The sequence below is a fragment of the Bos mutus genome, chromosome X, assembly GCF_027580195.1.
Source record: "Bos mutus isolate GX-2022 chromosome X, NWIPB_WYAK_1.1, whole genome shotgun sequence".
Lineage (NCBI taxonomy): Eukaryota > Metazoa > Chordata > Mammalia > Artiodactyla > Bovidae > Bos > Bos mutus.
Genome location: NC_091646.1, coordinates 100,843,435 through 100,987,613, shown reverse-complemented (window position 1 = coordinate 100,987,613; position 144,179 = coordinate 100,843,435). Strand labels below are relative to the sequence as shown.

Genomic DNA, 144,179 nt, shown 5'->3' with positions numbered 1-144,179 from the left:
ACATAGGGGATCTAGTTCCCTGATGAGGGATGAACCCGCACCCCCTACATTGGGAGCCTGGAGTCTTTCCTAACCACTGGACCACCAGGGAAGTCCCAGAACCGGAGTATCTTTAAAAAGAAAATTTGAAGTTTCACCAAAACAAGTACCGTTGTCTATCAGCTTACTCCCAGTTTCTGAGTGATGGGTGTATAATATGATAATATTTTAGAAGTCTTCCTTCTACACTATTCATTATTCATTTAGTTCAACACTCTTTCATCAGATATTTGTTGAAGGCCTGCCATATGCCCAGTACCATCTGAAACTCTTGGGATTCCTTGGTATAGAGGGGGCATCCTGATTATAAAGGGTTCTCTCCATCTCCACTCACATATCACAGCAACTGCGGTCTCTCTAGCTTTTATTGATCCCACTTGCCTCTGCAGATCTATGTTGGACTGAAATATTAAATAGACACTCTCCTCCAATGGGACTGTACTTAGGAGTAAATCCTTCTTGTCATATAAACAGTGTTTACCTTTGCTTCTATGACAGGGGTTTTTAGGGCTCAGTCTGGCTTTTTTGATAGGAGAACACTCTTTTTGAGTTAGACTTGGAAAGGGACTCCTTATATTCTACATTTGTTTTTGCTTCTCAATCATACCATTAAATGTCATCTGGGCTGTAACAACCTTAGTTAAAAACTGTCCTCTCCACAAAAAACAGCAAACACACACCCCACAAAGTATGATGCCTCCATATAAAGGTTAAAATAGGCAAAAGTAGTCTATGATGATACATTAAAATAATGGTTATCCTTTGGGGACAATCAACGTGGAGAGGACAAAAAAAAAAAAAAACAAACCTTCTAGGTGCTGAAAATATTCCATACTGTGATGTGGTTGGTGGTTACATGAGACTCTACATGTATAAAGTTGTTCAGACTGTGCTCTTAAAATTTACATACTTTCACATACTATTAATAACTTAAGGAAACAGTCCCTTATCCTCTCTCATTAAAATACTTCTTTTCTTGACATCTGTGACATTATGATTTATAATGAGAAATGTATATTTAGTCTTTGTCCCTTTGCTGGCGAAGAGCTAACATGCTTGGAATTTCCTTAGTAATGAGAGTGATAAAGATGCCTTTGTTATGTTAAGGATAGTTCTTGGAAAACCTCTGTCTCCAAAAATGGGGGCTGGTTGCCAGGGGAATCCACAGTGTGATGAGGTGATGAGAGGGTTGAACCTTTTAGTCCCATCCCCAGGTTTCCTGGAGAGGAGAGGGGCTGGGAATTTAGTTAAGTTACCAGTGGCCAACGATTTAATCAATCATGCCTCCATAAACACTCAAAAGGACAGAGTTTGTAGAGCTTCCAGGTTGGTGAACATTGGAAGATTTGGGGGAAGTGGCTCACCTAGATAGAGCATGAAAGCTCCGCCCCCTTTCCCTACGCCTTGCCCTACTCATCTCTTCCATCTGGCTGTCCCTGAGTTTTGTCTATCATATTGTTGTTCAGTCAGTCATGTTCAAGTCTTTGTGACCCCATGGACTGCAGCATGCCAGGCTCCCTTGTCCTTCACTATCTCCCAGAGTATGTTCAAACATGTCCATTGAATAGGTGATGCCATCCAACCATTTCATCCATGATCTATTAGTAGACGTTTCTCAGAGTTCTGTGAGCTGCTCTAGGAAATTAATAGAGCCTGAGGAGGGAGTTGTGGGAACCTCTGACCTATGACAGGTGGGTCAGAGCAAATGACAACCTGGATTTGAGACTGGCATCTAAAGTATGTGTGTATATGTTGGGGAGGAGCAGTCTTGCAGGACTGAGCCCTTAACCGATGTAATCTCATGCTATCTTCAGGTTGATAGTATCAAAACTGAGTTGAATTGTAGGCCATTGCTCATTGTCCACTGAAAATTGGGGTGGTGGTATGAAAAAACAGACACCGGCCTCTCTCTTTTCCACTTGATCTCATGTTCCACTTGGTCTCTTGAGTCCATGTTTATTCACACGTGTATTTTTCCCCCAAATTTCTCTTGTACATTCCCCTCTAGCTTTGCATTATAGAATATTAGTAAAATCCCTGGTTTGGGATTTTGGTTGGGATTCTGGAGTAAACTGGAATAATGTGGAGAATTAAATTTTTTCATTAAATAACAGAAACTGTTGCCGGCCAAAATCTTGGCCTTCTCTGTCCACTGAAGCTGAATGAAATACACGGAGAGAGAGTTTGGGGGAAATAGAAAGGGGGCTTTCTATTCTCAGCCAGTGGAGAGAGGAACAGAGTTAGGCTCGTGCCTCAAGCACTGCGCCCCCTCTCCATGGGGAGTCTAGGGGCTTATGTAAGGCAAGGGCTCGGAGTCAAGAGTTGGTAACGAGGAACAAAGGTAATGAGGTAATAGGATCTTGATTTCTTCCTCTTGCATCGTTTCAAAGACACCCAGAAACTGGAGTCAGTAACCCAGTAATTGAGTCTGGCAGTTCAGTGGCCCTGCGGCCTACTTTCTGATATGTAACTACAAGGGGAAGCGTTGTTGTAAGGGTAAAACACCAGATAGGGGATGCACTTAACATAGAACCAATAGCAGAAAATGTGAATTATAGCTCCTGCAGAGTTAGGGGGCGAGAAAGCAGACTTAGTTACAGACATGCAGACTTAGGTGCAATTAAAGTGAAAAACTAAGAATGTTCAGGCCTGCTCACTGTTCTCTTTATCTTCTTTGTTCTCAGAAAAGGGAAAAAGAAAAACTCATTCCTCTTTTTTCATTTTCATAACAACAAAACCCACATATATACCACAAACAGAAGCCATATACTTATATGCTATAAACTGGAACTTGGGGGGTTCTAGAACTAAGAGGAAGATGTGGAAAATGAATCCTGTGGCACAGTTAGGAGGCTGTATAGACCAAGTGTTTCTGGGGATCCCAAGCCCCTTTATATGTGTCCACACTTCTGGTGAAGAAGGCCGTCTTGGCTAGAGGAGCTGGTGTTTCAACAATGAACCATGTCTCTGGAGCTACAGTTCTCAGCTGTGCCGTCTTGTTCATTCCTGATGATGTAAAAATTTCTCCACCAGTTATGTTCCTAAAAAGAAAGGGCACAGGACCCTCTGGTGTTTTTCTCAGAAAGAGGAGGGTCCCAGAGAAGGGTCCTGGGGCCTGGGAATGTTTATAGTTAGTTCGGCTTATGCCTGCAGGCTTTGTTCTCAAGGCAAGGCACCCCTCCTTGGAAGTTTAGGCCCGTGTGGCTCTGGCACCACCACATAAGTGTTATTGTCACCGTAGGGTCAAAATCATCACTTCCTTTCAACCCTCAGCTGAGACTGGCTTGCTGTACCAAGCTTCTCTTTACCCTATGACAAAATCTCTCTCAGTGGTCCCATTGTTTGCTGCTATTGGTGTATTTAATTTATTTTTGGCTGTGCTGGGTCTTCGTTGCTGCATGTTGGCTTTCTCTAGTTGCGGTGAGTGGGGGCTACTCTCTAGTTGCTGTGTGCAGGCTTCTCATTACGGTGGCTTCTCTTGTTGTGAAGCACAGGCTCTAAGGCTTCAGTAGTTTGGGGCACAGGATTTGTTGTCCTGCAGCATGTGGGATCTTCCTGGACCAGGGACTGAACCTATGTCCCCTGCATTGGCAGGTGGATTTTTAACCACTAGACCACCAGGGAAGTCGGCCATTGTTCATTCATAAAATATGACTATATTCAGTTGCCCATCCTGTCTCCCAGCAGCCTCCTCTGCTCATTGACTCAAGTATACCATACATTCATTCAACCAAGTCTTTATTAAGCATTTATTATTAGTGTTTACCAGGGAATTTGTACACTTCATATGTATATACAAAACATCAGTAGGGATGTAGGTTGACTTGCTTTTGCCCTGAGTTGTCCTTTAGCAGCACATCTATCAGAGGATGGACTTAGGTGGTAAGAAGGTGTTGCTCAAGTCTACCTATTGGAAGAAGAATCAAGTCCCAGCCCAAAGTCAGCCAAAATGCTCAGTTACATTTTCTTATAACTGAGACAGAGAATTTAGACTATTCCACATGGAAAGCCTGGCCATTACTCAAAGTAAATGTGTTAAAAATAAAAAAGTAACTCAGTGTGAGAGTTGCAAGTTAAGTTTTATTTGAGGCAAAACAAGGACTGCAGCCCCAGAGGCAGCACTTCAGATAGCTCTGAGAAACTGTTCCCAGGAGGTAAGGGGAGGAGCCAGGTCATATAGAAGTTTTGCAACAAAGGGCAGGTACTCAGGAACATCAAAAGATTGTTGTTGTTGTTAGTTGCTCAGTCATGTCCTACTCTTTACAACCCCATAGACTGCAGCGTGCCAGGCTTCTCTGTCCTTCACCATCTCCCAGAGCCTGCTCAAACTTACATCCATTGAGTCGGTGAAGCCATCCAACCATCTCATCCTCTGTCACCCCCTTCTCCTCCTGCCTTCAGTCTTTCCCAGCATCAGAGTCTTTTCCAATGACTTGGTTCCTCACATCAGGTGGCCAAAGTATTGGAACTTCAGCTTCAGCATCACTCCTTCTAATGAATATTCAGGATTGATTTCCTTTAGGATTGACTGGTTTGATCTCATTGCAGTCCAAGGGATTCTCAAGAGTATTCTCCAACACCACAGCTCAAAAGCATCGATTCTTCAGCATTCAGCCTTCTTTATGGTCCAACTCTCACATCCATACTTGACTACTGGAAAAACCATAGCTTTGACTAGATGGAACCTTTGTTGGCAAAGTAATGTCTCTGCTTTTTAGTACACTGTCTAGGTTGGTCATAGATTTTCTTCCAAGGAGCAAGCCTCTTAATTTCATGGCAGTGACTTTGGAGTCCAAGAAAATAAAGTTTGTCAGTGTTTCCATTGTTTCCCCATCTATTTTCCATGAAGTAATAGGACCAGATGCCATGATCTTATTTTTTTGAATGTTGAGTTTTAAGCCAACTTTTTCACTCTCCTCTTTCACTTTCATCAGGAGGCTCTTTAGTTCCTCTTCACTTTCTGCCATAAGGGTGGTGTCATCTACATATCTGAGGTTATTGATATTTCTCCTGGCAATCTTGATTCCAGCTTATGCTTCATCCAGCCCAGCATTTTGCATGATGTACTCTGCATATAAGTTAAATAAGAAGGGTGACAATATACAGCCTTGATGTACTCCTTTCCCAATTTAGAACCGGTCTGTTGTTCCATGTCTGGTTTTAGCTGTTGCTTCTTGACCTGCATACAGATTTCTCAGGAGGCAAGTAAAGTGGTCTGGTATTCCCATCTCTTTAAGGATTTTCCACAGTTTATTGTGATCCACATAGTGAAAGGCTTTAGCATAGTGAATGCAGAAGAAGTAGACGTTTTTCTGGAATTCTCTTGCTTTTTCTATGATCCAAGGAATGTTGGCAATTTGATCTCTGGTTCCTCCACAATCCAGCTTGCATAGCAGCAAAAGATTATTGTTAGTTAAAATCAGATATCTCAAGGAATATAGCACTTTTCTATGTGTGGGAAGATTCAAGAGTCTGGGCTCACAGAAGCGTTCCTTTGATATGCACCTCAACTATCTGGGGTCAGGATCCTGTATTATCACATCCTGAGTTCCCTCAGGGCTCATCATGGGGAGTGGCTGCAGTCTGATAGCTGGTAGATGGCAGGGGTTCTTTTCCTTCCTAAGTGTCCTCAGGGCTTGCCTGCTCACATTGGAGGACTGCAGTCTTTAATGACTGCAACATCCTTTGTTTACTGATATGGCCAGAAATATTCCATTTCTCATGTTTATAGTATTCTGATAACTAGTTATCAGAAAACAACTGAGAAAAGTAAGCCTGTGTGTGTGTGGGGGGGGTGGGGGTTGTGTATGCGTGTATGTAAATGTTTGAATGAGAGAGAGTTCTTTCAATTTGACTTTTGCCAAAAACAGCAGCACAAAATTTGTCAGTTTAAAAAGAGAGTTAATGATGTAAGGGTGTGTGTGTGTGTGCACATGCGTGTGTGAGCTTAGTTGTGTCTGACTCTTTGCAAACCCGTGGACTGTAGCCCTCCAGGCTCCTCTGTCCATGGGATTTCCCAAGCAAGAATACTGAAGCAGCTTGCCATTTCCTTCTCCAGGGGATCTTCCCGACCCAGGTTTTAAACCCATGTATCTTGCGTCTCCTGCATTGGCAGGCAATTCTTTACCACTGTGCCCCAATGTCAGGGTACTTCAAGCAAATATACTTTGATGAGCATGTGATTGAACCAAATCTGTGACTCACTTCCAATGAGGATACGCTCAGAAGTCTCACAGGGAAAGAGCCCCACTCCCACAAAATTGGCAAAGTTAAATTGTTGAGACACTTGCTTTATGCACACAGGATCTCAGGTATTTCACTAAAGTATGTGGTATGTCAGGAGGACAAAATCCTAGTGCTCAGACATTTTAAAGAGGCTGGTCTAGTCCAATGGTTCTAATCCTTGGCTAGAGACTACCATTGCCTAGGGAACTTTGTTAAAATACTGATTCCGTTCTGATTCAGGTGGACTAGAGTGAGGTCTACTGAAATCTAATCCTGTAGAGCAGCACTGTGCCTTAGAAGGTTGGGAAATTTTTTGTAATCCACATTGGTCTAAAAAGATAATAAAGGGACTAAAACGACAAGCCATCCATCAACTGAAATTCCATAACTCCAGCAATCTTAGGGGAACCAATCATCAGGTATCATCCTCCAAGCAAATGTCCTTAAAGACCGAACCAAGGACAAAGGTCATCTGCTCAAAGCTGGGGGTATAAAACTTAATCTCATTGAGTTTCTAAGATAGAGATAGGCTAGTCCATCTTGTTGGAGATGAGACATAGGGTTCGCTCAGAGGAGACCTAGAGATCAGAAATGAGATCAGCAGGTGCGTTTGTTTTTTTTTTTAAAAAAAAAAAAAAAAAGCGAAACTCATTTGTGAGGTACATCACACTAAGGAACATAAAAAAGCAGTCCTTTGAAGAGTCTTAACTTCTTCACATCTTGTGAAGTCATCTGCTGCCAGAGTTTGCCTAATCCTCCTCCTGTGAAAAATTATAATGATTTTTAGCTTGGTTTTTAAACTGTGAGCTTCAGTTACAATTTTGTAAACTTTTTCTTCTTTTCTTTTCTTTTTTTTTTTGGTGTGTGAAACAATTCAAAAGCATTAAAAAGTAGACACATTTTAAGTGATAGCATTTTGAGATACACACATTTTTACACCTACAATACACGTGGCTTCATTTATTTCATTTCAGCTCCCTGGGGGAGAGAGTATGTGGAATTACTTTCCAGTAGGGAAGTAAGGCATGATGTGTAAGAAGTTGTCTTTAGGACATACATAGTAATTGTGGGGGAAAGTTGAAATGTAAGCAGATAGGGTACATCTTTTTGGTGTCCTGTGTTTCTCTATGAATGGAACAAAGTTGCACATTCTCAAGAGCACGTGCATGTACGCTAAGCTGTTTCAGTCATGTCTGACTCTCTGAAAGCCTATGGACTATAGCCCGCCAGGCTCCTTTGTCCATGGGATTCTCCATGCAAGAATAATTTAATGGGTTGCCACGCCCTCCTTCAGGGGATCTTCCTGACCCAGGGATCGAACTCGTGTCTCTTATATCTCCTGCCTTGGCAGGAGAGTTCTTTACCACTAGTGCCACCTGGAAAGCCCTGAGAGCACAAGGTCATGTAATTTTTAAAACTGAAGCAAAACTTCCAAAACTATGTTGAATAGTAATGGTGAAAGTGGGCACCCTTGTCTTGTTCCTGACTTTAGAGGAAATGCTTTCAATTTTTCACCATTGAGGATAATGTTTGCTGTGGATTTGTCATATATAGCTTTTATTATGTTGAGGTATGTTCCTTCTATTCCTGCTTTCTGGAGAGTTTTTATCATAAATGGATGTTGAATTTTGTCAAAGGCTTTCTCTGCATCTATTGAGATAATCATATGGTTTTTATTTTTCAATTTGTTAATGTGGTGTATTACATTGATTGATTTGCGGATATTGAAGAATCCTTGCATCCCTGGGATAAAGCCCACTTGATCATGGTGTATAATCTTTTTAATGTGTTGTTGGATTCTGATTGCTAGAATTTTGTTAAGGATTTTTGCATCTATGTTCATCAGTGATATTGGCCTGTAGTTTTCTTTTTTTGTGGGATCTTTGTCAGGTTTTGGTATTAGGGTGATGGTGGCCTCATAGAATGAGTTTGGAAGTTTACCTTCCTCTGCAATTTTCTGGAAGAGTTTGAGCAGGATAGGTGTTAGCTCTTCTCTAAATTTTTGGTAGAATTCAGCTGTGAAGCCGTCTGGACACATCACAGCAGGATCCTCTATGACCCACCTCCCAGAATATTGGAAATAAAAGCAAAAATAAACAAATGGGACCTAATTAACCTTAAAAGCTTCTGCACATCAAAGGAAACTATTAGCAAGGTGAAAAGACAGCCTTCAGAATGGGAGAAAATAATAGCAAATGAAGCAACCGACAAACAACTAATCTCAAAAATATACAAGCAACTCCTACAGCTCAACTCCAGAAAAATAAACGACCCAATCAAAAAATGGGCCAAAGAACTAAATAGACATTTCTCCAAAGAAGACATACAGATGGCTAACAAACACATGAAAAGATGCTCAACATCACTCATTATCAGAGAAATGCAAATCAAAACCACTATGAGGTACCATTTCACACCAGTCAGAATGGCTGCGATCCAAAAGTCTACAAGCAATAAATGCTGGAGAGGGTGTGGAGAAAAGGGAACCCTCTTACACTGTTGGTGGGAATGCAAACTAGTACAGCCACTATGGAGAACAGTGTGGAGATTCCTTAAAAAACTGGAAATAGAATTGCCTTATGATCCAGCAACCCCACTGCTGGGCATACACACTGAGGAAACCAGAAGGGAAAGAGACACGTGTACCCCAATGTTCATCGCAGCACTGTTTATAATAGCCAAGACATGGAAGCAACCTAGATGTCCATCAGCAGATGAATGGATAAGAAAGCTGTGGTACATATACACAATGGAGTATTACTCAGCCATTAAAAAGAATACATTTGAATCAGTTCTAATGAGGTGGATGAAACTGGAGCCTATTATACAGAGTGAAGTAAGCCAGAAGGAAAAACATAAATACAGTATACTAACATATATATGGAATTTAGAAAGATGGTAACAATAACCCGGTGTACGAGACAGCAAAAGAGACACTGATGTATAGAACAGTCTTATGGACTCTGTGGGAGAGGGAGAGGGTGGGAAGATTTGGGAGAATGGCAATGAAACATGTAAAATATCATGTAGGAGGCGAGTTGCCAGTCCAGGTTCGATGCATGATGCTGGATGCTTGGGGCTGGTGCACTGGGACGGCCCAGAGGGATGGTGTGGGAGGGAGGAGGAGGAGGGTTCGGGATGGGGAGCACATGTATGCCTGTATGGATTCATTTTGATGTTTGGCAAAACTAATACAATTATGTAAAGTTTAAAAATAAAATAAAATTAGAAAAAAAAATAAAATAAAACTGAAGCAAAATTGGCATACAATATTACATTAATTTCTGGTGTACAACACAGCAATTTGATGTTTGTGTGTGTTGCAGAAGGATCTCTATGATAAGTTTAGGTAAAATTCATCACCATACATAGTTACAGGAATTTTTTCCTTGTGATTAGCACTTTTAAGATTGACCTGCTTAGCAACATCCAAATACACAATACAGTACTATTAACTATAGTCACCATATATTACATCCCTATGACTTGTAATGTTGTAATGGGAAGTTTGTACCTTTTGACTTGCTTCATCCATTTGGCCCACCCCTATTGCCTCTACCCCTGTTGCTGGCAACCACCAATATGTTCTCTGTAACTATGAACTTGGTTTGCTTTTGTTTTAATTCTGCAGATATGTAAGATCATACAATATCATCTTTCTCTGACTTTCTCTGATGTAAGTCATTTAGCATAATACCCTCGAGGTCCATCCCTGTTGTTGTAAGTGGCAGAATTTCCTTGTTTATGGTTTAGTATTGTTTATGCCACATCTTTACTCATTCACCCATCAAAGGACACATAGGTGTTTTCATATCTTGCTGTTGTAAATATTACTACAATGAACATAGGGGTGCATTTATTTTTTCAAAGTAGCATTTTATATTCTTCAGATAAATACCCAGAATTGGAATATCTGGGTCAGAAGGTAGTTTTGTTTTTAATTTTTTAATTCTATACTGTTTTCCATAGCGGCTATACCAATTTATATTCCCACTACCATTGCACAAGGGTTCCCTTTTCTCCACATTTTCACCACACTTGTTATCTAAAGTCTTTTTGATAATAGCCATTCTAATGGGTATGAGGTGGTGTCTCATTGTGGTTTTAATTTGCACTTCCCTGATGATTAATGATATTGAGCATCTTTTCATGGACCAGTTGGCCATCTGTAGGTTGTCACTGGAAAAATGTCTAGTGAGATCTTCTGCCAATTTTTAAATTGGATTGTTCCTCAGGGAGGGGGTTGGGGGGTTGCTAGTTATATTTATGAGTTCTTTATATATTTTGGAAATTACCCCCTTATCAGGTATGATTTTCAAATATTTTCTCCCATTCAGTAGGTTGCCTGTTCATTTTTTAAAATAATTTTATTTATTTTTGGTTGTGCTGGGTCTTTGTCGCTGCGTGGCCTTTTGTGTAGTTGTGCTGAGCAGGGCCTGCAGTTCAGTTGTGGTGTTCTGGCTTCTCACTGTGGTGGCTTCTCTTGTCGTGGAGCACGGGCTCTAGGGCACACGGGCTCAGTGGTTGCAGCACGTGGGCTCTAGAGCACAGGCTGGATAATGGTGGCACACGGATTTAGATGGTCTGCAGCATGTGGGATCTTCTCGGATCAGGGTTCGAACCTGTGTCTCCTACATTGCATGGTGAATTCTTAACCACTGGACACCAGGGAAGCCCCTGCCTTATAATGTTATTGATGGTTCCTTTGCTGTGCAGAAGCTTTTTGTTTGTTTGATGTAGTCTGATTTATTTTTGCCTTTGCTTTTGGTGTCAAATCCCCCAAAATTATCACCAAGATCAATGTCCAGAAGCTTGCCAATTTTGCCTTCTTTTAGGAATCGAATGGTTTCAGGTCTTAATATTCAAGTGTTTAATCCATTTTGAGAAAATCCTATGTACAGAGTAGGACAGTGTTCCCATTTCATTCTTTTGCATATGGCTGTCCAGTTTTCTCAATACCATTTATTGAGTATTGAGATTGTCAATCTCAATAAGTATAAGAGATTGTTCTTTTCCCATTGTATATTCTTGACTCCTTTGTCATAAGTTAATTGATTATGTATGCATGGGTTACTTTCTGCGCTTTGTCTTCTGTTGCAGTGATCTATGTTTTATTTTTCTGTCGGTACCATACTGTTTTGATTAACATAGATTTTTCCTTTTATTTATTTATTTTTCAAGTACCACTGGCTTGAATGCAAGGATTACTTAGAAACAAGAGTGACCTTTTTTGTTAATTTTATTTATTTGGCCATGTCAGATCTTAGTTGCAGCATGCAGGCCCTTAGTTGCAGCATGTGGGATCTAGTTCCCTGACCAGGGATCCATCCCAGGCCCCCTGCATTGGGAGTGCAGAGTCTTAGCCACTGGATCACCAGGAAAATCTATACTATAGATTTTTAAAATAGTTTGAAATCAGGATGTGACAAAGACATATCCCCAACAGAAAAACTGCATGCAAATTTTAATGCCATAGATTTAAAAAATGAATTAAGCAGTGTTTCTCTTATTTTTTGAAAAAAAATTTTTTACTTATTTTTTATTAAAATATATTTTATATGTGATGTGTCCATTTAAGGGATACAGTGTGTAAATTTGATAAATTTATGGATATATATAGTAATATGATTGCCATTTGAGCACTAACTAGCACCCCTATCTTGTTATATAATTATCCCTTCCTTTTGTGGTTGGAATAATGCCACTGTTTTTGTTTTGTTTTTGCATTTGTTAAGTTATCAGGTAAGCTTTAGAAATTTTTTTCAGGTGAGTTTTTAATATTCAAGTGTAGTTGTTTTCGAATGTTGGGTTAGTTTCAGGTGTACAGCACAGTGATTCAGTTATGCAACACACATTGTTTTTCAGATTCTTTTCCCTTATAGGTTATTACAAAATACTAAGTATATTCCCTGTGCTATGCAGTAGGTCCTTGTTGGTTATCTATTTTACATATATAGTAATGTGTATATGTTAACCACAAACTCCTAATTTATCCCTTTTCCCACTCTCCTTTCCCTTTGGTAACCATAAATTTGTTTTCTACATCTGTGACTGTCTATTTCATAAATAAGTTCATTTGTATCATTTTTTAGCTTCCACAAATAAGTGATATCATATAACATTTGTCTTACTCTGCTTTGCTTACTTTGCTTAGTATAATCATCTCTGGGTCCATTCATGTTGCTGCACATGGTATTATTTCATTCTTTTTTATTAAGTAATATTCCACTGGATATATACCATATGTTCTTTATCCATTCATCTCTTGATGGATGTTTAGGCTGTTTCCTTGTCTTGGCTATTAAAATGAATGATAGGGTGTGTGTATTTTGTCAAATTATGGTTATCTCTGGATATATGCCCAGGAATGGGATTGCTGGGTCATATATTAGCTCTACTTTTAGTTTACAGACCCTCCATACTGTGCTCCATAGTGACTGTAAGAATTACATTCCCACCAATAGTGTAAGAGAGTTCCTTTTCCTCCACACCCTCTCCAGCATTTATTATTTGTAGAGTTTTTGATGATGGCTGTTCTGGTTGGTCTGAGGTGATACCTTATTGTAGTTGTGATTTGCATTTCTTTATATTTAGTGATGTTCAACATCTTTTCATAGGACTTTTGGCCATCTGTATGTCTTATTTTTGTTCTGAGATTTTTCTCTTTTGTTACAGATGTTTTTTCTTTTTTTAAAAAAGCTTATATTGGAGTTCAGTTGATTTACCTTGTTGTGTTAATTTCAGGAGTGCAGCAAAGTGGTTCAGTTATATGTATACATGTATCTATTCTTTTTCAGAGTATTTTCCCATTTAGGTTATTATAGAATATTAAGTAGTGTTCTCTGTGTGATAAAGTAGGTCCTTGTTGATTACCAATTTTACATATAGTAGTGTGTATATATTAATCCCAAATGCCTAGTTTATCCCTCCTCTTATGTTTTCCTCTTGGTATCATAAGTTTGTTTTCTATATCTGTGAGTCTATTTCTGCTTTGTAAATTAGGTCACTTGTATCATTTTTTACATTCCACATAAAAGTGATATCATATGATACTTGTCTTTCTCTGTCTCACTTACTTCACATAGGTTGATAATCTCTAGGTCCATCCATGGTGCTGCAAATGGTATTATTTCATTCTTTTTATGGCTGTGTAATATTCCATATATATATGTGTGTGTGTATATATATGTATATATATATGTACACACACACATATACACACAGATACATATATACATCCTTTTTATGTATTGTTCCACTTGTGAACATTTAGGTTGCTTCCATGTCTTGGCTATTGTAAATAAAGCTATAATGAACATAGGGATGAATGCATTTTTTTGAAATAGTTTTTGTCTTTTCTGGATATATACCCAAGAGTGGACTTGTGGATCATATGGTAACTCCATTTTTAATTTTTTAAAGGACCTCTATATTGTTTTCCATAGCAGCTGCACAAATTGTCATTTGTGTTAACAAATGGAGGAGGATTCCCTTTTCTGCTACACCTTCTCCAGCTCTTCCTAATTGTAGAGTTTTTGATGGTGACCATTCTGACTTATGTGAAGCTTCTCTGGTGGCTCAGATGGTAAAGAATCCACCTGCAATGCGGGAGACCTGGGTTCGATCCCTGGGTTGGGAAGATCCCCTGGAGAAGAGCATGGCAACTCACTCCAGTATTCTTACCTGGAGAATCCCCGCGGACAGAGGAGCCTGGTGGGCTACAGTCCGTGGGGTCACCAAGAGTCGGATACGACTGAGTGACTAAGCACAGCACAGATTGTGTTAGTTTCTAGTGTACAGCAAAGTGTTTCACTATACATATATATGTATCTTTTCTTTTCAAATTATTTTCCCATTTAGGTTATTATGGAATATTGAGTAGTGTTCTCTGTGCTATTGTTGTTCAGTCGCTCAGTCATGTCCAACTCTTTGAGACCCCATGGACTGCAGCACTCCAGGCTTCCCTGTCCTTCACTATCTCCTGGAGTTTGCTCAAACTCATGTCCATTGAGTCAGTGATGCCATCCAACCATCTCATCCTTTGTCACCCCCTTCTTCTCTTGCCCTCAATCTTTCCCAGCATCAGGGTCTTTTCCAGTGAATCGGCTCTTCACATCAGCTGGCCACAGTATTGGAGCTTCAGCTTCAGCACCAGTCCTTCCAATGAATATTCAGGGTTGATTTCCTTTAGGATTGACTGCTTTGATCTCCTTGCTGTCCAAGGGACTTTCAAGAGTCTTCTCCAGCACCACAGTTCAAAAGCATCAATTCTTTGGTGATCAGCCTTCTTTATGGGCCAACTCTCATATCTGTACATGACTACTGGAAAAACCATAAATTTGACTATATGGCCCTTTGTCAGCAAAGTGATGTCTCTGCTCTTTAATACACTGTCTAGGTTTGTCTTTCTGCTATATGATAGGTCTTTGTTGATTCTTTGTTTTACATATACTAATGTCTATATGTTAACTCCAAATGCCTAAGTAATCCATCCCTTAACCTTTCCCCTTTGGAATCATAAGTGTGTATTCTAAGTCTGTTTCTGTTTTGAAATCAGTTCATTTATATCATTTTTTAGATTGTACATATAAGTGATATCATATACTTCTTTGACTTTCTTCACATAGTATATAATCTCTTGGTCCATCTGTGTTGCAGCAAATGGCATTATTTTTTTCTTTTTATGGCTGTGTAATATTCCTATGTGTGTGTGTACATATATATATATATATGTGTGTGTGTGTGTGTGTATATATATATATATACCATATCTTCTTTATCCACTAATTCATTGACACTTAGGTGGCTTCCGTGTCTTGGCTTTTGTTGATTGAGCTACTATGAACATTGGGCTGCATGTATCTTTTTGAAGTTTTGTTTACTCTGGATCACATGGTAACTAGTTTTTAAGGGACCTCCATATTGTTTTCAATAGCCCCTGAACCAATTTACATTCCTATCAACAGTGTAGGAGAGTTCCTTTCCTCCACAGCCTCACCAACAGTGTTGAAATGTTCCCCTTTCTCCACACCCTTTCCAGCATTTCTTATTTGTAGGATTTTTTTTTTGATGATGGCCATTCTGACCGGTGTAAGGTGATACCTCATTGTAGTTTTGATTTGCATTTCTGTAATAGTAATGTTGGACATATTTGTATGTGTGTTATGGCCATCCATATGTCTTTTTTTAAAAGTATTTTTTCTCTTTTGGTTTCTTTTTTCTTGTGTTAAATTCTTTTTTTCAAAATTTTATTGGAGTATAGTTGATTGACTATGTGTTTCCCTTGCACAGCAAAGTGATTCAGTTATACATATACACATATGCACTCATTTTTATTTTCATTTCCCACATAGGTCATTATAGCTACCCCACATCCGAGGTCAGGGGTGGCAGCCGAGAAGGAAGGATGCTAAAGCTGAAACTCCAGGACTTTGGCCACCTCATGCAAAGAGTTGACTCATTGGAAAAGACTCTGATGCTGGGAGGGATTGGGGGCAGGAGGAGAAGGGGACAACAGAGGATGAGATGGCTGGATGGCATCACTGACTCGATGGACGTGAGTCTGAGTGAACTCCGGGAGGATGATGGACAGGGAGGCCTGGCATGCTGCGATTCATGGGGTCGCAAAGAGTCGGACACGACTGAGCGACTGAACTGAACTGAACTGATAGGTCATAAAAGTATTGAGTAAAGAGTATTGAGTAGACTTTCCTGCACTATTCAGTAGGTCCTTATTAGTTATCTATTTTATTTATAGTAGTGCATATATGTCAATCCCAATCTCCCAATGTATCCTTCTAGTAGTCATAAGTTTGTTTTCTACATCTGTAACTGTAGTTGTTTTGAAGAGCAGTTCATTTGTACAAATTTTTAAGACTTCTCATATAAGTGATACCATATGATAGTTGTTTTTGTCTGATGCACTTCACTCAGTATGACAATCTCTAGGACCATCCATGTTGCTACAAATGGCATTATTTCATTTTTTATGGCTGAGTAATATATCACACCTTCTTTATTCATCTGTTGATGGACATTTAGATTGTGTCCATTTCTTGCTATTGTAAATAGGGCTGCAAAAAATATTGGGGTGCATGTATGTTGTCAAATTATGGTTTTCTCTGGACATATGCCCAGGAGTGGCATTGCTGGATCATATGGTAGTTCTGTTTAGTTTTTCAAGGAAAGTTCATAGTGACTGTACCCAAATTTACATTTCCAGCAAGTGTGTTCCCTTTTCTCCACATCCTCTCCAGCTTGTATTGTTGGTTCACTTTTTGATGATGGCTGTTCTCACTACTGTGAGGTGATACCTCATTGTAGTTCTGATGTGCATTTTTATAGTAAATAGCAAAGTTGAGCATGTTTTCATGTGCCTTTTGGCCATCTATGTGTCTCTTTTTTCTGAGGTTTTTTCCTCTTTCTCAGTATTTTTTCCCTTTGTTTAAGATTTAAGAAACTTTTTCAGATTCTTTTCCCATATGGGTTATTACAGAACATTGAGCAGAGTTCCCTGTGTTATATAGTAGGTCCTTGCTGATTTGCATACAGTATACCCACTCCTCTCCCCTTTGGTATCATAAATTTCTTTTCTAAATCCATGAGTGTTTCTGTTTTGTAAATCAGTTCATTTATATATATCATTTTTCAGACTCCACATATAATGATGTCGTGATGTTTGTCTTTGACTTACTTAGGATAATCTCTCAGTCCATCCATATTACTGTAAATGACATTGTTTCATGCTTTTTTATAGCTGAGTAATATTCTACTGTGTGCATATGTGCTACCACATACCACACCTTTATATATTCCTCTGTTGATGAACATTTAGGTTGCTTCCATGTCTTGTCTATTGTAATTAGGCTGCGGTGAACATTGGGGTTCATGTATGTTTTTGAATTATGGTTATCTCAGGATATATGCCCTGTAGTGGGTTGGAGGATCATATGATATGTCTACATTTAGGTTTTTAAGGAACCTCCATAGTGGCTTTATGAATTTACCTTCCCATTAATAGTGTAGGAGGGTTCTACATATCCGCTCTAGTATTTACTATTTCTAGACTTTTTGATGATGGCCATTCTGACTGGTATGAGGTGATAGTTTATTGTAGTGTGGATGGACTGGCATTTCTCTACTAATTAGTTATGTTGAGCATATTTTATGTGCATTTTGGACATCTGTATGTCCTCATTGTATTTTTTGAGTTTTTTCCTTTGTCATAGTTGTTTCTTTTTTTAAGAAATTTTTTATTCTATATTGGAGTACATTGACTCAGCATGTGTTAGTTTCAGGTATATAGCAAAGTGATTCACTTTTATATATACATGTATCTATTCTTTTTCAGGTTATTTTCCCATTTAGATTATTGCAGAATATTGAGTAGAGTTCCCTGTGCTATACACTAGGTCCTTGTTTATTATCTATTTTACATATAGTAGTCTGTATGTGTTCATCCCAGATGCCTAGTTTATCCTTCCCCTCACCTTTCCCCTTTGGTATCATGTTTGTTTTCTAAATCTGTGAATCTGTTTTGTAAATCCATTCATGTGTATCATTTTTTAGACTCCACATATAAGTAATATCATGTGATATTTTTCTTTCTCTTTCTGACTTTACTTCCCTTAGGATGGTCATCTCTAGGTCCATCTATGTTGCTGCAAAAGGCATTTTGTCATTCTTTATATGGCTGAGTCATATTCCATTTTGTGTGTGTGTCTTTATCCATTCATCTGTTGATAATTAGTTTGCTTACATGTCTTGGCTATTGTAAATACATTTGCTGTGAACATTGGAGTACATGTGTCTCTTTGAATTACTACTTTTGTGTTTTCTGGATATATGCCCAGGAGTGGGATTGTGGATCACATGATAAGTCTAGTTTTAGTTTTTAAAGTGGCCTCCATATTGTTTTCCATGGCAGCTACATCAATTTACACTCCCACCAACAGTGTAGGAGGGTTCTTTTTTCTCCATATCCCTTCCCACATGTAATGTTTGCCGGCTTTTTGATGATGGGTATTCTGACTGATGTGAGATAGTTTTGATTTGCACTTTTTGTGATCACTGACCTAGAGCCAGACATCCTGGAATGTGAAGTCAAGTGGGCCTTAGAAAGCATCACTATGAACAAAGCTAGTGGAGGTGATAGAATTCCAGTTGAGCTATTCCAAATCCTGAAAGATGATGCTGTGAAAGTGCTGCACTCAATATGCCAGCAAATTTGGAAAACTCAGCAGTGGCCACAAGACTGGAAAAGGTCAGTTTTCATTCCAATCCCAAAGAAAGGCAATGCCAAAGAATGCTCAAACTACCACACAATTGCACTCATCTCACACACTAGTAGAGTAATGCTCAAATTCTCCAAGCCAGGCTTCAGCAATAGGTGAACCGTGAACTTCCAGATGTTCAAGCTGGTTTTAGAAAAGGCAGAGGAACCAGAGATCAAATTGCCAACATCTGCTGGATCATCAAAAAAGCAAGAGAGTTCCAGAAAAACATCTATTTCTGCTTTATTGACTATGCCAAAGCCTTTGACTGTGTGGATCACAATAAACTGTGGAAAATTCTGAAGGAGTTGGGAATACCAGACCACATGATCTGCCTCTTGAGAAATTTGTATGCAGGTCAGGAAGCAACAGTTAGAACTGGACATGGAACAACAGACTGGTTCCAAATAGGAAAAGGAGTACGTCAAGGCTGTATATTGTCACCCTGTTTATTTAACTTATATGCAGAGTACATCATGAGAAATGCTGGACTGGAAGAAACACAAACTTGAATCAAGGTTGCTGGGAGAAATATCAATAACCTCAGATATGCAGATGACACCACCCTTATGGCAGAAAGTGAAGAGGAACTAAAAAGCCTCTTGATGAAGGTGAAAGTGGAGAGTGAAAAAGTTGGCTTAAAGCTCAACATTCAGAAAACGAAGATCATGGCATCTGGTCCCATCACTTCATGGGAAATAGATGGGGAAACAGTGGAAACAGTGTCAGACTTTATTTTTCTGGGATCCAAAATCACTGCAGATGGTGACTGCAGCCATGAAATTAAAAGACGCTTACTCCTTGGAAGGAAAGTTATGACCAACCCAGATAGCATATTCAAAAGCAGAGACATTACTTTGCCAACAAAGGTCCGTCTAGTCAAGGCTATGGTTTTTCCAGTGGTCATGTATGGATGTGAGAGTTGGACTGTGAAGAAGGCTGAGCGCCGAAGAATTGATGCTTTTGAACTGTGGTGTTGGAGAAGACTCTTGAGAGTCCCTTGGACTGCAAGGAGATCCAACCAGTGCATTCTGAAGGAGATCAGCCCTGGGATTTCTTTGGAAGGAATGATGCTAAAGCTGAAACTCCAGTACTTTAGCCACCTCATGGGAAGAGTTGACTCACTGGAAAAGACTCTGATGCTGGGAGGGATTGGGGGCAAGAGGAGAAGGGGACGACAGAGGATGAGATGGCTGGATGGTATCACTGACTCGATGGACATGAGTCTGAGTGAACTCCGGGAGTTGGTGATGGACAGGGAGGCCTGGCGTGGTGCGGTTCATGGGGTCGCAAAGAGTTGGACATGACTGAGCGAATGATCTGATCTGCTAATAATTAGCAATGCTCAGCATATTTTCATGTGCATTTTAACCATCTGTATCTCTTCTTTGAAAAAGTGTCCATTTAGATATCCTGCCCAATTTGTGGTTGCTTTGTTTGTGTTTTTTTATATTGAGCTATATGTGCTATTTGTGTGTTTTGGGGGGATTTATCCCTTGTCGATTGTATTGTATTGCACATATTTTCGCCCATTCTCTAGGTTTTCCTTTCATTTTATTTATGGTTATCTCTGCTATGCAAACACTTAAGTTTAATTGGGTCCCCTTTGTTTATTTTTGTTCTTCGATTACTCTAGGAGGTGAGTCCAAAAAGATATTGCAGTGATGCAGGTCAAAGAGTATTTTTCCTATGTTCCTCAAGGAATTATATAGTATCTAGTTTTACATTTATGTCCTTAATCTACTTTTAGTTGACTTTTGTACATAGTGCTAGAGAATGTTCAAATTTTATTGTTTTACATGTGACTGTACAGTTTTCTCAACACCACTTACTGAAGAGACTGTCTTTTCTCCATTGTATATTGTTGCTTCCTTAGTCATAGATTAGTTAACCATAGATGTGTGGGTCCATTTCTGAACTTTGAATCCCGTTCCATTGATCTATATTTCTGGTTTGCACCAATATATACTGTTTTGACTACTGTAGCTTAGTAGTGTAGTCTGAAGTCAGGTAGTCTGATTGTTCTGGTTATCTTTCTCAACTTTTTTTTGGCTATTTGGGGTCTTTTGTGTCTCCGTACAAATTTAAAATTTTTTTGTTCTAGTTCTGTGAAAAATGTCATTGGTATTTTGATAGGGCTTGCTTTGAATGCCTTTAGTATAGAATTTAGACAATATTGAGTCTTCCAATCCAAGAACATGTGCTATCTTTCCATCTGTTTCATCTTCAGTTTCTTTCATTAGTGTTTTACAAGTTTCAGAGTACAGGTCTTTTGCTTCTTTAGGTAGATTAATTTCTAGGTATTTTCTTCTTTTTAATGCAGTGGTAAATGGGACTGTTTCCTTAATTTTCTCCTTTTGATCCTTTGTTGTTAGTGTGTACAAATGCAATAGGTTTCTGTGTATTAATTCTGTATCTTGCAACTTCAGCAAATTGATAGATGAGCTGTAGTAGTTATCTGGTAATGTCTTTAGGATTCTCTATGTAGAGTATTGATGCTTTTGAACTGTGGTGTTGAAGAAGGCTCTTGAGAGTCCCTTGGACAGCAAGGAGATCCAACCAGTCCATCCTAAAGGAAATCAGTCCTGAATATTCATTGGAAGGAGTGATGCTGAAGCTGAAACTCCAATACTTTGGCCACCTGATGCAAAGAACTGACTGTTTTGAAGAGACCCTGATGCTGGGAAAGATTGAAGGCAGAAGGAGAAGGGGATGACAGAGGCTGAGATGGTTGGATGGCATCACCGACTCAATGGACATGAGTTTGAGTAAGCTCTGGGAGTTGGTGATGGACAGGGAAGCCTGGCGTGTTGCAGTCCATGGGGTTGCAAAGAGCCGGACACAACTGTGCAACTGAAATGACTGACTGATGTATAGTATCATGTCATCTGCAGTGACGTTTTTACATTATTTCCAGTTTGGGTTCCTTTTATTATGTTTTTTCTCCTTTGATTGCTATGACTAGGACTTCCAAAACTGTGTTGAATAAAAATACTGAGAGTGGACCTTCTTGTCTTATTCTTGCTTTCAGCTTTGCACTGTTGAGTATGATGTTAGCTATGGGTTTGTCATATTTGGCTTTTATTATGTTGAGGTGGGTTCCTCCTATGCCCACTTTCTGGAGAGTTTTTATCATAAATGGATGCTGAATTTTATCAAAACTTTTCTGCATCTATTTTGTTGAACATATGCTTTTTATTCTTAAAGTTGTTATTGTGGTATATCACACTGACTTGAGAATATGGAAAAATCCTTGCATCCATGGGATAAATCCCAGTTGTTCATGGCATGTGATCTTTTTTATGATTTGTTGGATTTTGTTTGCTGGTATTTTCTTAAGGATTTTTGCATATACATGTGTATCAGTGATAGTGGCATGTAATTTTCCTCTTCTTTTTTTTGTAACTTTGTCTAGTTTTAGTATCAGGGTGATTGTGGTCTCATGGAATGTGTTTGGAAGTGTTCCTTCCTCTGCAGTTTTTTTGGAATAGTTTCAGAAGAATAGGTATTAACCCTTTGATAAATGTTTGATAGAATTCACCCATGATGCCATGTGACCCTGGACTTTTGTTTGTTGAAAGTTTTTAAATTACAGATTCAGTTCTTGTAATTGATCTGTTCATATTTTCTATTTCTTTCTGGTTCATTCTTGGAAGATTTTTTTCTAAGAATTTGTTTCTTCTAGGTTGTCCATCTTATTGGCATATAGTTGTTGGTAGTAGTGTCTATGATCCTTTGTTTTTCTATAGTGTATGTTGTACCTAATCCTTTCTGATTTCTAATTTTATTGATATGAGTCCTTGCCCCTTGTTTCTGGATGAATCTGGCTAAAGATTTATCAATTTTGATTATCTCCCAGCTTTTAGATTCATTGATCTTTTTATTCTTGTTTTTAAGTCTCTTTCATGTATTAATACTCTGATCTTTATGATTTCTTTCCTTCTACTAACTTTGGGTTTTGTTTGTTTTTCTTTCTCAAGTTGCTTTAGGTGTAAGTCTAGGTTGTTTATTTGACATTGTTCTTGTTTCCTGAGGTAAGCTTGTATTGCTACAAATTTGTGTCTTAAACCTGTGTTTGCCTTGTGCAATAGGTTTTAGATCATTATGTTTTGTTTTCATTTGTCTCCAGGTTTTTTTATTTTTATTTTGTCTTTGAATTCTTCAGCGATCCATTGGTTGGTTAGTAGTATATTGTTTAACCTTCACATATTTGTGTTTTTGCAGTTGTTTTTCTTGTGCTGTACTTAGTCACTCAGTCGTGTCCAATTCTTTGTGACCCCATGGACTGTAGCTTGCCAGGCTCCTCTGTCCATGGAAATTCTCCAGGCAAGAATACTGGAGTAGGTTGCCATTCCCTCCTCCAGGGGATTTTCCCAACCCAGGGATTGAACCCAGATCTCCCATCTTGCAGGCAGATTCTGTACCATCTGAGCCACCAGGGAAGCCCTGTTTTTCTTGTAGTTGATTTCTAATCTCCTACCCACTCCAGTGTTTTTGCCTGGAGAATCCCAGGGACGAGGGAGCCTGGTGGGCTTCCATCTATGGGGTCTCACAGAGTCGGACATGACTGAAGTGACTTAGCAGCAGCAGCGTTGGATATACCAAAGAAAGGCAATGCCAAAGAATGCTCAAACTACCACACAATTGCACTCATCTCACACACTAGTAAAGTAATACTCAAAATTCTCCAAGCCAGGCTTCAACAATATGTGAACCGTGAACTTCCAGATGTTCAATCTGGTTTTACAAAAGGCAGAGGAACCAGAGATCAAATTGCCAACATCTGCTGAATCACTGAAAAAGCAAAAGAGTTCCAGAAAAACATTTCTGCTTTATTGACTATGCCAAACCCTTTGACTGTGTGGATCACAAGAAACTGGAAAATTCTGAAAGAGATGGGAATACCAGACCATCTGACCTGCCTCCTGAGAAATTTGTATGCATAGAACAACAGACTGGTTCCAAATAGGAAAAGGAGTACATCAAGGCTGTATATTTTCACCCTGCTTATTTAACTTATATGCAGAGTACATCATGAGAAACACTGGGCTGGAAGAAGCACAAGCTGGAATCAAGATTGCTGGGAGAAATATCAATAACCTCAGATATACAGATGACATCACTCTTACAGCAGAAAGTGAAGAGGAACTAAAAAGCCTCTTGATGAAAGTGAAAGAGGAGAGTGAAAAAGTTGGCTTAAAGCTCAACATTCAGAAAATGAAGATCATGGCATCCAGTACTATCACATCATGGAAATAGATGGGGAAACAGTGACAGACTGTTTTCTTGGGCTTCAAAATCACTGCAGATCGTGACTGCAGCCATGAAATTAAAAGACACTTGGTCCTTGGAAGAAAAGCTATGACCAATCTAGACAGCATATTAAAAGGCAGAGACATTACTTTGCCAACAAAGGTCCATCTAGTCAAGGCTATGGTTTTTCCAGTGGTCATGTATGGATGTGAGAGTTGGACTATAAAGAAAGCTGAGCACCAAAGAATTAATGCTTTTAAACTGTGGTGTTGGAGAACACTCTTAGGAGTCCCCTGGACTGAAAGGAGACCCAACCATTCCATCCTAAGGAGATCAGTCCTGAATATTCATTGGAAGGACTGATGTTGAAGCTGAAACTCCAATACTTTGGCCACCTGATGCAAAGAGCTGACTCATTGGGAATGACCCTGATACTGGGAAAGATTGAAGGTGGGAGGAGAAGGGGATGACAGAGGATGGATGGCATCACTGACTCATGAGTTTGAGTAAACTCCAGGAGTTGGTGATGGACAGGGAGGCCTGGCATGGTGCAGTTCATAGGGTCGCAAAGAGTTGGACACAACTGACTGAACTGAGCATTGGATAGGACTATGTCTAGGGGCATCTGTAGGCTCAAGGGGTCTCCAGGAGCCTGTCTGCTTGTGGGTAGGGCTTTGTGGTCACCTGGCTAGTTGACTGTACTGAGGTTTCTCAATACTGGTGCCTACAGGCTAATAGGCGAGGGTAGGGCAGAGTCCTGAGGCTCATAAGGTATATGGGGGGGGGGGGGGGGGCAGGCAGGGATTCCAAAATAGCACTTGCCAGCACCAGTGTCCACATGATAGAACAAGCTCCCCCAAATGGCTGCCACCAGTGTTTATGACCCTGGGTTGAGTGCCACTGACCTCCTGCCTCTCTGGGAGACTCACCAAAATCAGCAGGTAAGTCTGACCCAGGCTTCTTTAAAATTACTGTTTCTGTCTTGGGTCTCAGAGTGTATGCATTTTTTGGTTTTTTAAGAGTGGAGCCCTTTGGGACTCTCATAGGTAAGCTTTTCTGGCATTCAAAGCCAAGTGTTCCAGAGTTTAATATTACTGGTGCAGCACCCTCAGGCCGAGGAGCCTGATGTGGGGCTTTGACCCCTCAGTCCTTGGGGAAAACGTCTGCAATTGTAATTATCCTCTGATTTGTGGGTCAGCCACCTGGGGTTAGGGTCTTGACTATACTATGGTTCCACTCCTCCTACCATCTTGTGGTTTCTTCTTTCCATCTTTAGTTGTAGAAGGTCTTTGCTGGTAGGTTCTACTCTTTTTTGTTGTTAGGTGTTCTTAGATATAATTTTGGTGTACCTGTGCCAAGAAATGAATTCAAGGTCTTCCTACTCTGCCATCTTGGCCAGTGTCCTTTCCTTAGACCTTTTGATACTTGTGATTACAAAATTATTACATGCAGGTTTCCCTGGTGGCTCAGCTGGTAAAGAATCCACCTGCAATGTGGGAGACCTGGGTTCGATCCCTGGGTTGGAAAGATCCCCTGGAGAAGGGAACATCTACCCACTCCAGTATTCTGACCTGGAGAATTCCATGGATTGCATAGTCCATGGGGTTGCAAAGAGTTGGACACAACTGAAGGACTTTCACTTTCACTTTGCATCATAAAATAAGAACAGTCCAATGATTTTTTTTTTTTTTTTTAACTTGCCAGAACTGGACCCACATTCAGTTTTTAATTACTTGTTTTGGGTTGCAGTGGGTCTTTGTTGCTGCATGTGAGCTTTCTCTAGTTGGGTTCAGCAGGGGCTACTCTTTGTTGTGGTGTGTGGGCTTCTCATTCTGGGGAGCGCAGTTCCTAGGCTCACAGGGTTAGTAGTTGTGGCTTGAGGGCTCTAGACTGCAGGCTCAGTAGTTGTGGTACATGGGCTTAGCTGATCCTTGGCATGTGGGATCTTTCCGGATCAGGAATCAAACCTGTGTCTCCTGCCCTGGCAGGCGGATTGTTTACACTGAGCCACCAGGGAAGTCGATGGACCCACATTTAGACTTAGTTTAAATGTTGCCAAATTGATGTCTAGCAGTGTGGGAAGGCCCCCAAGTTCTGGGTATTACATTTTTCATGTATCTACTGTAGTATTTGTTCAAATAGATTACTGTTGAATTCAAGCTATATTTGATTCTTTTGACCTGGACTTCTAAACATAGAAAATTACAATTAAAGAAATCGCCACCAATAGAAAATACGCTTACTTTATTACACATGTAGTTTAAAACTAGGAAATAAACAAACCACAGGTAATGCTGGGCAGAAATAAGAAATACTGTCACTGGTGGTTTGGTCACCAGTATAGGAATGGAATTTGTGGAACTGATTACTTAATGAAGAAAGATCAGGCAGTGAAATAAATCAGTGCAGGATCAAAGAATAAAGGGGAAGGGTAATAATTAAAACTGGATAATCCTATATTTTAAAAATATCTATTAAGCAAGAAAAGGGCCCTGTGAAACTATAATAACCAAATGCTGTTTTAATACATGAAAAATTTTAAATGTACAGCTTATAGACACTCAAATGTAAAGTAAATTTGCCTTCTAGTAGCTCAAAATATAATTATTTCTCACTCTTTATAGAAGATAATGCATCTGATTCAGAAAACAAGGGATTTCCAATTATTCATTGTTTAGATTTTAATATGCATTTTTTAAAATGTTTAACAGGTACACCAAGGGATTCTCAAAAAATTTCAAAACTCAGTCTATTCTCCTTATCTTCATCAAATTGATCTATTAAAAATGAAACAAGTTGAATTTTGAAATTGTCTTTGGCAACATAAAGACACCAGATAGTTATTTAAAATTTTGAAAATGTCTCAAACCAAAACCATTGTCTTTGAATTTTCTCTATAATACTGAGTTCTGCACAAGCATATCCATTATACTTCAACAAAACAACGTTAAAACTTATATACTGTCTTGCTTTTTATGAGAAACTTTTATAGTCTAGTTGAATATGTTAAGAAAAATAGCCCAAATATCTTAGAAATGTGAAATTTCATTTTTTTTGTCCATTGGTTACATATTGGTCTATTGGGCTTACAAACAGCAACACTCTTGGGCTGATATTGTTAAGAATTTTGCTTACATTTTGAGGAGAGAAAAAAATTTCCTAGGTCAAAAATGAATCATGAATAGATTATATGTTGATACCCATAAGATAGATTTTACTCAAATGAAAGGCAATAGTGAATGCAAAATAAAAATGGAATGAAGGCAGCTTGAAAATTAACAAATTAAAAAGCAAAATAGCACTCTATTCAGATGTATTGCCATAGTCATTCATTCCTTAAAAAGCTGTGTGTATAACTAGACTTCAAAAGCAAAACATCGAAACAAGCATTGCACACTGAAGATGCAGAAAGTTTTACCAGAGACACTTTTGTTTCCTAACACCTAACAGAGACATACAAGCAATTTTATTTTGCTCACAGTCAGTTAGCTGTGGCCACCACCCCCTCCAAGTTAACTCTTATTCCAGCTAACCAAATAAGTATCTGATGAAAGAGACTGATTATCATCATCTGGTTAAGTCATTTCAGAAAGCCTCCCAGCTATAGTTTCTTTCTTTTTTTTTTTCAAAAAGCCTCCTAGCTATAGTTTCCAGTTCTGGGTGTTTCCCTAGGGAATCTAGCACTGGAATATAGAGTTCTGCCTTGACTAGACTTGGATTTTATGATTCTTTCCATTTTTAATAGCTTTGTGTTTCTACATAACAAATGGCCTTACTAATGAGATCGAAAGTTTTTTTCTGCTGAAGTGTTCCCACAGACAACTGCCTATTAGGGTTTTCCCCTGCGCACTTGGAGAGTGTAGGATAGCAGAGCTAGAGAGCACAGGTCTCCTCGAGGCCTGGAAGGCTTTCCCTCAGTAAGCCTGTGACTGTGAGAGGTCAGTGTTCTGGGCTGGGCCAATCTTTGTCCACTCCTGTCTTAGACTTAAAGCTTCTCTCCACTATCTGTCCACGTGTAAATCTTGAAATTGCAGAAGCTATAACTTGTCAATCACATAAATCACACTTAAAGGGTTTTGTTTTGTTTTGTTTTCACCACAATGAATGATGAGTAACCTGGCATTTTTGAGCAAAGCCTCTATCACATAATTCTTTCATATGGTTTCTCACCAGTATGAGTTTTCAGCTGGTTACACTGGGTGAATCTCTTCCCACACATGTAGCAGAGGTAGAGTTTGAGTCCTTTGTGTATACTCACGTGCCTTCTCAAGCTGCTGGCTTCTAAAACCACTTCTCCATACATGTTGCACATCAGCTTGCCCTTGGAAAACCTCCAATCCAGTTCTTTCCTGGAGCTTTCCAGCTCCTAAGGATTCTTAACACTGGCTGTATTAGGTACAGTGTGTATTTTCTCCTGGAGTATAGTTGAACTGACTTTGCACATTTTGGTTTTACTATTAGTTAGCACGAAGACATCTAATCCTGGAAATGTATTTCATCAACTCAAGTTCTGAATTCTTTCTTTGTGCAGCTTGTTCTGTTACAAGTGTGGACGATGTATTTGCATCTAGAAATATTTCAGTAGATGCATTTTCTAAAACATCACTGAGATACCACATTTTTTAATCTGTCATTTTCTGGGAGTTCAAAGCTTGCTTTCAACATAATACCTTTGCCAAAACCTCTTGTTGAGGATTTGCCTGCACTAAATCTGACTTTGTTTTCAATTCTAGTTTTTGGATGAAAAGCTTTAGCTTTTTTTTTCCTTTTATGCTGTTGTTGTCTAGTCACTCAGTCATGTCCGACTCTTTGAGACCCCATGGACTGTAGCCCACCAGGTTCCTCTGTACATGGGATTTCCCAGGCAAGCATACTGGAGTAGGCTGCCATGCCCTCTCTTCCAGGGGATCTTTCTGACCCAGGGGTTGAACCTGGGTCTCCCACATTGCAGGCAGATTTTTTACCATCTGAGCCACAGAGTTGACTCAAATTCATGTCCATTGAGTGGCTTGATTTGATTAAGTAAATTTTAAAGCTTTAATGTCTTGCAATCAGAAAAATGTGGCCTGTATAATTATTGTAAAATTTGAGGTTTTCTTGATAAATCTTTTTGTAAATGGTGAACATTAAAAAAACATTTAGTTCACATGAGATAGAAAATTTGATTATATGGAGATTTAATTATACTGATTATAATATATACTAGTCTGTTCTGCATGTCAAAATTAGATATATTCAAGTTTTACAAATTTAGAATTCTGATGTCACCTTTGTTTATCGTTTATCTTGATAGGTAATATTTTAAAACCCTCTCATGCCCATGTTTCTTCTGTATTTCTTGCCTCTCCTCTATCTGCTGTGTTTGTTCCTTCTGGCATGGCTTATTGTATTTCCTGCATCTATAAATCACATTTTTTGTGTGTGTTAGTTCTGAATTCTAGAATAGTTTCTTTCTTGACTCAGATCTGTGAAGTCTTACTACCTACATTTTTGGTTTAGAACTTCAGAAAAAATTTTATTCAAAAACAACCATTCCTTTTCTCCACACCCTCTCCAGCATTTATTGCTTGTAGACTTTGGGATCGCAGCCATTCTGACTGGTGTGAAATGGTACCTCATAGTGGTTTTGATTTGCATTTCTCTGATAATGAGTGATGTTGAGCATCTTTTCATGTGTTTGTTAGCCATCTGTATGTATTCTTTGGAGAAATGTCTATTTAGTTCTTTGGAATACAAACTAGTAGCCACTATGGAGAACAGTGTGGAGATTCCTTAAAAAACTGGAAATAGAACTGCTTTATGATCCAGCAATCCCACTGCTGGGCATACACACTGAGGAAACCAGAAGGGAAAGAGACACGTGTACCCCAATGTTCATCGCAGCACTGTTTATAATAGCCAGGACATGGAAGCAACCTAGATGTCCATCAGCAGATGAATGGATAAGAAAGCTGTGGTACATATACACAATGGAGTATTACTCAGCCATTAAAAAGAATGCATTTGAATCAGTTCTAATGAGGTGGATGAAACTGGAGCCTATTATACAGAGTGAAGTAAGCCAGAAAGAAAAACAGCAATACAGTATACTAACGCATATATATGGAATTTAGAAAGATGCTAACAATAACCCTGTGTACGAGACAGCAAAAGAGACACTGATGTATAGAACAGTCTTATGGACTCTGTTGGAGAGGGAGAGGGTGGGAAGATTTGGGAGAATGGCATTGAAACATGTATAATATCATGTATGAAACGAGTTGCCAGTCCAGGTTCGATGCTCGATACTGGATGCTTGGGGCTAGTGCACTGGGACGACCCAGAGGGATGGTATGGGGAGGGAGGAGGGAGGAGGGTTCAGGATGGGGAACACATGTATACCTGTGGAGGATTCATTTTGATATTTGGCAAAACTAATACAATATTGTAAAGTTTAAAAATAAAAAAACAAAAACAAAAAAACAACCATTCCTGAACTGATTAATACTTTTTGAGAGATATGTTCAGTTCAGTTCAGTCGCTTAGTCGTGTCCACCTCTCTGCAACCCCATGAATCGCAGCATGCCAGGCCTCCCTGTCCATCACCAACTCCCGGAGTTAACTCAAACTCACATCCATCGAGTCAGTGATCCCATCCAGCCATCTCATCCTCTGTCGTCCCCTTCTCCTCCTGCCCCCAATCCCTCCCAGCATCAGAGTCTTTTCCAATGAGTCAACTCTTCACATGAGGTGGCCAAAGTACTGGAGTTTCAGCTTTAGCATCATTCCTTCCAAAGAAATCCCAGGGCTGATCTCCTTCAGAATGCACTGGTTGGATCTCCTTGCAGTCCAAGGGACTCTCAAGAGTCTTCTCCAACACCACAGTTCAAAAGCATCAATTCTTCGGCGCTCAGCCTTCTTCACAGTCCAACTCTCACATCCATACATGACCACTGGAAAAACCATAGCCTTGACTAGATGGACCTTCATTGGCAAAGTAATGTCTCTGCTTTTCAATATGCTATCTAGGTTGGTCATAACTTTTCTTCCATGGAGTAAGCGTCTTTTACTTTCATGGCTGCAGTCACCATCTGCAGTGATTTTGGAGCCCACCAAAATAATGTCTGATGCTGTTTCCACTGTTTATCCATCTATTTCCCATGAAGTGATGGGACCAGATGCCATGATCTTCGTTTTCTGAATGTTGAGCTTTAAGCCAACTTTTTCACTCTCCTCTTTCACTTTCATCAAGAGGCTCTTTAGTTCTTCTTCACTTTCTGCCATAAGGGTGGTATCATCTGCATATCTGAGGTTATTGATATTTCTCCCAGCAATCTCGATTCCAGCTTGTGCTTCTTCCAGCCCAGCGTTTCGCATGATGTACTCTGCATATAAGTTAAATAAGCACGGTGACAATATACAGCCTTGACGTATTCCTTTTCTTATTTGGAACCAGTCTGTTGTTCCATGTCCATTTCTAACTGTTGCTTCCTGACCTGCATACAGGTTTCTCAAGAGGCAGGTCAGGTGGCCTGGTATTCCCATCTCTTTCAGAATTTTCCAGTTTATTGTGATCCACACAGTCAAAGGCTTTGACATAGTCAATAAAGCAGAAATAGATGTTTTTCTGGAACTCTCTTGCTTTTTCCATGATCCAGCAGATGTTGGCAATTTGATCTCTGGTTCTTCTGCCTTTTCTAAAACCAGCTTGAACATCTGGAAGTTCACGGTTCACATATTGCTGAAGCCTGGCTTGGAGAATTTCGAGCATTACTTTACTAGCGTGTGAGATGAGTGCAATTGTGCAGTAGTTTGAGCATTCTTTGGCATTGCCTTTCTTTGGGATTAGAATGGAAACTGACCTTTTCCAGTCCTGTGGCCACTGCTGTTTTCCACATTTGCTGGCATATTGAGTACAGCACTTTCACAGCATCATCTTTCAGGATTTGAAATAGGTCATTTGAAATAGGAATTCTATCACCTCCACTAGCTTTGTTTGTAGTGATGCTTCCTAAGGCCCACTTGACTTCACATTCCAGGATGTCTGGCTCTAGATGAGTGATCATACCATCGTGATTATCTGACATAGCAGTACATTTGGTTTTGAATTGAAATCAGAAATCAAAGTTTGCTCTTCTGCTCTGATTCTGGTTAGAATGAAGTCCCTTTTCCAGGAGACGAAATGTTTTCATCTGTTGACTGATTTTTAAGGAATGTTTAAAAAGATAATGTGGTCATACTGCTTAAATCTTGTAATCCTAAATGACAAAGAAAACATTAAGTTTTCTACTTTTTTCTGTAGCTTCTTCTCAGAAATTACTTGGTTACAGAGTATAGGAAAGACGTGTACATGCTAAGTCACCTCACTCGTGTCCTACTCTTGGTAACCCCATTGACTGTAGCCCACCAAGCTCCTCTGTCCATGGGATTTCCCAGGCAAGAATACAGGAGTGGGTTGCCACTCCTCCTCCAGGGATCTGGCCGACCCAGGAATTGAACTTGAGTCTCTAATGTCTTCTGCATTGTCAGGGGGGTTCTTTACCACTAGGACCACCTGACGTACAATGTTTTGCTAAGCATTTGCTTCTAGCTAGTCAATAAGCAAATGCCAGTGGGTGCTACTTTTAGGTGTTTACTGTAGGGTTGAAGCTTGCTCCTTGCAATGTTGAGCTAGGCTAAGATTTTCCTCCATATTCATATGGCAGCTTGAAGTGACTGAGTGCCTCAGGCTCCTTAAGAACATGACCGAACAAGTTGCACTAAGTAAACCTTTCTTAGACAGCTGTGGTGCAAGTGAGACAGAAGGCAGTTGCCACAATCTCCCCACTTTCTGCTCAGCACATATCCATGTGCTACTCAGAATCTAGGGCTCTTTATAGCCTCCATTTGGGAGCCCCAAAGACTTGATTTATAGGTTAACCTTCAGTGGCAGCTGGCACTGTGCACTGCTTGACACTGGTTGCTAGCACCCTCAGTACACCCCCCATCTGCATCCTTTGGCCATCTGATGCAAAGAGCCGACTCACTGGAAAAGACCCTGATGCTGGGAAAGATTGAGGGCAGGAGGAAGGGAGCGACAGAGGATGCGATGGTTGGATGGCATCATTGACTCAATGGACATGAGTTTGCGCCAACTCCAGGAGATGGTGAAGGACAGGGAGGCCTAGCGTGCTGCAGGTCATCGGGTCGCAAAGAGTTGGACATGACTCAACAACTGAACAACATCTGTATCTTGTCATTTCCTACCCTGAGTGCAGCCTGCCCTGTTCTCCAACCCTTAAAAATGTTATCATTAGTTATTTCAGTAGAATTTGGGAAGAGAAACTCAAATGATACTCTCAAAATAGGAGTACCCCTGCCAGCTGTGACCATTTGATTCATTGTGAAAGTGTACAGAGAATGTAAGGTATTTCATTATGCTAATCCAATTTTCTCCTCCCCAAACCTCAAGTGCCTTTCAAATAAAGACCTTTTTTTGTCATGTACACCCAGAGCAGGCTATTTTTAGTGACTTAAAAGAAATCATAACTGGGGGATGGGATTTAGAAATGGCTGTTAGTGGTTCTTGGTCAAGGGAACAGGAGGTTCCCTCAAATCAGGTTCAGTCTCCAAGTGAAAAGTTAGTATTATATTGCTCCCAAATCACCATATGAAACCAAGTAAGCTAGGCTGCATCACTTGATGTTCCCACATTCTCTTTCTTACCACTAGAATGTCAGGAGAGGCTGGCTTAAAGTATACCCATTGCTTTTCTGAAGGCAGGACAAGTGAGATGGTTTGAACACTCTGAGTCTGAAACTGGCGAACCCAAATCCCACCCAAACATTATATATCATATTAAAACCTTTGAAAGCTCCACCTTTACATACCACCTGGACAATGTCTTAGGAAAAGGCCTCTTGGTCCAAGTGAAGTCAGGAAGTCTTTGGAAGAATCGGAGTGGGAGACACATCCCACACTCAGCAGTCTCCCCACATTTCTGGGTGGAAACAGAACTGGTGAGTACCTGAAGGGAAATCACTGTATGGGTAGTGGGATTACAGATAGATGGTGGAGGTCTCACAGATGCCTAAGTAGCAGAGTGAGCAACATAAGGAAATCACTATTAGGGTATTGAGATTTGAAGTAAATTTCTATTTCAAAACAGATTGTTTAAAAGGGACAACACAGGATGTGGGAAATGATGAGAAGAGGGGAAAAAAAAAAAAAAAACAAAAACCTCACATACTCTGTTTAAAGTTATCTTTGATGTTCTATGTTACTTTACACTAAAATGTGGTGGAGGGTCACCAAATACTTGATGAGGTAGTTTCTTATAACTTCTGAGAGGGAGCAAAGGTATACATGCAGGTTAAAGATGTATGATACAGAAGAATCAATTTCAAGTATTCTCAATATTGAGACCCCAGTTTAGACATGCTTATAAAAAACGGTGAAACCATTAGGGAAATTTCACACTGGATATTATCTTGTAAGATCTGATAACATGCTTATGTTCAAGTTTATTTACAGAGAAGTTGCTACAATGTCTAGGGTTTATTTTAAAATAATGGTGGATGGTGGTGGATGAGAAAGTAGATGAAATAAGATTGCCTATATATGGATAATTTTGGAAGTGGGGAAATGAGTAAATGGGGATTATAGGATCCTTCTGTACTTGTGTTTTCTTTTTGCCTTTTCATACTGTTAATGGGGTTCTCAAGGCAAGAATACTGAAGTGATTTGCCATTCCCTTCTCCAGTGGACCATGTTTTGTCAGCATGCTCCACCATGACCCATCTGTCTGGGGTGGCCCTACACTGCACGGCTCATAGTTTCATTGAGTTAGACAAGGCTGTGGTCCATGTCATCAGATTGGTTAGTTTTGTGACTGTGGTTTCTACTTCTGCTTTATTGACTATGCCAAAGCCTTTGTGTGGATCACAAGAAACTGTATTCCCATCTTCAAGAGATGGGAATACCAGACCACATGATCTGTCTCCTGAGAAATCTGTATGCAGGTCAGGAAGCAAGTTAGAACTGGACATGGAACAACAGACTGGTTCCAAATAGGAAAAGGAGTACATCAAGGCTGTATATTGTCACCTGGCTTATTTACCCTACATGCAGAGTACATCATGAGAAACGCTGGGCTGGAGGAAGCAGAAGCTGGAATCAAGATTGCTGGGAGAAATATCAGATGCAGATGACAGATGACACCACCCTTATGGCAGAAAGTGAAGAACTAAAGAGCCTCTTCATGAAAGTGAAAGAGAAGAGTGAAAAAGTTGGCTCAAAACTCAACATTCAGAAAATGAAGATAATGGCATCCAGTCCCATCACTTCATGGCAAATAGATGGGGAAACAATGTAAACAGTGACAGACTGTTTTTTTGGACTCCCAAATCACTGCAGATGGTGACTGCAGCCATAAAATTAAAAGAGGCTTGCTCCTTGGAAGAAAAGCTATGACCAGCCTAGATAGCATATTAAAAAGCAGAGACATTACTTCGCCAACAAAGGTCCATCTAGTCAAGGCTATGGTTCTTCCAGTAGTCATGTATGGATGTGAGAGTTGGACTATAAAGAAAGCTGAGCGCCGAAGAACTGATGCTTTTGAACTGTGGTGTTGGAAAAGACTCTTGAGAGTCCCTTGGACTGCAAGGAGATCCAACCAGTCCATCCTAAAGGAAATCAGTTCTGAATATTCATTGGAAGGACTGATGCTGAAGCTCAAACTCCTATACTTTGGCCATCTGATGTGAAGAACTGACTCACTGGAAATGACCCTTATGCTGGGAAAGATTGAAGGCGGGAGAAGGGAACAACAGAGGATGAGATGGTGGGATGGACATGAGTTAAACAACAGGAGTTGGTGATGGACAGGGAGGTGTGGCGTGCTGCAGTCCATGGGGTTGCAGAGTCAGACACGACTGAGCGACTGAACTGAACTTGTGTATGTATGTCTGCCAATTTCATATATGTAAAAAATGTAGTGGAAGTGATTCCAACTTTAAAATAAGCCTAATCATTGAAAAAGCTATCTTCAAAAATTCATCTGCAATATTCTCTGTGCACAAGTTGGGAAGGGTGACTATAGAGATTAGGAGGGTGATTATTTCCCTTTGAAAAACTAACTACAAATGATATAAAGAAAAAGAACCAGTCATTCTTTTGTAACATGTATTAATGTGGAGTGCATGAAAAATGTAAATTCTTAACATATGCCACCTTTTATATAAAATTTGCTTATTTATACTTTTAACTAATTTCTAAGTTACAGTAATGTACAAATACTTAATACCCCAAAAATAACATGAGTACATTTTCTAACAGAAGAACAGAGATGTGATGAAAGATGAGGTTTCTGAGACAGCATATTTCAGTCCAGAAATATGAATGTAGGAACTAGACTGGTTTGATATTATAAATCATTTCTAGCTACACAGAAAGGATACAGAATGTAGTGTTTGCTTTTACTTTATTAATTTATTTCGCAGGGATCGTTGACTTTCCGAATATGTACTGTTTGGAGGTTTGATGCATGCATAGCCTTTTCAAATGCCTTTGTCTTAATACAATTTCACCTCAAAATAATCTGATTCACAGCATACACAGAAATCTAAAAGAGACACGGTATTTACAAGATTTAATAAGTTCTTGCTGTTGTAGGCAAGAAACTGATCAGTTCTTTTACAGTAGGGAAACATGGATATTGGGTGTCATTATAAATAAGAATTCAGAATTGTTCAGTCTCAAAGCAACATTTCATGGCTTTAGAAATTAAAATTGAGTCGTCATTCTGTGAATCTCTGAATGCTCAAGCCGTGCAAAACCTACTTGTATTAAATATTTGGGGATGCAAATAGTACAGGAAAAAAAAAATACATGTCTGGTGAATGTGGAATCATCAGAATTACCTTTTACAATAAGAAAATACTGTTAATTCTTTCAAAAAGATACAGTAGTGGTGCAACAGACAGTGCCAAATTTATTGATTTTAAAGTTACATTTCAGTTGTCATTTTTCTCTACAGATATACAGATACACACTGTAACGACTCATTCAAAGTCTGAAGAGTGATTACAATATTCAAATAAATCAATTTAAACTATAAGGGGACATCTTCACATTCCAGGGTACATCACTGATATTTTCGAAGGACAATTTTTCTAGGCCTTATATTCTTGCTTTTTGTTTATACTGTCAAAAGCATTAGTTACCTTTTAAAATACTATATAAAGTTCAGTTGCCACAGAAAGTTGGAATATGAACCTTAGATAACCGGGACAAAGCAATGTCAAAATTTAAGGAAACATTGATTTCTTATAATAATTATAAGTACTAAAGTTGAGACCAGCTCCTTAAAAATTATTAAACTGCTCATCACACTCCCATTTTTTCAGGGAAATAAACAAATTAGCAACACTTTCCCCACCATCATTAATCTGCTCTAAAACTACCTTTATTACAATGAATTTCTTTTGTTTAAAACACCACGCCTCTAACTCTCTCAAACAAGGTCATTATTTGAAACATTTTACAAGTCTTAGAAAGTTTCTGGCTCCTCTTTTGCCACTTTAAACTTTTAAGACCTACCTCAAAATGTAAGGGGCAATGTACTTGGACAAAATGACAAATGTGCTTTCAAAAAACTCAGTTTACAGAACAGTGAAATAATATAAAATGTATAGTCAGGTCTATGTTACCAGATACATCAAACTGGTTGTAATTTAAGAAAACACCTTTTTACTAGGAACAAGAAGTGCACCAACTGATCCAAAAAGCATAGGCACCTCAGCAGCCAGATCCTTCCTAAAAGGCATCTTTAAAGGTGACAGAATTCTTGTTCAAACTGGTCACAAGCCAGAAGTAGTCTATACATGGGACATAGTTAAATATATCAAATGTATCGGTGTCAAGTAATTTTGCTGATTTTAAAAACTGACTACAGCCTATGTTGGTGTATGAAACATGTGCAGAACCAGAAATGAACGTATACAAAACTCCCTTAAACATCAATCTCTGATGTCTCAAACCCCACCCTCTACACCTATCAAATAAGACTGGTATCTCATTTTTCCTGGCAGGTAAAAACAATAATTTACTAGATAGATCACCAAGGGACTGGAACCATGCATCTACTGTGTGATAACAGTTCAATAACCTGGATGTATGTTCATGCAATAGTTTTAAAGTCATCTACATGGTTTTAATAAAGCATCAAACTGTTTTCATACATGCTACCTTCACCCTCAACTGACAACTGCCAAGTTAACTGCTGCCACTTCAGCATATCACTAAGAATACTGGGTAAACCTTTAGCTAGAACATCAAGCAATATATGTATTTTTACCCTATATTGTTACTTAATACCAAGTGGGGTTTACCATCTCTACAGAGAGATGAAACCATACAAAGGCAAAGGCATTGGCATTATTACAGAACAGTAGGACTGATAGACTTACTGGAGACTGACAGACACCAGTGCTACAAAAGCTTTTAGAGAATGAGTGCTATTTGCAGGTCAACGCTTTTAAGCCCGTCTGCTTTCTCACCTTTATTTTCACAGTTTTGCCACAGTTGTTATATGAGAGATGTTTTATCAGTGTAATTACATAGCCACGCTGACTCTGTGAGACAAGTAGATACTTTCAGGACATTTTCCACGTATGAAAAAAATGTTTTCAGAGCTGCAGGTACAGTGTGAAATTGTGATTTTGATGGAAAGCTATGATAAGTTGTTATGCCTTTGGTTTCATTATGCTATTAAGTGCAGCTTGTTTTTCCAGATCTGCCAGAGATTACTGCTAAATTAGCATATAATGACAGCTTGAAGCGAGCGTGCGTGCCTGTGTGTGAGTGAAAGAGAAGGGGGACAGCTGGTATGGGAGAGCAGATACTCCTCAGGTGATAACCTGAGGTAAAATCCTTTAGGATTAGGAAACTTACCAATTTTATTGCTGTTTACATGTACCCAAATAAGGGGAGATTCCAAAATCCAATTCTGAGCTTGGAAGAAACGTCAACCGCCCTAATTCAGTGTCCTATTAATAATTTTCTGGTGGTGCACTTTAGTGAATCAAATGATTTTGTATCTCTTCAGTTATTTATACCCTAAGTTTCTAATTTCATAAATAAAGAGTGCTTTAGTATCATCTGAACTATCTGAACAAACTTAGTATCATCTCTGAATACAGTATGGTAAAAATTAAGTTCTAAATTTCAAAGTCCTTTGTATTCACCTTTCTCCTAATCTTATTTCTTGACTAGCCTTTTCTTCCTCCCCAAATAGCGCAGTGTGCAACTTTATGATATTGGCTAGCTATAATTTTCCTCACACTGATTTGTTAACATATGTGCAAATACATCTTTATTGAACAAGTAATAGTAATTTTTTTCAGCTAGATTAGGATTATGGCACAAGTATTCTCTGTGCTGTAAACATCATGAACTCATCACAAAATTGGAAGGCGGGACGGCTCTATGGACTGCAAACGTTTCTTATAGAACCACAGCTGAGCTCAAGATTCCAAGTGGATTTTGGAATGGATTTACATTCGGCATACATTCACTATGCTATTGGCAAAGCGCAGTTTTACGAGAAGGTCATTCATAAAATCAGAATTTATAAGGACTTGTTGGTTATTTTAAAAACCAGTGGCCTAATAAAAGCATGCAGTAACTTAAAAAATCTATCTATTCTGCGGCATAATTAGGTCTTAGTTACCAGTGTTGATATAGCTTGACGAATCATTGTACAAGCAAAAGGAATATTATCACCTCTGATTGTACTTTCGAACAAAGGGCACGATATGCCGAATTCCTGACTGCTACAAGTCACATTTTAAAACATCTTGTTTCTGTGTTTGAAATTACCCCTGAAAAAAGCAGCAATTACAAATACCCTTATTGTTTTGCCCCCCACCAAAAACATCCTCTGAGTGCTTTTCCCGTCCTTTTCCTCAGTAGGAAGCAACAGGAAGAAGCCTGGGGAGCCTGGGTTTTCCAGAGATCTGTGACCAGGTAAGTCTGCTCTGGCAATTCACAGTTTGGCTGCATAAACTGTAACATGTTACACCAAGATTCAAAGTTCTAGTTTATAAAATAAGGGTCACTCAGCAGTAACTTGAATGATTGGGGTTTCACAGAAGAGCTCTTGACTTCTCTGTGTACATTCTTTCAGGAGTGAATCCTTTCCCCATTTCAAGTATCCCTTTCTATCTCTAACTGCACTGAGTTAAGACGTGGGGGGATAAACCTTCCCCATTTTTCCTTTATTGAGCACAAGTGGCTACAGTGTCCTTCTCCCCACCCCCTACCCCATGTCGTCTGAAATGAAAAGGCCGGGTAGATGAACAGATTCCCCAGGTTTCCTTTTCTTCTAACGGGTGCTCAAAGTTACACTCTCAACCTAGTGCAGACTCTTGGGAATTCAAGTGTACCGTGGCATCTCACACTGCTCACAGCGATTTAGTGCGGGGTGGTTCAGAAAGGTGCAGCTATCACAATTCCACGGAGCCCCTTCATAGTCTTCATCTCGCGGTTGTGTCCGAGGACTCTGTTTGGAGCTACCTGGGTGCTCTAAGAGAAGTCAGGGATGAGAGAGAGAAAACAGAAAATAGACTGAATTTTTTTTCGAAGTATAATCCAAATGGAAATTGAAAATTACCCCCCACCAAAAGCAAGGGAAAAGGTTTTGTGAAACGAGAAAGCCAAGTTGTTGGCACAGCTGCTAGAAATGCAGAACCAAACAGTAAGTTTAGGATACACAATCTAATTTGTTCTCAACAATTTATTTTATTCCTCTAAGTAGCTAGAAGTCCAGCACAGACTACCTTCCAAGTTTATTGTCTCTAGTGGACAGTTACGCTCTATTCCAGTCAAATGGAAAAATGTTACACAGCATGTTAAATTCTACCTTCTAAGTTCTCCCTCACCACCTCAGCCTGCCAGTGACTCCCACCACCCACAGTACTAGCCATACTATATCAAACATCTCATAAAATCTGTGCCTTCTTCCTTGAGACTTTCAGCTCCAAAATATTCATGTTTTTAATAATGGTTTGTCAATGGTGTGACAGTTCATAAAAGTTTCTCCCAGAAAGGTTAAAACAGAAATATAAAAGACTGTCGTTTTTCATGAAGCTAAATTCATTCAATATGACTTTTATCCTCAGTTCTTCCCTGCCTTTTGTCAATAAACTGAAAGATCTTTCAGATGTGAGTTATTAAACATGTCTATACTTGGCAATATAAAATGCTGGCAGCCTTATGGTGGTCCTCAGGATTTACAAAAAACTTAAAATTTATATTCCTCCTAGGTCCTCATTCTCTCTGGCCTTGTACTCAAAAAGGTTCTTTGCTTTTAGAGTTGCCTTCCATGAACAGTACCTACTGAAAGTGGGTTTAGGGACTGGCAGGCTCCCAAGTTCCAGCTGGAAAACCACCCTGGAATCTGAACAAGGTCAGCAGGCTGGGGAAATCTACCCATACACCTAGAAATCCTCACTAAAAACTGCAAATGGAATTAAGATCTAAGGTAAGCAGCCTTCCTAAGCAGGTGACAAAAGAAACTGAGATCTGGGGAAGCTTTAATCAGTTACCATCTGGGGTTAAGCACACTGTCCATTGGAAATGTGCTTTATCAGTTGGTCTTTAATGACAAATCACTGTGTGACTATTCCCCAAGAGGTAACGAGAACTGAGTTTTAGACCCTGAACCTTTTTGCAGGTATAGTAAGGCTGAGGCTCAATCAGGAAGGTGTTCTCAACCTTCCAGTAGAACAGAAAAACACTGGCTTTTCCAGCCTATTCGTGACTATAAAAAGGAGATGGGTTTGTTGACTCTGGCTTCAACTGTTGCTTTTAACTGCCCATTAGCATCCACCTTGTATCTTACAGCTTGATGAAGTAATAGTTGTATTTTATGGCATGCCCCCTAAATAGAAAATTATTTTCTGCCTGTTTGGGCTTCCTCCTTCCCCTTTAGCATGTACTGTCCATTTGTATCAACCCAATCTCCTTAGGAGATACCATTCCTTCTTAATCTTGTAAAGGGTCAGGATGACCCACTCCTCACTTTGTACATGCAGTTCTGGATTGTATAAACTGTTGACACATTATCTGACACATTATAATCCTTTGTCTAAAACTTGCAGAACTGTACTTGGATTTCTAAGTCCTCACAGCTTTCTGTCTCCCAGGTTATAATCCTCAGGTGGGTTCAAATAAAATTTTCCATTTCTTTCTGAGATCAACTACTGATTTTTTCATTGATATATGCATAGTGAAGCTGGCAGGATATCAGATACACCCATGAGGACAGCTGGAGTCTACCCCAAATCAGCACCCGATACCAGCATGGACCCATTAAGCCCCACCAGCTTCTTGGTACTTCTTAGGTGTTTCAGTGAGTTCTTCTGATATCTGGATCTTATTGCCTTGATAATCCTAAAAATTTTATTTGAGCTGTTTTTAAGACCTGGACTCTTTTAAGAGTCCCACATGCATTTCCTACACAAGGATGGAGGGGATCTTGGGCAGGAGACATAGGGAAACACAGGTGGTTGTGTTTTTGGTAAACTGGCCTAAATTAAAAAGAAAAAAGTTGCTATATGGCTGGAAAAAAACTTCTGGGAGTAAAACAGAGACTGCATTATTTAGCTCCTAAGAACACAGGACATTTGCTCCTTTCAGCCACGTGGTGTTCTCGGGTGACTGACAACCTAGCGTTAGTGTCTGAAGATCAATCCTTGTGACTGGCAGTGGTGGTGCAGCAGCAGAACTCCACTATAACCGTAAATTAAATACTGCTCTTCTAAGGATGCACATAGTAAGGATAAATCATCCAGTGCTCTGATGACCCACAGGCATAGTAGACTGTCAAGAGGAAGAAACTGAGCCAAGGGCAACTCTTTGGGGAACTACAGTGAGAAGCAGCATCTATCTGATCCACCACAGTGTCCTCAGAAAGTTCAGATTATATGCATATTGAAATTCGACCACTAAATCAATACTGGGAAACTGTGCCTCAGGCCCAACAGCTTCCAGGTGGACAGCAACCTATTGGGATACCAGCTGGGTTTCTGTATGCTTACAAGTACTTAAATAATTAGGAATTAAAGGAAATCCCACCCTGGAACGGCCAAGGTGGGATTCTTGGGCACTCCAAAACTGCACTGAGAGAAAGCCTAGCAGAATAGGCTTGTCATGTCACTCTCTCCTGGATCCCTTTACTGGAAATAAAAGTGATGAGAGTCGTTCTCTTTTCCAAACTGAGGTTAGCAGGAGAAAATATAGGGCTAGCTCCTTGGATCCTTTAAGTTGGTAAGTCTTCTAAATTGTTAACATTTTAGAGAGCTCTCATCCTGAAATACTGTATTAATAGGTATTTAATTGGTATGCAGAAGCCCCCAAAGGCTTCAAAACTCCCCACATAACATCAATGAAAGGTACCTAAACAAAAACTTTATAAGCTGACATAATTATGCTCTCCTCTGTCCTTTGAGTCTTTGTATTCTAGTAATTCTCTGAGTTACCCTTCCACTCTGAAGAGAGTATTAAATGGTTATTAGAAATGAGACCACCTAAGACTGTATGTAAGCATCTTCATATCAAAGACTGAACTGAGTGCTCTAGGTAAAGAATTTCTTAAACCCAGGGTGGACCCTCAAAAGTTTTTGTAAACAGATAATCAAGATGGGAGGCCACTTCTGACTAAACTGATATGTATCTGATATTCAGAGCCTGACTGGATTTTTTTTTTGGCTTCTCCCCAAACTAAATGGGGCTTTCTCCGGTGGCTGAGTAGCAAAGAATCTGTCTGCCAATGCAGGAGACACAAGAGATATGGGTTTGATCCCTGGGTCGGGAAGATCTCCTGGAGAAGGAAATGGCAACCAGCTCCAGTATTCTTGTCTGAGAAATCCCATGGACAGAGTAGCTGGGTGGGCTACAGTCCATGGAGCTGCAGAAGAGTCAGACATGATTGAATGAATGGGCATGCACGCACACACTAAGTTAAATGAGGAAATGAGAAACATTCTACCAAAGGTGGATGGGCGTATCAGTCCTTTGATGTCATTAAGCTGGCCATGCACTCCTTTGAGAAATTAAAAAGAGCTGTGCTTGTTTTACAAAACAAGTTTTTACAGAACCAGAGGTGTGGCTCCAGAACAGTCCAAAGCCCACAATCCTTTAACATGCCCCAAATCTCTTCTATTTATCTTAAGAGGCTTGTGTTAATAAACAATAACAAAAAAAAGAAACTGGGTTATCGTATATGTCCAGTTTGTCATGCCAGCATTTCCTGATTGGCAAACCAGTTCATAATTACTTGTTTCTTAAGTTTTTGCTAGAAACAGTGGAAACAGTGTCAGACTTTATTTTTGGGGGCTCCAAAATCACTGCAGATGGTGACTGCAGCCATGAAATTAAAAGACGCTTACTGCTTGGAAGGAAAGTTATGACCAACCTAGATAGCATATTCAAAAGCAGAGACATTACTTTGCCAACAAAGGTTCGTCTAGTCAAGGCTATGGCTTTTCCAGTGGTCATGTATGGACGTGAGAGTTGGACTGTGAAGAAAGCTGAGCGCCGAAGAATTCATGCTTTTGAACTGTGGTGTTAGAGAAGACTCTTGAGAGTCCCTTGAACTGCAAGGAGATCAGCCCTGGGATTTCTTTGGAAGGAATGATGCTAAAGCTGAAACTCCAGTACTTTGGCCACCTCATGCAAAGAGTTGACTCATTGGAAAAGACTCTGATGCTGGGAGGGATTGGGGGCAGGAGGAGAAGGGGACGAAGAGGATGAGATGGCTGGATGGCATCACTGACTCGATGGACGTGAGTCTGAGTGAACTCCGGGAGTTGGTGATGGACAGGGAGGGCTGGTGTGCTGCGATTCATGGGGTCGCAAAGAGTCGGACACGACTGAGCGAATGAACTGAACTGAAGGTTTCTAATAAGGAAAACATCTTTGTATGCAAGGAAGAAAAAGGTATAAGAAATGAAAATGTGTTTTGTTAATGGAATGGGAAGTAATTTTGTCATAAAGCTGGTTATTTCTAAATGGGAAAGAAAATAAGGAACAAATTAATATGAATATAGAAAGTTGAAGAAAGTTTATGAGAAAAGAATCTTAAGAATGGAATTCTATGGGTGGTCAGGACTAAGTAAATTTGAGTATATGAATTTTAATATTAAAGGGAAAAATGGTACAAAACCTGAATTTGGTTTTCAAAATTTTCTTCTAATATTAATCTGCTTCTGATAACATATTGTAAAGTTCCTTTACATTTTAAGCAATCTGTTATACCTTTCTGTATTTGGTTTTGAAACCTTTTATTGTCATTTTGACTAAGGGAAAATAAGTATTGCTTCACAATAATTGTGAAGCATGATCACGAACTACTCGTGATCCTGTTTGTGACTAAGTGCTTTGAGACCTTAATATTTTTGACAAAATTCCTTAAGATCACATTCTAAGTGAAATTCTTTTGACTTCTTAGATAACTCTGAGGTTTTTCCAAAGGGCTCCTGGAACACCTCAAGAGAAATGTTTCCTCTACTTATCAAAGAAGAGATAATAAATTAATTAGGCTTATCTGATATGTTAAATTACATGGGGAGCGTGGTCAAATGGTGACAAATCTTCTTAGGTTATATTATATGGGCAGATGTAGAAATTATATTGAGTTCCTAAAAACCTGGTACATGGTACACACTAACAAAATGTTATCAGTCATAATTATCATAAATCATGGTAATGCCACAGAAATAGGAAAATTTTTGTTCATTTGCATTGTAGTCAGATCTTTTAAAGATGCCTTTTTAAGTCCTGTAGAGACCTTTACTGCTTTATTCTGATGATTTCTGCAAAAAAAAGCTTCATCTTCAAGAAGATATATAGAGAGGACTTTCTGATTGGTATAAGATAGGTTTCTAATAACTTTCAGATCATACCACTGAACTGGGTAAGAAATTAGAAGAATGACAAGCTTGATGGCTTCTTAAATCTGATTAACAGAATAACAAGATCAAAGATTAGTCACATAGGACTCAGTGAATTGATGAATATAATATTTTTCCCTCTGAAATATTTTGGGTTTGAACTTGTATTTTCCATATATAAAGAAACCCTTCCCTTCAAGCTAATTATGACTTTCAAGCAAGTTTACTGAAGCCAGACTTATTTTGCAAATCTTAATTTGGCGATATTCTATACAAATGAGGGTAATTTTAGAGGGAAAAATTCTACTAAGGACATTATGTTCTCATGTTGTCTTTGAGGTTTTTGTATTTATTGCCCAAGACTAATTACTGTAAAGGTTGTTTCAGTAATCTATCTTTGGATGAAGATCAAATGCCCCATGACCTGCAACAAGGAGAGTATGCATACTGGAAAATACATTAGATAAAGGATTCTTTATAGCCACACTGGAAGGGGCTGTATCAGGCTCTGCAACTCCTACTTCTGACATCCCAAATGGATGAAGACCAGTGCTACCAGATCACCAGGATGAGGAGAAGACACGCAGGAAGTAGACAGTTGATCCAAGATGCTGGGCCAGGCCAGTATGCCAATTAATTTAATAACTGTTCACATGTTTGCTTATGAACCCAATGGTGTTCCTCCTTATAACTGTGCTTTGACCTCAAATGGATGGAACGGTCCTCAGTACTTTCTCAAAGACTCTCTCCCAGATTATAATTCTCAGGTTAGCTCAAATAAAATTTTTCATTTATTCTGCAGATCAACTATTTTTTTTTTTTTTGCATCAACAGGCTCATGACTCCTAAAGATGTAAGTATAATAGTTGTATCTGTTGTCTTATATGGAGGAATAAAAGACACTTCTGTTGAAGCTTCTGTTTGAGGAAAAATGTGCTGTATGCCATTTCCATTAAAGGTCCTCTCTTGAATAGTAGTCTTTATGCTTTTCTAGGGCAGGGAACTTGTTATTTTGTGAAGAATTTATCATAGTCAGAAAAGTTCAGATGTTAAACCCATAAACTGTTATATTCCATCTTTCTGTGCTAACTCCAAACACAGCTTTCAGTTTTAGATTGTGGCAATGCAAATGTTTAATATATAAAGGTTTTTCAAACTCCTTTTTTCTAACCTACAGAAATAACTGGAAAATCTTTTAAACTAACTAATCTAGGGTACCTGGGGCTCTCTTCACTGTTTTGACTGTAGGGGAGAAAAATTCTTTTTCCTCTACCTTTCTCAGTTCTTGGCTGAGACACCCCTGCAATAAAAGATTAAAGTTTATTAACATGTATACTCCTGTATACATGAGTGATACCCAGGAAAACTGAGTAACTTGCTGAGATGGCTGAAATTTTAGCATCTTCAGCTAAGACAGAAGAGATTGGAGTGTGTATGGAGTTTACCAGGAAAAGCAGAGTAAATAAGCACAAGGTTTGTTATGCAGATTTAAGTCAGTGCCTTCTCCATTGATGCTCTTGTCATTTAGAGTCACAAGAGAGACACAGAAGGAGACTGCCTTTATAAATGTAAATGTCCCTTACAAAAGGGTATAACTAATATTCTGTTTTCTGAGCTTTCTAGTATCTGCAGTTGCTCAGAATAATCCTAATGCCAAAGAGGCATATTTTGGGATGGCATGTTCTGTTACTCTTCAATACTGTAACAATGTAATTTGGAACAGCAAGTCATGCAGAAGTAACTAATCAAAAAATATGTAAAAGGCATCTAAGAATTATTGTTGGTCCTAAAAAAAAGACACTGCTCATTTCATCATAGGGTGCGTGCTTGTGTGCTAAGTCACTTAAGTTGTGTCCGACTCTCTGTGACCCTAGGGACTGTAACTCGCTAGGCTCCTCTGTCCATGGAATTCTCCAGGCAAGAATCCTGGAGTGGGTTCCTGGAGTGCCATGCCTTAAATCTCTTTCAAGCAATCTTCCTGACCCAGGGATCAAACCAGTGTCTCTTGGGTCTCCTGCATTGCAGGTGGGTTCTTTACCACTAGCACCACATTCCCTGGTGGCTCAGATGGTAAAGAATCCATTTGCAATGCAGGAGACCCAGGTTTGATCCCTGGGTCGGAAAGACACCCTGGGGAAGGGAATAGGTTCCCGGTCCAGTACTCTTGCCTGGAGGGCTACAGTCAGTCCACGGGGTCACAAAGAGTCGGACACTGCTGAGCAACTAACAGTCATTGTCGGGAAACTGCTTAAATAAAAGCATGTAAAATCCCAAAGATGTTTGCTTTCATTTGATTTAAGGTGTGAAATGTTTTATGGAATATTAAAAAGCAAAGATGTCTCATGCCTCATGGAAAACAAAACATCTAAAGAATATGCATATTTATATACAAATAAGAACTGAACGTTTCCTTTAAGACTATTTTTAAATGGATTAAACTTAATTGGCCAATTTTTCATAAAAATGACTGTCTTACAAATGTCAAAAGTTAGCAACTTACAGGTTAATCCATATTGTTTATATTATATAATAATGGGAACATAGGAGAAACTGATCAAAAGGATACAACTCAAACTGTAAAAAATTCTCAACATTTTCTATAGTTTTACAGATAACCTCATAGAAAAGTTATTTTTCAAATAACTAGAACTATGCCAAGTAGGCAAAGAAAGGATTTGTTCTGTAATTATATGAAGTACAATGTAGTTTCATGCTTGGTTTGTTCCTATGGTGGAGACCTTTTTACCTAGTTGTATACTATTTCTGCATTTAGGGGAATTTAAGAAGTATCAAGTGTGGCCTTATTTTCTGTGTTGAGTGTGTTAGTCACTCAGTCATATCCAACTCTTTGCAACCCCATGGATTGGGACCTGCCAGGCTTCTCCGTCTATGGAGTTCTCCAGGCCAGCATACTGGAGTGGATTGCCATTTCCTTCTCCAGGGGATCTTGCAGACCCAGGGATCAAACCTGTGTCTCCTGCATTGCAGGCAGACTCTATTGTCTGAGCCACCTGGGAAGACTAGACACTATTATTTTATAAGAATCTGTCCATATATGGTGGGCCACTAGCCACTTGATATGCAGTCACTCTGAATTGAGATGTGCTGTAAATAGAAAATATATACCAAATTTTGAAAAGTATGAAATAAGGTACAAAAAACCCAGTTCACTCTTATAAAACTTTGGCTAAGAGAAAATTTTAAATCATGTATGTGGCTCTAATTCTGTTGCTATTGGACTGCACAGCTTTAGAAACTCAGTAAAGAGTAATGTCTTAAAGGAAAAAAAGGTTGACCTTTACTTATGATAACTCTACATGGGTTAACACGTGTTTGGACACTGCACAAAGTCTAGACATACAAGTACAAACCATCTGCAGCTGCTGCCTGGGTGTCATGGACGTCCTCCTGTACTCTGGAGGTCACGCTAATTCTTCGGGCTTTCCTCTCAATTGTGCAGGGGTCTGATGAGTCTGCATGAGAAGAAGCAAAGCCAGGAAGAAGGGATCAAGCCGTTCATTAGAAGAGAGTGGACAGGCTCTCAAGAATCTTTCACAGGACACATGCAGTATTTATTCTTTGTTACTTGATGTTACCACTAGTTCTCCCAGGAAGGCAAGGGCCGTATTTAATACTGCCTTTACAACCTATCCAGAATGGCTCTTAAAAGTTTTTTCATCCTCTCTCATTACTTGGAATGCATGCCTGATTTCACCAAATTCCCAGGTTCGAGTGAGTTAGGGTGCAAACTTAGTGCTAATAATTAAATGTCGGTATGAACACAAAATTTGGGACATTATACTTTACCAATTCCCTGATTAACCAATAGTTACTAGAAAATTATGGGTTTAAAGTCCACTATCCACATTAAAGGTAACAGTAGACTACAGCATTTCATAAATAAAGAACCAAAATAGTACTTGAAAAATCAAAACCAACTGAAAGTAATATTATGTACTGGTAACACATACTCCCCAGTTGTTCATAAATTCCAGTTACCTATGTGTGCAGAAGTCCAGCAGCCCTCACAACATGGACTGCAGCCATATCCATTTCTGGCTAGAATACTGTTTCTATTAATTTTTAGGTAATCAGTAAGCAGTGTTTTGTATTAAGTGAAAACAGTAGTCTGGCTGCAATGTGGGAGACCTGGATTTGATCCCTGGGTTGGAAAGATGTCCTGGAGAAGGAAATGGCAACCCACTCCAGTATTCTTGCCTGGGAAATCCTGTGGTCAGAGGAGCCTGGTGGGCTACAGTTCATGGGATCACAAACAGGTGGACACGACTGAGTGACTAACACATACACAAAAGTCAAAAAAGGCAGACTTCATAGTATTTAACCTTAAGAAACAAACATTTAAAATTTTGTAATCCGCTCTGAGCCTATAAGCAGTCCTCTAGTTCAACCAACCTTTGGAGACCAGTGTTTCACAATGTAAGTGTTGTGAAGCAGAGTAAACATCTCCTTTAGGTGCTAAAGAATAAGTTCTATTTCTTAGATTTGTAACCCCTTTTATAGCATCACATACCTCCTTCTCACTGAGTCTTACAACAACCCCGTAAAGAAGCTAAATATTTGGACTGATGACCTCTATTGGTGTACAAACTGGATATAAACAAGGTCAGGTGGCCAAGACAATCAGAACCAGTGCTAAAGTTGTATGACAGCAAGGTCAGTGCCCTCTCCACTGTTAAGTCAAGGTGGGGGGGATACTTTCTCAATCAGCTGAAGAGCTTACACACACACATATGTTGCTTAACTGCAAAGTCTAGTCTAAAAAGGTTTCTGTGTCTTTCCTTCTCTCAAATTATCAAACTTATTCGGATAAACATCTATATTCCACTTGGATATTCTAAGTCTTGTGTATTTCCATATGAATTTCAGAATCAGATTAATGCATACCAAAAAAAGAAAAGTTACAGTTAAAATTGGTATTTCATCAGTATGAAAAGAATAGGTATCTGAACAATATTGATTTTTAAAAAAGACATGGTTTATGACTATTTAGGTATTGTTTGATTTCTTTTGGTAGTGTTTTATCATAGTCAATGTACATATCTCTGGTTAATTTATTAATAAGTGTCACTTATTGATTCTAATTGTCATTTCTGGGTAGCTCTAGATTTTCTTCACAAATAATTATGTCATCTGGAATGGCTACTGAATTCTATCAGATGTTTTCTCCTGTATAATGAAATGATTGTATGCTTTTTTCCTTTATTTTCTGAACACTGCATTCTTGAGCTTAAACCCAAGTTGGTCATGATGTATTATCTTTTTTTATATTGTTAATATTTTATTCATTTTTTTGGCTTTTATGTTCATGAGGATTTGATCTGTAAGTTTGTTTTCTTTTTGGGAGTTAGGTAATGTGCATCAGGTTTTGGAATCAGAGTCCTACTGGTTTCATAAGAAAATTAGATGCTTTCCTTCCTTCTGTTTCCTCAGAGTTTGTATGATTGGTATTATCTCTTCATTAAATACTTGATTTCTATGGGGATCATTAGTGTAACCATCCAGTTCTGAAGTTTTCATTGTGGGGAAACTTTTGATAATGGATTCAATTTCTTTAATTACATACACAACTATTAACAGTTATTTCATCCTATCTTTTCATTTCTGATTTTGGTAATCTGGTTTTTTCCTGTTTTTTTATTCTTCAAAGATCAAATGTTTGGTTTTGATAACTTTCTCTGTTATTTTTATGTCATCAATGGTTCTTATATTTTCTTTCTTCCACTTTGGTTCTTTTCTTGATTCTTAGGTAGAATTGTATGTCACTGATATTAGATCTCCTTGTCTTACATGAGCATTTAAAGCTATAAATTTCCTTCTATGTACTACTGTAAAGAATCAGGCCTTGCTCAAAGAGAGGTCTAGCTTTGTCCCTAGCTCCTGGAAGATTAGCTCTAAAATCTTGAAATTTCCCAAGAGATAGAAGTATTTTTATTAAATATGGTGGGCCCTTCAAACCATAGAATTTATGCTAATAAGGTGGTTCACACTGGATATATCCCTTAAATAGGGTGATTCTTCCATGACAGCCCTTGAATCAATTCATTGGATTACCACTATAGACACAAATCTGGTACGTGGTAGTCATCCATTAAGATTCTTTTCACACTGTTTTTAGACAGCAGGAGGCTATTTTAAATTCAGGTCAGTTGAAATATCCATAGTACTATTAAACAATGGAAATAACATGTACTCCATTGCAACCTATAAATGAAATACTTAAAACACTTTGTTGCACACAAAGCTGTTCAACCAAAATTTAAGTACTGTAGCGCAAGTAACATCATTTGTGTAGAATTTTCAATTCTGCTTTAAGTTTTGAGATTATAAAATGTTACATCCTTAGGTAATGCATTTTCCAGTATCAATATTATGTCTTCATGATCAGTCTATCTTGAGTTGCTTAAAGCAAAAAGAGATTAAGCAAAAAAACATTAAGATATGAAATGCATAGTTCACGACATTCTTGAGAATTACTAGAATGGAGAAGAAAATGATTAATTGGAAGTTCAGTATATCACACAGAAATGATTTAAGAGTATGCAAAAGTGACTCCTCCAAATCTTGGTTGTGTAGCATTTATTTTGCCTTTGATGAAGAGACACCTAGTGTCAATCTAATTGCTATGCCCACCTGTTAAATACACAAGGATTCTTTTGTGGCCTCTCAATCCTAGAAATTGAAGAAAGTAGAGAAAACCACTAGACCATCCAGGTATGACCTAAATCAAATCACTTATGACTATACTATAGTGAAAGTGAGAAACAGATTTAAGGGACTAATTCTGATAGAGTGCCTAATAAACTATGGACAGAGGTTCGTGACATTGTACAGGAGACAGGGATCAAGACCATCCCCATGGAAAAGAAATGCAAAAAAGCAAAATGGCTATCTGAGGAGGCTTTACAAATAGCTGTGAAAAGAAAAGAAGCAAAAAGCAAACGAGAAAAGGAAAGATATACCCATTTGAATGCAGGGTTCCAAAGAATAGCAAGGAGAGATAAGAAAGCCTTTCTCAGCGATCAATGCAAAGAAATAGAGGAAAACAACAGAATGGGAAAGACTAGAGATCTCTTCAAGAAAATTAGAGAGACCAAGGGAACATTTCATGTAAAGATGGGCTCGATAAAGGACAGAAATGGTAGGGACCTAACAAAAACAGAAGATATTAAGAAGAGGTGGCAAGAATACACAGAAGAACTGTACAAAAAAGATCTTCACGACCCAGATAATCACGATGGTGTAATCACTCACCTAGAGCAGGACATCCTGGAATGTGAAGTCAAGTGGGCCTTAGGAAACATCACTATGAACAAAGCTAGTGGAGGTGATGGAATTCCTATTTCAAATGACCTATTTCAAATCCTGAAAGATGATGCTGTGAAAGTGCTGCACTCAGTATGCCAGCAAATTTGGAAAACTCAGCAGTGGCCACAGGACTGGAAAAGGTCAGTTTCCATTCCAATCCCAAAGAAAGGCAATGCCAAAGAATGCTCAAACTACCAGACAGTTGCACTCATCTCACACGCTAGTAAAGTGATGCTTAAAATTCTCCAAGCCAGGCTTCAGCAATATGTGAACTGTGAACTTCCTGATGTTCAAGCTGGTTTTAGAAAAGGCAGAGGAACCAGAGATCAAATTGCCAACATCCTCTGGATCATAGAACAAGCAAGAGAGTTTCAGAAAAACATCTATTTCTGCTTTATTGACTATGCCAAAGCCTTTGACTGTGTGGATCACAATAAACTGTGGAAAGTTCTGAAAGAGATGGGCATACCAGACCACCTGACCTGCCTCTTGAGAAACCTGTATGCAGGTTTCATGAAGCAACAGTTAGAAATGGACATGGAACAACAGAAGGGTTCCAAATAGGAAAGGGAGTACATCAAGGCTGTATACTGTCACCTTGCTTATTTAACTTATATGCAGAGTACATCATGAGAAACGCAGGGCTGGAGGAAGCACAAGCTGGAACCAAGATTGCGGGGAGAAATTATCAATAACCTCAGATATGCAGATAGTGCTGCTAAGTCGCTTCAGTCGTGTCAGAATCTGTGTGACCCCATAGACATCAGCCCACCAGGTTCTGCCATCCCTGGGACTCTCCAGGCAAGAACACTGGAGTGGGTTGCCATTTCCTTCTCCAATGCATGAAAGTGAAAAGTGAAAGTGAAGTCGCTCAGTCGTGTCGAACTCTTTGTGACCCCATGGACTGCAGCCTACCAGGCTCCTCCGTCCATGGGATTTTCCAGGCAAGAGTACTAGAGTGGGTTGCCATTGCCTTCTCCGAGATATGCAGATGACACCACCGTTACGGCAGAAAGTGAAGAAGAACTAAAGAGCCTCGTGATGAAAGTGAAAGAGGAGAGTGAAAAAGCTGGCTTAAAGCTCAACATTCGGAAAACTAAGATCATGGCATCCAGTCCAATCACTTCATGGCAAACAGATGGGGAAACAATGGCTGACTTTATTTTTCTGGGCTCCAAAATCACTGCAGATGGTGACTGCAGCCATGAAATTAAAAGACATTTGCTCCTTGGAAGAAAAGCTGTGACCAACCTATACAGCATATTAAAAAGCAGAGACGTTACTTTGCCGACAAAGGTCCATCTAGTCAAAGCTATGGTTTTTCCAGTGGTCATGTATGGATGTGAGAGTTGGACCATAAAGAAAGCTGAGCACTGAAGAATTGATGATTTTGAACTCTGGTGTTGGAGAAGACTCTTGAGAGTCCCTTGGATGGCAAGGAGATCCAATCAGTCCATCCTAAAGGAAATCAGTCCTGAATATTCATTGGAAGGACTGATGCTGAAGCTGAAACTCCAATACTCTAGCCACTTGATGTGAACAGCTGACTCATTGGAAAAGACCCTGATGCTGGGAAAGATCGAGGGCAGGAGAAGTAGGGGACGAAAGAGGATGAGACGGTTGGACGGCATCACCAACTCAATGGATGTGGGTTTGGGTGGATTCCAGGAGTTGGTGATGGACAGGGAGGCCTGTTGTGCTGTGGTTCATGGGGTTGCAAAAAGTCGGACACGACTGAGCGACTGAACTGAACTGAAAGCTATTTAAAAAAAATAAATTATATATTCCATTTTAGTTACCCTTGACAATAACTCTCAGAGTTAGTTTTGTAGTTTTTTAGAAAGTAAAGTTTATCAATAGCATAACATTTAAAATGCTATCTCTAATGAAATTTCTTTAGCTTTTTAGATGAACTCCAAAATGGTTTTCAAATACATTTCTGTGACGTCTGTGACATTTTGCTACTCACCTTTTTTAGGTGGCTTGGGTGGTACAACTGGACCAGGTTCTATGTTGTCATAAAAGTTATTCATAGCTTTTGGATCAAAGTTTCCTATAAAGAAAATAAAATCAGCAGGCATTTAGGGGTCTTTCTCCTGTTATATGCATTTTTTTGTTAGGGAAAATATAGGAGGAAAAAAAATACGTAAAAAGGGGAGCTGGTTTTCCAGGAGTTTATAATTCATTATACTATCCTACTGTTCTCTCACTGAAAGCATTTAAGCATTGTGAGAAAGGACCCAAGTGTCCTTCTACAATCTATCACGCAAAGGAACATTTTTTAACTATAAAGCTTATCTCTTTTCACAGGATTAAATATGTGGCACAGCTAGGTAAATGAAGAAGAGAAATGAAAGGATGACTGAACTGATTTCCCTGTTTGTTTTGATGTTAATAAACAAAACCATGACACTGCTTACATTTGTGTCTGTTGTATTTACCTTAAATTTTTATTCATTATAAATTCAGGTAAATAATCATCTATACATATACATTGACAAAGATTATTGAAGTTGTTATGATATTAGCAGTTTAGGTATTCCAATCTTTAAGAAAAGGAGAATCTTCAATGTTGCCTATGCTGCTGCTACTGCTAAGTCACTTCAGTCATGTCTGACTCTGCGCGACCCCATAGATGGCTGCCCACCAGGCTTCTCTGTCCCGGGATTCTCCAGGCAAGAACACTGGAGTGGGTTGCCATTTCCTTCTCCGAACGTTGCCCATAGACTTATCAATAAAAAAAAAAAAAATGATATGCTGTCAATTTCAGAATAATAGAACAATCTCATCTCTCTCATTTAAACTGTTTACTCCTTGATACAGTTTCTGTTTTAGCTCCTTTTCCTGACATGATTTCTCTAAGGTCGGTTTTGATCCAATGCCAGCTTTGGGTCCTATGTTCACATCTGTGAACTTGTCATTGCAACCTGCCAGTAGTTCTGCACAGTTCCAGTTAAGCTTTTAAACTGTATCCATGCTTATTCACAGAGGATGTTGTGTGGTACTGATAGCTTAAATACATTGAATCTCCTGAATTTTAAACCCAGTTATTTTCCCCAAGAAAGTTTTGCTCACCAAAAGTAAAAATAAAGCTGCCTTTTATCAAGTCATGTACTGATAACTATCAAATCCAAATGCTGCATGTCAGAAAATGTCTAGAATCTCTAGATGAAAAGTTAAGGTTGGAAACTCAGTACAAAATTTTCCAGAGAATGTAAGAATGGAACTTAGTATAAAGTAGATATATTTGGACCCCTTATGAAGGGAGATTAGAATCTGCCTACAATGCAACAGACCCAGATTCGACCCTTGGGTCGGGAAGACACCCTGGAGAAGGAAATGGCAAGTCACTCCAGTATTCTTGCCTGGAGCATTCCATGGACAGAGGAGCCTGGCAGGCTACAGTCCATGAGATCACACAGTCGGACACCACTGAGCGACTAACACAGTACCAAAAAGAGCTCTTTGTGGCCCACTGGAGACCAAAAACACAGGTAGGTCTTTGTTTATAAAACCTTAAGAACAGTTTTCCTTGCAGGTCCTATTATAGAAGTACTTTTATTCCATTTAGTTATGCTGCGTTTAATAATTTTCTGAAAACAAATCCCATGATGGCTCATGAAAGCCATAATGGTACTTAATTTATTTATTAGATCTTTTTATGGTTTAAGATGCTGTATATATTATTTCTTCAATTTCTTGAGTTACAACTGCTGCTTTCATTTCTAGATCCTATAAGGCCTTTACTAAAAATATCCTAATGCAATGTTTCAGGGATTCTTGTTTATCTTCAAAGAACACAGAAACAAAATAATGGATGCAACCTTCTAATACAGTAACAGTGGTCTGTATAATCTCCCATACAGTGTCTTTCACTGCTTACAGCTACTAGGCTGTAGAGTTCCTAGGCTTCTGAAAATAAGGGTACTCAACCAGAGTGCTTAAGTTTCACATGGAAATGTGCTTCTGTCTATTGCACAAAGTTCCATATCTTTTTATTCTCCTGCCTCTACTGTGTAATCTAGCTTTAAAATGGTAATGGGGTACTTGAAAAGAGAGTAGAAGCTCTCTCAGCTGCCATAATTTAGAACAGTAAGTAATGTTGGGTTGGCTGACTCGCACACAGAATTGTTAACAATTAATTACACAGCAACCTTAAGGATAGAAAAATAGGATCAAAGCAATATTTCAATGTTAGACCAAGACCTTTTCTTTGTGTGTGTTGACCAGACTTCTATATTGTCTTTCAGAAATAAACTCTACCTGTAATGATGACCTAAAGTAGGGGTGAGCAAACTTTTACTGTAAAGGGCCAGACAATAAACATTTTAAGTTTTGTAGACCTGAAATACAGTTGTAAGCCCTCAACTGTGGTGTTCAAACACAAAAGCAGGCTCAGGCAATATGTAGAGAAATGGGTGTGGCTATGTTCCACTGAAACTATTTACAAAAACAGACAGCAGGCTAGTTTGCTGTAACGCGATCTATAATTTCCTGTTTTCATTTTAGAATGCAGCAAAAAAAGATATTTTAAGAACAGTTAATTTGAGACTAGAATCCTATTAGATGTTTATGATTTTCCTTCATAGCCCTTTTCAGTTGTTTTCACTATATCTAATTCACAGTCTGTTTTTGTAGTGTCTGCCCTTGAGTCTTTATAAAGCATCTGCCTATCGTTTTAATAGAAAAAGCAGCATTTCTTACATCCATATCCATTTTAAAAACATTATGCCAGTTACCATCCTTTTGTAATCTAAGCAGGTTTGAGAACAGGCACAACTGTCTGTTGGTAAGCAGACAATTCAACTGATGGGAGCAATAGTACGTGGACTTGCCAGAATGCCGCCTCATGGCTGGATATTTTACAGAGGAAAATGAAGCATATCTCTAACCTGGTGAGCTGAGTATATCAAAGTGAACTTGGGGAGCTTTTACTGTAGTAGACTTCAATAAGAAAGCCACAAAAATGAAATCTCTAAGATATAGTTGAATGTTTTCATGTAACACATAACAAAGAAAACGGAATACAGATTTTCCTTTTAAACTGAGTAATCTGATGTTCTGAGTTGGGATCCCTGTTTGCATAGACATCTTAGATGACTATCACATAAATCTACTGTGTTTTAGAAATAAAACCCAACAGTTTATGAAATAGTCTATGACTAAAAGATGATAAATATAGAGTGCCACCATAAAACAGTCTAAACGGTAAGAACTTAATGATGAAGTTGTATAAGTAAAATTATTTTTGATCACCCAAATCTGATCTGACTGTGAGGTGAGGGATGTCTATACCAGGACTGTGATCTTATAAAAGGTAGTTTTTACCCATTATATCTGTAAAACCAAAATGATTGCTATTGAAGCAGCATAACACACCACAGTATTACTTATGGTTTACCAAATAATCAAGTCTATACCTCTAGATTGAAGGAGGTCAACTTCTTTCAGTGTACAGTCAACATTTATCTGGAGTTGTCTGTTCATGCTTCTCAATCTTGTCATTTCCTCAGGCTAGTAAGAAAGGACCCAAAATAGCAATTGTGGGAAAGTCATTATCAAGCCCAACATTTAAGAACTGGTATTCATGTTAACTGTTCTGATAGGTTATTACCAAGAAAATGGCCTTAATCCCTTAAAGGGCATGTTTAAGAAGGCTTTATACTATGTTTTCCAAGGAATAGGTGAAATGGTGACATCAATATGGACACATAAAAACAAAATCCTCACATAATGTGGTGGGGCTATCATACTACACTATGTTCTCTCATACAAATACTACCATATATTAATCACAGAGCATTGAGAATATTTTCTTTCTACATTTGCATGGTAAGGGAAACTAAGCAACAACCTTGTAAACAAGCAGTTTCCATGATTTTAGTCTTGTCAAGGCTGGTAAAAATTACAGTGGTACTTCTTTTAATGAATAGTTACTAACTGTCAGGCACTATGTTCGCCAGAAGTCTCTCACTCTTGCCTCAACATTATCTTCCCAGGTAAGTACTGATATCACCCCCAGGGTATATATGATGAAGCTGAGGCACAAACAGGTTAAATAATTTTCCCAAGGTTCTTAAAAACTCGTAATGGGCAGATCCAGGATTTATACAGAAGTCTACTTTAGAAACGTCTCTAGAAATCTTTGCATCTTCTGTTTTTCCTACATAAAAGAAAGCTAGTAACCTAGTGCATGGAAACTGCAGAAACAAATAGATTCCATTCTCCCCCCAAGTCTGTTTCTTTCTGCCTTGACATGAACATGAGACACTGAAATGTGAAAAGAGCCCTATTTTTCGATTGGGTAAAGCTTTTTGGAAGCCTCTACTTCCCCCAAAGTTCTGAATGTCTTTACTATTCACATATATGTACAGTAAAAAATGAAGTTCAGAGTTTAGACTCTAGAGGTAATGAAGCTTTCAGCACAGTACAGCTAGGAAACCACTTACTAAGGTGACTGTAACTACATGAAGTAAAAGATAATATCTGCTATCACAGGAAGACAGAAGAAAATAATCTTCTGCTAAACATGGTGTTTTACTAAAAAGCTAAATATAAAAGGGAAGGAAAATCTAGGAAATGGGTTAATTCTGAATGATACAAGATACTATCCTGTTAGGACATCTCAGAATATCTGGGAATGTCCATTAAATTAGGTGGTGTCAAAAGTTTTAAGAAAGTAATGTAACAGGCAGTCTATAATAAGTGCAGCAATCCCTTCGAATGATAGGGGAACAAAAACGTCATTGAGAAATACTTATCATGGATTGCTCTTCTCATTCCTATGTTAACATGTAAAATAAATGCTTACATCTTGTCTATATTAACTATTAAAAGTGTAAAACACATCTGAGCATTGTAGTAAAGCACTTGTTCAAGGGTTTCAAAAAGTGATGCTGTCTTCCCAGGAATATATCAAAGAATCTAGTCTTTGCTTTGTAGAATTTTGGAGAAAGTCAAGTACCTAAAGGAGCAAATCCTTCTAACATATTTGCGGGCAGAGGGGGCTATTTCAGGTAGAGTGGTCTTGAACAGTGAAGCTGTGTAATCAGGTATGGAAATAACTATAATAAACGTTATAGTCAAGAGGCCACTGCACATTTGCTAGTAACAACCAAAAGGCTCTTGTCAACATGCTCATTTCCAAAGACAACAGAACCCTTGGTACTCACTGAACTATGATTTTTTTCTGTCAGATTCCTATGCCTCCTAACAGCTTTGGAGTGAGGGGACAATAGCTGTTTCTGGACCATTACTACTATTTGTAGGAAACTACACTGTATTTTCATGAAGGTGGGATTTCAAGATGGGTTTGGTGTCATTTAACCTTGCTTGTTTGTAAAATTCCAGAATACTTAACATCTGACATTTCTAAGGAAAAAAATAGCTTGTTGTACAAAACATGGCAGAAATACCTTAATTCACCTGTTCTATCAGTTGGAGAATATTTGTCAGAGAGAAGAAGGTCAAAGACCAGTGATGTTCTTTCATGGTTTTGCCTTGATTATGCATCCAGGACTGTGAGTAGGTTGATGCCACCACCCAATTAATCAGAAGACCAATGAAGAGGAAAAAACTTGTGGGATGGAGTAAGTGGAAGCGCTGATGAGTAAAATCTTATTTATCTTTCAAGGTATAACTTAAATTTCCCCCTTCTCCATGCATTTGTCACCTCTTTGAACTCCACTAGCAAAAAGCTAACAGAGTTCTATCTCAGAACTCTCAAAGTAGTTAATATCATTACCATGTAGTTGGCCAGCACTATTGATTCACTGTGTTACATTAGCTTTTCTTCCCCCATGTACAGGTTCATGGATCTATGTATGTCTTTTTGCATACAGATGTGGTTAAGCGATGACATCTCTCACAGCATTTAATAAAAGGCTTTGCAAACAACAGCCTGAGAGAAATGATGGCTATTAGGCATTTTTCAACTTCAGTCCTCCTTGGAAAGATTATTTTGCTGATCCTCTAAGTTTCTGCAACTGTACCTATAGTTGGTCACAAATATGCATTTCAGTTTGACGAGGCACATGGGTTTCTAACCAGGTGTTCATGTACTACTGGTTAAAGAAGCCATATAAGCATTAGCAATGAGCCTCTAGGAACAAAAAGGGAATTCTGACTAAATGCTTTGACATTTATATGTTATACAGGTTCCTAAAATGAAAAGAAAATCAAGTATTTTCAAAACATTTCAGATTTAAGCATATTTTTCCACTGTTTTGTAAATCAAAATTATGTAGTAAGACTATTTGTTAAGCATTATATAAACTGTGTAATGTATATTATCTTAGGTTCTTCTGGATATGTAAAAAAATTCTATGAGATGGGTAGTCGTGGATATTGTAGAAGAGAGACCAAATATAAAGAAAGTAAGCTTATCCAAGGAGGTATAAGTGAAATAGGAGAAGAGGGATTCAAAGTCACATGTGCACTGGGAGGGTTTTTTCATCATAAAATTGATTTTGAATTGAAGTATGATGAATCATGTTTGTAATCAAGTATCTCTTGTCTCCATACAGGGAGTCTATAGAAGGATAATATATCAGGTTTGTAATCAATAAAACTGTGTCATCTTCTTTCCCTGTCTCCATAGAGGGTTTCTATAGAAGGATAATGTATCAAGTTTGTAATCAATAAAAGGGTGTCATTTCCTGTTTTCCTGTCTCCATAGAGGAATTCTATACAAGGATAATGTATTAGGTGTGTAATAAATAAGTGTTGTCTCCTGTCTCCTTTGTCTGTTGTTGACAGTCTCCTGTGACTCCTGTTTCCTGAATTGCCTGTCTACTGTTGTGCCTCCTGTCTTGTGTATCCTGTCTATATACACAGATTCTAGAGAAGGATACTAAATCAGGTTTGTAATCAATACGGCTCCTGTTACCTGTCTACAAAGAGGGATTCTATAGAAGGATAATGAATCAGGTTTCTAATAAATAAGTCTCCTATCTCCACAGAGGTATTCTATAGATGCACAATGAATCAGGTTTGTAATCAATAAAAGTGTCTCCTGTATCCTGTCTCCATAGAGGGATTCTAAAAAAGGAAAATGAATCAGATTTGTAATCAGTGAGTCTCCTCTCTTCTGTATCTATAGAGCGTTTCTATAGCAGGATAATGAATGAGGTTTGTACACAATAAGCTTCCTGTCTCCATAGAGGGTTTCTACAGAAGGATAATGAATGAGGTTTGCAATTCCTAAGTCTCCTGTCTCCAGAGATGGATGCAAGAGAAGGATACTGGATCAGGTGTGCAATCCTTAAATCTCCTGTTTCCTGGGATGCTAGAGAAGGACACTGCAACAGGTTTGCAGTCCTCCAAGTCTCCTGTGATGATGCTAGAGAAGGATACTGTATCAGGCTTGCCATCCCTAAGTCTTCTGAGATGATGCAGGAGAACTGCACCATCAGGTTTGCCATCCCTTAGGCATCTCCTGTCTCCTCAGATGATGCTAGAGAAGGGATACTGCATGTGGTTTGCAATCCCTAAGTCTCCTGTCTCCTGTGATGCTAGAAAAGGATATGGCATCAGGTTGGCAGTCCATATGTCTGCTGTCTCCTGAGACGATGAGAGAGGATAGTGCAAGAGGTTTGCCATCCCTAAGTCATCTCCTGAGACGAAGCTAGAGAAGGATACTGCATGAGGTTTGCCATCCTTAAGTCGTCTCAGTCTCCTGTCTCCTGAAATGATGCTAGGAGAAGGATACTGTATAAGGTTTGTGATGCCTAAGTCTCCTGAGACAATGCTAGAGAAGGATACAACATCAGGTTGGCAGTCCCTAAGTCTCCAGAGACGATGGGAGAGGATAGTGCATGAGGTTTGCCATCCTTTAGGCATCTCCTGTCTCCTGAGATGATGCTAGAGAAGGGATATTGCATGAGGTTTGTAATCCCTAAGTATCCTGTGATGCTAGAAAAGAATATGGCATTAGGTTGGCAGTCCCCAAGTCTCCTGAGAGGATGCTAAAGAAGGATACTGCATGAGGTTTGCAATCCCTAAGTCTCCAGGGGTGCTAGAGAAGGATTCGGCATCACCTTGGCAGTCCCCCAGTCTCCTGTTGTCTCCCATTAGAGCTAGTATCTTACTTCCCTAACCAGGAATGAAACCCATATCCCTTGCCTTCGGGGGCAAAGTCCTAACCACTATATCAGCTAGTAGCTCCTAAACCCTTAGCTTCTCTTTCCCTCCTTTGTCTCTGAACTTAACCTTGGTCAAAAGAGGTTAAGAATGCCTTCAGGTAAAAGAATAGAGCAAGTTGCTTCCTCAAGAACACACAAGAGTTCTACACAGAACGCTTTAGAGGACTAGTGAGAGCAAAGTACATGGAGGACGCAGATCGACTAGCTGAGGCAACTTCTCACTCAACCTCACAGATCACTTACCATATATAGTATTCAAGTTATTTCTTGAGGGATGGCTCGATTCTTCCCTCTAGCAGGTATACACTAAACTCCTCACTTTGGACCACACTCATAAGCTGAAAAAATTGCTTGCTAAATCAATGTTGAAGAGTCAAATGCTATTTGGGGTCTGAGGTTTTTAAGAACTGTTGAACTTACATAGTTACCAATTTGTTAACAGTATGTGGCCCAAATCTATGCATGACAGTACTTCTATAACCCGTTACAACTCCTGTTCATACTGTTATCTTAGTTTCTACAATTATCTACACTTAAAATTACTCTGCTTGATAATGATCTAGAGTCAACACTTTCCCAAGATGCATATCGATCTTGCTCTAACTCATGTACATTAATGTACTGAGAAAAATAACTGTCTTAAATATATATGTACATAATACACAAAAGCATAAATGAATACCTGTGAACACTTATAAAGCATTTGGTCAAGTTTTACTTCTCATTTCTATTCTAACAGAAAGCAATCTATAGTGACTGAGCTGCCATACATTAATTATCTTTGAAAATACTCATGAAACTACGGAATTCCCCCAAGAGAACAAAAGAAACTATCCATTTATTTGGCTGAGAACAAAAGGCAAACATCCTTCATGTGCTGCTGACAGAACAAAATGCTACCGGGAAGAGAACTTAACATCAGAAGCAGCAGCCCAGACATGCAACATGCCCCCCAGCCCCCGCCTAATACATCCTAGTAGATCCTACTTACCGTTGGGATCGCCGTGGTGCAGCTGACCCTTCTGAGCCGCCTCTGCATCAGGTCATGCTCCATACCATTAACTTCTGCCTTCAAGCGCTCTAGCTCCTCTTTCTCAAGTTTCAATTGCTTTGCTAACCTCTCCATCCTTGCTCGCTGATGTAACAGCAAAGCTATAGCATTACAGACAAAGTCATTGCAGAAAATAACACTGAACAAGTGACAGGGACATCTGTACATGCATGGCTAATGTATGAAATACCCATAAAGACCCCGGTCATTCAACTTCAGTTGACATTTATTCTAAAGTCTTGCTAATGTGATTTGGCCTTCCTGTGTACTTTAATTTGGATCTGGTTCCTTCTGCCAAAATAATATCATCTATACATTCCTCCTCTTCTATTGTCCTTAGTTTCCCTAAGATTCTCTTCAATGATCCCTGGGTGTCATTTCACATATACTGAAAGAATAGTCAATTCTCCCCTATCTTTTAACAAACTTTTAAGATACTTTCTTCTCTTTATACTGAGTTAGGTCCACTGTGAACTACTCCAATAATGTTTTTCATTACCAACCCTACTTCCCATAAATACACAATACTTAAAACTTCCTCACCCCCTTCAGTCCATCCACTTAAAAAATATTTAAATTTTTCCCTGTGATAAGCTTTAGGCCACCCTCTATGAGTCACTTTTTCCTACTCTGTAGTTGGTGTTTTGGACTATGTTGATTTCACTGGCCTATGATTTTCTCCCAATGAATGCACTTCTTAACATACAGTCTTTGAAGGCACTCTTATCATGACTACATTTTTCTATTTTAAAGTAAAATCTGTAGATAATTCTGAAGCACTAACCCTATTCTTAATAGCAATGCTACTGCCAAATATTTAATACATAGTACATTAATTAAACACCTAATATAAATTATTTACTTTGAGTAGGAGATTGCCATTGCCCCACAAAGACAATTTGGAGATTGCCATTGCCCCACAAAGACAATGTCATATAAAAGGGCTGAAATTACCTTGTGTATAAGCATAGTCATCAGATCCAGAACTGGAACTTCTCTGATATTTATGGCTTCCCTTTTCTCCCCCAGAGCCTGGTATCACTGAAATGGGCTGGATAGGTTCTGGGGCTGCAGAACGTTCTTCTTGGTCCACTAAATTTAACAGATTTTCAGTCATGGCTCGGCCTACAGTGATTTTAAAAACGGTCGTTGGGTTTGGTATCATCCGAGGAGATGGTGATGGAGCACAAGAAGGTCCAGTGGGCTGTGTATATGTAATATACACAGGATTGACAGTAAACGGAGGTTTCGGTTGACTGGATATCCCTCTAGAAGGAGAACTTGACGGTGGTGTGGTGGCTGTGTACAATGAGTGCTGATTCCGTGGAGATGGCTGGTTACTGATAGGTGAAGGACTCCTATTCATGGCTGTTCCAGATCTCTGAGAGGGTTCGACTGTAATTTCTATCTTCTTCATGGATCCTTTGGGTAAGCTAGATGTTGTATATGGGAGATAGGCTACCGAATGGCTTCCCTGTTTCTGATAGCTAGGAGGTCCTTGTTGATATGGATGGGGTGGCGTCGTTGAAGGACTAGGTGGCATAAAGACATGAGAACTGGGGTGGCCCAATGGAGACGGTTGTACTTGATGCTGAGGAGAGCTGAAGGGTGAAGGACACTGAGAAGGAGGTGGTGAATGGTAAGCAGGTTGAGGGATCTGCTGTTGTTTGGGAGAATACTGAGAAGGTGGATAGTTTTGTTGATGTGGATACACAGGTAAAGGACGCTGGCTATAATGAGGCACTGGGCCCTGTGGTGAGGACTGCCACGGTGTATTTTGAGGAGTCTGTCTTCCTGATGAACTCTGAGATGTCTGTCTAATATAAATAGAACCAGGAGACCCATACAGATTGCTCGGAATTTGTGGAAGAATTTGTAAAGCTCTTGGTACAGTCTGTCCAGAAGGGAGGTTTTGGGATACTGTAACAGTAATTGGATTGGTACTATACCGAGGTATGTGCATGTAGGAAGGAGGTGGCGGCGGCGGTGGTGAAGGCCCTTGCATAGCAGATGGAGTCATTCCTGTTTGCATGGAAGATGGCTGTTGAGGTGGCTGTGAAGGAGGAGTAGCTGCACTTCTGTTCTGTTCATTCATAAAAAAAGGATTGTAGTTCGGAGTAGTAGCAACAACAGCTGGAGCTGAGTGTGGTTCCTGAACTAAACATATCAGCTGTTTACCCGCTGCATGCTGTGGATCAATATGTCCATCACTTGAGCTATGTACCAGCGTTCGACCGCCATTAAGTTGCACACCATCTCCTGGGTGGTAGCTACTAGGAGAATGAATACCCAGGTTAATATGCAAAAGGCGGTTTCTATTCATCCTGCTGTCATCTGGACTATGGTATTCCATATATAAGTATTTACTACTCTCCTGGGAAAGGGCTCGGCAACAGGCTTCCAGATTGTTGTTATTCTAGGGGGAAAAAAAAGGGTACACAGAACATTGGCAAACATTAACAGATCCTAATAGTAGAACTGAAGCTTTGCCATAGATTTATGTAAACACAATTGTCAGAAAATAAGTAGACAGTAGTATTTTTACACACAAAAAGCTTCACGGTCATCGATCCTGAAAGGCAGATCCCAAACCATTCATATTATTTTACAGACATTTAGCTCACATAACGAGTACTACCGCTACTGCTACTGCTACAGAAATGTACAGTACCTACTAATGAACCTTGTGACTCAACCCCAACTTTTCTGACTCCAAATCCAGGACTCATCTTACACTTGTTGCATCTCAACAAATTACAATGTTGGGCTAATCTTGGATTCACCACACTTGCTGTAATCTACAAGTATAAGTCATATCCATTATTAATATTTACACTGATACACAGGAAAATAACCATGCGTTAGTTTTCAAAAGGCAAACAAACCCCAAAGTGAAAAAAATAACAATAAAACTCCTAAAGATTCAAAACAGTAAAAATTCTCAAGCAGCCTATACTTTTTATTTCACCACAGTTATCCCTATATCACTTCAACTGTTTCATTATGAAAGATTAAGTTAACTGAAGAAATCAGTAAAAAAAAAAAAAACAAAAAACCAAATTCACTCTTTGAATTATGTTTCTAGGAGTCTGCCAAACTTATAAAAATTTAACACAAAACCCACCCAGTCTTGACTACCTTAATGAAATTCATTCACATTCCCACAGTCTCAAAGTTTTTACTTGCTCAAAAGTAGCTTGGTAAACTTTCAAAATTCCAATTTTTAGAATTACACACACACACAAAGATGGTAAATAACAAACTGCCATTTTAGATGTTCCAATCAACAGCAATAAAGCAGTATTCCATTAAACAATATAATTCAGAACTATTGTATTAGTCTAAAACACATTTATTCATGCCCTTTTAAAGTTTCTCAATTATCATGACCATCTCTGTATTTCATAAATATATACACAAATATGCACATATAAACGTATTACTGTACTTTAGGGAGAAGTACATTTTATTGAAAGCAATAAAAGCAAACACTTCACTTCTGCTGTGAACCGAATACAGCTAAATAAAAAGCATGACATACAATGCTTTAATTTTAGAGGGAGAACTCTTAGGGTTTACTGACTCCAACTCAACTCATTCCCAGATGAAAAAAGACATGCCTGGGAAGTTCCAAGACTTGACATCAGGTACTTAACTAGTTAGCTGGAGAGCCAGTTCTAGATTCTTCGTTTCCAGACACTCAGTGCTCCTTCCATTGTCATATAGTAATTTCAGGGGCTACTGTATGATGCCAAAAGTACATTGCTATACTGAAACTTTAAGGAGTGAAAGAAAATTCAGTCAAGCAAACCTGTGTAAGATGAATTCTCAGAAATACAACAAATTGACTTTATCAAAACGCCACAATAACTTTCCTCCTTTTCCTTCTATAAACCTTTTGATACTAAACTTCAAACACTTTTTACATTACCCGAACCAAGGAAAAAAGGAATTGTTGACATTGAAAAAGAAAAGAATTACATTTGGGCTTTTTCTTATCCTGCTTTAAATCATGCTGATCAAGGGTGGAGAGGACACAGATATTAAGATAGAAGATAGATATTGTTATATATCAGTGAATATCAGTGAAATATCAGTGAATTTGGAGCCAAAAGATTCAAACTGGTTGCTGACTAGACAATGCCACTGGCAGATAAATGAAGGGAAGAAAAAAAGAGAGAAAATAAAATAGCTCCTTCAAGGTGTGTATAAATCTATGGATTAAAAGGAGAACAAAATACAGAGTTTTATTTGAAATCTAAAGCAGTTACAGACACTTTATTATTTGACATTTTTTTTTAATCAATTATGTTTTATTTGTAATTTTATTTTTTAACTTTACAATATTGTATTGGTTTTGCCATATATCGAAATGAATTCGCCACAGGTATACACGTGTTCCCCATCCTGAACCCTCCTCCCTCCTCATACCATCCCTCTGGGTCGTCCCAGTGCACCAGCCCCAAGAATCCAGTATCGTGCATCGAACCTGGACTGGCGACTCGTTTCAATTATGTTTTCTACACTGAATTAGTTTCCACAAAAAAGAACTAAATTCTAATGATACAAAGTTGAAAGTAGTCAGCCTATTCATACACATGTCTGTAAGTGACAGGCTGAGCATATTTTCTTAGGAAGAAAAATTTAAAACCATAAATAAAAGATTAAGTGTTTTCTTTATGGAAATATTTTAATAACACCACAAGAGATTCAAACATTGTATCAGACCTGCTAAATGTTTTAAAAAGAAAAAAAGAATAAAAAATTTATCAAACAGTAAATATGAATAAAAAATGATAATCTGTTCAGCCAAAGAGGTCAGAACTTTTGAGAAAACATATATGAACACTCCTGAAAAGACTGAGGCAATAAGGCATCATATCCCACGAAACTGATCCTCCCTTGGGGGATTACAGCCTAGAGGGATGCTTTAAAGCTTGTATATTAAATTCAAACTACTGGAGAAAGAGGGAGGGAGGGAAGAAGGAATATGTTTAGAGTTGGGGATAAAACAGATAAACAAGGACCTACTGTATAGCACAGGGAACTATCTTATATTCAACATCTTTAATAACTTATAGTAGAAAAGAATCTGAAAAACAAGGGATATATATATATATAAATTCAGCCGCTCAGTCATGTCCGACTTTTTACAACCCCATGGACTGCAGCATGCCAGGCGTCCCTGTCCATCACCAACTCCTGAAGCTTGCTCAAACTCATGTCCATTGAGTCAGTGATGCCATCCAACCATTTCATCCTCTGTTGTCCCATTGTCCTTCTGCCCTCAATCTTTCCCAGAATCAGGGTCATTTCCAATGAGTCAGTTCTTCCCATCAGGTGGCCAAAGTACTGGAGCTTCAGCTTCAGCATCAGTCCTTCCAATGAATATTCAGGATGGATTTCCTTTAGGATGGACTGGTTGGATCTCCTTGCAGTCCAAGGGACTCTCAAGAGTCTTCTCCAACACCACAGTTCAAAAGCATCAATTCTTCAGTGCTCAGCTTTCTTTATATTTATAGTCCAACTCTCACATCCATACATGACCACTGGAAAAACCATAACTTTGATTAGACGGACCTTTGTCAGCAAAGTAACGTCTCTGCTTTTTAATATGCTGTCTACAACGGTCATAGCTTTTCTTCCAAGAGGCAAGCGTCTTTTAATTTCGTGGCTGCAGTCACCACCTGCAGTGATTTTGGAGTCCAAAAAAATAAAAGTCTGTCCCTGTTTCCCCATCTATTTGCCATGAAGTGATGGGACTGGATGCTATGATCTTAGTTTTCTGAATGTTGAGCTTTAAGCCAACTTTCTCACTCTCCTCTTTCACTCTCCTCAAGAGGCTCTTTAATTCCTCTTCACTTTCTGCCATAAGGGTGGTGTCATCTGCATATCTGAAGTTATTGATATTTCTCCTGGCAATCTTGATTCCAGCTTCTACTTCATCCAGCCTGGCATTTCGTATAATGTATTCTGCATATAAGTTAAATAAGCAGGGTGACAATATACAGCCTTGACATACTCCTTTTCCTATCTGGAACCAATCTGTTGTTCCATGTCCAGTTCTAACTATTGCTTTTGACCTGCATATAGATTTCTCAGGAGGCAGGTCAGGTGGTCTGGTATTCCCATATCTTGAAGAATTTTCCAGTTTGTGGTGATCCACACAGTCAAAGGCTTTGGCATAATCAATAAAGCAGAAGTAGATGTTTTTCTGGAACTCTTGTGCTTTTTTGATGATCCAATGGATATTGGCAATTTGATCTCTGGTTCCTCTGCCTTTTCTATATCCAGCTTGAACATTTGGAAGTTCATGGATCATGTATACTGCTGAAGCTTGGCTTGGAGAATTTTGAGCATTACTTTGCGGGCATGTGAGATGAGTGCAACTGTGCGGTAGTTTGAACATTCTTTGGCATTGCCTTTCTTTGGGACTGGAATGAAAGCTGACCTTTTCTAGCCCTGTGGACACTGCTGAGTCTTCCAGATTTGCTGGCATATTGACTGTAGCACTTTTACAGCATCATCTTTTAGGATTTGAAATAGCTCAACTGGAATTTCATCGCCTCCACTAGCTTTGTTCATAGTGATGCTTCCTAAGGCCCACTTGACTGCATTCCCGGATGTCTGGCTCTAGGTGAGTCATCACACCATCGTGGTTATCTGGGTCATGAAGACCTTTTTCGTACAGTTCTTCTGTCTGTTGTTGCTACCTCTTCTTAATATCTTCTGCTTCTCTTAGGTCCATACCATTTCTGACTTTAATTGTGCCCATCTTTGCATGAAACGTTCCCTTGGTATCACTAATTTTCTTGATGAGATCTCTAGTCTTTCCCATTCTATTGTTTTCCTCTGTTTTTTGCACTGATCACTGAGGAAGGCTTTATATATGTGTGTGTTTATATGTATAAAAGCTGTATCATTTTTCTGTACACCCGAAACTAACACAACATTGTAAATCAACTGTACTACAATTAAAGGGGAAAAAAGGTAAACTACTGTGTCTTATATATATTACCCACAAACAGAAATTTTCCAGAGAGAGTAGGTGATAAGTCTCCATACTGATAAACAACAGTAATCCCAGATGAAGAAAAGACTAAAAAACTGACGACAATGTAAGTTATCAATACATCTTCACTGAGCTGAGTTAAAAGTTCCATTCTTTCAACTTAATAAGATGAAAACAAGCCATGAGTAGACTACAGATAATAAAGGGCTAAATTAAATTATATTAAAAAAACAAGGTCAGACCTAGGTGGGGCCCTAGGTAAGTTAGGAAACTGACTGCTAGGAAGTGGTTTACACTACAAGGATTTCACTCCAGAAACCAAAATGGGGCTAAAGAGTGGAAATTCACACTGGAATTGTTATGTGTGAGAAAATAAAGACAAGCTCTAACACAAGAACAAGACCTACCAGAAGGGCTTACAAACAAAGGAAGCACCTCTGTTACCACCACTGATCTGGAAGTCTCTAGCCTCAAATAACCTCAGCTACATCTAGGTTTATATTATATCCCGGGCAACTCACACTGTAAGGGAGAGCTTGCAGATTATATACAGTAAGGTGGAATTTGAACTGGTCGAGTAAGCAAATTCAGTGGGGAAGGTAGAACTGCTGCTCTCAAAGCTCAACCAACTAGGGAAATGCTACAACCTCAGACACACTGAGATTCTGTGAAGGATGATGCAAAACTCAATAGGTGGAGCATTAGGCATATTTCTCTGCTGCCCCTTGAGTGGGAAGACATGTTCTATCAGAGATGAAAGATTTATTTCAATAGAAGACAATAGGACAAAACTAACATAATTAAATAAAGAAGTCTTATACTTAAAATTGGATATTAGTGAGCATTTATCAACTAGAAAAACAGGAAAAAAAATGGCGGGGGGGCAAGAATGCTCTAAAAACTTCAAAAAATAGGCTTAAAAAGGTATATGGTCTATTAAGTTATAATGATAATCTTACAATTCAAAATTCAGTTCTAACGACTTGGGGACTGATGACAGATGTAAGAAGTGAAATGCATAAAAACTCTTTTCTTCTTTTTGCTACATGCCTTTGTTCTTTTCTCTACATCACTGGTTGTCAATGGGAAAGATTTTGCCTCCCATGGAACACGAAGATTTTGTCTGCCATGTAAACATTTTTGGTTGTCACAAGTGCAGGGACACTAATGGCATTTAGCAGGTCCTAAACATCCTATAATGCACCAGGCAGATCCCTACAACAGACACTATATCTAGCCCACAATCTTGACTGTGCCATGGTTGAGAAATCCTCCTCTAGATGTCTCCCCAACGTAAACAATAAAACTGAGTTCTTCTCACTACAATACAAAGCCAGCTCTAATAAGGGAAACTGTCATGTAATATCACTATCATTGGCGAGTAATCTACCTGTAACATGCACTGAGACACCACACCCTCTGGAATCTCAGGGAAACGTTGTCGGAGGTCATGGAGAACCTGCATATCAAGCTGTGGACTGCTTTGCGCCATGCCAGAGCAAATGGAGGTCAAGTTTCTCTTAGGAAATGGATGCTAACCGGCCTTCCAATAGTAATGGTCTTCCAATACTGCAGTCATTTTCTATTAAAAAAAATTAAAGTATGGTTAAATTTATTCACATATTTCACTTTATTCCAAAAGAAACCATCAATACCATAAAATAGAGAGATCTATATATTCTAAGTATACCAAATTCTACAGTTGAGACATTGACAAATTCTACTTAGCCAAAGATTTTTCTGATGTAATATATAGCTAATCACTGGTTTCAAAACAACAACAACAACAAAGTCCCCAAACTTCAGTTCCATTTTAATAGTTAAAAACTGAAAAAAGCAGCAGCTACATTAAAAAATATAGAGTATTACTGTTTGGTGACCATATTTTTCTAAGTCTTTGCAAGTTCTACTTACATATTATCACTCATGTTTTCCTAAGGCCTATCACATGTCATTCCTCTAACGGGGGTTAATCATTTTGAGTGTCTGAAGTAATACAATCAGGCAACACACCACAAATCAAACACGTCCTGTTTGCCTTACATTCTTCCTGTACTTTGAAGTCAAAAGGTTTGAATTTGCAGTTTGAGTAAAGGAAAGTCAATGTCTAAATGAAATTACCGAACAAACAAACATGGACATGTAGAATCCTTTGTTTTCAAAGACAATGCTGGTGGCCCGTCAGTAGCCCGACGTGCCTAGCTATGCTCTCACCCAGTTATGGTGCAACTGGCACAGGCACTAAGATGCCAGGATTTGAGGGCACACTTTGAGTAGAGGCAAGTGACCCCCAATCTCACTGGTACAAGTTAGGCACCCATGTAATAAAAGGCAACTCGTGAACTTAATAATGAAATCATAAATCAAGTGGCACCATCAAATATCATTAACTGATCCCTTTTTTAGTCTCTGTTTTCCATTTTTATAAGGGGAAAACTGTTCAGTGTATACCACACAATCTCATAGTATTTCTGCTATGATCACTCATGATAGGGTTAAATATTTCTAGCACTAAGAAGCATCTTCCTAAGATGCATGGAAATCTCTTGCACACAGGTCCCCCCTGAACTTTAAATAATACCATTGTCTGGGGCACTAGAAACTACAGAGAATATTTTACAACTTTAAAATGCCAAAGAAAAATATTGAATTACTTTTGCTGATTTAAAATAAGTATATAATTAAAAATAAATACCATGAATTATCCTTCAATTAAAAATAAATTTAAGAAAAAGGAGAAAAAAAATACCATGTAAACTCTAATTTGACCTTAATTATAAGCAGTGACCTTCATTTTGCATGCAAGCTGTTGACTTTTACTGGGCATCAAGCTCTCTCTTTTCTTCCTTCTAAGCCAAGACTGTCAAGAGTAATCTACACTCTTTGTATCTATGAGGTGGCAACAAAACCCTATGTCTAAGACTCTGCCTAACCATAGGTAAAAATAGCTATTAGGACCACTTTAATGATGTCCAACATCAACATGGAGGCTACTTAGTGAACCTAAAAAAATACAAATATAGGAAAAGAATACAGATACAGATAACACATACATGCACAGATTTAGGCTTTCTGGCCTCCCTATGCAAGTCTGTTCCCTGCAGTAAGTCTGCTGTAATCTGGCTCAAATCACTGATCACTGAAATTGTCTTTTCATCATCTTACCACTGCTAAATGCAGACAATATATCTTCTGGATTCTATACCCCCTAACCTTTGCAGCATCTGACACTACTGATCAAAACTGGTTTTTTTTCCCCCCTCGGTCTCTATAACATCACAATAGCCTGTTTTCCACCCATCTTTCTTGTCACATTAATTCTTGCCTGGATTTTGCCCTCTTCTCATTCTACATCTTTGTGCCCAGTAACGGCACCCACTACTAATATTTCAAAAACATTTAAAGCTGATGGTTACCAAATTGCTATCTTAAGTACCATGTGAGCTGCCTCTAGGACTCCACACAGAGTTTACTGCCTACACACAGCACCACCTGGGTATTTGCAAAGATTTAGTATGTATAAAAAAGAACTCCTGACCACAATCCTTCCCCAAACAGTGTTCTATAAATACTACTACTATTCAGTTAACATAACTAGAAACCAGAGTGTGCTCCTTGACTTCCCATTCTTGCACAACCAACTAAACAGAAATAGTAAATCAAATGGGTGATGGTATATACCCTGGTTCTGCCACTTAGTAGTATCTAGGAAAGAGACTCCAGCTTTATGCCTTTAAAGCTTCATATTTAAATTGGAAATAGTTGGAAGGTTGTAGCAAAATTTAAATACCAAACAGAAGTAAGCCAGGAAGCATTAGTTACTATTATTTAGGGCATGTCTGAATACTGTTCTCATCAACATCACACCAGCAACTTCCTGCTGCTCTTCCTGTCTCAGGTCTTGCCTTCCCCCACATCATAGCCAGAATATCTGTTTTCTACTCTCAACCAAACAGGATCTATGTGTGACCCTGTGCATGGCTGTCCCACACTGCCTCCTCTCAGGGCATTAGGCCATGATATTCCATCTGTCTGAGATGCTTTTCTATCTTCCTCCCTCTTCAATGCTTCTCCAAGCCATATTGATGCTGCAAAAGTTGGTATTGGTGGCTCTTCCTCCTCTAAGGAGGCTTCCATTGAAACCACCCTCCCCCAACTTAGTCCTGCTGCTATAACTCTCCTCCTCCTACACTGGGCTAAAGGATCCTCCACTATACTCCCACAGCAGGCTGTGCTAATCCTCATAGGAGAGCCAAACACAGTATACTGAAACCACGTATATATGAAGTTCTTGCATATGGAAGTGTAGCTCCACCTAGAATGTGTTATTCTAGAGAGAGGGGAAGTACTCAAATAATGATTGGAGCTGGTTATAAGGACCTGAGAGTCAGCTTGAAAAGGTTCCCACTGGCCAACTCTGTGACAATTTGAGCACCAATAATGGAAAATAATGAATTATAGACCTGTATGAAAGAGGAACCCATGAGTCCTAATACATAAGAGTTACATAGCCCAATAATAAACAGTTAAATACACACATGTACAAATAAAAGGAGAAGGGAGGGCTTTTGCTTACAGTGGAATCCAACTGGTAAATATGTGCAGGAAGCGCTGGAGCTGGAGAAATCATCATTTTGCAGCCATCACAGTACAGACTACTTCAATAAATCACCAATGGATGCTGCACCTAAGGGCAAATTTGGATGAAGTTAGGCTATATTAATGGTCTTAAAGTTTCTCCCCAGAGAACTGCTTATTAGCTAGTTGCAAGGGGGACATTTACCTATACAATGGAGAAACTGAACAACGTCTTGGGTAATCAAAATTAACATCACCAATGAGGGACAGATGGACAGTGTACACCACCAGATATGATACCCCGAGAAGAATATATCATTTTATAATATTCCAGCTAGGAATACATCATCTAAAACTGTTCATGAAAAATAGACAAATCCAAAATGAGAAACATGCTATTAAAAATAAAACCCAGGGAGTGGGAAGGTGAGAATGTCATGTTAAAAAAGTGCCAATGTCCTAAGAGACAAAGGCTAGAAAAATATCAAAGACTAAAGACAATACTAGAACCATGACAACTAAATGTAATATCTGATCCCAGACTGTATCCTATAGTAAATGGAGAAAATGTTATAAAAGAAATGAATGGATCAATGGACAAAACTGAAATGTGGACAATACATCAGGAAAAGTATTCTACCAATATCAAGGCTGTATATTGTCACCCTGCTTACTTAACTTATATGCAGAGTACATTATGAGATATGTTGGGCTGGATGAAGCACAAACTGGAATCAAGACTGCCGGGAGAAATATAAACAACCTCAGATATGTAGATGACACCACCCTTATGGCAGAAAATGAAGAACTAAAGAGCCTCTTGATGAAAGTGAAAGTGGAGAGTGAAAAAGTTGGCTTATAAACGAAGATCATGGCATCCGGTCCCATCACTTCATGGGAAATAGATGGAGAAACAGTGGAAGAGTGGCCGATTTTATTTTTGGGGGCTGCAAAATCACTGCAGATGGTGACTGTAGCCATGAAATAAAAAGACACTTAATCCTTGGAAGAAAAGTTATGACCAACGTAGACAGCATATTAAAAAGCAGAGACATTGCCAACAAAGGTCCATCTAGTGAAGGCTATGGTTTTTCCAGTAGTCATGTACGGATGTGAGAATTGGACTATAAAGAAAGCTGAGCGCCGAAGAATTGATGCTTTTGAACTGTGGTGTTGGAGAAGATTCTTGAGAGTCCCTTGGACTGCAAGGAGATCCAACCAGTCCATCCTAAAGGAGATCCATCCTGAATGTTCATTGGAAGGATGCTGAAGCTGAAACTCCAATACTTTGGCCACCTGATGCGAAGAGCTGACTCATCTGAAAAGACCCTGATGCTGGGAAAGATTGAAGACGAGAGGAGAAGGGGATGACAGAGGATGAGATGGTTGGATGGCATCACTGACTCAACAAACATGAGTTCGAGTAAACTCTGGGAGTTGGTGATGGACAGGGACGCCCAGCGTGCTGCAGTCCATGGGCTTGCAAAGAGTCGGACACAACTGAGCGACTGAACTGAACTAATTTACTGACTTGATAATTGTGCTGTGGTTATATACAGGAGTATCCCTATTTTTAGGAACTAGGCAATTAGGAGTAAAGCACATGACATAAACACCTTACTTTCAAATGCTCTGTGAAAAAAAAAAATCCAACATATGTCTGTATCTGCATATACATATCATGCATGCACACACAAGTACACAGAGAGAGGGAGCAAGTTATGAAGCACACAGGGAAAGGATGGAAAACAATATGGCAGAGGAGGAAGACCCTGAGCTCACCTCCTCTCATGGGCACACCAAAATCACAACTATTTACAGAGCAACTATTGATGAGAGAGTCAGCAATCTACCAGAAAAGATCTACAACTAAAGATATAAAGAAGGAATCACACAGATGAGTAGAAGAGATAGTCGCAGTACACTCAAGACCCAAAACCCCGGGTTGGCAATCCACAAACAGGAGGATCATTACAACTGCAGAGGTTCTCCCCAAGTAGCAAGGGATATAAGCCCCATATGAAGCTCCCCAGCTCTGGCGTCCTGCAGCAGGAAGACAAGCCTACAGAATATTTGGCTTTGACGGTTCTCACCTTCAGAAGAACCAAGGGCAGTGGAAAAGAGACTCCACTCTCTTAAAGTCACACATAAAATCTCACAAGCTCCCATAAACCATGACAGAAAAAGAAACTGGGAAGGAGCCTGGGTCAGTCACATCCACTGACCTTAGAGACTCTCCCAGAGGAAACTGGCGGCCGCCATTTTGGGAAGCTTCTATTATATACACACTGGGGCTGGCATGTGCCATTTTGGAATCCTCCATCTAGCTTATAAGCCTCAGGATCCCACTCTGTCCCTTCCACCAGTCTATAGGCACCAGTACACGTCTCAGGCCAAGCAACTAGCCAGGTGGGGACCAGCCCCACCTACCAGCAGAGCAGCAGTACCCACAAGACCCACCAAGTCCCATCCTCACCCACCAGGCCCACACCAGCTCTGAGACACCTTGAGTCCATCAGACAGCCACCCTGGGGTCCAGCCCCACTCACCAGTGGGCCAGCACCAGCTTTGAACACCATGGAACCCACAGCCAGTGGAGTGGAGAACCAACTCTAATAACCAGCAGGCCAACACAAGAGCAGGGAAGCCCAGCCCTTGAACATGGGTCTGTCTACACCACCCTTGAACATGGGTCTGTCTACACCAGTGAGCCAGCACTAGCCTGAGGACACCTGGCATTCCACAGCCAGTTGCCTCCTGACCCAGCCCACCTACCCAATGTCTGCACAAAGCAGGGACTGGTGCCCAACTAGACCAGGGGCCAGACACACCTACAAAATGACATAGTCAGCCTGCCACAAGAGAAGGACCCATACAACCCACATAGGGGGCTCTCCCCAGAGAATACAGTTGCTGACCAGAGGGGAGTACGCTGCTAAAACATGTAGAATGTCTCCTACAAAAGGCCACTTTTCCAAGGCTAGAAAATATAACCGATCTACCAGATACACAGAAATAAAAATGGCAAATTAGAAACACTCAGTCAACACAGTAACATGCTCCAATCAAAGGAACAAGATAAAACCTAGAAAGAAGAACTAAATGAAGTGGAAACAAACCTAATAAAGAATTCAAGGCAATAAACTACAGTTGATCAAAGAATTCAGAGAAGAATGAACACAGTGAGAAGTTTAACAGTTAGAATACATAAAGAAGAACCAAACAGAAATGAAGACTATAGTAGGTGAAATGAAAATTATGCTAGAAGGAATCAACAGTAGACTAAATGACACAGAGGAATGAATCAGTGAGCTGAAGAGCAGATAGCATAAATCACTGAGCTGACCAAATGTAAAAAAAAAAAAAAGAAAAAGACATGATGACAGTTTAAAAGGATCTCTAAGATACTGTCAAGTATACGAACATTCAACTTATAAACATCTCAGAAGGATAAAGAAAGTGAAAGTGAAATCACTCAGTCATGTCAGACTCTTTGCAACCCCATGGACTGTAGCCCACCAGGCTCCTTCCATCCATGGGATTTTGCAGGCAAGAGTGCTGGAGTGGATTGCCATTTCCTTCTCCAAGGGATCTTCCCGACCCAGGAATCGAACCCAGGTCTCCCGCATTGCAGGCAGACGCTTTACCATCTGAGCCACCAGGGAAGCCCCCCAGAAGGATATAGCAGAGGCAAAGGGACACAGAACATATTCGAAGACATAATAGCTGAAAACTTCCCTAACCCAGGAAAGGAAATAGACATCCAGGTCTAGGAAGCAAAGACTCTCCAACTGGATAAACCTAAAGAGGTCACACCCAGATATAATGTAATTAAACTCACAAAAATTAAAGACAAGGACAGAATATTAAAAGCAGCAAGGAAAAAGCAAAAGCAGCAAGGAAAAAGCAAGAAGTTACACATGTGGAAACTTCAATAAAGCTATCAGCTGGGATTTTTTTGGAGCTCTGCAGGCCAAAACCAAGTGGCACGATCTTTTTTAAAGTGAGGAAAGGGAAAAACCAACAACCAAGAATACTCTGACCAGCAAGCCTCTCATCCACATTTGATGGAGAAATCAAAACTTCTACAGAGAGTTCAAAACTAGAAAGACTTCAGTACTACTGAACCAGCTTTACAAGAAATGTTAAAGGGTCTTTTCTGAGAAAAAGAAAAGGCCATATCTAGAAACATGAAAAATATGAAAGACAAGACAGGATCAAAATGGCAGAGTAGTAGGACATGGATCTCACCTTCTTCAACAAACACATCAAGAGTGCACCTACATGCTACTGCTAAGTCACTTCAGTCGTGTCCGACATCTGTGCAACCCCATAGACGGCAGCCCACCAGGCTCGCCTATCCCTGGGATTCTCCAGGCAAGAACACTGGAGTGGGTTGCCATTTCCTTCTCCAATGCAGGAAAGTGAAAAGTGAAAGTGAAGTCGCTCAGTCGTGTCCGACTCCCAGCGACTCCATGGACTGCAGCCCACCAAGCTCCAGGCAAGAGTACTGGAGTAGGGTGCCATTGCCTTCTCCACACCTACATGAGGAATTATTATCACAGAACATCTACTCAATGCAGACAGGGCAAGAAAATTTCCATGTAACTAGACAGGACAAAAGAAAAAAAAAAAAAAAGAGAAATCGGAGGGCTCTTGAGCCTGTAGGAGGGAGCTGTGAAAAAGTTTCTACACACTGGGAAGTTCTCTCAGAGGTAAGAAGATCATCTGGGACAGAGAGGGAGCTTCAGAGCCTCAGAGTACAGTGCAAAAACCAGTCTATAGAGGCTAAAGCAGAGTGAGACCTGTAAAGATGGTTGGTCTAGACACCCAGCACTTTCTAGCCTGAGACACTTGTCCCCTGGGGCAGAATCCAGTGCTGAGGCTCAGGCTTTGGAGGTCAGAACCGGGCAGAGGACTGCACTTGGCTGCGTGGAAATAGCCTGACGGAGCTAGGGGGTGGTGCACCACACCAAGGGAGTACTGGAAGAAGACTGGGCCCACCACAGAGGAAGGTGCCATTGCTGTCGGGTGCACAAGGAAAGAGGAGGGATCGCCATAGTAGTTTCTTTCTCTGCATGTGCTCTCAGGCAACAGGGCACCACCTACACAAGCTTTGGTGTGGGCATGAGCTGTCACTACCATCTCCCAAGGCAACAGAAATAAAAACAAAAAATAAATAAATAGGGAACTTCCCTAGTTGTTCAGTGGCTAAGATTCCACGTTCCCAAGGCAGGGGCCCCAGGTTTGACCTCTGGTCAAGGAACTAGATTTCACATGCAGCAATTAAGTGGTCGCATGCCACAACTACAGAGCCTTCATGCTGCAATGAAGACTGAAGATCACTGCAACTAAGACTCAGCACAGCCAAATAGGTATTTTTAAAATAATAAATAAAAATAAACAAATATGGCCTAATCAAGTTTATAGAAACAATAAAAAAATGAAAATACAACCTATGGAATGGGAAAAAATACTCACAAATGATGCAATGGACAAGGGCTTCATCTCCAAAACATACGAACAGTTCATATAACTCAACAACACAAGAACCAACCCAATCGGAAAAAAAAGCAGAAGACCTTAACTGACATTTCTCCAAAGAAGACATATAGATGGCGAGTACACCCATGAAAAGACGCTCAACATCATTCATTATCAGAGAAACACAAATGAAAACTACAATGAGGTACCATGCCACACTAGTCAGCATGGCCATTATTAAAAAGCCTACAAAGAACAAATACTGGAAATGGTGTGGAGAAAGGGGGCTCTCTGACACTACTGGTAGGAATGTAAGTTGGTACAGCCACTGTGAAAAACAGTATGGTGATTCTTTACCAAATGAAAAACAAAATTAGCATATGATCCAGAAACCCCACTCCTAGGCATATACCCAGACAAAACTGTAATTCAAAAAGATATGCAGCACTATTCCCAATAGCCAAGACATGGAAACAACCTAGGTTTCCATCAACAGACAAATGCATAAAGAAGACGTGTTACATATAAAAAATGGACTACTACTCAGCCATAAAAAAGAATGAACGATGCCATCTGCAGTGACATGGATCCAACTATAGATTATCATACTAAGTCAGAAAGAGAAAGACAGATACCATATGATATCACTTAGACATGGAATCTAAAATATGGCACAAATGAACCTAGCTACAAAATAAGAAGAGACTCAAACATAGAATACAGGCCCACGGTTGCCAAGGGGGAATGGGGAGAGACAGGGATGAACTGAGAGTTAGGGGTTAGTAGATGCAAACTATTACACTGAAAGTGAAAGTCACTCAGTCGTGTCCAACTCTTTGTGATCCCATGGACTATACAGTCCATGAAATTCTCCAGGCCAGAATACTGGAGTGGGTAGCCATTCCCTTCTCCAGGGGATCTTTCCAACCCAGGGACCAAACCCCCAGGACTCCTGCATTGCAGTCAGATTCTTTACCAGCTGAGCCACAAGGGAAGCCCAAGAATACTGGAGTGGGTAGCCTATTCTTTCTCCAGTGGATCTTCCTGGCCCAGGAATCAAACCAGGGTCTCCTGAATTGCTGGCAGATTCTTTAACAAGTGAGCTATCAGGGAAGCCCAAACTATTACATTGAGAATGGATAAACGACACTGTCATACTGTACAGCAGAGGGAACTATATCTGATCTCCAGGAATAAACCATAATGAAAAAGAATATAAAAAAGAATGTATATATGCTTATAACTGAGTCACTTTGCTGTACAGCAGAAATTAGCACAACATTGTAGATCAACTATTCTTCAATAAAGAATTATGAAAATAAAAAGTTCACTAGTAAAGGTAAACACATAGTAAAGGTAGCAAATCAACCAAGTACAAAACTAGTAGGAAGTTCATAAGACAAACGCGGTAAAATCATCTATATCCTCATTAAGGGATACAAAAACAAAAAGATATAAAATATTATGTCAAAAACAGTAATTGTAGGGGGACTGGAGTAAAAATAAAGGTTGATATAATGCATCTGAAATAAGAGATCAGCAACTTGAAACAATCACGTAAATACATAGATGACTACATATAAACCTCATGGTAATCACAAACCAAAAAATTTGCAATAGAAAAGAAAAAAGAGAAACGAATCTAAACATAACACTAAATGTAGTCATCAAAGTGGAAGAGAAAAAAAGAAACAACAACAAAAAACAGAAAAATAGCCCCCAAACAACTTACAAAATGGCAATAAGTACATATCAATAACTATCAATAATTACTTTAGGACTTCCCTGGGAGTCCATCCAGTAATTAAGAATATGCCTGCCAGTCTAGGGGACACAGGTTCCATCCCTGGTCTGGGAAAATTCCACATGCCATGGAGCAAACAAACCCATGCACCACAACTACTGAACTTGTGCTCTAGAGCCCATGCACTGCAACTGTTGAAGCCCATGGGCCCTAGAGTCCACGCTCCTCAACAAGAGAAGCCAACACAATGGGAAGCCCATGCACTACAACTGGAGAGTAGCCCCTGCTCATGGCAGCTAGAGAAAGCCCAAGTGCAGCAAGGAAGACTCAGCAAAGCCCAAAACAATAAAGTTAACTAAAAATAAATGAATACATAAAGCCAACCTTATTATTTTAAATAATACTTTAAATGTAAATAGATTAAATACTCCAATTAAAAGACATAGAATGGCTGAACAGATACAAAAACCATATTTATACTGCCTATAAGAGACTCACTTCAGATTTAAAGACACACACAGGGGGACTTCCTTGGTAGTCCAGTGGCTAAGAATCCACCTTGAAATACAAGGGACACTTTTTTTTTTTTCTTTTAGTTCTTCCAGTTTATTGCTACCAACCCATCTCCATCCTCTTCATGCATGCGTGCTCAGTCATGTAACAGCATGGACTGCAGCCCGCCAGACTCCTCTGTCCATGGACTTTTCTAGGCAAGAACACTGGAATGGGTTGCCATTTCCTTCTCCAAGGGATGTGGTTTTGATCCCTGGTCAGGGAACCAAGATCCAACATGCCACAGAGCAACTAGCCCTGTGTGCCACAACTATGACTCAGTGCAGCCAAAACTAACTAACTAACTAAATAAATATTTCAAACAAACAAACACAGACTGAAAGAGAGAGAATGGAAAACAGTGTTTCAAACAAATGAAAAACAAGAGAGCCAGGGCAGCAACAGACACATCCATCAACAGAACAGAGAGCCCACAAATAAACCACATATAGTCAATTACTCTATGACAAAGGAGAACATACAGTTTCTTCAATATGTATACTGGGAAAACTGGTATCTACAAATAAAGGAATGAAATTTGAACATTTTCTTACACCATACGTAAAAACAAACACAAAATTGATTAAAGACCGAAATATAAGACTGAAAACCATAAAACTCCTAGAGTAAACCGTAAGTATAACACTCCTTGACCTAAATCATAGCAACGTATTTTTGGAATTTGTCTCCGAAGACAAAAGAAACAAAACCAAAAATAAACAAATGGGACATAATTAAACTTAAAGCTTTTGCACAGCAGAGAAAACCACTGCTAAAAGAAAAAGACCTACTAAATGGGAGAAAATATTTGCTAATGATATGACCAGTAAGGAGTTCTTAATAATATCCAAAATATACAAACCACTCATACAACTAGATTAAAAAATTAGCAGACATCCTGAATAGACAATTTCCAAAGAAGACATATAGACATGTCAATCCAAAGATTGACAGACACATGAAAAGATGCTCAACACTGCTAATCATCAAAGAACTGTAAATAAAAACCACAATGAGATATCACCTCACACCTGTCAGAATGGCTATCGTCAAAAAGACCACAAATAACCAAAGTGGGCAAGACTGTGAAGAAAAGGGAACACTTGTACACTGCTAGCAGCAGGTGTATTGGCACAGCCACTGGGGAAAACAGTATGGAGGTTCCTCAGAAAACTGAAAATAGAGTTACCGTATGATCCAGCAATTGCATTCCTGGATATATATCCAAAGAAAACAAAACACCACTTTGAAAAGGTATGTGCATCCCAATGTTCACAGCAGCATTACTGACAAGAGCCAGGATATGGAAGCATCCCAAGTGCTCGTTAAGAGATGAATGGATCAAAATGTTGTATGTGTGTCTGTGTATAAAGCAATACTATTCAATCATAAAAAAGAAAATTTGCAACTTAGTGAAATAAGTCAGAAAGAGACATATGTATGTTATTTATATGTGGAGTCTAAAAAATAAAACAAACTAATTACTATAACAAGACAGACTCACAGATATAGAGAGCAAAGCAGTGGCTACCAATTGGGAGAGGAAAGGGAGGAGGGGCAAAATAGGGGCAGGGGATAAGAAGTGTAACAAACTACTGCTACTGCTAAGTCGCTTCAGTCGTATCTGACTCTGTGTGACCCCATAGACAGCAGCCCACTAGGCTCCTCTGTCCCTGGGATTCTCCAGGCAAGAACACTGGAGTGGGTTGCCATTTCCTTCTCCAATGCATGAAAGTGAAAAGTGAAAGTGAAGTCGCTCAGTCGTGCTTGACTCTTAGCGACCCCATGGACTGGAGTGGGTTGCCATTGCCTTCTCCGAACAAACTACTAGGTATACATAAGTTACAAGGATATATTTTACAGGACAGGGAATACAGCCAATATTTTATAACTATACATGGAGTATAATATATAAATAATATATATATAATATATATAAAAATTTGAATAACTATATCATACATCTGAAACTAATATAATATTGTAAATCAACTATAAGTCAGTTTTTTAAAAAAGCAAATAGTGACAAATATTAACAATACATAAGTCTGTGTAAAGAGCATACAGCATTTCTTTGTACCATATTTATTCTTGCAACTTCTCTAGGTTTAGAATTATTTCCCAAAAACAAAGCCAAAACAAGACAAAACTGAAAGGAAAGCCTGTAGTTCTATTCAGGGATTATCCCTCATACACCACTGCATTCCAAAGTCTGACCTAGTACCTGCTCAAATGTTTGCTACATAATGAAGAATGAATTTCACAATAGTAAAGCAAACTAGCTAGTAAGGTAAGAAAATATACATAGATGAACCTTGCCCCCTACCTTCTGTACACCCCATCTCGCAATAAAAAACTGGGGGATCAGGGATCACGTATGTAATGACTTGTGAACGCTAAGGGAAAATGAAAAATGAGTTTAGGATACTAAATCACTGGGTATAGTTTCTAGTTTGCCCCTTTTAAAGCACCCCAGATCTGAAATGCTAAGAGATTCTACCAGTTTAAGCTTAATATTATTCAGCCATTAAAAGAATACATTTGAATCAGTTCTAATGAGGTGGATGAAACTGGAGCCTATTATACAGAGTGAAGTAAGCCAGAAAGAAAAACACCAATACAGTATACTAACGCATATATATGGAATTTAAAAAGATGGTAACGATAACCCTGTATGTGAGACAGTAAAAGAGACACAGTGTATAGAACAGTCTTTTGGACTCTGTGGGAGAGGGCGAGAGTGGGATGATTTCAGAGAATGGCATCAAAACATATATTATTATCATATGTGAAATGGATCTCTAGTCCAGGCCTGATGCATGAGACAGGGTGCTTGGGGCTGGTGCACTGGGAGGACCCAGAGGGAGGGGATGGGGAGGGAGGTGGTGGTGGTGGGGTTCAGGAACACATGTACACCTGTGGTGGATTCATATCAATGTATGGCAAAATCACTACAATACTGTAAAGTAATTAGCCTCCAATTAAAATAAATTAAAAATAAAATAAAATATAAGTATTTAAAGTCTTTAGTGTTTATTTAACTTTTTTTTTAAGAAACAAGGTTTGAATTTTCCACCTTTTTGATCAAAACAAACACTACCTGCCATTTTCACAGTAAGATGATCTATACTTTGCACTAGCCACAGGAGTCCTAACTGGATGAGTAACCTTGCCAAGTCACTGAAGCACTAAGGCAGTGCAGTCCAATTAAACCATAATGTGATTCATTTTATTGTCCTAGGAGTTACATTAAGTAAAAAGAAGCAGGTGAAATTATTAATAATTCTAATATATTTAATCCAAGACAGCAAAAAGACTATTGTTTTTAACATAAATTCAATATAAACATCACTGATATTTTACAAATTTTTTTCAAACTAAGTCCTGGGAGTGCAGGTATACTTTATATTTATAACATATTTCAAGTGCTCAGTATCCACCTGAAGTTACTATCCTCTTTCAACAATAAAAGCGAAGACTCTACACATGGACATCACCAGATGGCCAACGCCAAAATCAGATTGATTATATTCTTTGCAGCCAAAGATGGAGAAGCTCTATACAGTCAGCTAAAACAAGACCAGGAGCTGACTATGGCTCAGATCATGAACTCCTTATTGCCAAATTCAGACTTAAATTGAAGAAAGTAGGAAAAACCACTACACTATTCAGGTATGCCCTACATCAAATCCCTTATATTATACAGTGGAAGTGATAAATAGATTCAAAGGATTAGATCTGATAGAGTGCCTGAAGAACTATGGACAGAGGTTCGTGACACTGTACAGGAGACAGGGATCAAGACCATCACCAAGAAAAAGAAAAGCGAAAAGGCAAAATGGTTGTCTCAGGAGGGCTTACAAATAGCTGTGAAAAGAAGAGAAGCAAAAGGCAAAGGAGAAAAGGAAAGACATACCTAGCTGAATGCAGAGTTCCAAAGAATAGCAAGGGGAGAATAAAGTCTTCCTCAGTGATCAATGCAAAGAAATAGAGGAAAACAATAGAATGGGAAAGACTAGAGATCTCATCAAGAAAATCTGAGATACCAAGGGAACATTTCATGCAAAGATGGACACAATTAAAGGACAGAAAAGGTATGGACCTAACAGAAGCAGAAGATATTAAGAAAAGGTGGCAACAAAAGACAGAACTGTACAACAAGATCTTCATGACCCAGATAACCACGATGGTGTGATCACTCACCTAGAGCCAGACATCCTAGAACACCAACTCAAGTGGGCCTTACGAAGCATCACTATGAACAAAGCTAGTGCAGGCGATGGAATTCCAGTTGAGCTATTTCAAATCCTAAAAGATGATGTGGTGAAAGTGATGTACTCAACATGCCAGTAAACTTGGAAAACTAGCAGTGGCCATAGGACTTGGAAAAGTTCAGTTTTCATTCCAATCCCAAAGAAAGGCAATGCCAAAGAAAGTTCAAATTACCGCACAATTGCACTCATCTCACACACTAGCAATTTAATGCTCAAAATTCTCCAAGCCAGGCTTCAACAGTATGTAAACTGTGAACTTCCAGATGTTTAAGCTGGATTTATAAAAGACTGACGAAGCACAGATCAAACTGCCAACATCCACTGGATCATCAAAAAAGCAAGAGAGTTCCAGAAAAACATATACTTGTGTTTTATTGACTCTGCCAAAGCCTTTGACCGTGTGGATCACAACAAACTGTGGAAAATTCTTCAAGAGATGGGAATACCAGACCACCCGATCTGCCTCCTGAGAAATCTGTATTCAGGTCAAGAAGCAACAGTTAGAACTGGACATGGAACAACAGACTGGTTCCAAATCGGGAAAGGAGTACATCAAGGCTGTATATTGTCACACTGCTTATTTAACTTATGCAGAATACATCATGTGAAATGCTGGGCTGGATGAAGCACAAGCTGGAATCAAGATTGCTGGGAGAAATATCAATAACCTCAGATATGCAGATAATACCACCCTTATGGCAGAAAGCAAAGAAGAACTAAAGAGCCTCTTGATGAAAGTGAAAGAGGAGAGTGAGAAAGCTGGCTTAAAACTCAACATTCAAAATACTAAGATCATGACATCTGGTCCCATCACTTCATGGCAAATAGATGGAGAAACAATGGAAACAGTGACAGACCTTATTTTTTGGGGCTCCAAAATCACTGCAGATGGTGACTGCAGTCATGAAAATAAAGATTCTTGCTCTTTGAAAGGAAAGCTATGATCAATGTAGACAGCATATTCAAAAGCAGAGACATTACTTTGCCAACAAAGGTTCATCTAGTGAAGGCTATGGTTTTTTCAGTAGTCATATATGGATGTGAGTTGGACTATAAAGAAAGCTGAGCACCGAAGAATTAATGCTTTTGAACTGTGGTGTTGGAGAAGACTCTTCAGAGTTCCTTGGACTGCAAGGAGATCCAGCCAGTCCATCGTGAAGGAAATCAGTCCTGAATATTCATTGGAAGGACTGATGCTGAAGCTGAAACTCCAATACTCTGGCCACCTGATGCAAAGAACTAATTCGTTGGAAAAGACTCTGATGCTGGTAAAGATTGAAGGCAGGAGGAGAAGGGGACAACAGAGGATGAGATGGTTGAATGGCATTACAGACTCCATGGACATGAGTTTGAGCAAGCTCCGGGAACTGGTGATGGATAGGGACGCCTGGTGTGCTGCAGTCCATGGGGTCACAAAGAGTCAGATATGACTGAGCGACTGAACTGACTGACCTTACTGGTCAGCGCAACTCTAAGGCCTTCAGGTTTTGATTTTAAATTAGAGGCTAAGAGCTACAACTTTTAAGATTCCCCAAATCATTATCTTCTTTCCAAATCAGTGTCTTCTTTAACAGTATATAATTGACTAGGCACAGGGTCTAGCACAGACAAGGTGTTCAATATTTCTTAGGTGAAATGAACAAAATGCAATTCACTACATTTAATGATAGGAATGGCTTTATGGTCTTCCCTCATAACTCAGTTGATAAAGAATCTGTCTGCAATGTAGGAGACCCTGGTTTGATTCCTGGGCCAGGAAGATCCACTGGCAAAGTGATAGGCTACCCACTCCAGTAAACTTGGGCTTCCCTTGTGGCTCAGCTGGTAAAGAATTCACCTGCCATATGAAGAACTGGGTTCGATCCCTGGGTTGGGAAGATCCCTTGGAGAAGGGAAAGGCTACCCAATCCAGTATTCTGGTCTGGAGAATTCCATGGACTGTATAATCCACAGGGTTGCAAAGAGTCGGACACAACTGAGCAACTTTTGCTTCACGCTTCATAACTTTAGGTAATCAAATCTGTTGATATTTATAGAAATTATAATGGCTTTCCTACCAAAAAGGGATTTAACCACATCCAGACAACCTGATGGCTATTTAATTATCGTCAATAAAGAGCTTCAGAAGCACCCAAAGGCTTCACTCAAGCTTTCCAAGGGGCTTCAAAGAACGGTTTTTATTAATTTCTCAACCCTACTTTCAAGTCCTTAAAATATAAGGGCAATACAACTGCCTTTTTATAAGAAAGAAAAACAAAGGTCAATAAAAACAAGGATATTTCAGATGACAAGAGCCTGGGATCCACAGACTACTTCAGACCTCTTCGGGGTTTCTAGCTCCTGGCTAGCTTTATTACCATTCAGAACCTCAGGTGCACTGAGACCAAAGTCACTACTGCCTTTATCACCATTATTTATCAGCTACCATTTACTGAACAACTATGGCATACCCTGAAAAGTAGTTATAATTACCTCCACTTTACAAATACGAAATCAAACTCAGAATGGGCACATGGCAGATTCATGACTCAAACCCAATCCTGCCTTCTTCAACGTCTTTTCTTTCCACAATGTCATTGGTAGCTATCAAGGATGTTCCCAGCCGAGTGACGACAAGCACTCTTCTTTCACTAGCTGCTAGTGGGGAAAAGATAGCAAACTCTTACCAATTTATCATCCCAATAGCGGGGTACAAGTGTGTAGGATGCGGAAGGCAGAGAGGGCAGGAAAGAATCCTTCTGCAAATCAGCTGTTTTCAGACATACAAGAAACAGATGAAGGGGAAAAGCTGCCATTTTCTTTTTTTAAGGATTACAAATACTTGCCTTTGAAAAAACATTAAAAAGCATCTTTACAATCAAGGCCAACAGCTTGCTAACCCACAAAGATGGCTACCATCTGAAAAGATGATTAATAGTAGACCTACTTTTCACAAGGAGTAGGAATCTAAACTGATAAAAGCTCATTCTCTTCAAGGGATTGTGTCAATAATCTCAAATGTGGTAAGCAGTCTGTTCTGTACAAATATTCACTCACATAAGCAGTAAGTAACATGAATAATCATTATGTATTTCACAACATATAACATTCTCAAATAAACTTGACTTTTGAGGATGATAAAATACTGAAATACTTTTTAAAAAGCTATTTCCTTTCTGCTCAGAGGGAGGTTAAGCCAACAGATAGTTTACAAACAGAAAATATTCCAACCAATAAGATCAACCAATTTCTCAAAAAACAAAGTTTTATAGTAAAGTACTACACTGGATTTGTGTATTTAATCTCATAGATAGAATACAACTAAAATTATACACTGTCATATAGGATCTCATATTACAGATTTGAAATATTCAGATTAAAACATACAATTGATTCCTGCTCATATATATTACAGTATTCAACAACTATGCAAAACACATACAGACTTTATTACTTAACAATATTATAATGGGCTGTTACTTTTCATATCATACTAAAATGAGTCATGATGTGACACCTTAAAACCAGCCATAAGATGAGAGTAGTATTTGAATTGTACTAGGACATGACCAAACTCCTGGGACACCCCTGAAACACCCCAACTACACCACAGATGGCCACAGTTGTGGACTGTGGAGCCAGATCAAGAATGAACAAATATCGAAGGTATAAACCCTACGACTGTCACACAGTTCCAAAGCCATATAAACCAGGAGATTCTGTAGCATTGAGCCTTTGTTGCCTGCAAACTTTGCAGGATTCCGTATTTCTTAAGGCACTATAGCAAGTGAAGGGCTGGGATGGTATGCTTACCTAAGGCTTCCTCCAGCGGTGCAGAATTTCTCTCAACAGAATTCCCCCTTCCAATCAGAGAAGAAGTTCCCCAGAGCTCTACTCCTATGCCACAATTCTCTACACTACAGAAGATGACCTCAACACCTAGTGCTTTGTCTCCACAGCCTTTTCTGAGCTCAGCAAATACTGAGGGCTGTGATGACCCTGACTGTTTACCTCTGCCAAAATTTTAGCTCACTTTCTAAGATAACTACATCACAGGTTATAACCCAATGGTCTGTGGGCCAAAACCAGCCCACCAATCTGTTGGGTTTGGCCTTGGCGTGATAAAAAGAAAAAAGTTGAGCCACACTTTAGGACAATTTTACATTAAACCTTGGGTATCTAGCTTTTGTCTGAAAAGTCAGATCTACCAGTAGTAGTCAACAACCAGCTGGCTGAAGCTAAGGACATACTCTCTAGCGTGCCTAATCCCTACACTCCCCTCACGTGTTCCAAACAGAGGCCATGCCTTGCTCCATTCACTGACATACTTGTTGGGTGTCTTGACAGCTGAAATGTGTTCAATAGAGAAGCTGAAAGGTAGTACTACACGTATTAGTCTGCCTAGTGTGTCTCAACAGTATGCTATTGATGTGGTAACGTGGGGCACAATGATTCATCATGCAAGTCCACTGCACGTGACACAAGGTGTTTGGCATCCTGGTCTCCCCCTGTAAAATCCCAATAGCACCTCCAAATGGCCCCAGGAAAGGTAACAATATCTGTGGCTGACAATCACTGCTAGAATGTTAAGTTTAGTGAGGTGAGCATTTCCCAGGTTTGAAAAAAAGTTAGCCTTATCGTGAGAGAACTTTTAAGATAATCTTTCAGTGGAAGGCTAAGAGGATTTTTCATACATATACCTGAAAGGATGCTACCAAAAAACAAGTGAGAAATAGGAATAGGATAGTTATTATTTCCCCTAAATGAGCCTTCCAAATAATTTCTAAAACTATCATCCTATGGGATTTTCATTCATATTAGAAACTTTTTTGACATAGTCACATATTCACAGCACTGCATCTATCTCAAATTGTTATATTCTCAAGAGACTACAGACCAAAGTAATATTCATATTCAAAAATTCATCAAAGCTATTTTCAAGTTAAATATAAATCCCCAAAAAGAAACAGAAGCATATTCAGATTAAATTGAAGCTTAATGCCCCTCCCCATGAGTATCTATTTGCCAGCTGCCACCTATACAGGACATACCATACATGCCACTGCCTGCCTTCCCCCACGAATCTCCCCAACAGAAATAAAAATAAAGGTACTTGGTATTTCCTCCCAATTCCAAGGCTGGTAACAAAGAGGTAGGATATTAAAAGATAAACAAAGCTTAATTACCTTATATAGTGGTAATGGACAAAAGAAATGGGAAAGCCTTGATTCTTACTTATTAGAAATATTTTGTTCAATTAAGAATGAGTTGGTAATAGGGGAGAAAATGGTATCTCGGTTAGAGAAATCAAAGATTTCCTTCATAAAGTGACTTCAAAAATATTTCAAGAACATTCTAGAAAAGGCAAAACAATAGAAGACTGTAAAAAGACCAACAGTTGCCAGAGGTTTCTGGGGAGGATAGGAGGGCTCATAGGTGAAACATAAGAGATTTTTAGGACAGTGAAATAATTCTGCATCACAATGTAATGGGAGGTACATGACATTATGCACTTGTCAAAACCCATAGAACTTTTTAACACAAAGAACCAACCTTAAAGTATACACATTTTTAAAAATCTTTTAGAAAGTCAGGGAGTTCCAACGAAGGAATGGAGACCATATGATAAAATCTAACTGTATTACTAGTATACAAAACAGTTATCACTGCAGGGGATGGGGGAAAGCTGCCAATCTAAATAACTTTGGAGTAGTCTGTAAAGCTAAAGACAAAAGGAACTGTGCATGAGTATTGTATTCCAGCTGATCTGCCACAGGGGTACAAGTTAACAAAACTCATACACAACTATGCATGCACAATGGGATTAAACAACTAAGTAAATGGACGGTGACTGGTGGGGGCCAGATTTCTCACTGTTGGAGTGGGAGGTTGCAGAAAAGTAAGGGGAGGAGGCTAGAATGACCTATGTGGTAATGGATTAGACTTGGAGACATCAATATGAACTCATGTTTACCTACACAGAGAGAGAGAGAGAGAGAGAAATGAATACATAGAAATACTTACAGATATGCATAAATATACAGGTAACATATACATAGGATTTCAGCTAAGAGGGCCTAAAAACAGGAAAATCCTAGTAGCCACACACACACCTAGCACCTAGATCTTCATTTCCAATGGCATTCTCTAATAAAAGAAACCTGGTCTTTTAGTACCAGAAAGTAAGGACATGTTCTAAAAACAAAAAACACAAAGAAAAACCAAGAAACACATGAAGATGAGGGCATGCCAGAGTGAAACAGGAGCCAACCAAGAGAGTTCCATGGCCAAAACATAAAAAATTTGAGCAACAAAATAAATAAGGTGGCATTGGATTATGACCCACCATAGAAAAGAAATACCCATAAGCCCGAACGGATAAACAAATGACTGAATAAATAAATAAATAAATCTCCCATGTAGAATTCCCAGTAATTTATGTAGAACACCCTCAAGAAGACAGAGCAAACTTCCTACTCCTTAGGAATAAGACAGGACTACACTTAGTGACTTATTTCCAAACAACACAGCATGGAACAGAGTTTTTACAAAAAAAAAAAAGTTAACTTTAGAGCAGAGAAACTTGACAAACATATTCTTAAGCCAGGTTACAGAGTAAACATTAACAGTGGTAAATCATGATGATAGCATGTACCCTTTATATAACGTAATGAGAATGGTACCTTACCTCTATGGTCTTCCTCCCCCAAACCCATAATAACCCCAGTCTAACCATGAGAAAAACATCAGATAAATCCTAATTGAGGGACATTCCACAAAATACCTGATCAATTATCTTCAAAACTGACAAGGTCATCAAAACAAGGAAAGTCTGAGAAACTGTCACAGCCAAGAGGAGCCTAAAAAGACATGACGATAACTGAAATAGGGTACCCTGGTGGGATCCTGAAAGAGAAAAAATACATTAGGATAAAAACTAAGGAAATCTGCATAAAACATAAATTTTAGTTAATAACAGTTTTAATATTGGTTAATTAATTGTAACAAGTATACCATGCTACTATAAAGTTATTAGTAACAAAGGAAATCCAGTGCAGGGTATAAAGGAACTGTCTATTAACTTCTCAATTTTTCTGAAAAATTAAAACTGTTCTAAAAAATAAACTTTGGATTTTAAATTACCTCAAAATGGTTTATGAGCCGTGGCACAGGACTCTTATTCACATCTCCAGCTCTCAAAGCACATTCTTTTCAGTGGACTGGAAATCTGACAAAATGAGGAGATAAGTTGTCCTTTTATTAACTTCCTAACTCAATACAGTGACTTAAGCAGACAGGGTGCTAGACCACACTTTTGGGGCAAGTGGTTCTTTCCCAAGTATCATCACAGACTCTTCTTTTCCTTTAGGTCACAAATATCTTCTACAGTAAATTCTACAGTATCCCACAGAATAGAGCAGTTCAGAAAGACAAAAAGTCCACTGCCTGTTTTCTCATATGGCTTGTGTAACACACCTGGTTGTGATTTACCACCTTGAGCTCCCCATTCCATCAAGAGTAGAAAGGATGAAGCCCAGGCCTATCAAGCATGTACAAAATTTTCAATTGCACAGGCAAAATAGTATATAACTTTTAAAACAATGCTACTGTATAACCCATTTCTGCTCCATGAAGAATAATTTTTATATACAATAGTCATCTTACTGGCTTATTTTGACAGATGAGCATTCTCTCTCTCCATCATTTAGAAACTATATCCATTCTTAGTAAATCTAATAATTCAACATTAACCTTATCATTTTAGGGCAAATACTGGCTTGTATTACATATCAGAGCCATCATGCATATAAGTTTCCAATTAATCTACTGACTCAACCTCCTTATAACCACAGCAGAGCTAAAATAACATTTCCTGTTTATAATGTAGTTTTTTCAGTGTTTTACTATATTTAAATTTTTTTTTTTTCCTTCTCAGTTACTTTATCTTAAATAGTACCTGAAAACTTAACTTCAAGTATGAGCAAGAAGTGCTTGTACCTACATGAAGGCTGTTTTCTACCATGTGAAATAGCTTTTTCAGATCTCTGATGTGACAAAAATCCACCCTACATTCATGTTAACCTTATCCCCATCGACTTTAATCAGAACAGTTTTCTCTCCTTCCTAAATGACTATAAAAGCTATTGTGTGTTTGTTACCATATTGAGCACTTGAAATAATGTTTATCAACTTTTTTTCCTCTGGGCTTTATAACTGTAAACCTTGAGAATGAGAACCAAACATGTTTTTTGACCTACAGTGCCTTGTGCACACTAAATAAATAAATGTATAAAGTTCCAAATAAGTACAAATCTAATTTTCTTTGGTTGAGGTGTTCCAACGTCTTCATTACGTCAATTATTAAAAGACATCATCTAAAAAGACACAGGACAACCTACTGGTAACCTATACAAGAGGCAAATCATCTTGACATTTTATTACTTCAAGAGTTTACTTTGAACAGTGTTTTACAAATGGTTGGCTGTGACAGTAAACTATATAATAAATTTACTAGGTGATTAGTATTTAGGGAAATAAAAACAAATATAATAGAAAATATCAGAGCGCTTCAAACTTGGGGCTTCCCAGGTTTGATCCCTGCGTCAGGAAGATCCCCTGGAGAAGGAAATGGCAACCCAATCCAGTGTTCTCACCTGGAGAATCCCACAGAGAGAGGAGTTTGGCAGGCTACAGTCCATGGGGTCGCAAAGAGTCAGACATGGCTTCTCACTTAGTTTAGTAAATACTGACTCAAAAAACTGGTATGTGTGTACTAGATCAAGATTAAAATGTATTTCTTACTATGGGCTGCTTTGATAAATATTGACTTATAGACTATGAACTATGATGAGATATTCTAGGTTCTATAGGAAAATTATTTACTACCTTTCTTTTTCTCTATTATCTGAATAGATGGCACCTTTCTAATTAACAAAGTGGAGTCATCTGAAACACATTTGGATATGACAGTTGGAACAATTCTATTTTGAATTTTCATGAGACTTTATTTTTGCAAAAGCAACTTCAATTTGTTTTGTGTAGCTCCCACAAACACTTTAGGAGACTCACATTTTATTAAAGAAATGTGAGTTGTCAATCTCACTAACCCAGAAATTAAAGATCAGAAACTGTGGTAATTTCTGATTGGAAAGATTTGAAAGATTAACCAAAAAAATGCCATTTTAATCATTTATTTTACAATGTCTAACCTTCAATACTCCTGAATCCACTGTTCATTCATTTAATAAAATCAGAGCACTCAGCTTGGAGATAAAGAAGGCCCATGCCCTCAAAGTGAAAGAAATGCACTGAGAGAGACAACAGAGTGAGGTTAAGTCCTATAATTTGCCAGTAAAAGAATTAAGAACCAAAAAAAAAAAGGGGGGGGGAGGGGGTGTGGGGCAAAGCTTCATGGAGATGATGACATTTAAACTGGGTTGCAAAGAGCAGGATTTTTAAAAATAAAAACCACAGAATTATAAAGCTGGAAAGAAATCTACACATCATCTAACATAGTGTTTTTCAACTGGGGATGAGTTTTGCCTCACAAAGGCGCATTTGGCAATGTCTGGAGACATTTCTGTTTGCCATACTGGGGAAGGTTGCTGTTGGGATGTGGTGGGCACAGGCCAGGGATATTGCTCATCATTCTACAGTAAACAGGACAACTCCTGTCAACAAAGGATCGTCTAGCCCAGTATGTCAAGAGTTCCGAGGCTGAGAAATCCTGAACCCAACCTCCAAACAATGCTCTGCTAAGTCACTTCAGTCATATCCGACTCTGTGCGACCCCATAGACAGCAGCCCACCAGGCTCCCCGTCCCTGGGATTCTCCAGGCAAGAACACTGGAGTGGGTTGCCATTTCCTTCTCCAATGCATGAAAGTGAAAAGTCAAAGTGAAGTTGCTCAGTCGTGTCCGACTCCTAGCGACCCCATGGACTACAGCCTACCAGGCCCCTCCGTCCATGGGATTTTCCAGGCAAGAGTACTGGAGTGGGTTGCCATTGCCTTCTCCGTACAATGCTCTAGAGGGATTTAAAAATTTGCTAGAAAGTTAAGACTACAAAACAGGTCTCATAACCTCTCTAGTGTTTAATTCACAACACACACACACCCACATATGTTATTATACTAGAAAACAGATGTTAAAAAGAATAGGAACGTTATTATAAGGAAGAAAAATGAACTATCCATAGACATCAAAGCTGACGCTGTTATACTGTTGTTGTTTAGTCACTCAGTCGTGTCCAACTCTGCAACCCCAAGGACTGCAGCACATCAGGCTTCCCTTCATCATCTTCCTGAGCTTGCTCAAATTCATGTGGGTTAAGTCAGTGATGCCACCCAACCATCTTATCCTCGGTCGTCCCCTTCTCGTGCCTTCAAGCTTTCCCAGCATCAGGGTCTTTTCTAATGAGTCAGCTCTTTGCATCAGTTGGGCAAAGTATTAGAGCTTCAACTTCAGCATCAGTGCTTCCAATGAATATTCAGAGTTGATGTCCTTTAGGACTCACTGGTTTGACCTCCTTGCAGTCCAAGGGACTCTTAAGAGTCTTCTCCAACACCACAGTTCGAAAGTATCAATTCTTCAGTGTTCAGCCTTTTTTATGGTCCAACTCTCACATCCATACATGACTACTGGAAAAACCATAGCTTTGACTATACAGATCTTTGTTGGCAAAGTGATGTCTCTATTTTTTAACACACTGTCTATGTTTGTCATAGCTTTTGTTCCAAGGAGCAAACATTTTTTTCATGTCACTACTTCCACTTTTTCCCCTTTTATTTCCCATAAAGTGATGGGACTAGATGCCATTATCTTTGTTTTTTGAGTGTTGAGTTTTAAGCCAGTTTTTTACTCTCCTCTTTCACCTTCATCAAGAGGCCCTTAAGTTCCTCTTTGCTTTCTGCCATATTGTTATATAGTCTTTCTTGATATAGATGTACTAAAGGAATTAGGCTATAATACCATTTTAAAATTATACCCTTATTTTTTCCATTATATAATACTAGACTTTTCATCTATACAACTCATTTATTGAACATGTATCTGAGACTAGAAATATTACAATAAAACCCAGCAAGTTGGAAGATAAGCATAGGTGCACACACCCAGTTATTTCTTGGGGCAAAATGTCTTTTAAATTTCACCAGCTCAAACCACTGGGGTTCTGGGACCTGGGTAGGATTCAGTTCAGTTCAGTTGCTCAGTCCTGTCCAACTCTTTGTGACCCCATAGACTGCAGCACGCCAGGCCTCCCTGTTCATCGCCAACTCCCAGAGTTTACTCAAACTCATGTCCATTGAGTTGGTGATGCCATCCAACCATTTCATCCTCTGTCGTCCCCTTTGCTTGCCTTCAATCTTTCCCAGCATCCGGGTCTTTTCAAACGAGTCAGTTCTTCACATCAGGTGGCCAAAGTATTGGAGTTTCAGCTTCAGCATCAGTCCTTCCAATGCATATTCAGGACTGACTTCCTTCAGGATGGACCGACTGGATCTTCAGTCCAAGGGACTCTCAAGAGTCCTCTCCAACACCACAGTCCAAAAGCATCAATTCTTTGGTGCTCAGCTTTCTTTATAGTCCAACTCTCACATCCATACATGACCACTGGAAAAGCCATAGCCTTGACTAGATGGACCTTTGTAGGCAAAGTAATGTCTCTGCCTTTTAATATGCTGTCTAGGCTGGTTGTAGCTTTTCTTCCAAGGAGCAAGCGTCTTTTAATTTCATGGGTAGGATTAGTCCTCTTTATTCAAAATCAATGGCTAAGTTACTCTTTCATTTCCTGATGAAGTTTCTAATAGCAAATGAAATGGACAAAGAACTTGCTTTGGGTCCTGACTCAGGGCCTAATTTTTAACATATGAACCTATCTGGACATCTACTTTTATTTTTTCATCCTTGTTATTAAATGCACAAAAGGGATGGGGGCAAGGAGATGGAGTAAACAAACATGTTGACAGCAATACAGATTAGTTTTCAAAGAACTTTTCTGCTCTAATATGATTACAAAAATACACAAACACAGATAATACATTCCTTATCTTCAATGTTTGAACTGGTGAAACTTCAACTAAAACACCTTGTCCAGTTTGACATGCAACAACAATTCAGGATAAAAAAAAATAAAGAAAATGCTGAAGACACTATCCTAAACAAATGAAAGACTGAAGAGGTATGATTCAAACTATGAAAGACTTAAGGAAGGCTACGTAAGCAAGTGATACAGTATACAAATAAAAGATCAAGAAAAAGGAAAGCAGCCATTTGTACATATTTACTACCTGAAATTTCAATGATGATGCTTATATTTAATCAGTAACAAAATGTTCATCTGACTGCCTGAGCCACTCTGATCCCCTTCCCAGTCAGTCACCTCTAGTGCCTAAGGCACAGCTCACAACAGCTGAAGGAATGGCCAAAGCTTTTCTGAGGTTTCTGCTTCATCCCTGGCAGACCAGCAGGGGTCCTTGCAGCACTGCATGATATACTAGTTATTAAATTTTGATGTGTTTGATTACAAAAATGTGCTAAGACAGTTTAAAGGCCATAGATCTTTAAATGACTCTATATGAGTCTATACAGACTCTACATTGAGTCTAATTTATTCTCTGGGAAAGTAGAAGAATGTTTAAAAATTAGCCTGGTGGGCTGCCGTCTATGGGGTCGTGCAGAGTCAGATACGACTGAAGCGACTTAGCAGCAGTAGCAGCATACCTCAAGTGAGCACCACACCCTCAGTGCAAGACCCAACAGTGAAGAGGGTATGTTTGGGGTTTTTTCCCCCTTTGTCTCCCCATCCCCCACACCCCACTATACCTTAAAAGAATTGCGACTGCTCACTCAGGACTGGGAGGCCCTCCCAATAATCCAATCCACAAAACCATTAATCTTCCATTCAAGAATAACTTTTAACTTCCTCAGGAAGGAAGAAAAGTATTATAAGCCTTAGTGAAATAATATAAAGTCTTAGCTAAAAAAGAAAGCAGTCTTCTTTCCCCAGAGAACTACTGAGATATTTTAGGTTAATCAACTAGTTTAAGTGAATGAGTAAAAAGTTCTTTGAGATAAAAGTTTCAGCTAATAATGGCAGAAGTGACCAATTTACAACACTATTTTGCAATTTTTAATTTAATAACAAATCCATACAATTGTAGGGCTTCCTTCTGTGGTGGCTCAGCAGTAAAGAATCTACCTGCCAAGCAGGAGACTAGGGTTTGATCCCTGGATCATGCAGATCCCCTGGCGAAGGAAATGGCAACACATTCCAGTATTCTTGCCGGGAAAATCCCATGGACAGAGGAGCCCAGTGAGCTACTGTCCATGGGGTCTCGAAGAGTAGGCCATGAGTTAGCAACTAAACAGCAACCACCACCACCATGCAATTACAGATAATGAATTGTAAAAGCATTAGGTGAAAACTGGGGCTTCATGAAGGGATCAGGCTGTCAACATCTGAACCTTCTCAACAAACTGACTACAAAAAGAAATTTTTTCTAGAGAACTAGGAACACTTGAGCATGGATTAGTAGTGTTGATAGTGCAGTAGTAGTGTCAGTTGCTAAGTTGTGTCCGACTCTTTGCAAGCCCACGGACTATAGCCCGCCAGTCTCCTCTGTCCACGAGATTTTCCAGGCAAGAATACTGGAGTGGATTGCCATTCCCTTCTCCAGAGGATCTTCCTGACCCAGGAGTCGAACCGTGGTCTCCTACACTGCAGGAGAACTCTTAACCCTTTGAGCTACAGGGAAGACCTGAACATGGATTAAGAAGTATTATATATGTAATTAAGGAATCACTATCAAGTGTGTTATATATGATAACACATTGCAGTCATGTACGAAAATGTGTTGTTTTACATACATGTTACCTAAGGATGAAATAATGTCTTGGATATGTCATAAATTCTCAGCAAAAAAGAGTGGTAAGGGGACTATGACACAACTATGGTGAAATGTTGATGAATGCAGCATAGATATTCACTGAACTTTTTTTCCTGTACATTTCAAAATGTTCCAAAAAAAAATTTGAAAAGAAAATGATCAACTGAACGTTACTACAAAGTCCTTTAAGGAAGGAAAAAAACAATGTATTCAAAATAATACTTAAAAGCTGATGATTTTCATTCTTTTGTATAGAGATCACATAAAAAGAAGCTAAAAATATAAAACTACTGAAAGGATTCTTAAGGCAGTCCAGAGATGATAAATCCTTAAAGGGACAAAACCATTATATTTAAAGTCAGTTAATATTAACTAATACTATGATTAATAATTATATTAATCAGAAATTATAAGCATAGTTTATAATTATGTTAAAATCAAACTTTTAAATATTTATTGGATATTATATGCAAGGCCCTGCAACAAATAAATGATAAGGCAAAATGGTGAAGCCCATGCCCTTTTTATTTTTTTAAGCTGCCCATGCCATGTCTTAAAGCTTACTCATGAGCTGGTGAAAAATAACACACACACGCTGTACCCTGATAACAAAAAGAGTTCAGAGAAAGGAGAGATAGATTCAAGTAAATCAAGTATACTGAAGAAAAATAAAGTGGACAACAGAAAAGATACAGGATTAAAAGAGAAGGAAGAGGGAAAAGTGCAAAGGTCTGAAATAGGAGGACATTCAAAAGATACTGGTACCAATCACAGTTCTATCAACATTTTAAAGCATGAAAGTTTTGTGAATGAGATGGGGAAGAAACGCAGTGAATGAACTTCCAAGAAAACCTTGGACAGGTAGAGGGAGGGCTTCCCTGGTGGCACAGACTCTAAAGAATCTGCCTGCAATATGGGAGACATGGGTTTGATCCCTGGGTTGGGAAGATCCCCTGCAGATGGAAATGGCAACTTGCTCCAGTATTTTGCCTGGAGAATCCCATGGACAGAGGAGCCCGGCGGGCTACAGCCCCTGGTGTTGCAAAGAGTTGAAGTGACCTAGCAGAAGCACCAGAACAACTGATTCGTGTTGATGCTTGGCAGAAACCAACACAGTAAAGTAACTGTCCCTCAATTAAAAAATAAATAAATTTAATTAAACATTAAAAAAAAAGAATCCTTGGATAGGGACAAAAAACTACAGTGACAACAGTTCTCAAGAGAAAATGTAGTAGTACTAAATTTGAGGAGGATGCATCCTCATACCTGTAAACAAGTAATAACTGAACACTATATAAATGAAAAAGCTTCAAGTAAACAAGGGCATTTGACATTCACAGTTGGATGGCATCAGTGATTCAATGGACATGAACTTGGGCAAACTCCAGGAGATGTTGAGAGACGGGGAGGCCTGGTGTGCTACAGTCCATGGGGTCGAAAAGATTGAGACACAACTTGGCGACTGAGCAAGGACAACAAAAATGTAAGGTAACTGTTCAAGGCTTTCATTATAAGGATGCTAAAAGTAAGATGTGAGCACCATTCAGAAGCAGAAGCACCACCAGACATATAGAAACACTGACACTACTGCTAGGAAAAGCTTCTGAGGCATAAAAGCTTTTTGCTTTCTGTAAGATTCAGAGGATCAAAACAAATAAGATTTAGGCTAGGATCACATAAACAGTGATTAGAAAAGAAAGGAAAGCTTACAGAAAATACCCAGTAAGGTTAGAGACTTTGAGGTTAACCATGAGAGTGACAAGAAAGATAACAAGTACATTGGAAACAAGAGAGGCATCTTTTTTAGAATTAGAAAAATTGAGGCATGAGTAAATAGGGAATGGGATTAACTATACATGTGGGGTGATAAAGGATTAGTGACAAAGCAAACTTTACAATAAGGCAGATGGGTTGGCAAATTCTAGTGCATGACCATATTCTAGAAATGGGGTCAGGCGAGAGGCAGCGAGGATGGGATATGAAGGAATAATGTCCCAATTATCTCAGTCTTTAGGATACAAGTCATGAGATCATTATATTACACGGTACACAGAAAAAAGAAAGCATAATGTGACAAAACTGGGAAATCAGGGCCATCTATAGGCAAGCGTGAACTAGCCACAAAATGAAACACTGTAATAGTCACAGACGACATAAACCACTCACCAGCTGTGGGGCCACAGACAAGTTTCTTAACCTCTGTTAGCCCCTGTTTCCAAATCCTTTGCTTAATACCATACCTCACAAGATGTTGTAGAAATTAGTTTTACACAGAAGGAAAATGTCTGTAATTTGTAAAGCACCATATTCATTTATGAGGATGCTTGCTGCTGCTGCTGCCAAGTCACTTCAGTCGTGTCTGACTCTGTGCGACCCCATAGACGGCAGCCCACCAGGCTCCCATTCCTGGGATTCTCCAGGCAAGAATATGGAGTGGGTTGCCATTTCCTTCTCCAATGCATGAAAGTGAAAAGTGAAAGTGAAGTCACTAAGTCGTGTCCGACTCTTCGAGACCCCATGGACTGTAGCCTACCAGGCTCCTCCATCCATGGAATTTCCCAGGCAAGAGTACTGGAGTGGGGTGCCATTGCCTTCTCCAAGAGGATGCTTGAGAGCTTTAATAATACAGCAAATAAGAATTTCAACAGAACTGCCTCCTTTTTTCTATTTCACCAAGACAAACACTATTATATTTACAAATGGGCACACTAAAACAGAAGTCATAATGGTAACAGTAGAACCAGAAAACCATTCTTATCAACAAGCAGGGAAAAAAAAACTTAATTGATATAGTATACCCCAATTTCAATATCAATTAAAAGGGACTTCACGTTCTGTAATTCCAGAGACTTACTTTTAGCTGAAACTTTAATTTGTCCATTGTCAAGGACTAGAAACTGCCTAGGTGGAAGGAACTAAAATTCTGCTGAGTATTCAAGTAACAACTTATTTATAATCACACACACAAATGGATTGTAACCTTTTAATTAAAATGAACAAAGTTAACCAAGTGACTACAGCTACACAAAACAAAATTTAATGAAAACAAGGGTCTGAGTCTGACCTAGAAAATAAAACAAAATCATGTTCTGTCATAAGAGCCAATGGGAAGGCTCCTTCTCTTGGTTATGGCATATTAGCTAATTTGAACCAAACTTCCCCCTAAAGACAAATAATAAAGCTGGACAAAATATAAAAAATGACTTTCTTAAAGGATCAAAGAATGAAAATGAGATAGTGCTTTCCGATCCATTAAAGGATTGGAATTCAGGGAGGTGAAACCAGCAATTCAGAAGAAACTAAAAGTTAAATTGTACCTTACAGCTAGGTAGGCCCAGAGGGACAACAGGAAAATCCTCTTCACTAACCTCAGATTAGAAACCTGAAGGGAGCTTAAAAATATAGGTGAGCCAGAAATTAAACAGTCCATAAATTGAAAGCAATTTGGCCCTGAGTCATTTGGTTAGGCCAAAAATATCTTGAGAGCAGAGATTTGTCTAAGTAATCCTAGATTCCCTCAAGCAGATGCCACTACCCCCAATCCCCCGCCCCAAAAAACCCTTCCTGGATGATATTATTCGTGGCTCATGATTTCTCAAGTAATTTTTCCAATTTCAATGCCCAATAAACAATTAATGACAACCAGGCACTTAGGGAAACAAGACACATAAGATCAAAGGCAACAGAAACATGAAATAACAAAAAGAGGCTCACAGAGACTCCAAATAATAGAATTAACAAAGACTTTATATTATACTTAACATGTTCAAGGAGATGAAAACTTTAAAATCTCAGCAATGAACGTGAAACCATAAAACCTGATATACCAGATTTTCATTAGAAGCAAGTAATTATTTTGTTGAAAAATACAAAAAATGAAATTAACCATTCAATGAACAGGTTTAACAGCCAATGGACACAGCTGAGACAGTGAGTCAGAGAAGGGCTGGTAGGAAAAAAAAGCTCAGAATAAAGACAGAAAGAAACATGGGGAAATGGTGTGATGATCTAACATACAATACAGTTATTTGGAATTCCAGAAGGAAAGGAGAGAGAGTATGGGGTAGAAGCAACATTTGAATGGCTGAAAATTTCCAAAATTGATGAAAGATGTCAAGCCACATATTTAAGAATATCAATGAATTCTTAGCTGAAAATGAACAAAGAAAAAGCCACTAAGGCATCCTAAGGTGGAAAGATGATTACTTTGAAAGAAGCAACAATGCTTAATTCTCAATGATAAAGATGGATGCTAAAATCATGTGTAATGGAATCTCTAAGTAGCAAAAAGAAAAACAACTGCCAACCTACAATTCATTCCCATGCAGAGAAAATACCAATCAAGACTGAAAAGTAAGGGAAGGGAGACACAATTGCAGAGCAGAAGAAAAAGAGTTGACCTCTTCTTATAAAAAGATCAAAATCGCAACTAACTGCTGAATGACCATTGACAAAAAAACAAACAAACAAACAAACACTGGAATCTTCCAAAATGATATTCTACATCCAAAGACAAAGAAGTCACAAGATGGTAGGAGGAATACAATTGTGATAAAATCAAATCATGTAACGGCCAGGTGGACAACCCACAAATTAGAGAAAAATTATACCACAGAAGCTCTCCAACAGACATGAAAGGTCTGAGCCTCAAGTCAGGCTCCCCAGCCTGAGAGAGTAGGGCAACAGGAGAAGAACACCCAGAGAATCTAGCTCTGAAGGCCTTTGACTGTAGGAATTTCACCAGACTTGGAGAAACAGAAACTACCAGAGGAGGGTTAATACAAGATCTTATGCACACCAGGACCCAGGGCAAAAAATCAGTTGACTCATAAGAGCCTGAGCTAGACTTACCTGCTGGAATTTTAGGGCCTTCTGTGGAGGCAGGGGGTGGCTGTGGCTCACTGCAGAGACAAAGACACTGGTGGCAGTAGTTCTGGAGAGTACTCATTGACATGGGCCCTCTTGAAGGTAGCCCTCTTCTCACCAAGACCTGGCCCCACCCAACAAACTACAGGCTCCAGTGCTGGGATGCCTCAGGCCAAACAACAGGGCGGGAACACAGCCCCACCCATCTGCAGACAGGCTGTTTATAAAGTTTTCTGGAGCCCACAGCTGCCTGATAAGCACAGCACCTGACAGGACCCTGCCCACCAGAGGGACAAGACCCAGCTGCACCCACCAATGGGCAGGAACAAGTCCCTTCCACCAGGAAGCCTGCAGAAGCATCTAAGACAGCCTCATTCACCAAAGGAGACAGCAGAAGCAAGAACCACAACTCTGCAGCCTGTAGAATTGAAACTACTACCACAGAAAGTTAAGACAAAATGAGATGGTAGATGAGTATGTCCCAAATGGAGGAATAAGATAAAACCCCAGGCTTCCGGTTCAAGATGGTGGAGTAGAAAGAAGTGCACTCATCTTCTCCCATGAGAGCACCAAAATCACAACTAGCTGTTGAACAACCACTGACAAGATGCTGGAACCCACCAAAAAAAGATACTCCCACATCCGACCAAGAAGAAACCCCAGCAAGACGGTAGGAGAGGCATAATCATGATTAAAAATTAAATCCCATTCCCACCAGGTGGGTAGCCCACAAACTGGAGAAAAATAATGCCAAATAACTTCTCCCAATGTTGTGAAGATTCTGAACCCCTTGTCAGGCTTCCCAGCCTGGGAATCTGACAAAGGGACTGGGAATCCCCAGGGAATCTGACCTTGAAGGCCAGCTGGATTTGATTATAATACTTCCACAGGATTGGGGGAAATGGAGACTCCAGTCTTGGAGTGAAAATATAAAACTTTGCATGCATCAAGACTCAGAAGAAAGGAGCAGTGACCCCATAGGAGACTGAGCCAAAACTACCTGCTAGTGTTGGAGGGTCTCCTGTGGAGGCGTGGGTCAACAGGGGCTCACCACAGGGATGGGGGAACTGGCAGCTTCAGTCCTGGAAGACTCCCCTTGGTGTTAACACTCTTAGTGGTCGCCATTAACCCAAAAATGGAGCCCACAGACCATAGAGCCCATAGGGCTTGCTTGTCTCAGGCCAAAAAAATTACCAGGAAGGGAGCGCAATCCCATCCACCAGCAGATAATTGGACTAAAGCTTTACTGAGCAAGGCCCTGTCCACCAGAGCAGGATCCAGTTATTCCCACCACCAGGCCCTCCCATTAGGAAGCTTATACAAGCCTCTGAGCCTCCTCCTCCATCAGAGGGCAGACAGAAGAAGCAAGAACCATAGCCCCAGAGAGACTAAAAGAAAAGCCACATTACAGAAAATTAATCAGCATGAAAAAGCAGAAAGTTATGTCTCAGATGAAGGGACAAGATAAAACCCCTGAAAAATAATTAAATGAAGTGGAGATAGGCAACCTTCCAGAAAAAGAATTCAGAAAAATGATAAGTGAAGATGATTCAGGATCTCAGAAAAAGAATGGAGGCAAAGACTGAGAAGATGCAAGACATGTTTACTAAAGACCTACAAAAACTAAAGAATAGACAGACAGATGAATAATGCACTAGAAGGAATCCACAGAATAACTGAGGCAGAAGAATGCATAAATGACCTGGAGGACAGAATCGTGAAAATCACTGCCAAAGAACAGAATATAGAAAAAAGAATGAAAAGAAATGAAGACAGGCTGGGAGAACATTAAACACACCAACCTTCGCATTATAAGGGTCCCAGAAAGAGGAGAGAGAGAAAGGACCTGAGAAAATATTTGAAGAGATAATAGCTGAAATTTCCCTAATGTGGGAAAGGAAATAGCCTACCAACTCTAGGAAGCACAGGGAGTCCCAGGCAGGATAAACACAAGGAGGAACACACTGTGACACACAGTAATCAAACTGACAAAAATTAAAGACACTGAGAAAATACTAAAAGCAACAAGGGAAAAATGACAACATACAAGGGAACTCCCATCAGGCTATCAGCTGATTTCTCAACAGAAACTACAAGCCAGAAGGGAATGGCATGATATATTTAAAGTGATGAAAGGGAAGAACCTACAGCCAAGAATACTCTACCCAGCAAGACTCTCCTTCAGATCTGATGGCGAAATCAAAAGCTTTCTAGATAAGCAAAAGTTAAAGAGAATTCAGCACTACCAAACCAGCTTTACAACAAATGCTAAAGTAACTTCTCTAGGCAGGAAACAAGAGAAGGAAAAGACTTACCTATAGAAGATAAACACAAAACAATTAAGAAAAATGGTAACAGGCTCATGAAAGTGAAAGTGAAGTCGCTCAGTTGTGTCCAACTCTTTGCGACCCCGTGGACTGTAGCCTACCAGGCTCCTCTGTCCATGGGATTTTCCAGGCCAATAGTACTGGAGTGGATTGCCATTTCCTTCTCCAGGGGATCTTCCCAAACCAGGGATTGAACCCGGGTCTCCTGCATTGTAGACAGACACTTTACCATCTGAGCCACCAGAGAAGTCTCATACATATCGATAATTACCTTAAATGTAAATGGATTAAATGCACCAACCAAAAGACACAGACTGGCTGAGAAGAAGAAAACATGTGTACATATGAACTTCCACTTAGCACATCACTCTGCTTTACCCCTGAAATTGTATGTAATAATTTTATATTGTTAGGTTAATCATGTTCCTATTATGGCTTGCAGTTGCAATTATCTTTTTTGTCTGGCTATTGATTGTGAAAACTAATAAACATCTTTTACTATTGTGATTATGTCACTATTACTCACTTAATACCATTGTATCATGACTGGTCAACAGAAAAATAATAGAATTCTGTATCACAAAACTACCATTCAATAGAAAAATCTGTAATCACTTTTTAAAACAAGATGCACACCAGAATTATCTTGGACTTTTTGAAAAATACAAATGCCCAGGTATTGCTTTTTTTCATCAGAGCTCCAGATATGTTTCTAGAAAGCAGTCATGTTTAAAAACAACTAGACTATATAAGGATCTTTTACTTTTATCTAGTTTGTTTCACTTTGTCTATTTCATATTCAGTGTTCCCATTTCACTTAGTTTATGTTTTCCAATTTCTACATCTCTTTTGTTTTGATGTTCTTTCTCAAGCCTTTTAGGGCTTCTCTGATAGCTCAGTTGGTAAAGAATCCACCTGCAATGCAGGAGACCCCAGTTCAATTCCTGGGTCAGAAGATCCCCTGGAGAAGGGATAGGCTGCCCACTCCAGTATTCTTGAGCTTCCCTGGTGGCTCAGCTGGTAAAGAATCCACCTGCAATGTCGGAGACCTGGGTTCAATCCTGGGTTGGAAAGATCGCCTGGAGAAGGGAATGGCTACCCACTCTGGTATTCTGGCCTAGAGAATTCCATGGAGAGAGAAGCCTGGTAGGCTACAGTGCTGGCATCACAAAGAATCGGACATGACTGAGAGACTTTCACTTTTTCTTTCTCAAGTCTTTATCAAGCATAGTAGAAAAGCTTTTGTATAAATATATGAATAATAATGTATTATATATATATTTTAGAAAATTAATTTTTGCCTAGCTAAACAATTTATGACATTTTGATTCTACCTGTTTCAATTATTACCAGAATGCTAGATTTCTAGTTTAAAAATTAGATATACACCAAACAACAAAGATTTACTGTATAGCACTGGGAACTATAGTCAATATCTTGTAATAACCTACAATGGAAAATAATTTCAAAAATAATATATGTGTATATGTATAACTAAATCACACAGAAAAAGAATTCTACTTTTTGAAATTTAGGTGTTTATTTTTTTGCCACTTTTTCAAAATGTCCCGTGGAAATCTAGTAACAAGGTATGAGATACAATATTTTAAATATATTTGTGTAGGACAGAAGATTAATATAAATTGATGTAAATACAAATCTATTATATTTAAATTATTAATGACATCATTCAAGATGCTCCAATTCTTATTTTTTCTGTACTTGATAAAATATTCTCAGAGGAATGTTAATATGTCTCAGTATGATTATATATATATATTTTCTTTTCCCTTATATTTCTTCTGATTTTTGCTTTATGTACCTTTCTTAGTTATAAGGTGTCTAATGGTTTATGAGGTCTATCTTTGTGAACTGTACCTTTTATCATTAAAAATGTTCATCTTTGTTTCATTTAAAAATAAATAAAAAGAAAAACAATAAAACCCTAGAAGAACAACTAAGTGGAGACAGGCAAACTACCCAAAAAAGAATCTGGAGTCATGATAGTAAAGATGATCCAAGGTCTTGGAATAAGAATGGATGCACAGATTGAGAAGATACAAGAAATGCTTGACAAAAACCTAGAAGAACTAAAGAACATACACACGAAATGAATAATACAAATACCTGAAATAAAAAATATATTAGAAGCAACCAACAGCAAAATAAGTGAAGGATATGTGATCTAGAAGACAGAATGGTGGAAATCACTGCTACATGATAAAGAAAAAAGAATGGAAAAAAATGAAGACCATCTAAGAGACCTCTGTGTTATTGTTCAGTTACTAAGTCATGTCTGACTCTTTGTGACCCCATGGACTGCAGCACACCAGGCTTCCCTGTTCTTCACCATCTCCCAGAGCTTGCTCAACTCATGACCATCAAGTCGGTGATGCCATCCAACCACCTCATCCTCTGTCACCTGCTCTCCTCCTGCCCTCTATCTTTCCCAGCATCGGGATTTTTTCCAATGAGTTGGCTCTTTGCATCAGGAGGCCAAAGTATTGGTGCTTCAGCTTTCGTCCTTTCAATGAATATTTAGGGTTGATTTCCTTTAGGACTGACAGGTTTGATCAAACCAGCCAACCAGCCAAGAGACCTCTTGGAGAACATTAAATGTACCAACAACTGCATTAAATGAGTCACAGAAGGAAAAGAGAGAGGGAAAGGACCTGAGCAAGTATTTGAAGAGATAACAGCTGAAAACTTCCCTATCACGGGAAGGAAACAATTACCCAAGTCCAGGAAGTACAGAGAGCTACAGTCAGGATAAGCCTAAGGTGAAGCATGCAGAGGCACGCAGTAATCAGACTGACAAAAAATAAAGACAAAAGAAAAAAATGAAAAGCAACAAAGGGAAAAGCAACAAATAGCTATAAGAGAATTACTACAAGATTATCAGTTGATTCATTAGCAGAAACTGCAGACCAGAGAAGGCAACGGCACCAGACTCCAGTACTCTTGCCTGGAAAATCCCATGGATGGAGGAGCCTGGTGGGCTGCAGTCCATGGGGTCACGAAGAGTTGGACACGACTGAGCGACTTCACTTTCACTTTTCACTTTCATGCACTGGAGAAGGAAATGGCAACCCACTCCAGTGTTCTTGCCTGGAGAGTCCCAGGGACAGGGGAGCCTGGTGGGCTGCCATCTATGGGGTCGCACAGAGTCAGACACGACTGAAGTGACTTAGCAGCAGCAGCAGCAGACCAGAATGGAGTGGCAGGTTACCTTTAAAGGCTGAAAGGGAAGAACCTGAAAGCAATACTGTACCCAGCAAGGCTCTCACTGAGATTTGACGGAGAAATCAAAAGCTTTACAGACAAGCAAAAACTAAAAGAATTCAGCACCACTAGAACAGTTTTGCAAAATACTAAAGGAACTTCTCTAGGTGGGGAAAAAAGGGGTGGGGGGACAACTGCAAACAAGAATACTACAAACAAGAAAGCTCACTGGTAAAGGAAAGCATACAGTAAAGATAGGACAGCATCCACGCATAAATATGGTATCAAAACGGCAATCATGAGGAGTACAAACTCAGATAATAGGAAACCTAAAATGATCTTGTTTATATATACAGATCGCTATATCAGAATCCATGGGAACCGCAAAGCAAAAATCTACAGCAGATACACACATACACACACACACACGGGAACCGCAAAGCAAAAATCTACAGCAGATACACACACACACACACACACACACACACACACACACACACGTGGTCCAGTTATTTTGACTCTGCGCTCCCCACTGCAGGGAGCATGGGTTTGATCCCTGGTCAGGAAACTAACATCCTGCAATGAGGGAGAAGAAGAGGGAGAGAAAGTAATACAACACAACATTAAATGTGGTCATGAAATCACAAAAGAAAAAAAGAGGATGGGGAGAAAAAAGACCTACAAAGATGAATCCAAAGCAATTAACAAAACAGACATCAATAATTAACCTTAAATGTAAATGGTTACTCATTCTGTGAGGCCACCATCACCCTGACACCAAAACTAGACAAAGATACTACAACAAAAAAGAGAAAATTACATGTCAATATCACTGATGAACAAAAGCATAAAAATTCCCAACAAAATACCTTCAAATCGAATCCAACAGCACATTAAAAGGATCATACACCATGATCAAGAAGAATTTATCCAAGGGATGCAAGCATTTTTCAATATTCACAAATCAGTGTGATATAATGCATCAACAAATTGAAGAATAAAAATTGAATGATCATCTCAATAGATGCTGGAAAAGCATTTGACAAAATCTAACACCCATTTATGATTAAAAGAAAAACAAATTCTGGAAAGGTGGCATAGAGGGAACATACTTCAACATCATAAAGGCCATATATGACAAACCTATCGCAAATATCATACTCATTTCCTCTAAGATCATGAACAAAACAAGGATGTCCACTCTTGCCACTTCTAGTCAACACACTTTTAGAAGTCCTAGCCATGGCAATCACAGAAAAAAATAAAAGGAATCCAAATTGGAAAAAAAAGTAAAACTGTCACTCTTTACAGATAACATGATACTGTACATGTACATGCATGCATGTTCAGTCATGTCTGACTTTCTGCGATCCCATGGACTATAGTCCACCAGGCTCCTCTGTCCATGGAATTTTCCAGGCATGAATACTGGAGTGGGTTGCCTTTTCCTACTCCAAGGGATCTTCCCGACCCAGGGATTGAACTCACATCTCTTGAGTCTTCTGTATTGGCAGGAAGGTTCTTTACCACTGAGCCACTGGGAAAGCCCCGAAAATCGTACAGATGCTACAGGAAAACTACTAGAGCTCATCAATGAATTCAATAAAGTTGCAAGATACAGAATTTATATACAGAGATCTCTTGCATATCTACAGACTAGCAACAAAAGGGAGAAGGCAATGGCACCCCACTCCAGAAATCCCATGGATGGCGGAGCCTGGTAGGCTGCAGTCCATGGGGTCGCTAGGAGTCAGACACGACAGGGCGACTTCACTTTCACTTTTCATTTTCATGCACTGGAGAAGGAAATGGAAACCCACTCCAGTGTTCTTGCCTGAAGAATCCCAGGGACGGGGAAGCCTGGTGGGCTGCCATACATGGGGTCGCACAGAGTCAGACACGACTGAAGCGACTTAGCAGCAGCAGCAGCAGCAACAAAAGACCAGAAAGACAAATTAAGGAAACAATCCTATTTACCATCACATCAAAAAGAAGAAAACACCTATGGATATACCTACCTAAGGAGACAAAACACTGATACTCTGAAAATTGTAAGACAAAGATGAGTGAAATCTAACATGACATAGAAAGATGGATAGATAGATCGTGTTCTTGGATAGGAAGAATTAATAGTCAAATGAGTATACCATCCAAAGCAATATACAGATTCAATGCAATCCCTATCAAATTACCAATAGTATTTTTCACAGAACTAGAACAAAAATCCTAAAATTTGTACAAAGATACAAAAGAACCAAAGCAATCTTGAAAAAGAAAACAGATCTGGAAGAATCAGGCTCCCTGACTTCAGGCTATACTATAAAGCTACAGTCATCAAATCAGTATTATGGTACTGGCACAAAAAGAGAATACAGATCAATGGAACAAGACAGAAAACCCAGAAATAAACCCACCCACCTATGGTCAATTAACCTACAACTAAAGAGGCAAGAATATACAATGGAGGTCTCTTCAATAAGTGGTGTTGAGAAAACATGACCACTACATGTAAAAGAATTAACTTAGAAGATTCTTGCGACTTCCCTGGTGGTCCAATGGTTACAAATCTGCCTGCCAACCCAGGCAACATGGGTTTGATCCCTGGTCCAAGAAGATCCCACATGCCTCAGGGCAACTAGGCCCATGCATCACAACAATTAAGCCTGCACTCTAGATCCCATGAGCTGCACATTATGAAGCCTGCACACCTACAGTCTGTGCTCCACAACAATAGAAGCTACTGCAATGAGAAGCCCACACAGCAATGAAGAGTAGCCCTTGCTCACACCAACTAGAGAAACTCCATATGTGACAAAGATCCAACACAGCCATAAACTGTCAAACAATATGAATAAAAATAATAAACTGGAACATTCTTTAATACCATTTACAATAATAAACTCAAAATGAATCAAAGACCTAAATATAAGACCTGATACTATAAAACTCTTAGAGGAAAACATATGAAGAACACTCTTTGACATAAATCACAGCAGTATCTTTCTTGATCTACTAGAGTAATGGAAATAAACACAAAAATAAACACATGGGACTTAATTATACTCAAAAGCCTTTGCAAAGGCAACCATAAACAAAATGAAAAGACAACTCACAGAATGGCAGAAAATATTTGCAAACTAAGTGACCAAGAAGGGATAAATCTCCAAATCTACAAACAGCTCACGTAGCTCAATACCAAAAAAACAACTCAACCAAAACATGAGTGGAAGGCCTAAATAGACATTTCTCCAAAGAAGACACACAGATGACCAAGAGAAACACGAAAAGATGCTCAACATTACTAATTATTCAGTTCAGTCGTTCAGTTGTGTCCGACTCTTTGCGACCCCATGAATTGCACCAGGCCTCCCTGTCCATCACCAACTCCTGGAGTTCACTCAAAATCACATCCATCAAGTTGGTGATGCCATTCAGCCATCTCATCCTCTGTTGTCCCCTTCTCCTCCTGCCCCCAATCCCCCCCAGCATCAGAGTCTTTTCCAATGAGTCAACTCTTCGCATGAGGTGGCCAAAGTACTGGACTTTCAGCTTTAGCATCATTCCTTCCAAAGAAATCCCAGGGCTGATCTCCTTCAGAATGCACTGGTTGGATCTGCCTGCAGTCCAAGGGACTCTCAAGAGTCTTCTCCAACACCACAGTTCAAAAACATCAATTCTTTGGCGCTCAGCTTTCTTCACAGTCCAACTTTCACATCCATACATGACCACTGAAGAAACCACAGCCTTCACTAGATGGACCTTTGTTGGCAAAGTAATATCTCTGCTTTTCAATATGCTATCTAGGTTGGTCATAACTTTCCTTCCAAGGAGTAAAGCGTCTTTTAATTTCATGGCTGCAATCACCATCTGCAGTAATTTTGGAGCCCCAAAAACAAAGTCTGACACTGTTTCCACTGTTTCCCCATCTATTTCCCATGAAGTGATGGGACCAGATGCCATGATCTTAGTTTTCTGAATGCTGAGCTTCAAGCCAACTTTTTCACTCCCCTCTTTCACTTTCATCCAGAGGCTTTTTAGTTCCTCTTCACTTTCTGCCATAAGGGCGGTGTCAAATGCAAATCACAACTACAATGAGGTATCACCTCAAACCACTCAGAACAGCCATCATCAAAAAGTCTACAAATAAATGGTGGAGAGGGTGTGGAGAAAAGGAACCCTCCAACATTGTTAATGGGAATATAAATTGGTACAGCTACTATAGAGAACAGTATGGACATTCCTTAAACTAAAAATAAAGCCATATGACCCTGCAATCCCACTCTTGGGCATATATCGGGAGAAAATCATGGTGTGAGAGGATACATACATTCCAATGTTTACTGCAGCACTCTTATTATCAATAAATATGACATGGAAGCAATCTAAACGTCCATAAACAGAGGAATGGGTAAAGAAGATGTACATATATACAATGGAGTATAACTCAGCCATTAAAAAATGTAACTTACCAGTTTAATGAAGAAATAAACCCATATCAAGCATCTTTCCCAAACATGGTATAAATTAGAAATCAATCACAGGAGGACAATTGAAAAATTCACTAACGTGAGATTAAACAACATGTTACTGAACAACTAATAGGTCAACAGAAAAATCCCTGGTGGTTCAGATGATAAAGAATCTGTCTGCAATGTAGGAGTCCTGGGTTCAATCCCTGGGTTGGGAAGATTCCCCTGGAGAAGGAAATGGCTACCAACTCCAGTACTCTTGCCTGGAGAATTCCATGAACAGAAGAGCATGGTGGGCTACAGGCCATGGGGATGCAAAGAGTCAGACACAATTGAGCAACTAACACACACATGCAAAAAATACCTTGAGACAAATGAATATTAAAATACACCAAAATTATGAGGTTCAACAAAGTAATTCTAAGAGGGGGAAGTTCATAGTAACAAAGGCCTACCTGAAGAAACAATAAAGATGCAAATAAACAACAGAATATTACACTTCAAGGAACTAGAAGAAGAAAAAAAAAGTCCAAAGTTAGTGGAATGAAGGAAATAACAAAGATCAGAGTGGAAATGAATGAAATAGAGACCAAAATGACAACAGAAAAGATCAATGAAACTAAGAGGTGGTTCTTCGAAAAAGTAGACAAAACTGACAAACCTTTACAAGGGATACCACAAAAATACAAAGGATCGTAAGAGACCACAATGAACAATTAAATACCAATAAAGGGGACAACCTGAAAGAAATGAATAAATTCCTACAAACAGTCTTCCAAGAGTGAATCATGAAGAAATAGAAAATGTGAATAGATCAATTAATATTAGGAAGACTGAATCAGTAACCAAAAATCTCCCAACAAAGAAGAGTCCAGGATCTGAGAGCTCTATTGGTGAAGTCTACTGAACATTCAAAGAAGAATTAATACAAATCCCTCCCAAACTCTTTCCAAAAAACAGAAGAGAGAAAAAACAACAACAATAACAACAAAAACCAGAAGAGAACACTTCCAAACTCATTTTAAAAGGCCAGAATTGGGCTGATACTAAACTAGACAAGGATACCAAAACAAAGAAAACTACAGTCCAATATCCTTGATGAACATAGAGGAAAAATTCTCAACAAAATATTAGCAAATGAAAATCAACAGTACATTAAAAGAACCATATATTATAATCAAAGGGTTTATTCCAGGGAGGCAAGGATGGTGCAATACCTGCAAATCAGTCAACACAATGTACTACATTAACAAGATAAAGGAAAAAAATCATATTATCATCTCAATAGATGTAGAAAAAACATTTGACAAAATTCAACATTCATTCATGATTAAAATTCTCAAGAAAGTGGGTACAGAGGGAGTGGAAAGATATATGTACAGGTCTACTGCTAACATCATATTCAAAAGTATAAAGCTGAAAGTTTTTCCTCTATGATCAGGAACAAGCTAAAAGTGTCCACTCTCATCACTTTTATCCAATGTAGCATTGGAAGTGAAGTTGCTCAGTTGTGTCTGACTCTTTGCGATCCCATGGACTGTAGTCTACCAGGCTTCTCTGTCCATGGGATTTTCCAGGCAAGAGTACTCAAGTGGGGTGCCATTGCCTTCTCCATTTTCTTCCTAGCATTGGAAGACCTAGCCAAAAAATTAGGAGAGAAATAAAAAGCATTCAAACTGGAAACAAAGAACTATCAATATCTGCAGATGACATGGTATCATATATAGAAAACTCTTAAGACTCCATCAAAAAACTGTTACAACCAATAAACAAATTTAATAAAACTAAAAGATACAAAATCAATACAGAAAAAACTTTTGTTATACTAATAAAATGATGGCTCAGTCAGTAAAGAATCCACCTGCAATGCGGAAGACCTAGGTTAGATTCCTGAGTCAGGAAGATCCCCTGGAGGAGGGCATGGCAATCCACTCCAGAATTCTTGCCTGGAGAATCCCCATGGACAGAGGAGCCTAGTGGGCTATATTATAGTCCATGGGGTCACAAAGAGTCGGACATGACTGAGTGACTAAGTATAGCACTGCACAGAGAAATTAAGAAGACAATCCCATTTACAACCACATCAAAAAGAATAAACTACCAAGGAATAAATCTAATGAAGGAGGTTAAAGATGTATATACTGAAAACTACAAGACACTGTTGAAAGAAACTGAAGACAGAAAAAAAGATAGTACATGCCCATGAATTGGGAGAATTAATATTGTTAAAATGTTCATACTACCTAAAGCAATCCACAGATTCAATGAAATTCCTATCAAAATTCCAATGGTATTTTTCACAAAGAGAACAAATAATCCTAAAATTTATATGCAATCACCAAAGATCTCCAATAATCAATGCAATTGTGAGAAATAAAAATGCTGGAAGCACCATGCTTCCCGGTTTCAAACTGTATTACAAAGCTATACTAATCAAAACAGTATGGAGTTGGCATAAATACAGACATATAGATCAATGGAACAGACAGTCCATTACAACACAGAAGCCATGAATATATATTGGGAAAATGACAGTCTCTTCAATAAATGGTGTTGAGAAAACTGGACAGTCACATGCAAAACAATAAATGGATCACTATATTACACTATACACAAAAATTAATTCAAAATGGATTAAAGACTTGAACATAATACTCTAAACCATAAAAGTCCTAGAAGAAAACATAGACAGTAAGCTCCTTGACACACGTCTTGGTAATTATTTTTGGACTTGACATCAAAAGCAAAAAAAACAAGTGGGATTACTTCAAAACAAAAATGCTTCTACACAGAGAAAGAAACCATTAAGAAATGAAAAAGCAACCTACAGAATGGGAGAAAATATTTTCAAATCACGTATCTGATAAAGGACTAATATTCAAAATTGACAAAGAACTCACATAACTCAATAGCATGGAAAAAATCTGATTAAAAAATTGGCAGAAGCTATGAATAGACATTATTCCAAAGAAGACATACAGATGGCCAAAAGGTACATGAAAAGCTGCTTAACATCACTAATCATCAGGGAAATGTAAATCAAAACCACAATGAGAGACCACCTCACATCTATCAAAATGACTATTATTAAAAAGACAAGAAATAACAAATGCTGGCAAGGATGCAGAGAAAAGTGAATGCTTGTGCACTGTTGGTGGTAATTTAAATTGGTGCAGCCACTATGAAAAACAGTAGGGAGGTTTCTCAAAAATATTAAAAATAAAACTAGCATACAGTACAGCAATTCTGTTGGGGTATTTATCTAAGGAAAACAAAACCACTAATTTGGAAAGTTATATGCACCCCCATGTTCACTGCAGCATTATTTATAATGGTGAAAATATGGGAACAACCTAAGTGTCCATCAAGGAATGAATGAAGTGAACTATGGCATATATACACAGTGAGAGCTCATTTCTAGCATATAGTAAAGAACTTCTACAAATGAGCAAGTCAAAATAAGCAAGGAAGTACATGACACATTTCTGAAGGAATTCTACCGAAAACAGTTATAAAAGCACAACACCTAGATCTAGTTATAAATATCGACACTTCAAGATTTATAAAGTAAAACATTTTACCATATATTAACAGTTGCAAAATTGTCAGATGCCAAGCCAGTTTTCTCATTCTCTAGTCACAACTCTAAAACAAATATATACATTGAAAAAGTCCTGTTTAAGAAATTTTTGCCTACTCCAAAGTCAAAAACTGAGACCTACCTACATATCCATCAACAGTAGTTGATGGATATACTGATACATTCACACAATGAAATATACAGTAATGAGAAAGAACAGGTAACAACTATACACAATGTAGATAAATCTCATATTCATAATTTGAGGTTTATCTATATTCTAATGTTGCACAGGAGACTACAGTAGGATTCTATTTATATAAAATACAAAATAGGCAAAAACAATCTCTGATGTTAAAAGTCAGGGAAATGGTTAGAGGGCAGTAAGTGACCAAAAGGGTACAAAAAGGGGTACCTAATTTTCAAAACTGATTAGAGGATATGAGAGCAAAAAAGTTTGAAGTCCACTGCTTTCAGGGCAAAGCACAGAAATTAAATAACAAAAATCTTAAAAAGCAGGTATCATATAATATGCTAATTACCAAAAAATATTGCTACAGCTCTCAAACTAACTGGAGATTCTTAAACTTACAGTGACAGTGGTTTGTAATTATTCAAACCTCAAAAGATAAATTGATTTATATCCAGTTTAGTGACTAATGCTGATTCATAAAGATGCAAGATAAGCAACATGATCTTATAAGGGTTTTAGTTTATTTTATTCAAGTAAGTTGATTTACAATGTTGTCTTAATTTCTGCAGTACAGCACAGTGATTCAGTTATATACACATTCTTTTTCACATTTTTCTTCATTATGGTTTATCACAGGATACTGAATATAGTTCCCTGTGCTATATAGCTTTTCATTAAATAAGAGGTTCTTTCAAATCTTAGAAATGAATAGACTGACACATCTAGTCAAATCTCCTAAATTCATAAACGAAGAAACTAAGGTCCTTTGAAATTGGGTAATTTGTCCAAGGTCATAAGCAGCTCTTGATAAGTAGAAACAACTGAAAATATTTAAGTTCTCCCCTCTCCCAGTTTTCTGTAAGTTCTAGAGCACTTAAACCCACCAAGGGTTTGTTTATTGGCAGGGTCCCTTAACACATACCACATTCAATTAAAACATTTTCATCCAAATGTTACCAACACAAAATTAATTTGTTTGCCATCCATGACTAATAGCCAAATACTATTTCTGGGGCAGAAAAGATAAGACTTTCTAAAGTAAAGTTCATGACGTGCAACCTAACAGATAACTTTCTGTTTACACTAAATGATGACTGTGACATCAAATGTAAGGCATAAGTGATAATTTAGAATGACAATGGCACCTATAGCATACAGTACTCCTGAAAAAGACAAAATAATGATCAATCATGACCTCGCACTGAGGTCAATACATATAAATAAACATAAATGTGCTAAATTAGCAACAAGTTATTGTACAAACTTAATTTTTCAACCAGAATTACAAGTACTTTCTGCAATTCATTCCAGTTAGCTTCTATATCCAATATGAATTATTTCTTTTATATATCTTTAACGATTTAAAAAGATGTCTTGTCATTCTGAAGCTAAATCCATCGAAACTGAACAAACAGTACATGAAATAACCCGTTTAGTCCAACATATTTCTAAATTACAAAAATGCTTTAGTCTCCACCCTAACACCACAGCATTCTTTCCTCTATCGTAGGACTCTTCTTTTATTTCAAACTATAATGTTCACTGCCAAGATGAATCCCTGAACTAGACATCCCCAGGGGAAACACATGGCATTTTGAGGACCTGCAGAAAGATTAAACCAGAAAATGGTTTTATGGCCACAGAAACGTATCCCCTAAAGATTAAAAATGACCTAGTAACTAAATGCAACATGGTACCCTCAAATGAATCCTAAGACAGAGCAGGACAGTAGTGGGAAAACTAGTGAAATCAAATAAATCTCAGTTTAGCTAATGATAATATACCAATGTTAGTGTCTTAGTTTTGACAAATGTACCATTGCTATATACACCTGGATGAAGAGTATATGGGAAGTCTGTTCTATTTTTGCCTATTTAAAAAAAAAATGACTTAGCAAGAACTACCAGAAGTCAAAACATTTATACCTCAATTCTGATCCACAGTCAGTATTTTTAGGCAATGCATCTCCACATCCCTATAAGACCTAAAACGGGGATGAAGAGATACACACAGAAGGGACTCTTTACTTAAAGAGTCACCTATTTCTCCAATGCTTCAATATTATAAAATAAACTCCCAGAAAAGCCTCAAAAAAAAAAAAAAAGATGCTTATTTTAGGCAGGGATGAAAATGAAAAGCTATGAAAGTATTTCTCAGTGGAAGAGGAGGAGAATAATCCTATTTTACTACAACAGATATGTGCAATGAACAGCCAAAGCTTAATAATACACACACACATACACACATACATATTACGTTTCTTATGCACTCACCAATGGGCCAGGTGCTGTTTTAATTGCTTTATATTTATTAACACATTTAACACTGCCCCAAACCTTGTAAAGTAAGCAGTACTTACATCTACATTTTACACAAGAAGTTCTGTGACAGAACAGAAATTTGACGGCAACCACTAGGCATGCTGCAATCCATGGGGTCACAAAGATTCAGACCCAACTTAGCAACTGAACAACTATACTACACAGCTTTTTGAGGAGGCAAGCCAAGAAAAACCTCCTCCCTTCTAGAGACCAGGTCCCACTACTTACTCTGTGCTTAGCTTCCACCACAAAAGAAATTTCTCTGCACAAGGCTTGGGAGTCCTTGCTAGAATTGTGAACAAATATGACCCCAACACACCATCTTCAAGATTGTGCTCATAATCTCTCTGTACCCGATGAATGCAGTGCATATTCTTGTTGAGACATTGTTAAACATAGAAGTTCGTTTTTATAGTACTATCAGTCCTCAAATTCAGATATGTTGGGCTGGCCTGGGAATCTGAAGGCCATATGGGACATTATTTCTGTGGGAAATTGGTGCTGATTTTCAAAAAGTAATACATATAAATGAACCATTTAGAAATTAAGGCTCTGTCTACATAGACTCTGGCCTTATACTTACACAAATTCTAATAAAGACTCTCTGGTTACTCAAATAACCCAGTTTTGCTCATAATGTCAAAGTGGCACAGTTCCTTTTATCTAATATAATAGAAACCGTGTAATTGGAAAAAATTAGTTTAATATTTTATGGATTTTCTACTCTGTGGCCAATTTTGGATGTATCCAACAATGAATATACTGCTCTCCCTGCCATTCCCCCCAAGTTTTGCATTAAAAAACTATTACACAATAAACATACATATCTTACACATACATACAAACCCCCAGAACAGAAGGGGAATCATATCAGAGGGTAGCTAAAGTAGTAATAGCAGCAGTAATAATGATGATGATAAAGTAATAACAGAACTAACTCTTTTTGAGCATTTACCATTGCCAGGCATGTTCTAAATACTACACATCCTCTGGCTCATTTAACCTTCATGGAAGTCCTGTGAGGTAGATATTACGTTATCCCAATTTCAAAAATGAGGAAACAGGTCAGAGATTAAGCAACTTGCCCAAGATCACAGAGCTAGTTAGTGTGAAAAGTAAGATTTGAATATCTGAGCATTTTACCCCTAGAGATTATATTTTAACCACTGCAATCTGTGTGTAATTAAATAATTTGGTAAACTCTTAAATAAAGGGCATGAGAGTGTGCTTGGTGGCTCAGTCATGTTCAACTCTTTGTGACTCCGTGGTCTGTAGCCTGCCAGGCTCCCCTGACCATGGGATTCTCCAGGCAAGACTACTGGAGTGGGTTGCCATGCCCTTCTCCAGGGGATCTTTCGGACCCAGGGATCAAACCAGTGTCTCCAGCACTGGCCGGTGGATTCTTCACCACCTTCAACAAAGGGCTGCTGCTGCTGCTAAGTCACTTCAGTTGTGTCCGACTCTGTGCGACCCCATAGACGGCAGCCCACCAGGCTCCCCTGTCCCTGGGATTCTCCAGGCAAGAACACTGGAGTGGGTTGCCATTTCCTTCTCCAACACAGGAAAGTGAAAAGTGAAAGTGAAGTCGCTCAGTCGTGTCCGACTCTTCGTCACCCCATGGACTGCAGCCCACCAGGCTCCTCCGTCCATGGGATTTTCCAGGCAAGAGTACTCAAGTGGGGTGCCATTGCCTTCTCCACAACAAAGGGCACTTAACTCTAATTCATTTTTTAAATGAGTGGCTTGGAGACAAAAAAGCGGGGCCCATCTTGCCTTTTAGTAGGAATATGTGAAAGTCGTGTCCGACTCTTTGCAACCCCATGAACTATACAGTCCATGGAATTCCCCAGGCCAGAATACTGGAGTGGGTAGCCGTTCCCTTCTCCACGGGATCTTCCCAACCCAGGGATCAAACCCAGGTCTCCCACATTGCAGGTAGATTCTTTACCAGCTGAGCCACAAGGGAAGCCCAAGAATACTGCAGCGGGTGGCCCATCCCTTCTCCAGTGGATCTTCCCAACCCAGGAATCGAACTGGGGTCTTCTGAATTGAAAGCAGATTCTTTACCAACTGAGCTATCAGGGAAGCACTTATTAGCAATATGTCCTTCAAACAAGCTAAGACTGAACACATTTAGGGATAACAAAATTTAAATGTATTTTGCTTTGCTTTTATCACTTTGAAATTCCTTGTTTGAACAATACAAATGGTGGTAACAGCATGCAACTTCAACAACAAACTAGTAAAACTTAAAACACACTGTCCATGTTTATCACTAAGTAAAGAAACTTGGGTAAAATAACTGCAATAGTTCCAATACCCCTGAAAAGTTTCAGAACAGCAGCAAGAAATAGTGGGAACAAGATATTCTTTCATGATAAAGAAAAACTCTGTTCTTTCCACAACACTGTAACATCTGCTCCAAGGACAAACATTAATCCTGGATAGACTGAACTTCAATTGTATTTCAAAACACATTTCTAAATTCAGAAATTCTCCACTGACCATCTAAAAAGACTATCAGCTTATCTCTGCAAAGAGCCACCTGATTCCCCTAACATGTAATTTTGGATAGCTAAACATCTGCTCCCTACCATTCCACTGAGTAACAAAAAGCACACCACCCCAAACAACTTCTGGAGCGCAAGCTGGTTTTTTCAGTCACCTACCTGAGCCTCGAACTTGCCTTCCCAGGAAACAAAGATCCAATGTGCCAAGCTTCCAAGACAGTCCACTAAAGCTTAAACAACCATAAGCATACAGAAGTATAATAAAATACTGAACCTTCAAGAGCAATGTTCCTATCAGAAAACTCATTTAGCAGTCAAGAATAAAAGAATATCCCTGCCCCACTAAACCTTGGAAGTAGAAAAGAATTCTTCCCTCCTCTTAACTGAGTCAGCTCCCCTAGAACCACAGGCCTAGGCTTCCATGATCAAGGCCAAGCAGGAGGAAAGGTATAAAAGAGGGCAGTGGACAGTGTACTAGGCTTCAGAGTTAGAAAGACAAAAAGACAGCGCTGTGGTGGAAGGAGATCCTGGGATGAGAAGGCAACACCTACTTGGGAGTAAAGGAAGAAGGGTGGGATGGCAGCTAAAAGGAGCAAAGCCAAGCCTGTGAGTGTTGGGCTGGACTGCAAAAGACAATGAGGGAACAGTGGCTACTTCCACAGCAGATGGGCTGTTACAAGCTTTCCCCCTTAATGCTTAGGAGAGACAAGGAAAAGAAAGAAACCACAGGAAGAGTCTTGACAAAGCCTCCCTCTTTCTGGCTACTCTTATTCTACTGTGCAAGAATGCAGTGAGTTAAGGGGTCTTGACCGGGTCCCTCTTGACCTCATAGAGCAGGTGGATCTGGAGAAGGGGAGTGGACCTAGAAGAGTTTAGTTGCCCTCTTTGTCATCATCCATTCTGCAGAGGACCTCAGTGTCAACTGAGAACTAAGGGAAAGCTCCAGGTACCAACAAAAACAGGGTCAGAAAGAGAGGAAGGAAAGTAAAGACAGAAATTTGAAGCAGGGGGGAAGTAAGATATTGGAGGGTCAGACAAATAAATTAACAGAACTGCCAATGAATCAAAGTTTCATATATGTTCTTAAATATTTAGAATTCATTTTGACAGTTTCAAATATTTCATCAGGACCATTTCACTTTTCGATATGAACATCTGTGGTCACAGTAATAAACTGAGGCTTATTATGAGGAAGGTATGAAGCTAAGCTTCTAAATACATATGAGACAATTTCCTGGTATCTTTTTTTAATACAGTGGCAATATAAATCATTTAAGAAAGGCTTTTTTATTTACTTGGTGAGCACTCACTTACATTATCATTTATTGACTTCTTTGGCCTAGTAGCCCAAATATCATGAGTAATTAACCTTCACAAATAAGGAATTATTTAACCCGTTCTTGGGAGTGTACCTATTAAGAAAAACTTGCTCAATCATTACCAAATATGACCCATGAAGTCTTCAAGATATTATATTACAAGCAAAGCTCCAAACTCCATAAAACATGAACGGATGCTGAGGAGCACAGGACTTCTTTTTCCTCCACCCTCTTATGCCCATGTTTCCAGAACTTCCAGCCTGGGTTAATTAATTTGACATGTAAACTTAACCAAATGACCTGCTAGAAGATGAGTGCCGGCACTTAGCATTTGTTGTTGTTGTTGTTTTTTTTTTTTTTTAATTTCAGCTTTCAGTGGCTACTCTTCCAGTTGAACTCTCTCTTAAGCAGAGATAACGGTCAGGTAGGCAAGTTCAGCATCATGACAAACATACAGGAGCACAGACCAGTGGGGGACAAAAGTGAACGCACTGGCATGATGTTTCTACTGTTTCACCAACACGGTCTTTCACTCCCTAGACCCGTTAAAGATTATGCTGGATCCCAGAATAGCTGCTGTATTTTTCTGCAAAATACAAATTTGGTCCAAAACCTCTGTACTAAATTAAAGAGAAGAAAAACAGCATCTGCTATAAAGTACTTCACTTGCTGGAGAAGGTAGGTGGTTGGGTGAGTAGGTGGGTGGATATGTGTGCGTAAACCTCCAAGTTATGATAAAGCAAATTCAAATCCTTATAATAGTTTATATTTTATTTTAGTCATATAACTACTCAGGACCAGAATAAACAAGATGTTTGATCTCTGAAGTATCTTTGGCATGCTGAAACTTGAAGGCAAAGTTACTGAAAATATCTGAATTTTAGATAGGTCACTAGTGGCTACTAGGAATTCTCACTAATCAGCAGGCTTGTGCTAAAATGCTACCCTGGCTAGAAAATTGACACATATGAAAAGGAAAAAAAATAGATAATTTTCAACCAAGGACACTGACTGCATTCAAGATTACCAACAGAACTGAAAGATTTCTTTGTAATAAAAATTTCCATTTTCCCAAAATGTGTATTAGTCAGCACATATACTTATGCAGAGTACAGTAGAAAAAGCACATATTCTAGAATCAGACACACATCAGTTTGAGTTCTAGCTCCACAATTTACCAGCTATATGACCTACTCAGGAAAGTTACTGAAGAATACTGGAGGTTAGTGTCCTTATCTGTAAAACAAAGATAATATTATTACCTTTAGCACACGGTACCTATGAGGATTAAATGCAAACATACATAACCCATCAAGCCCAGTGTCTGAATACTCAATGTTTGGTCCCTTTGCTCCAATACAAACTGTACAGAGTGTGTTGACAGTGTCAAAGAAACATGTGGAAGAAAATTCAGAGTGACAGAACACAGATTATTACGTCCTGTCAAATGTAAAGATAAAAATCACATATGTAATATTTACCTTCACTAAAGTCTATTGATTAAGAAACCTGTAAGGGGGAACGTGCTAAAATTCAAACACTTCCTATCATAGAGGCATTTAAAATTATGTATGTATATATGTTTGCATTCTTCAGGTATTTATAAAAGATACCATCACAAAACTTACCATGGCTAACACAACACTGTAAATCATCTATACTCCAATAAAAAAAAAATTTTAGGTACGTTAAAAAAAAAAAAAAGAAACTTTACCAGGGGTGATGCCTATGGTACTGCTTTTAAAAGCCAGGATGATGCCTTTAAAAGCGAATACTGTGAAACATTAAACTCTCCTCTCAAAAGCCCTTTCTTAATAGAAATTTTTCTTTCTTCTTACAAATGTTCTGGTATATTATTGCAAAATATCTGCAAAGCAAAGACATAAACTAAATCCCCTTATCGTTCCAAAAGGAAAAAGTGTGTAAAAGAAACGAAGTTTGTCAAGTTGTTCTTCTTTCCCATTCATTCTTGTTCTTTTACAAACCAGAATGCATGACAAGCAAAATTATTGTCTGATTGACAAATGTCACTAAGGAACTCATGGAATTGACAAGCCGTGTCTGGACCAAAGGTGACAAGTTTTCTTAGGCAATTTAAAATAAATTACGTTTCAGTAAGGACAAAAATGCTTTGCATCAACAGTATGAACTTTTGATTTTACATGCAGCTTACTTTTTAACCTACCTTGTCCCCCATCCACCGCCCCCTCCCCAAGTCCTGCGTTTATTTAGGCACTTTAATGAGCTGCCACACAGCACTAAACTATAGAACTCCAACTGGGAATAACTCTGTTTTGGACCTCAGAGGACTGCTTGTGTGATCTTCTTTAAAAGAACGTCGACAGTATGTTCGCCTTACTCCACACCTGCCAATAATCATTGGCAAACGTCTTTTCGAACAATTAACTCCTATCGCTACTAGTCTTCCCCAGGTTCTCTCAACACCCTCAAAAACCCCAACCTTGCTAGTCTTCATTCCCAAACGCTTTTGGGGGGCTTGAAGCCAGTACACAGAGGTTCACTATTTGCAATGCCCAGGGTCCCGGCGAGGAAGGACATCATCCCCTCTGCTGGGGGGCGAAGGCCAACCCAGGCCCCCGGCCACTCCCTCTCTTCTCGGCCTCCCGGGGCGTCCCGGGCGGGCGCGCCAGGCCCTGCGCAGACCTCCGGCAGCCCTGCAGTGCTCCGAGTCCGCCGCAGCCTCGGGCCGAGACGAGTCCCCGGGACACCTGCAGACCAGCACACGCCCACCGCCCTGGAGCGGGGTCACCGAGACGACCCCGGGGCCACTCCCGACGCCCCGGCTCGGGCAGGTGCCGGGCCTCCTCGCGGACACTCACCCGCAGCCGCTGCTCCCTGTTCGCCGCTGCCGCCGCCTCGCCTTCACACCAGTCGCCAGTTCCCGCGGGGGGTCCGGGCCCGGCGCCGCTTCCCTGCCCGACCCCCCTTGGGTGCGCGCCGAGCGGGGCCCGAGTCCGGTGAGAACCGCCGCCGCCCCCTTCCCTCCCTCCTCCTTCAGTGCGTCCCTCCCACCGAGGCCCGCCTCGTATTTCCTGGATCCGGTCTCGGCGAGAGCTTGGCAAGCGAACCTCCAGCTTCAGGGCTCGCGTTGAGCGCCGTCGCTCGCCAGGCACAAAGATGGCGCCGCCGGGGACGGCCGATGGCGATCTCGCGAGGCTTCCCCCACACACACGGGAGGGCGGGGACCCATGGGAAAGGCGGTCAATGAGGATAGCCTGAACTGACTTCAAACGCTACCCCAAATCGGAAACGGGCAGCACCAGACGAAAGTTACTGCGCCTGCGCGCGGAACGACGAGGACGCATGCCCAAAACAACTCCTGAACTAGTACCCAGTTCTCCGTGTTTTACCTGTTTCCTCCGGAGGCGCGGGGCAGAGACGAAGGGGGCGGAGTAACCTGAACTGAAACCCGGGCAAGGACTGGGCGGGACCCGGAGGCGAAGTGAGCGACGTCACTTAAGGCTTGCTCATCCCTCGGGAGCTCAAACAACCTGCACACTTTGAAGGCTCTGGGAATCCTCCAACCCTTTCCTCTCCCTACTCTCCCTGTCACCGAGTATTCTTTGCAAAAAGCCTCAGCTGCCCCTTTATCCTGTTCTCGGTTCGCTTGCTGTGTGCAACCACAGTCCTCCTGTTTCCCACGGCACCATCTAACTTTCTCTTTCATTTTGCGCTACAGGAGCCTTCCAAATCTCATACTAAAACAGCTGCTTTTGTTCCTGTTTTATTTTTCCTCGCTCTTTCATTTATTCATTCATTCAAACTCAGTGTTTTTCAGAGTTTTTCCTATGTGCCAGTCACTGAGGAAACATGTGCTCTGACCTCAGGGATTTGTTGGCCTAGGATGGAGACGGGCAAGAACAAAACTATGATAGTTCAGCACAGTGAATTCTATGATAAAAAATGAGGAGAGGCAGATACTACGGGCGAGAAAATTCTTGAAGGGTGTCTCACAATCATGGGATTTAGTCCAGTGAATTAGTTGGAGAGATGTCAGGAAACAAACCATCCCGAATATTTTCACGGAGAGAATTTAAAGACTTGATCATTAGATGACTGAAAAGGCAAGAGAACTCTTATATTGTTGACGTAGCAACTGCGTGAAGCAGCTCCTATGCCTAGAGCTGGTGGAACCAAGGAAAGCGGTTAGGATTATTCCAGTCATTAAAACTTGGATATTTAGACCAGGGGCATTGTGGAGCTGAAACCTCTGAGCTGGAAGCAGCATCTCCCGATGCTGGAATCTCTGAGGGAGGCTTGAGATGCTGTGTCTGCAAGTGGGAAAACGGCAAACTGCTTTCCAACTGCTGCTATGGGAAGGAGCCACTGTCCTGAGAGCTTCCAGTCTCCTTGCAGCCTGGGAATGAGAATGAGACACATAGTGCCAAACTGAACCTGATCCACGTTCTGAAGCAGAGCAGCTGCAGTGTTGAGAACCACTTATTTTGGAAGCTGGGTGTGGTCAGAAAGGGGGCCATTCAGTCAGGTCACACACCCACACATAGTGGGAACCAGTGTGTTAAAACATTTGTAGCAAACCTGCTTCAAGTTCAAGGATTCATACCAAACAGAACTGCCTCAGCCAACTCACAAAACCATGAGTGAGCAATAAACCTGTATTGTAGTACAGCACTGAGGCTTTTGTTTATTACATGTCATAAGTGGACTAATATAGCTGCTCTGTCCCACAAAGTAAGCAAGAGTTGCATGCTAAGTCACTTCAGTTGTGTCCAACTCTTTGAGACTCTATGGACTTGGGCCCACCAGGCTCCTCTGTCCATGGAATTTTCCAGGCAAGAATATTGGAGTGGGTTGCCATGCCCTCTTCCAGGGGATCTTCTCAACCCAGGGATCAAACCCAGGGATCTCTTATGTCTCCTGCATTGGCAGGTGGGTTCTTTAGCACTAGCGCCATCTGGGAAGCCCTGAGCAAGAGTTAGTTCCCTTCTATCCTGTTTCTTCACCATCCCTAGACTTGCCATCCTGGTATATTTGGTCCAGTATGGCTGAGCACCACATGACATTCTAGTCATTAGGAAAAGGAAGGCATCCCCATTTCCTTTAAGGCCACTACCATGGGTTATTACCATCACTTAACCATGTTATTTTATCTATATGCAGGGTAGACTGGAAAATGGGGTCTTATTCTAAGCAGTCTTACGACTTTAGAAAAAAGGTTGGGAACACAACCAACAGTTCCATAAAATGATCAAAACTCAGACCTTGATTTAAAATTGTTTCTTCTCTCTCCAGTTCAGTCCTGCCCTCAGAGGGGAGCTTAAAGTCAAAGAAGCAGGTATAAGCCTTATCTTTCTGTTCCTTAGGCTTCTATTTCTCCCCTTGTTTTGCTAACCACAGCCTTTTCTAGGGAAGAGAGTGGCAATGAAGATGGTAAATTATTGCTTTACAGGTACAATCATAGGATAGCTTTATCCTCTCTGGACATGACAGATGTCTAAAATTAGCTCTTTCTCTGTTTCATTTGGGGGTTCTTCTTAGGCTCCCACTGAGAAGATGTGATAGCACATCCTAGGACATAAATGATGCTCTTTCTTCTATTTGGCCTCTCTCTCCTCAGCCCCTTGTCTCTTTTACTTTTTGATGCTATTTTAAGTCCTCTCTAGGCTGTCAATTTCTTTTATGTGACAGGCATCCAAATGCTGGCTCTCTCAGTGGGTGAGTATGATTCTTCAGCACCTTCCTTGTGGCTTGGTTCTTTGATATGAATCAAGCTTTTCTAATTTCTCACTTCCTGCCTCCTGTAGAATACCCCCAACTTCTTACTTCCGGTATCCCCTCATCCACTGGCAGGGCACAAGCAAGAGGCTCAACCTTTTTTACTTTCTGTGCAAGTCACTAGATCTGTGAGAAACTCACATATCCTGGCCATGCTGAACAACAGACGTGGTACCCTGTCACTGCTGCTCAGCAAGCTTCCAGCCTTCAGAATTCTTCTGGCAAGAAGCAGGCAGTATTGTCTATGTTGCCACAGGTCTCCAAACCCCAAAGATAGTGGTTGACTCGCCCTAAAATTCTCTCTAGATTCCCTCTAGATAGGTACTAACAGCTGCAGTTCAGTAACCAAGCAGTTGGACAATGATACATCTTGAAGACACTCCTTGCTCAGCTCTCAGAAGTCCCCTTGCTTACCTTTGCCTTCCCCATTGGGAGAGAAAATCTACAACACTCTCAAAGGTGATAACTAATAAAAATTTCCCTTCTAGTCTTCTCTCATTTAAGCTACAGGAAGTGTTTAAGTTATACATAGTCACAGAACCAGTTTTGCCACCTCTTGATGAGCCTTTAGGGAAGGGCCTAGAAGCTCTCTCCCCAGTGTTCATTGTAGCAGTATTTACAATAGCCAGGACACGGAAGGAACCTAACCTGGAGAAGGGCATGGCAACCTACTCCAGTATTCTTGCCTGGAGAATCCCATGGACAGAGGACCCTGGCGGGATATGGTCCACAGGGTTGCAAAGAGTCGGACACCACTGAAGCAACTTAGCAGCAGCAGCAGGAAGCAATCTAAATGTCCATCGACAGAGGAATGGATAAAAATGTGGTACATATATACAATGGAGTATTACTCAGGCATAAAAATGAAAGAAATAGTGCCATTTGCAGAAACGTGGGTATACCTAGAGATTGTCATACAGACTGAAGTAAGTCAGAGGAAGAAAAACAAATATCATATAAGATTGCTTGTTATATGGAAGCTAGAAAAATGGTACAAGTGAACTTATTTGCAGGGTAGGAATAGAGTCACAGATATGGAAAACAAATGTATGGTTACCAAGAGGGAAAGCAGAATGAATTGGGAGACTGAGATTGACATATATGCACTACTCTGTATAAAATAGGTAACTATTCCCTGGAGGCTCAGATGATAAAGAATCCACCTGCAATAGAGGAGACCCGGGTTCAATTTCTGAGTCAGGAAGATCCCCTGGAGAAGGAATGGCAACCCACTACAGCAATCTTGCCTGGAGAATCCCATGGACAGAGGAGCCTGGCAGGCTACAGTCCATAGGGTCACAAAGGGTTGGACACAACTAAGTGACTAAGCAGAGAATGAGAACCTACTGTATAGCACGGGGAACTCTACTCAGTGCTCTGTAGTGACCTAAATGGGAATGAAATCTAAAAAAGAGTGGACAGGCATTTCTCTGGTGCTCCATGGTTAAGAATCTGCCTGTCAATGTGGGGGACACAGGTTTGATCCCTGGTCTGGGAAGATCCCACACTTTACTAGAAGCAACAATTAGAACTGGACATGGAACAACAGACTGGTTCCAAATCGGGAAAGGAGTATGTCAAGGCTGTGTATTGTCACCCTGCTTATTTAACTTATATGCAGAATACATCATACGAAATGCCGGGCTGGAAGAAGCACAAGCTGGAATCAAGGTTGCCGGGAGAAGTATCAGTAACCTCAGAGATGCAGGTGACACCACCTTTATGGCAGAAAGTGAAGAAGAACTAAAGAGCTTCTTGATGAAAGTGAGAGAAGAGTGAAAAAGTTGGCTTAAAACTCAACGTTCAGAAAACTATGATCATGGCATCTTGTCCCATCACTTCATGGCAAATAGATGGGGAAACAATGGAAACAGTGACAGACTTTATTTTCTTGGGCTCCAAATCACTGCAGGTGGTGACTGCAGCCATGAAATTGAAAGAGGCTTGCTCCTTGGAAGAAAAGTTATGACCAACCTAGATAGCATATTAAAAGCAGAGACATTACTTTGCTAACAAAGGTCCATTTAGTCAAAGCTATGGTTTTTCCAGTAGTCATGTATGGATGTGAGAGTTGGACAGTAAAGAAAGCTGAACGCCGAAGAATTGATGCTTTTGAACTGTGGTGTTGGAGAAAACTCTTGAGAGTCCCTTGGACTGCAAGGAGATCCAACCAGTCCATCCTCAAGGAAATCAGTCCTGAATATTCATTGGAAGGACTGATGCTGAAGCTGAAACTCCAATACTTTGGCCACCTGATGCGAAGAACTGACTCATTGGAAAAGACCCTAATGCTGAGAAAGATTGAAGGCAGGAGGAGAAGGGATGACAGAGGATGAGATGGTTGGATAGCACCACCGACTCAATGGACATGAGTTTGACTAAATTCTGGGAGTTGGTGATGGACAGGGAGGCCTGGAGTACTGCAGTCCATGGGGTTGCAAAGAGTTGGACACGACTGAGCGACTGAACTGAACTGGGAAGATCTCACATGCTGCAGAGCAAATAAGCCTGTGTGCCACAACTACTGAGCCCGCTTTCTAGAGCCCATGATCTACAATAAGAGAAGCCACTGCAAGGAGAAGTCCACACACCACAACTAGAGAGTAGCCTCTGCTTGCTGAAACTTGAAAAAGCTCACACATAGCAACAAAGACCCAGCCTACTGATTCACTTTGCTGCACACCAGAATGCAACACAACATTGTAAAGCAACTATACTCCAATAAAAACTAATTTAAAAAAAGAATGTGATAGAATTTGTAATATACCCTCTTCAGTTGTTTCAGAGACGTGTACCATTTAAGATATTTTTGGCTTCATTTGTTGAATTAATAAACTATTGCCACGTAACCAAAGCACTCTAAAACATAATAGCCTAGAATAATAACCATTTTATTTGCTCATTATGCAATAGATTTGCAATTTGGGTTGGGCTCAGCTGGCAGCACTTCTTCTGGTCTCACCCAAGGTCACTTAGGGTGATAAGAATAGAGGCAATTCATGGTACCAACAAGGGCTCCCTCTCACCAAGTCACCCTAACTCTACAGAGTATGGTCTAAAAGCTAAAAAGTTAGTTGGGCCTTTAATGGGTCATTTCATTAGGCTGTCTGAGGTATGTGATGAGACCAGTGATTCTGATGGTCATGTGCAACTTCTTTGCAGTTAACATGGGTCCATTGCTTTTAAGCAATATGGTGTGGGAGACCACATCAATAGGTGACCGTTTTGTAAACTCTTGAATGGTGGTGCTGCTGGGGGAACTGTGAATAGGAAAGGCAAACTCATAATGAGAGTATGAATCAGTTCTGGAAAGAATGAATTTCTGCCCCACAGTCATACACACACACCCCATGTGGAAGGGATCCAAAGCAATCAATTTGCTCAAGTGGTTGGCTGGTCTCCTTGAGAAACGGTGCCATAATGTGGCTCAGTGTTGGTTTCTGCAGGTGGTGGGTTGGGCCAGCAATGGCTAATTGTGCCTGAGTGAGAGGGAACCCTTGTCGAACCTGAAGAGCCAGCCTGGATTCTGTTGACAGGATCACTGGCTCTGCGTCCTCTTAGAGCAAGCCTATGAGGAAACATTGGTGATAGGCGGCTGGGTGCCAGGAAATCTGGATTTGGGGTGCCAGCTGCTTAGATGCATTGTCTGGGACTCTGAGGCTGAAGAGATGTGACAGTCCTGTGAGAGAAGGAAGTCCCACGGGAAACTGAGCTCTGGTGCAACCCACCCCTCTGGGAGAAGGGCAGGTCTCTGGTTCCAGTTAGCTTTATGCCTGAAACCCAGCATGAATTTTTTTTAAATTTATTTTTAATTGAAGGATAATTACAATACTGTGTTGGTTTCTGCCATACACCAACATGGATCATATGTCCTCTCCTAGCATGAATTTTCAGAATCACTTTCAGACAAATTTGTATTAAGAGTACTGTATTTAAATAATGTTAATTTTCACTTCTGTGTAGGCCCTTGATTTACTTTTACCTTGTGATTTGGTGGTTCTCAATGAGAAAGGGATTCCTTATAATCTAAAATTTCCCCTATAATCTACTTTGCTTCCCACCTAAGCTTCACTTAGCACTTCCCTCGGTATTGGCCAGCATCCTAATAATGAGGGTGTCAGAATGCTTTCTGAGCCTGCCGAAAGAACTAAAGGTAGCCTATGCTTACTTTTCCTATCATAACCACAATGAAACAAAACTGAGCCTTTTTATAACAAGACACCTAAGGAGGGGAAAAATTATTAATGAAGTGCAAAAGACAAAGAATGAAGAGACACCAGTTGCCCATCACCCCCACCCTTTTACCCCTGATCCCAGGGCAGAATGTACTCATTGTTTCAAAATTCTCTAACTTGACAGTTGTGTATCTGGGGATGGGTGGTGGGTTAGTGCTCCTCCTGGAACATGACTCACCTACACTCACCAGGACTATTTTTGGAACAACCCAGAGGAATAGCGTTGGGTCTCAGGATGTGACCTGAGCTGGATGCAGCAATCTCGGCAACTTCAGCTGGTGACCAGGATCAATCCTTTCACATTCCTCCCTTTCTCTGCTAGCCCTCATTTCTAAATACTAATGCTCCTATCCAGCGGTCAGTTCCTCACTGGATCATCTCTACCAAGGCAGTCATCTCAGCAGTGATAACCTTTCTCTCAGAAGAAAGAGTCTCATTAAAATTGGCTCATCATCTTTTTCTTGTCTGGAGTCAAAAGTCAATTAATAATAGGAATAAAAACACTTAGGGAGTCAGTTCTCTAAACCAGTACAAAGTTATCTCTAATTTCGTTTCCCTAAAGTCCATTTCAAATAGAATATATGCTCTATATTTACTCCAAAATAAATGTATTGTGACTTTCCTTCATGCTAGATCAGCTCAACGATGCTGTAAGAGAATCCTCATACACAGGCTGCGAGAGCTCACTTTCCCAAACCATTAGGTTGAAAGAATCACAAATAGATTTAAGCCAGCAAGGTAGGTTTGCTACAGATCCAGTGGGTTGATAAATGATGTACAGCATCCTTCCTAGACAGGAGAGGAAAACACCATTTCTGAATAGGCAGGTAGAAGAGAATGAATAGATAGGTAAATTAGGAAGAATTTCATATGGAGTGACCTCACTAAGATTACAGCAATGGTACAGAACATATGTAGTGAATACTGTGATGCCACCAAGATCCCATCTTCAGGGCAATGTATCTGTTCCTGAATTACTGGAGCTACCCATTTCCAACAGCTTACATCTATGTCCCTTGCTGGGAATTACCTGCCTCCTGAGAAATCTCCATGCAGGTCAAGAAGCAACAGTTAGAACTGGACATGGAACAAGAGACTGGTTCCAAATTGGGAAAGGAGTACATCAAAGCTGTATATTGTCACCCTGCTTATTTAACTTATATGCAGAGTACATCATGAGAAATGCTGGGCTGGATGAAGCACAAGCTGGCATCAAGATTGCTGGGAGAAATATCAGTAACCTCAGATATGCAGATGATACCACCCTTATGGCAGAAAGCAAAAGAAGAACTAAAGAGCCTCTTGATGAAAGTGAAAGAGAAGAGTGAAAAAGTTGGCTTAAAACGCAACATTCAAAAAACTAAGATCATGGCATCCGGTCCCATCACTTCATGGCAAATAGATGGAGAAACAATGGTAACAGTGAGAGACTTTATTTTCTCGGGCTCCAAAATCACTGCAGATGGTGACTGCAGCCATGAAATTAAAAGACACTTGCTCCTTGGAAGAAAAGCTATGACCAACGTAGACAGCATATTAAAAAGCAGAGACATTACTTTGCCAACAAAGGTCCGTCTAGTCAAAGCTATGGTTTTTCCAGTAGTCACGTATGGATGTGAGAGTTGGACAGTAAAGAAAGCTGAGCACCGAAGAAGTGATTCTTTTGAACTGTGGTGTTGGAGAAGACTCTTGAGAGTCCCTTGGACTGCAAGGAGATCCAACTAGTCCATCGTAAAGGAAATCAGTCCTGAATATTCATTGGAAGGACTGATGCTGAAGCTGAAGCTCCAATACTTTGGCCGCTTGACATAAAGAACCGACTCACTGGAAAAGACCCTGATGCTGGGAAAGATTGAAGGCAGGAGAAGGGGATGGCAGAGGATGAGATAGTTGGATGGCATCACCGATTCAATGGACATGAGTTTGAGCAAGCTCCAGGAATTGGTGATGGACAGGGAGGCCTGGCATGCTGCAGTCCATGGGTCGCAGAGTCAGACACGACTGGGGGACTGAACTTAACTGAAGACAAAGTTTCTGGCTTAGAGGTATTTTCCAGTCTTTTGGAGAAAAATGTCACATCAACAAATAACTATAATGATAGTGAAAGTTGCTCAGTTGTCATGTCTGACTCTTTGTGATCCCATGGACTATATAGTCCATGGAATTCTCCAGGCCAGAATACTAAAGTGGATAGCCTTTCCCTTCTCCAGGGGATCTTCCCAACCCGGGAATTGAACCCAGGTCTCCCGTATTGCAGGCAGATTCTTTACCAGCTGAGCCACAAGGGAAGCCCAATAAACATAATGGAGTGTAGAAAATGAAGCCATAGTTCATGCCTTTGGTGTCCTAGAAACTATGGGTCTGGAGAAAGTGTTTGGGAGAGGGAAAATTGAGAAAAGTTACAGGAAGAAGACATTTGGGGAGATTGTCTTGAAAGAGGTCATGTGTAAACTCAAAATAAGTAAATATATGCTCAGTTCTTATAAATGAAACAATAAATATTCAGTTATATTGTTATTTTAATTTTACCAAGGAGAAATTATATGGAGAATTTTTTAGAATTTGTCCTTTTCATACCTAGAAAGATCACTGATTGTCTCTCAAATCCTATGTTCCCAATCAGAGGGAACTCTTCCTTAACTTCTCACTGTATAATCTTCTGACCTGTGGTCATTGGCATACCAAATTGGGAAGTGATAGCTGGGAGATGATAAATCAGGGTATATGACAGTGAGTTCTTGTGATATTGTGATTCTTAAAAAGGGAACAACAAGCCTAAAATGGAGTCACTTGTGCTAAGCTCATAACACCAAACCGAGACTTAATATCTAAATTGCAGTTTCAATCTCTTTCAGAAATGGAACCTTAAACCAGTCAATCTAGAACTACCTAGTCAGTAGTAGTGAGGTAATCTGATAGATCCCCTTCTGTCCCCCAAAGAAAGGTGACCTGGCTTGAAACAATCAGCTCTTTGCTAGAATAACTTCCTAGTCCTGCCACCTTCTGCCTATAAGTCTTCCACTTTTTATAGCATTCTGGAGCTCCTTTCTATCTTCTAGATGGGATGCTGCCCAAGGCATGCCTTGTTTTCATTTTCCTTTTGGCCATGCCACAGCATACTGGATCTTAGTTCCCCAATCAGGGATTGAATCCGTGCCCCCTGCTTTGGAAGTGTGGAGTAACCACTGGACCGCCAGGGAAATCCCCCATAAATTGTTGAATAAAGACAATTTTACTCAGTTGAATTTTGTTTGTTAATTTACTCCTACATATTTTATTCTTCTTTGGAGGTAATGATGCTAAAGCTGAAACTCCAGTACTTCGGCCACCTCATGCGAAGAGTTGACTCATTGGAAAAGACTCTGATGCTGGGATGGATTGGGGGCAGGAGGAGAAGGGGACGACAGAGGATGACATGGCTGGATGGCATCACCAACTCGATGGACATGAGTTTGGGTGAACTCCAGGAGTTGGTGATGGACAGGGAGGCCTGGCGTGCTGCGATTCATGGGGTCACAAAGAGTCAGACACAACTGAGCGACTGAACTGAACTGAACTGATTTTATTCTTTCTGATGCTTCTGGTGTTTTTTTTTTTTTTGGCTCCACTGCATGGCATTCAGAATTTCCCAGGCCAGGGATCAAACGCAGGCTCCCTATAGTGGAAGCTCATAGTCTAAACCACTGAACCACCAGGGACATCCTAAATTTTATTTTTTAAATTTGTTAGTTAATATCTGTTCATTTTTTAAAAAAATTATTTATTTATTTGGCTGTATTGAGTCTTACTCATGGCTGCATGTGAAATCTTCCCAGACCAGGGACTGAACCCATGTTCCCTGCACTACAAGGCAGATTCTTTACCACTGAGCCACCAGTGTGTGTGTCAGTTTCTTAGTTGTGTCCAACTCTTTTGTGACTCCATGAACTGTAGCCCACCAGGCTCCTCTGTCCATGGTATTCTCCAGGCAAGAGTACTAGAGTGAGTGGTCATTCCCTTCTCCAGGGGATCTTTTGGACCCAGGGATCAAACTCTGGTCTCCTGCCTTGCAGGTAGAGTCTTTACTGTCAGAGTCACCAGGGAAGCCCCGGGAAGTCCTCAAATTTTATTTTTTAATGCAATTTATAATAAGGAATATATGTGGTCTTTGTCCCCATTCTTGGCACAGAACTCTAAAACCCTTGGAATTTCTTAAGTGAAGCTCCTAGTCACCAGGGCTGGTTCCCAAGGAAACCAACAACAGCGATGAGAGAGTTGGATGCTTTGGTCCCATCCCCCAACCTGTGTTGTTTTTCAGTCACTCGGTCTTGTCTGACTCTTTGTGACCCCATGGACTGCAGCACACCAGGATTCCCTGTCCTTCACTATCTCCTGGAGTTTTCTCGAACTCATGTCCATTGAGTTGATGATACTATCCAACTGTCTCATCTTCTGTCACCCCCTTTTCCTCATGCCCTCAATCTTTCCCAGCAGCAGGGTCTTTTCCAATGAGTCAGCTCTTCACATCAGGCGCCCAAAGCACTGGAACTTAGCTTCAGCATCTGTCCTTCCAATGAATGTTCAGGTTGATTTCCCTCAGGATTGACTGGTTTGATCTCCTTGCTGTCCAAGGGGCTCCAAGCATTTTCTCCAGGATCACAATTTAAAAGCATCAGTTCTTTGGTGCTAAGCCTTCTTTATGGTCCAACTCTTACATCCGTACATGACTACTGGAAAAACCATAGCTTTGACTAGATGGACCTTTGTTGGCAAAGGGACGTCTCTGCTTTTTAGTACATTGTCTAGGTTTGTCATAGCTTTTCTTCCAAGGGGCAAATGTCTTTTAATTTCATGGCTGCAGACACCGTCCACAGTGATTTTGGAGCTGAGGGGAGAAGGACTGGAAGTTGAATTAATCACTAACATCCAATGATTTCATCAACCATGCCAACTTAATTCAGTCTCCATAAAACACCAAAAGGACAGGGTTGGCAGAGCTTCCAGATTGGTAAACACATGGAGGTTCTGGAAGGATGGTGTGCCCTGAAAGGGTAGAGAAGCCCCGTGCCCTTTCCTGATACCTTGCCCTAGGCATCTTTACCATCTGGCTGTTTCTGAGTTATATCCATTTATAGTACACAGTTAGTCTAGTAAATAAATTGTCTCCCTAAATTCTGTTATCTATTCTAGCAAAATTAATCAAACCCAAGGAGGGGATTATGAGAACTTCCAATTCATAGTCAGTCATTCAGAAGCATAGGTGATAACCTGGACTTTGAATTGGTATCTGAAGTGGAAAGGGATGGGGCAGTTCGGTGGGATCTAACACTATCTCCAGGTAGATGGTGTCATTGACCAGAACTTAGTCATATGACGTCTAACTTCATATGCCCATGAAGCAGGTTAGAATGGATTTTAGTATATGTATTTTTGTAGATTCTTACTTTACCTATCATTATATCAAACATTTTCTGTGTTATTTTCAGTCTTCATTATCATGGAAGATGTTACTATTTCTGAAAATATTTGTTATCCTTTTCCTCTGGGTCCATCCCTAACAGAACCAGTTCCTGGTGGGCCTCCCTGCGGTAGTGACATGGAGTCTGCCCCACTGATATCAGGCTTGGTCATGTGACTTGCTTTGGTCAGTGGCATCTGACATATCCCACATCTGAGCATACGCTTTAGCTCTTAAATTATTAAATTATTGTACTAATCTATCCTCGCTCTTTCTTCACTGCCTTGAGACCAATATGGAGCTAGTCCTTCCAACTGGGTCCTGGGATGAAGCAGAGTTGCAACTGAATTGCAAAGGATAGGTAACTGAGTGAGAAATAACTGTGATAAATCACTGAGATTTGGGGATTATCTGCTACTGCAGCAAAATCTACCAAAGCTGACTGGTACAATAACAACTGCATATTATTCCATTGTGTTATGTACCCTGATTTTTTTAGTCCATTCTTCCAATATTGGACATTTTGGTGGTTTCCAATGTTCTGATACTGTATTATTAATATAAATAATGCTGAAATGGACACCTATGTACCATTTTTGTTGTTGTTTCTCTTCAGTTATTTCCTTAGGAAACATTTTTCAGCACAGAAAACTGGATCAGCATGTATGAACATCATTATGGCTCGTATTCCCCAAAGGGGTATATTGTCTGTATATGAGTCACATTTCAGCAAAAGTCATGAAAACCACTCTAATACTTTTAACAGAGGGAAAATAAAGCAGAAAATTGGCTTTATAAGTAATAGAGAAGCTAAGAAGTCAAGAGTGAAATAACCCAGAGATTGGCAATAGCAGAAAGATTCTGCCAAACTTAAGCATGGAGGGAACACTTGGATGAGCTGGTATTACCAGAGGCAGAAACCAGGACCATCTAAACAGAAATAGAACTATGATGGAGTCTGTCTGGTCAGACTCTCCATTAGTAGCTGGGATCATCAAGGAAGGTATGGTTTGGGAAAAGGTGGACTCATGGAAGATATGCTGTAGAAAACAGAAAAAGTGACAGAGATAAATACTTTGGACTCTTCCATCTTCTTGCTCTCCAATCTTCTGCAAGTATTGTCCATTGAGCAAACCTACCCTGAAGCCAGAGAACAAAGGAACTTGGAAAATATAGTTTTCTATGACACAGAGGGCAAGAGAAGGGCAGTGAGGTGTCTGAAAGCAAGCTGGACAGTAATGGATGAGTAAACCACTTAACCAGTCTTTCCAGCATTGTGCATTATCATTGTTATAAATGTTGCTATCGTGGCATGAGATGCAATGTAATTTACTGACACTGAAGTCACTCTTGGATTTGAAACCTGCTCAAAGCTTTTCCCGGAGAAAGCAATGGCACCCCACTCCAGTACTCTTGCCTGGCAAATCCCATGGACGGAGGAGCCTGGTAGGCTGCAGTCCATAGGGTTGCGAAGAGTCAGACATGACTGAGCGACTTCCCTTTCACTTTTCACTTTCCTGCATTGGAGAAGGAAATGGCAACCCACTCCAGTGTTCTTGCCTGGAGAATCCCAGGGACGGTGGAGCCTGGTGGGCTGCCGTCTATGGGGTCACACAGAGTCGGACACAACTCGAAGTGACTTAGCAGCAGCAGCAGCAAAGCTTTTCCTAGTTACATGACCTTGGGTAATTTGCTAAACCTCAGATTCTCTTATACAAAATTGTTGTGAAGGAACTTCCCTGGCAGTTCCGTGGTTAAGACTCCATGCTTCCACTGCAAACAGCATGGGTTCAATCCCTGGATGGGGATCTAAGATCCTGCATGCCATGTGGCATGGCCAAAAAAAAGAAAAGAAAATATTGTGAAGATGGGAACTTCCTGGTGTCCAGTAATTAGGACTATATGCTTGCACTGCAGGATTCAATTGCTCGTTAGGGAACTAAGATCCTGCAAGCCATGTGGCCCGGCCAGAAAACAAGATGTGAAGACTAAATACATGAATATAAATACAAAACACTTAGCATAATGTGCAGCATGAAATAGCTTGTTTGGTCAGGCCACACAAGATTGCTGTTCTCTTGCTCTCTGTACATCCCCTGGCTGACCACTGTGCCTGCTTCACCTCTACCCTACACACACGACTGACCTTCTTCTGTATTGATACTTGCCCCAGGCCCCAGCTAATGATTGTTCTTACCCTATCTTATCATCTT

General features: G+C 39.6%; 1 protein-coding gene across 6 annotated transcripts; it reads right to left on the bottom strand.

The window, feature by feature from the left end:
- Nucleotides 1–36,709: 36,709 nt before the first annotated feature.
- TAB3 (TGF-beta activated kinase 1 (MAP3K7) binding protein 3) lies at nt 36,710–129,678 on the bottom strand. Of its 6 annotated transcripts, none has more exons than XM_070366503.1 (11): nt 129,378–129,677; nt 94,986–95,070; nt 94,627–94,748; nt 75,808–75,918; nt 72,622–72,813; nt 65,174–66,635; nt 64,160–64,320; nt 58,447–58,540; nt 54,996–55,079; nt 49,062–49,173; nt 36,710–40,331 (listed from the first exon to the last, which is right to left on the bottom strand). In XM_070366503.1, the coding sequence occupies exons 5-11, from the start codon at nt 72,721–72,723 to the stop codon at nt 40,319–40,321; spliced, it is 2,028 nt and encodes a 675-aa protein (XP_070222604.1). In that variant the 5' UTR covers nt 72,724–72,813; nt 75,808–75,918; nt 94,627–94,748; nt 94,986–95,070; nt 129,378–129,677; the 3' UTR covers nt 36,710–40,318. The 6 variants fall into 6 exon arrangements, with proteins under 6 accessions (XP_070222604.1, XP_005899807.1, XP_070222601.1 ...); XM_005899745.2 differs by having other exon boundaries at nt 49,072–49,173; nt 129,378–129,671; XM_070366500.1 differs by having other exon boundaries at nt 49,072–49,173; nt 94,627–94,702; nt 129,378–129,671.
- Nucleotides 129,679–144,179: the final 14,501 nt, after the last annotated feature.

What these genes read in the sequence shown, in the direction of transcription:
- TAB3 (XM_005899745.2), bottom strand. Translation starts at nt 72,723, where the DNA reads ATGGCGCAAAGCAGTCCACAGCTTGATATGCAGGTTCTCCATGACCTC. An exon ending in GCACCACGGCGATCCCAACG is followed by an intron (nt 58,541 to 64,159) that starts GTAAGTAGGATC and finishes CTTTCTTACTAG; the next exon opens with CCTGAGGAAATGACAAGATT. An exon ending in CCAGGCAGCAGCTGCAGATG is followed by an intron (nt 40,332 to 49,071) that starts GTTTGTACTTGT and finishes GACTTCTCTTAG; the next exon opens with AGCACCCAGGTAGCTCCAAA.